The sequence below is a fragment of the Sorex araneus genome, chromosome X, assembly GCF_027595985.1.
Source record: "Sorex araneus isolate mSorAra2 chromosome X, mSorAra2.pri, whole genome shotgun sequence".
NCBI lineage: Eukaryota > Metazoa > Chordata > Mammalia > Eulipotyphla > Soricidae > Sorex > Sorex araneus.
In genome coordinates, this window is record NC_073313.1 from 66551418 (window position 1) to 66695596 (window position 144179).

General features: G+C 39.0%; 1 pseudogene; it reads left to right on the forward strand.

Moving 5' to 3' along the window:
• Positions 1-32827: 32827 nt before the first annotated feature.
• On the forward strand, positions 32828-103947 carry LOC101540901 (akirin-2-like; annotated as a pseudogene).
• Positions 103948-144179: the final 40232 nt, after the last annotated feature.

Genomic DNA, 144179 nt, shown 5'->3' on the forward strand with positions numbered 1-144179 from the left:
GCCCTTGTTGCTATTGTACACATTAAATGTTGCTATTGTGACTGCCAAAATTTAAGATGTGCTATAGGTATAAATAAACAAGGGCTTTAGTGATAGTACAGCTAGTAGGTGTTTACCTTGCACACAGCCGACCCAGGTTCGATTCTTCCGTCCCTCTTGGAGAGCCAGGCAAGCTATCAAGAGCATCTGGCCCACACAGCATAGCCTGACAAGCTACCCCTAGCGTATTTGATATGCCAAAAACAGTAACAACAAGTCTCACAATTGAGACATTACTGGTGCCTGCTCAATCAAATCGATGAGCAATGAGATGACAAAGCTACAATGCATAGGTATAAAATCCAAAATGGATGTCAAATACATAAAGAATACGAAGAATCCAACACACTGCCTTAGCATTTTATTTAATGTCGGTGATACCAAATGATACTATGTTGGAAATATTGGATTAAAGTTGTGAATATTGTTGCTGTTTTGCTGCTACTGCTGCTCAGGGCCCACCAAAGTGACAGAGATGCTCAGGTGTCACGCCATGCTGAGAAGGGAACTTCTGGCCTGATGCATGGAAGGATTTATGCTCTTTCACATAAACTGCATCCCGAGACCCGATATAATTTTTTTCAGTCCTCAAATTACAATAATGCATTAGATTCTCGGATCATCTTCTTCATATAAGTAAGTTTTTAGCCTTTCACCAGCATCCATTTTTCCCACTCCTTAACTCAAGCAACCACCATTATACTCTCTCATTCTGTGAGTTCAATGTTTTAGATTTCTCAGGTAGCATCTGTACTTCTTTGCCTGACCTTAGGTTGCTTCTATGTATTGGATACTGACAAACAGTGCAATTCAAATGGGAATGCAGCTGTATAACTGTGTGGATCATGGTAACAGGCACCAGAGCAGATAAGATCTGTCCCTGCAGAGCGACCCAGTAAGGAGTGTCTCCGTGCATTTTACACGCACCAGGTATCTGGGCTTGAGTCTCAGCCAAACCCCCCAGGAATTGTTACCTACACTTAGCAAGTCTTTCCTAACTGCAGAATCTAGCCCTAATTGGGACTGGATGGGGCAAAGCAGAGTTGGAAAGGTGATAGGTCAGTAATGCTAAACTTTATGTGATTGGACCCTTCTCTTAAGCCAAGACCCTCTATAACATAGGTGTGCATTTGGCAATAAAGTGAACAACAATCATCTGTCTCCCGGTCTGTGCACCTGTCAGCCTTTGCTCTATGTCTACCCGGACCCGGTGTGCAACGTGTCTGGACATGTTGGGGAAAAACTGTTCCAAACATAAATAAGTTAGTGATTTTGCTTTCTTTGTCTATATCACGGATTCCCTAGACATGGAATTTCTAGACCATAACGTAGTTGTGATTTAATATTTTTGAAGAACATCCATACATTTTCATATTTACCTTTCTTACCAAACCCCTTGTTCCACATTGTCATCAATATTGGCGAGTCCTCATCTTTTCCTGTCTACTATGCTACTAAATGTCCTGAGGGTTGAAAGGCAGTAGCACTTTGTGGCTTTGCTTTGCATCATCTTAATGATTAGTAGCACAGGTGCCCCCTTCACCTACCTGTCAATGATTTGGATGTCTTTCTTCAAAATCTGTCAATTGAAGTCCCTTGACATTTCAAGTCAATTCAAGTCAATGGGGCTCAAGGGATACCATTGACTCACTTATATTGCAAAGGGCTATGCAGTGTCCAGGAGTAAACGTGGGGCCTTACACACACTAGTCATGTGCTCTACTCATTTGATGGATACCCCCAGCTTTCTCTGCCTACTTTTTTCTCTTATTTTAGACTTTGTAATGAATCATTGTGAGACATAGTTACAAAGCTTTCATAATTGAATTTCAGTCATACAATAATGGAATACCTATCGCTCTACCAGTGTACATTTTCCATCACCAATGTCCCCAATATCTCTCCCATCATCTCCACCCCGTCCCACCTCTGCCTCTATTTCTTATGCCTACTTTTAAGTGTTAGATGAGTTTCTGTTTTATTATTGAATTATGAGAGAAGACTCCTTTATATGAATTACACTAACTCTATATCATATGGATTCTAATTTCTTAAATTTTGGATCATGACACCATCTGGGGGCCAGCTAACTCTCTAAAATTTTGTTTTTAAATATTTTTTTCATTATTTTCTGATTTAGGGGATCATATCCAGCTATGTTCAGGGATTACTCCTGGCTCTGTGCTTAAATGTTGTTCCAGGCAGTGCTGGGGGTTGAACTTAGGTCTTCAGCATGCAAAGCATGCACTTAGCCTATTAAGCTATCTTTCATCCTTAAAATATTTTTAATGATTTATTATCAGTAACTGTTTGTTTTTATACCTATTTTATACACTTACATATCTGAGTTAATGTAAAACTTTCTTGGGTGAAATAGGTTATAAATGGGAAAAGTTTAAGCAGTCCATATAGATGGCTTAAAATATTTTATACCTATCCCTAAGTTGTTTTTTTTTCAGTTTGCTGATATGTTATTTTGCTGGGCAGAGGTTCTTTACCCTGATGTAGTGCCACTTCTCTGCTTCAGCTTTGTTGCTTGTCCTTTAAGAGTCAATGCAAATACTCATTCTCATCGTTAAGACTGGTATTCAAGAAACTGTTCTTTTTTATAGAAATTTTTGTAGAAATTTAATGGCTTTGCATCCTAGGTTTGAGTCATTTAATTTTTGCTTTCATTTATAAAATAAATTAATGGGCAGACTGTAGGATAACATTGGGTTTCTCCTTTTAGCCTTGCCTGAGGGAACTTACTTTACCTTAGAGCAATGACCTTTCTGTATAGACACAGGAAGACAATTAATATTATGCTTTGTAACTTGGGAGTTGATTGACTCCAATAATATTTACTCCTGGGCATTTGCTTTCTCAACTTAGTTGCCCTTAGTTCCTAGCACCCCAGAAGCAGGGTCCCAATGAGGGATGGAATGGACCCAGGGCAAGCTGTGAGCTACCCTTGCATGGAAATGGGCCAGGTCAAAGTACCACAATACTCAACTATAAGTTGAGAGCATGGTCATAGACAAATGCTGTCATGATCCAAAAGTAATGACAAGACTACGACCCTGCTGGGATTAAGAAGACTAATCTGGCCTGAGGGCTGTGGTCTGGAATATATGGTGAGAACCAAACTTTAAGTTTGATATATCTCTTACTGTGCTCATACATAATGACATTCCTTGAAATATTAGTAGATTTACTGCAACTAATTAAGTGGATTACTAGTTGAGGAGAGAAGAATGCAACACACCCTGGATGGGACCCAGTCCTTAAGCAGATCTCCTAGTAATCTGGAGTAATCACCTTAGATGAGATTTTATCCTTGAGTTAATCTCCTGAAGGAGTGGCTTTACCCCTCTCTGTTGATTTTTAATGTTCAACCTACCTTTGTGTCACCACTCTATGTGATTGCTATATAAACTAAGACTGTAAGAACAGAGGGGCTCAGAGTTAGAAGAGTCAGAGTCAGAAGTGAGAGCGAGAAAGGCTCCAGAGAAAGAAGCAGAAGGACTCATAGAGGGAAGCAGAAGGGCTTCGGAGAGAGAGATCAGAAGAAGAGAGATGGGAAGAGATCAGAGGAGAGACGACAGAGTCAGAGTCAGAGATAAAGAGACAGACAGAAGAGAGCACAGTGACACACACAGAAGCAGAGCACAAAGAATGATCCATTTTGATCCGATCCATACACAGTGGCTTGAGAGCACCTAACGCAAGTGGAGAGAGAGAGAGAGAGAGAGAGAGAGAGAGAGAGAGACGTCCTGAGAGCCCCCGAATTTTTTTATAGCAGACCTCTTAATTGGTGCTTAGGGGAACTGAGGGCCTCTCCTGGTAATTCTTAACCAACTAGGTCGACAGTGCTATGTCAACCCAAGGATGTGGGGCTTCTCAGGTCCTGTGTTGCCAGACACCACCAGGGCCACACAGGAGAGTTTGGGGACCACCAGGGCCACCTGATGGATAAGCAGCCTCCAGGGATGTACGTAGTCAGTCTTGAGGGGCCATATGGCATCAGGAATCAAACAAGGGATGGACGCAAACAAGACATGTGTCATAACTTCTAAACTATCTTTCCTATCGGTGTACGACAGGGTTTCCATTTCATTCTTTTTTACCACACAATACATGTATCACTGCTCTGAATTGCTGGAGCAACATATGAGAGCCGAAGTCTCAATATAGATGCTCGAGTGTTGAACACTGAATTGCTAAAATGAAGTTAAAAACTCGTAAGTTCTCCAGGCAACGCTGATTCAATTTCCCCCTGAATGCTCACAGTGTTTAATTTTTGTACTCCCTTGTATCTGACGATGCAGAATTCTGAAATTAGTACAATTGTATGTTGATAATTATGTCTTGTCTATAGTCATTATCACCACATTTGTGCATTCTAATACTTCTATTGTGCCTACCACAATGTAATATGCACAGTGCAAAATTATTAAATTCTGAGAAATTAAAGTAGGTGTTTCTAATCCTTTGCTTGTCATGAACTTTGCTATCACAGTAATAAAAGCTGAGTCCACATATGACACATGAAGCTAAGCTATTAAAGATTATCTGCAGCACGAATGTGACCCCATAGCAATAAAGGAGAACATTGAATTTTAATTCTTATAACACTTGTCAAACCCCTATTATGCTCCAGTCTGTAGCTCTCATTTACAAGCACTAACCAAAATATGTAACTTCATATATATTTGGAAAAAAAGACCAAACTACTGTTAAAAACACAATGATCCTGAATTCTGATTCCTTTTGTTCTTTAAAAGTGTATGTATTTTCCACTTTCTAAAATGTATGTTTCCATAGTACTGTTTTTCGCTTTTGTTCCATAGCTGGGAGTGCTTATGCTACTGAGTCCAGGCTTTGTGCTCAGGGGTTACTCCTGGTGGGGCGCCAGGAACCATATTTGGTGTTGGGGATAGAACTCAGGTAGCCCAAAGCAAATAATATCACTATACTATTTCTCCAGTCTTCTATAATGTTCCTATCCATAGTTACTTCGTACAAAGATCTTTCTTTTATTTTAATGTATTGTTCTCATTCTCAGGAGCAATAGCTATCAGAGTATAAAAGAGTTAAATTACTTGTTTAGCATTCATAAATTCTCAGAGTCTTTCTTGAAGGCAAGATAGAACTCAGTAAAGTGTATTCGAATGAACTTCATAATCAATATAAAGGTTCCAGAGGTCTGTATTTCTTTCTTCTAAAAACTGAGAGTTACAGTTTGATCTCTGGTTTTGGCACATAAAAATTTGAACATCAAAGAGAGATTTTAGTAATATGTTTCATACTTGAAAGAAAAAATGTTTCCCAGAGCTTTATTGGCAAGAGACGAAAAGCACTGAGTCAAAATTACTCAATAAATTGTTAGAACACTTATCCAGAAAGTTCAGATTCTTTGCTTAAAATCAGGCTTTACTTAGGTCAATGTTTTTCTTCTAGAGAAAACAATCGAATTAACTTACTATGTTGACCCACTAAAAGTGCACATTCAGATTATTTTTTTAATTCTTTAATTAGTGAGTCACCATGAGGGTACAGATACAGATTTACACATTTTTGATCTTGTTTTTCTCTCATACAATGTTTGCAAACCCATCCCTCCACCAATGCCCATTCTCCAACACCAATAAACCCAGTATCCCTCCCACTCCTCAATCCCATCTCCCCCCCCCCCCCCGCGCACCCTGCCTCTGTGGCAGGGTATTCCCTTTTGACGTCTCTCTCCAATTGGGTGTTATGGTTTGCAATAGGGGTATTGAGTGGCCATTGTGTTCAGATTCTAGTCTACTTTCAGCACGCATCTCAGTTCCCGCGCAGAATCTCCAACCACATTGGTGTTCCCTTCTCTATCTGAGCTGCCTTTTTCCCCAACATGTGCAACCAGTTTCCAAGCCATGGAGCCAATCTACTGGTACTTATTTCTACTATTCTTGTGTGTTAGTGTCCTACTCTGTTATTTCACATTCCACAGATGAATGCAATCTTTCTATGTCTGTATCTCTTTTTCTGACTCATTTCACTTAGCATGATACTTTCCATGTTGATCCACTTATATGCAAAGTTCCTGGCTTTATCTCTTCTAACAGCTGCATAGTATTCCACTGTATAGATATACCAGCGTTTCTTTAACCAGTCATTTGTTCTAGGGCACTCGGGTTTTTTCCAGATTCTGGCTATTGTAAACAGTGCCGTGATGAACATATAAGTGCAGATGTCATTTCAACTATGCTTTTTTGCTTCTCTGGGGTATATTCTCAGAAGTGGTATTGCTGGGTCAAATGAAAGCTCAACTTCTAATTTTTTGAGAAGCGTCCGTATTGTTTTCCAAAAGGGCTGAGCCAGTCGGCATTCCCACCAGCAGTGTAGAAGGGTCCCTTTCTCCCCACATCCTCTCCAACAGCAGTTACTTTTGTTCTTTTGGATGTGTGCCAGTCTCTGTGGTGTGAGGTGGTATCTCATGGTTATTTTGATCTGCATCTCCCTGAAGATTAGTGATGTCGAGCACTTATTCATGTGCCTTTTGGCCATTCGTATCTCTTCGCACATTCAGATTTTTTAAATTTCCCTCCAAAGCCTCCAAATGGCTGCAGCCATATCCGCTTATCTGCAGGATCTTCATGCCAAAGTTTTGTTGAGAACTTCCACTGTTCTCTTATGTGCTATATTCAATCACTCGGCTGTGACTTACTTAAAGATTTTTTCCATTCCTGTCTTCAGCTGAAAGACAGTTTTTGTCAGCTGTCAGTAAGCATCTTGGTAATCAATAATAGAACTTTTACGTCTGAATCATTCTTTCTCCATACCTAATAATATGCACAGATACACATACATATATTTATATATTCACGCAATATTTTTTCTTATTACTTAGGGAGACCAACTTAAGGTGGTTTTAAGTGGCAATAATGACCCAGAAGCATGACTTTCTATAAAACTGCTGTCTGGAGTTAAACATCATTCTCAGATTGATTGTTGGAACTGCTTCATAACTAGTCTCCGTGCCTCAACCCTTTTCTTATTGTAGCATAGACAATGCATTACACCCCATAATCTTTGCTCCCTTTTCTTTCAGTCCAAAATACTGTTCCAGCCTTTAATTATGTTGTTTTTACATCATATATTTGTTTGAAATGTGACTGAAGGGAACACCTAGTAGAGAATATTGGGAGTATCCACTTGGGTTGAAAGCTGTGTGCTGAAAGTAGACTATAGACCAAACATGATGGCTACTCAATACCTCTATTGCAAACTACAACATCCAACAGGAGAGAGAACAAAAGGCAGGGTGGGGTGGTGAGGGTTGGGATGGGGGTGGTGGGAAGGATACTGGGAACATTGATGGAGGAGAATGGGTACAGGTGGAGGGATATAAATGAAATGCAAACAATAAATTTTCATTTCCAAAAATATTTGCAAAAAATGAAAATTCATAAGTTTGTAACTGTACTTCACAGTGATTCACTAATAAAAATTTAAAAAATGAAATGTGATTTTAAATGTTGCCAGAATAACAATACACTCACTTAGATGGATATACATTTATCTATTCAAACACTGAACTATGAGAATAAAATTCTCTGTGTGCATATGCTGTCAGCATATTTCCAAAAGCCAACTTGGGAGTTGTTTAGAACACTGCTGTATGAACAGTATTGTCTTTCGCCTAGTGAAAGACACTGGGTGACTAGGGAGCTGGTAGGCAGGCAAAGCTGATGTAAGTCATAGGACATGGTAAGACTTTTATCTTCCTGCGCTAGCTAAACTGTCCAGTTCACCTCCACATGATATCCTGAAACAGCCAACTCTGCTTGCTTTAGTTCCTGAGTTTATATCATGGGAGTGAAGCAAGTTCACCACAAAAATGAAACGCAATAGATAGTCAATCCCAGTGGCCTCATATCTATATTGCCGCCATTGTATGCATACGTAAAAAAAAAACTCTTAAAAGACCATAGGCACTGTTTTTACTAGTATATAGTAAACAATACTCAACTGATATCTACGGGATATATTAGTGTTTGTCCTTGGCATTGCTATATACAATTAAGGTAATTAAGACATGAGACCTTATGCCACATAAAACAGTAGTCAGAAACTTTAAAAAGGTGAGAAAATGAATGTGAACATGGATCTTAAGAATGCATTTGATGGGAACCGGAGAGAGAGTACTGTGGATAGGGTTCTTGTCTTGCTCATGGCCGACCCATGTGTGATACTCGGTATCCCATATGGCCCCCTAAATCCACCAGGAGTAACTCCAGAGTGAAGATCCAGGAGTAACCCCTGGGCATAGCCAGGTATGCCTACTCCCCAAAATAAAAGAATAAATTTGATAGGATCGAAGCAATAATATAGCTGGTAGGGCATTTGCCTTGCACGCAGCCAACCCAAGTTCAATCCCTGGCACCACATATGATCCCTTGAACCTACAAGGAATGTTTCTGAGTTCTGAGCCAGGATTTAGTCATAGCACTACCAAGTGTGACCCAAAACAAAAAAAATGCATTTTATGGACCTGTAGCAGAGAAACAAAGTTAACATATGAAATAATGAAACAAATGATAATGAAACAGAATCTTCAGACACAGAAGACTATGTTATATAATTCTGAGTTTTTAGGACAGAACATGCAGGACATTTATGTCAGATTGAAGGATAGCAGTGATAAAATGACAACGGTTAGTGACATCTCCCAATGAAGCCATGGGACTTTAGTCTGAGGGGAAATAACTTATTTTCTCACAAATGATCTGATCTGTCATAGAAAACCTCTCTTCTGTAACCTTTCAAAGGCTCTTCCATTTTCACTTTGTTCCAGGTACTCACATGCTGGTGACCTTTATATATGCTAAAGGCAGTAATGTTTATGACTTTTGACCTTGTTTTTCTTTCCTATTAGAATACTTCTTAATGTTTCAGAGGTTCTAAACTTTTACTTACTTCTAACTTTTTTCTTACTTGGCATCTTATTAGTTAGGCTTTACATGACTAGCCTATATAGAACAACACAGCTCCAGAACTTGCCCACTTGTTTAGTTTCTTCTATCAACTTGCACACTTGATTATTTTTCCAATGTATGCATCACTGCTATGTAATTTATGTTTGCTATTTTTGATATATTGTTTCATTTATTATATTTCCCTCAGTATAAGGTCCATTAAAACAAAGATTTTATCACTGCTATCCCTCAAAACTCTAGAACATGGGAGGTATTGACAAAATATTTGCTGAAACAATAAACTAACAAGTGAATGAATAAATATTGTTAAAATTTTCCGTTATGCATATGAGGTTAACATCGAAAAGTCATGAGACTGAACACATGATCTGGATAAAGATGAAACATTTAGAGTTACTATACCATGGTCACAGTACCAAGGCAGATGTACCAAGGTAGGGGAAACATCAGAAGCTGGACCAAGCTTGGAGAAAATACCCAAAAATTTTATCCTAGAATAAATAGGAAGCAAATCAATAGCAATAAGTGAAGGTAGCTGCCATAATGGGAAAGGGAAAAAAGTAATGTGACAAACCAGAGGACTGAAGAGGTGATATGAGAAAGAATTTGGGTGGTAGTGGTGCTGAGAGATACGTTAGAGCTTTGCATGCCATGCTTTGCATGCACAAGGATGCAAATGGGATGCCCAGCATTACATGATCTCTGAACACTGCCTGGTTTATTTATTTTTTAAATTACTTTTAATTTTATTTTATTATTTCTTTTTAGGCACACTCGGTGATACTTGGGGGTTACTCAGAAATTACTCTTAGCAGTGTTCAGGGGACCTTAGAGGGTGCCAGGGATTGAACCCAGGCTGGCTGCATGAAGGCAAATGCCTTACCCACTGTATAATAATTCCAGACCAACACTGTTTGGTTTAGCCCTGATGGCCCTCAGCATCGCAGACACTGACCAGCTCCATGTCACAGAGCTGGACCCTAGCACTGCAATCAGACTTCTGAGTTAAGTATCATTGGATGTGTCTTCCTGAGCACTACTTTTGTACCAAACAAAGAAGAAATAAGGAAAATGGAATAATAAAGAGAATATCTGGAAGCCTAGGTGAATGAAGCCAGTTCAGGTATTTTGAACCCAGTAGGCAAAGAAAAGGTAGCAGGCAGAGTATCAAGCTTTGTTTGGTGGCCCAAGATTAGATTACAGAAGACCAGAACAGAGAAGCTATAAGGCAGAAGCAGAATAGAAATTTGTACATGATTTCCATTTGGAGCAATGCTTTAATAGACACAGAAACGGCACACTTGGAGACCAAAATAAAAATTTCAAAACCATGTCAGTGGACAGTATGTAACTAAACAATAATAGCAAGACACCTGTTCTTAGGGGCAAGGCCATCTGTTCTCTAGCTAACTCTGAAGCTGCCATCAGTCCATACAGACAAGACCTGCTCTTCAAGACATGTGTGATACTCTTTGTTGAGTAATACTCTTAGTTTATGGAGAAACTAAGAACCACGATAAGAACACCTACTTTTCCTTGATTTCATTATTTAACTTAATATCCTTATTGCAGGCATAACTACATATTCTCCTTTCCATCCTGAGGCAAAGGAAGAAGCATCTAAATTTCCATCAAACATTAATTCTCATTGAGAACTAGATTTTAAGTAGGAATTTTATCATGAGAGAAAAGAGAGGTCAGAGATAGGAGAAGAAGAGGGAGGAATAAGATGGGGTGGGAATGGAACCCTGAGACAGTGGTGATGGAGGGTGTAGTACTGGAATCTTTTATGCATAAAATCCTACCGTTAACAGTAATGTAGATCACGAAGCCTAAAATTAATTCATCAAAATAAAAAATAAGGTAATTCTTCTGCACATCTTGTTATTTTTTTCCATTCCAAGGACTCTCACTTATTTTATGCATAGCAGACAGAATTCTAAGATGGCTGCCTGATTCCTGCTTCCCTTTTACTCACACCCTGGATTCAAGTGTTACTTGAGCAGGTGGCAAGTGTGATAGGATAGTGACTTCAACAACTAATTGACATTAGCTTAGCTTTCTTCATCACAGTCAGGTGGGACATTCTCCTCTTGACTAGGAGGAAGTAAAGGGCCATGTTTTGTAACATCCACATGGTCGTGATTCTAAGTGTGGCTTCTAGAAGTTGAGCATTACCTTTGGCTGATGAAAACCAACCAAACGTGAACCTCAGTCTTAAAACCATTAGGACTGAATTCTTCTAAAACCTGACGGAGCTTGAAAGCAGATGATGACAGCTCTGGGCAAATATAATGTTTGCTTCGATCTGTGTGCCCAGGAACAGAGAACATAGCAAATCTGTTACTGGACTCCAGAGCCACAGAACTACATGATATATTTGTGTCTTTTTAAAATTCTAACTTTATGGTAATTTAATTAATAATGGAAAACTGAAAGTGATTCCTGGAAGTGAGATGCTATTTTGTCACATTTCTAAAATGTGTAATTGAAAAGGTTTAGAATTGAATAGTTGGAAGAATCTGAAAGAATGTTGAAAATATGATAAAGCCTAGATAATTGGACCATTTAACTTATTTAATCTCTAGAATTTAGGGATGTTTCTAGTGAGGATTCACAAGAAAGTGAGGAAGATGTTATTGGAACCTAGACTAAAGGGGGCTATTGTTAAATAGTAGCAGAGAGCTTGAAGAATTAGGTCTAGAGATTTACACCCAATTTGAAGTGATAAAAGATAGCTTCCTTTGTTTTACTGTAAGATTTGGGCATCAAAATTGTCTTCAATTATATGATGCCATTGGCAAAGGCAACAGAAATATAAACTAACAAGACTACATTAAATCAAAGTTCATTCTAGTTCAACCTGAAGCATCTCTCCTCATGTAATCACCAAAACCACACACTTTGGAATCATCCTTAACTTCTTTGTCTACACCAATTGCCATATTCAATCACTCACCTGATATTTAGGAATTATCCCACTAATATCTCAAAGTGGTGGATCACAGGCCTTATTCTTAAACATCAAGCTAAACACTGCAGGTCCAAATATTACCAAGCATAACCACACCCCACTATACCAAAACAAAGACTACTACTACTATCATCTTTATATTAGACCTCTTGTTCACCTTTATTATTCATTTAACATCCAAAGTGGGTCATCTCATGTAAATATCACTCATTTTTCAAACTTTTAGAATACTTTCTATTGCATCTAGTGAAATATAACAAAGTTCCCAATATTCTATGGAGTCCTATTTGGATACCATTATAGACTCACTCCAACATTCTTACTTAAGCATCTCTCTTTGATAACTCATTTTCCACTTCACTTACAACATGTCTCTCTCCTAAAAATATTGTGAAATTTAGCCTATATGTCACTGAATAATCTTCATTGTGGTCCCAAATAAGATCTTCCTGAGAAAATTTGCAGTGACTTCAAGTATGTTCTCTTGGTAGGACCGTGTCATGGTTTATAAATATAGCCTGGAGAATATTTGTTCAATATATTATTCAACAGTAGGCTATAAACTTAGGGAAAGCTCATTCACTACCTTACATCTGCTGTCTCATAGTAGATATCTCATACAGAGTAGATACCTAGTAAATATGTGTTAAATGAAGCATTGCTGGAGATACCCAGAAAAGCAAAGGAATATATCTTTTGAGCAGTGCTAATAGGTCTAACAAATCTTCTGGAGAACTTTCTACCTTTCAGTCACTAAACAGAAATTGAGTTCTTATTGACCATTATTTCATTAAAATATAAACTTTCATTAAAATATATGGTGCATACAATCTTGGGCCGATATCTTATTCATAGATTCCATAATATGGCTTAACTATTTTACTTTGGAAATATCAGTCTTAAAACAGATATGTCTGCTATCACGCAATTTTCATAGTATATTTAGTAGACATCAAAAATAAGCAAAGGCATATTGAAGAGATAATTCAGGGAATCAGGCACTTACCATCAACACAGCTGCCCCAGATTTGATTTCTGGCACCACATATGGTCCTCTGAGCACTGCCAGGAGCGAGCATTGAGCATAGAGAGCCAGAAGTAAGCTCTGAGCATAGTCAGGTATGTCCCAAAGCCAATAATAATAATAATAATAATAATAATAATAATAATAATAATAATAATAATAGCTAAATAAAAATAGGCAAAAGCATTTGTGGTGCGGGGTATGTTCTTGGTGGTAAAGAGCACCCGTATCACACATGCAAGGCTCTGATTTAATCCTTTAGCACTTCACAAACAAGCAACCAAACAAACCAATTACCATGTGTATATTATTTACCTTTGCCTAAGTCACTTTGCTCACATAAGGAACTAGGAAAAAGTAGAAAGTAACACTAACAATGTTTCAATTGTGTGGTAGTTTGGGTAAAATTTTACAGTTACATACCCTTCTTATAAGGGAATGCATAGGTGTATAAACACATGCATGCATGTAAATAAATGCAAACACTTACATGGCAATATATACATTATATATAATAAACATATAAAATATATCCCAACATATTTTTCTGGTTGTAATACTAGATTTTGAGAATATGAAAAGGAATCATTAATTTATAGTCCCAGGATAATACTGTAGCTCACCCTTATATGTAGATATAGAGAAGATGTAGCTGTAGCTTTTATATCTTTTGATACATCGACTTCTTTAAAGAATATTTAGCTGCCACAATTTTGTTAGTATTACATCAGTAACTTGAAATACAATCAGAAATACCTTTCTAGCATGGAGAGGTGTCAATCATATATACAATGACTAAGAAAATGGTTCTTTGATATTTTTAGTGAATACAGATATTTCTGTGATGGTTCATTATGTGCAGATCCTGCCATCAGCCTCTTGAAGGCTATTCAAAGAGTCAATTTAATATAATCTGTGCACTGCCACAGAAGGTAGGATAGAAGAAGCCATTTATATCAGAAATGCTCTTGGTTGCTCTGACAAGATTTAAGAAACTGGATTGAACCAGATATAACATCTATAGGCACCTACTTTCAGAGCCAAAGGTTTATATGTTCATGATCATTTGTTGCTGGCAAATGTCTACTAGAAAAAAAAAGTTTCCTGAAAACGTGTGTCCCCTTGGTCTCCTCACAGTTGCTAAAGTCAGAATTGTGGATATCAATAAGGGCATTCCTTCATCCACTGCCTCTCACTTCTGTGTTGACACTTCTGATTGTATTTCACATCAATAGTGCCATTCATTTTTATCACTGGATTATAATATTTGCTTTATGGATATAAATCATGCTATTAGCTCCAGTAGATGTTACTGGATCTAAATCTAGATGATGCTATAAACCAATAGACTTATCTTACTGGGCCCAATAAAGCATATGCTGGGATATTTCTGCAAAAAAAAAGGAATATTCCTATGACCAACGCCTAGGAAATCTCTGAACCTAAAGCTAATATTCAGTTTTAAGATGAGAGCTGATTTGATTTTTTTATTTTTACCAGATGTGTAGCAGGCAGATAAATCAGAAGCGAGTGAGATTTATTACTTTAAATGGTAGAAGTTTGAGATAGAATAAGAGCTGACAAGCAAGTAATATCTCTACAAGGATATAATTTTGAACGTCCAACATTAAAAAATATGTTATACTTACTAAGAAATAAAATTAAATATGGAGGTATTATAACACTGAATACAACAGAAACAAACCTCAGCATTATTTCTAAATGTCACATAACCACAATTCAGAAAGTTTCCTTTTACTACTTCCTAGTGAATCCCGTCTGCTTCAGTGACACCCACCATTCTTTATTTTGTCATAAGCTAGCCTTTCCTCTTCTAAAACTAAAGATTCATGCATTCTGTTATATGTATGTGTAGTTTGTTCCTTTAATTGCTTAGTGTCTGCCCAATGTATAAATACATCATAATTTTAGTTGCTCTACAGATAGTTCAGCCATCTTATGTTATATATCATCTGTGATGTTATTAATAAAGCCAATATTAACAGTCATTAAAATGTGAATCAGGATGTCAAGATATTATTTTCCTATTAAAACAACCAATTATTTGGGGGGGGGAGTCAATGGGATAGTATAGTGGTAAGGTGCTTGCCTTGCAAATACTCATTCTGGGTTAAGTCCCAGGCAACCTGTATGATCCTCAAAATATGACCAAGAGTTATTCCTTAGTGAAGATGTAACCCTGAGCATCACAAGGTGTGCCCCTACCAAAAAAGAAAAACAAACAACTAGTATGCAATTTCTAGGTCTTTCCCTATGAAGGCAGAGGATATATCACATGACTATCAGTCCTGAGAAATGCTATATGGAATCCAATGTCCAGTCACCATGTTAACAATGAAATCCAACATATTACTGTCACTAAATTCTCAAAGCTCTATAAATTACAATTGTGCGAAAAGTCAACTTTCTTTTTCATTGCAATAGAAGGGGGAAATTCTTATAAATAAATTACTGATGAGTCCAGAGCTTCCCTTCAGCCAAAGACACAGTTTAAAAACATATCTTCATGATGCCTCTTCACTTCTTCCATGTTTTTTGTATTGTCTAAAATCTTTATTTTTCAGCAAAATCTTTGCATATCAAAAACTTGTCCCATTTTCCTGGGATTCCAATCACTGTTAAAGCATAATAGGTGACAATAGGTTAAATTCTTAAATTGGTTCCTAACGATACTGCCTGCATATCAAGCAATTACCTTTCAGTAGTGACTAGTAAGTTTCATGAAAGAGAACTGGATTGTCAGATATATGCACATCTTCCATATCATAGTCTCAAAATAACATCCTAACATATTTCTTCATAAGGATATACTTACTCAAGAACTTCCTTATCATCTCTCATTATGTGATATCATAGAAACTTCCAGGTCCTTCCATCTTCTTCTTCATATAGAGAATCCCTAAATAATGATTTATATGGTCAAAGGTAACAGGTCAGAGGAGGGATTTAAGCAAAATTCCTCCTACTATAGCCAAGTATCTGGAGTTTGATGAACTGAATTGAATTTCTCTGAGCATCAGTTCCCTTGAGTAGAAAAGTGTTGTTGTGATGATTAGAAATAATTTATGCAAAGAAGCTAATTGCAGACCTGGCTTTCAGTAGGCAATCAATAAATTGTAACTATTTTTATTTTGCTTATAAGCTAGAATTTGTGCCAGGGTAGTACACACTATGGAAAACGAAGTCTAGACAAGGAGCAAATATCCAGACTTAATTAAAGCCACAACCAGAGTTTATCATGAAGAGAAAACTTTCAGAAAATGTATAGAATCATGTTTCAATGCAGCTGTGGTACCAGTAACCAGAGTATGCAGGACTTCTTTGAGTTCTGAACTAGAGGAAGACTAGTAAACAAATCAGGGCACAAAATTAGAGCCATTCCCTTCTGTCAAACCTGTACTCAAAGGACCTTGCTTAGGTGCTTCTTTAAGGATACAAGCATCATCCTAGGTCAGTTCTTGTATGACTCTTGGCTCTTGGTGGTAGAAGAGAGAGTATGTACCCTGAAAATTTGGATCAACTACCAAGGAAACACCCTTATCTGATTTGTGACTTCTCTGTGGTCATGAGAAGAGAAGACATGCTATAATTATGGAAGACGAAGACTATAAGTTGAGTTGTCCCTTTGCTGTGTTAATCATCTTTTGGTGATGCGTTATATTTTTTGGCTTTTTGGGTCACATCCAGAGATGCTCAGGGGTTACTCCTGGCTCTGCACTCAGGAATCACTCCTGGCGGTGCTCGGGGGACCATATGGGATGCCGGGGATTGAACCCGGGTCAGCCGCATGTAAGGTGAACTCCCTACCAACTGTGCTATCGCTCCGGCCCCGGTGATACATTATTGTGTTTCCACACACCTGTCAATTTGGAAGGAAAATATCCTGCCTTTGGGCAAAGTTTCCTGAGCTTAGAAACATTGGCTGAACAACCAGAATTTTATCAGTTTCCTCTAACAAAAGATTATTAAAAAAGCAATACCCTAAAGAGGTTAATAATATAAAGATATGTAGATCATGGTTCTTCTAGGACAAATATGAGGTTTTTATTTCATAAATATCTTTCAAATTCAACATATTACTGTTCATTATAAGAGAGAGGTAGCAATTTAAGTAATAGAATTTCATGTGAAATTTTCATTTGATGGAAGTAGCTTGAGACAGAGAGAATATTCTGCCTTAGCAAGGTAACTTTCCCACAAGGATCCTGAGAGTTGTCAGTTTGTCCTTGGAGAAGCAGACTTTCAAATCAGAAAATGTTCCAGCCTCAGACCCACCAGGGGTGACTCTGTGACCTTCTTCTTCCTGGTTTCTTCTTCACAAATTCTAGCATACAAACTAGTTGGCTAGTTTGTCTGCAGCAAACATTAAAAAGCTGTGCAACTAGTTATAACAATATCTAGTATATAGTTCATCCGCAGTTTCTTCCCTTTCCTCTTGGGATTTAATACTAGACTGATGGCTGATCTGTCTGCTTCAGGTTTTGCCATGAGCTCTTTCCCAGATGATTCCCCACCGATTGCAGTGGCCAACTTCTCCTGATGGAAGAGGAATGGCAAAGAAGGGCCCTTTGTTCATTAAACAAATACTTTCACACAGCTAACTTGGTGGGGGTCCTAGGAGCACAGCTGAAATGAAGAAGGAAGTGGGCCATCATTTTCATCGGAAATAAATCAATGCATGAATCAGAGCGATGCAACTCAGGGACCAGGGTGGAAGCATTTTTAGAACTGTCACTTTAAAAATATGTTCCCTCCTGCCTTGCGGCTCTCTCAGTGGGCAGATTTTAAAATAGAAACAAGTAACTTTAATTAGGCTCTAATTAGCCCCACAAGTTTGGTGAGCTAGGGTAGTTTATTTTAGAAAAAAATTATAATAACAGACGGAGGATTTTCCAGGCACCACAACTTTAATTACAATCCCAAACACCTCAAGCATGCTTGCTGGGCCAATTAAATCAGCAGGGTAATGGCAGAGCTAATGCACTCTATGCCAGACCCAAGCTATGATAAAGCTCTCTACTTGAGTTTGTTTCCAAAGTAATTTGAAAAGCAGATCACTTACAATGCTTACTAAAACAGAAGCAGGAGGCCTTTAAACCGTTCTTAATGCACAATTAACTGGGATCTCAGAGACAAGGATTCTCCAGATCAATGAAGTTCAAGTAGAAACCCATAGGCGTGATTTCCACCTCTTGTATGCCTCTGACTCATCCCCTAAAAATAGGGATGCTTGGGTCTTTTCTCTCTAATACTTCTTTAAATTTCAATAGGAAATCCAGGTAATGACCAATCACCACCTTAGTCTAGATACCATTATGGAATCTTCTGGTGCATTAATGGGGTCTGTCCATACAGATTTTCTCTGAATTCAGTGAAAGAAAAGCATAATAAAGAAAATAGAAAACAGTACTTTCTTTGATTCCAGTTAACAGAGCTCAAAAGAAAAAGAACATGAAAGAAATTCTGTTTGGGTGAATGATGAGGGCAAATGCTTATGTCCAAACTGGCAATATGACTCTTATCAGAACTTGGAATATTTCCTTTCCAAAATATAAATATTTGCAGGTAAATATTTACTGTCCTGTATGAAAAACTCATGCAGGTCAGTAAATATTTTATATTTCTCCTAAAGAAATGAAATGCCCATATCACATTGGTTACATATTTTTGTAGTTAAAGAAAGGCTAAATATGGCCCACCCATATTTACAGATCTGCAACTCTCCTACCAAAGTAAGGGCCTTTGGTGTTGTATATCAGGAAAGCATTCTGATGCCTTTCTTCTGTTTCTTTAAGGTTTTGTTGAAAAAGAGTCAGTCCAGCAAGGTAATGTTGTTTCAAGTGACTAATTTGATAACATATCACCAATATGTGAACAGCTCTGTCTGTACCCACCACTGAACTCATCAGTATAGGGGGTTTGTGAGAGAGCACACACTGAATAACAACTGTTTTTTCTTACATTTTCATAGCTTTGCTTAATGACCTAAACCTATGCTTTGTGAAATTCATTCATTCCTCAAACAGATATAGAAGATAATGGATTAGTAGCACCGGGTTTGATTTTAAGGATTCAAAAAAGAATGAGGCAGAATCTGCTACTTGAGGAGCAAGATGCCAAACAAGGGTGGGATATCACACCTCCATTCCAGGGAAAGAGGAAGGACAGGGAATCTGGGTTAAAGGTTGAGATATTGACACATCAAATAATGAAGAACCAAATCAATCTTGTTTGAAGGCATCACGTCTATTAGGGTATATTTGAGATCAATGAAATTAACAACCTCAGGGTAAGCAGACAAAGTTAACTTGCCTTATCTTTCAAGTCACCATAGTGAAGGATCACAAAGTCAGTGCGACGTCACCAACCCATTTACTGTAATCAGGATGCCTACAGGAAGTCTGACAGTCCCTAAATGATCTTGCACTCCTTCCCTATGGTTTTTGCATTTCTTCCAAATAATTACAGGAATCCTCAGGAAAAGTCTGATAAGCATGCACTGACCACTGAAAATAAGAATTTTTTAAGTTGTCTGGCTTACACAGTTTTGCTTCTGTTCTCTGACAACAGTGCAATGTCATTTTAATAAAAATAATCAAATAGTAATATGTAACAAGTAAGTGCTCAGTGCAAGACACTGTTTGTTAAGTGGCATATTTAATTACAAATTTGAAATTTGTATAATCTTCAAAACAGCTTCCTAACAATAGTAATCTAAAAAAGTAGCCTTCTAACAATAGTAACCCAACAGATATTATTACTATTTATATTTTTAATATAAAGAAACTTGATGTCTGAAAAATGTTGAACCAAATATGAGGTAGTTGAACCTAGCTCCTAACTCAGAAAACCTAAATCCAGAATATTCCACTGTCAATAGTTAGGTGTAGCCACTATCACACTAAGGCTGATTACATTTATCACCACTCTCACCAAACCAGATGCAGCACTTCCAAGAGCCCTCACTGAGGCAAAAAATAACCTTTTTAAGTGCTTGTTTGAACTCTTATTAGATTTTTGGCTACCCTCTTCTCCCAGGAGTTTGATATGAATTCATAGGAACTGTGCCAAAGGACAATTGGAGTGGCAAATACTACATTGTTCTTGAAAGCATTGTTCTTCAGAGCTGTTGGCCCACTATCTAAAATGAACTCTCTCCCTCAAGTCTCACTAATCCTGGGAAATTCTTGCCCAGCGAGCTTCAGAGTAACTCATATAAAGGTCCCCTAGCACATATATGCACTTGTTCTCCAGGTATTGCAGATGCCATGCCCACATCTACAAGGAGAATAAACTCTACCACAAATTTAGTTATGATGTCATTGATAAAGAGGAAAAAAAGAAAATATGCACACTGTTATTCATTGCTGCACTCAGTACAGTAACTAAGATATGTGATCAATCTAAGTGCTCAAGGCCAGATGAATGGATTTTGAATACGTGGTATATATATACAATAGAATACTATACACCTGCAAGTGTCAAAGAAATTATGGAATTTGCTGCGACTGGAAGATATCATGTTTAATGAATTAAGCCTGAAAAAGAAAAACAAACACAGGATGATCTCATTTATCTGTACTATATAGAATGCTGGATTAGGAAACATATTGTAGTAAAAGGAGAGATGCCTAGATCTCCCTTAACCTCAGATTTTAGAGAGGAGCAGGACAGGGAAGGAAAGAAGAGAACATCAAGAGAAAAGGAAGGAAGTAATGTGTGAACAAGTATCAGGGCTCCTGTTATACTAGTGATAAATTGAGTGGTGTAGCAATATATCCGAAATACAGACTCAACAACATTGAAAACATGAGATCTAATCGCAACCACTGAAACTTTGTAATGTGCCTTTTAAGTTGACAGGCAGGAGGATAAGGCAGGGGATGGGGTGGGGATTGCTGATGTGGATGAAATAGGGGGAAACTGGTGGAGAGTAGCTGACACTGGTGGTGGGATTGGTGCTGAAATTCAACTAATAATCACTGTATCACTGTATCACTGTCATCCCGTTGTTCATCGATTTACTCGAGCGGGTGCCAGTCACGTTTCCATTTGTCCCAGCTCTGAGATTTTAGCAGCCTCTCCTTACTCATCTTTCCCAACAATTTCCCAATAATTGGAGGCTCTTTCAGGGTCAGGGGATTGAAACCTGTTATTGTTACTGTTTTTGGCATATCGAATATTCCATGGGGAGCTTGTCAGGCTCTTCCATGTAACTAATAATAAGCTTGTAAATCACAGTACTTTAATTCAATTTAAAAAAAAATATTAAAGAAAAATATACATACAAATTAAAAAGGTTGTTATTTGTATCATTCTCTGGGGAAGATAGGATGGATTCTCAGTATGTTCTAAAACTGAATGGAGAAAACAGGAAAAAGAAGCTAACTTGGGTCTGTATGCTTCAGAGACTTGAGTGCTTAAAAAGAGAGAGTATCCAGTATTCTTTTACTTTATTTGTTTTGGGCGCCATACCTGATGATACTCAGGACTTATTCCTAGCTCAGTACTCAGAAATTACTCCTGATGGTGCTCAAAGTACCACATGGAATGCCAGGGATCAAACCTGGGTCAGCCAGGTTTGATCAAACTAGGCTCTAAGAGCCTAACCTGTTGTATTATCTCTCCAGTTCCAGTATTCCATATTCTTATTAGAGAGAGTTGTACTTGACTTAAAATATGTCAGTAGTTAAATATCAAAAATGGACTCAGATTCTTTATACAGAGCTATGTAACAGAAACTTAGGATACAATAGAGTTTATTTACATTCAATTCTTGAAAATAAAACCACATAATTTATTTATTTTGCAAAAACATTTTCTTTAATTAGTCTGATTTTCTTTTGCTATGCAAAAAAATTAATTTGACATAATTTCATTTGTTTATTTTTATTTGTATTATCACTTCTAGTGTAGTTTAATCATTGAAGTTAAGTCTGAGGTCCATATCTGCAGAGTTTTCCTTAAGTTTCCAAAAATGTATTTTTGGATTCTGGTATTATCCACACATATTTCTTCCACTGTGAATTAACTTTTTTGAATGGTGTGAGATATGGTTTCAGTTTCAGTTTTATTGCCTGAAGCTAAACAGGTTTGCCAGAACCCATTTGTTGAGAGATTTTTCTTGTTCCACTTCATACACTGGGCTTCTTTGCCATAGATTAACTGTTCATAAATATGAAGGTTTATCCCTAGGCTCTTAACTTTGTTTGTCTGAGAGTCTATCTTTATTCCAGTATTTTATTCCACTTTTATACCACTTTTAATATTATAACTTTGTAGTATAATTTAAAGTCAAGTTATGTGATACCTCACAACTTTTTTTTCTCAGACTGGTCTTGGCTATTCATATAGTTTTATGGGTCCTTGCAAATTTTCATCATAGCTTATCATCAGGGAAATGAAAACGAACATAGCTTATCACCAGAGAAACATGCTGAGATATTATTTCACACCAGTGAGTACAGCCTATATATGAAAGAGTAGGAACAACTAACGTTACAGGGAGGTGGTGATGTTACCATTTTAAGGTCAAGACTAGTTCTGAGGCAAGGAGTCAGTATCTTCTTACCAAACATGGAGATAGACTGACTTGGTGACATACTTTTTTGTTCCTGATATTAAACAGTTAATCACATGATCTTGCATTTTCTTGCCTTCTCTGTTTTGATAATCCCATTTCTTTTGTCACCCACAAAAGATCGGATTGCAAAATGGTCTGGTAATGCAAACTACCATTCTCTGGCCATCTTTCCCAGTGCTCTAGCTTATACTCAGGCCACATGGTGTTACAGAGGTCAACAAGATATTCCTTATTTAAACTATCTAGCTGGAGCATCTTCCAATGCTTTAATAAGCAACCCAGATGGGAATTTTTAGGTATTGAAGTTGAGTTGCCCATGTTTTTGAGTACCAGCAATGACCTCCACAGCAGATTTTCCACAGAATACATCCTTCCTCGTGAATTTCTTTACTGCGGTCCCATCTGGGTCGCCAAATGATGTCGGTGGGCCCCACAGGTGACTTATGTGAAGCAGAGAGGATAAAGATGGTCACTTTCTCCCCAACTACATCTACCACGCGGGACCCAGTGTTCATGGGTTCTTGTCTCGCTCGTGGAAAAGAATTTCAGGAGTAGACAAGCAGTGAAGTAAACAGATTTTATTTAGAGGTTTCTGAGAGAAGTAGGAAGGAATAAGTGGGCGAAAGAATAGTAAGAATAATGCACTCAAGAGAGAACGCCGGCTTCTCCAAAGGTAGAGAGCTCTACACACATCCTAGCACTGGACATGAAAGCATGAAAGTACACATCTCAAGAGGGGAGATGTGGGCGACACATGTGCTCAGGCACCACATTTACTCAACCACATAGGAACGAGCAGTACATGGGCTCAGGCAGCATATGCTCCAATTTTAAAATATACATTTACCCAATAACACACAGTTATTTTGCTGGTGGAATTCCAGAAGACCATATTTCTACAAACATTTTCCCCCAAATTCTGCTGAAAAGTATATTTTGATATATTTATCATAAAAATAATTTATATTTGAGACAAGATGGGACAAGATTATATAATTTGTGGCCAGATAAATAGTACAGTGTGTAAAGTTTTTGCCTTTCATGAGGTTGTCCTGGGCTTAATTCCTGGCATATGGCATATGGTTCCCAATTCCCATCAGGAGTGATCTCTTAGCACAGAACCTGGAGTAAGGCCCAAATACAGCCAAATGTGCCCCCCCAGAAACATTTTATAATTCATATCATATGATTATTTGAATTGCTTTTCACAACATAAAATTTTATTGCTATTCCATTAAGTATGGAGTTAAGTCCAACTTTTCATAGTTTCTCTTCTACTATACTGTCATTTTCTACCTGCAAAGTTCTAGCCACAATCATTTTGCTTATACATTATGTATGTTGGGAACACTTGTATTCCCTTTGTGTCGACATTTTTTTTCATGATCTTTAACTCCATATTGAATTGGAAAGTTACAAGATTTTATTAGAAACATTCATATGATCTTTGGGGGTGAGTGGACAAAACCCGGCCGTACTCAGGACTTATTCCTGGCTTTGTTCTGAGGATCATGCCTGACAGTGTTCAGGAAACCATATCTGGTGTGAAAGAAAAAACTGAGGTGAGACAAGTGCATGACATGCAAGCCAAGTGCTTTGGCACTCCTGCAGCCTTCAGCATTCACACTGTTATGAGCCAATAGATTACCACATGTGGAGAGTCACACCACTGTTCTTGTTGCGTTTTCCAATGTTTTACCTTTTGGCACTCCAGAATACAGAAAATTGATCTTTCTTTCTTCTATTCAAATTAATATCATATTCTTTCTGGTTTCATAATAGAACACTGCCCATACATTATTTTGTTTTCGTGTTTCCTGAATTTAAAGTTTTTCTGTCTGGTTTTCTTTTGGGGAAGGGAAATTACATAGTGTATCCTCTTTACCATGCCCCTAATGTCTTCCAATTACTTTCTTAGTCTTTCTTTCTTTTCTTTTCTATTATTTTTTTGGCTTTTGGGGTCACACCCACTCTCAGGGGTTATTCGTGGCTCTGCACTCAGGAACTAATTCTGGCGGTGCTTGGGGGACCATATGCATGCCAGGGATTGAACCCAGGTTGGCCGCATGCAAGGCAAATGCCCTACCCGCTGTACTATCTCTCCGTCCCCTAATCTTTCTTTTTGACCACGAAGATTTGAAATTATTATTGAAACACTTTAAGCAAGATATTTTTAGTTTTCACTTTTTATTTGGCTTTGCGGGTTCACTGCTGGCTCTATGCTCATAGATCATTCCTGGAGGCACTCGGGGAGGATATGGGGGTCCCAGAGATCAAACTCAGATATCTATGTGCTAGGCAAGAACTCTACCATCTGTGTTATAGCTCAGTTCCAGTTTTCAGAAATTTGGCTATCACATGTCTTGTTATGGATTTAATTGTTTACTATGTTTGTTGAGCTTCCTGAAACAAAAGACATATTTCTCTCTTTAGCCAGATTTATTCATAATTTCTTTTGTTGTTCATTCCTTGTTTTCTTTGGAAGGCATTTTTTTCTTGTTTGTTTGTTTGTTTTTGGCTTGGGGACCACAGCCAGTAGTGATCAGGGCTTACTCTTGGCTGCACTCTCAGAGATCACTCCTGGCAGTGCGTGGGAGACCAGACGGGGTACAGGAGATCAAAAGCAGCTTGTCTGTATGCAAGGCAAGCACCCTATTCAACTGAACTATCTCTATAGTTCCCCTTCATTTTTTCTTAAAACTCTCTAGCCACTTGAACAGTTTATTTCATGTTTGGGATATAGTTTTACATAGAACTCTTTATCCTGGAGTTTAAAGTTGCATTTTTTTCTTCTTTAATATTTTTACAATCACATCCTCATATTCTCCTATCAGCACCCTCTATTGTCTGAACAACCTATTTCCCCTAATAGTCTTTCCTTTCAATGTTTTCTACTCTCCTGATCATGTCTGAATTTATTGCCTTGAATGTCTATAACAGAGGTTTTTTCCTGGGACTTTAATTCATTCCTTTTGCGAAAGAACCATAGTGAGTTTATATCTGTCTTTTTCTTGGCATGATGAGTTTCCTTGAAATGATGACTTAAATCCTTAAATTAATTTCCAATAGAGTAGGAGATTTTCTGAAATATGTTTATACACTGGCCTCAAATTTCATTACAACTTTGGTATAAGTGGCAAAACTCTTAGTAACTGCTACTATTTCTTTTCTTTTCCTCTGTGTTTATAATAATAATAATATAACTGGTCTCAGGGCTGCCCAGATTAAGATCCATTTTTCTGCCTCTAAATTACTAGATACAGCCAATATATATTAAAAGAAATTACATGGGACTATCCATACCTTAGTGGTCAGAGATAACTGCATTGCCTTCACAGGGACCGAAGTTTAATCCCAAGCACCACTTGTCACTCAAATACATTTAGAGGCTTTTTGAGAACTGAGGTCTGTGACCCTGTCACTGACCACCAAAGTCGCCTGACCATTGCATCAATTTACCCAGTTAATCATGTATCACTAAGAGTTGATCCTAGACCCTTTGAGCACTACACGGATGTCCCTGCCCCTCAAAAGAAGAACAATCATGCAGAATCTTTCTCAAAGTGTTCACAGGAGGCATTACATGTAAAACATTAGCACACTTTTTCTCTTCAGTTTTACAGATTACCGCCTGGAACATCAATTTTCTTATCAAATAACATGAAGTCAAGGCTATGCATAGTAGATAAAAGGGTAAAGCCAAGACCAGAATGTCACTACGGCTACACAATACTTACCAGGACTTTTGCATAAAAATAAGAAGCATTTGTTTTCCAAATCTATATTTATTTGGGACTTCTGGCATAGATACATCTAATCCTAGTGTATATAGGCTAGACACAGAAACCTGTGGCGAATGATGTTTTTACCATTTCTTTTACTTGTCATTTACACACTAACCATGGCGTATTCAATATGCCAAAAACAGTAATAACGGTCCTCATTCCCCTGATCCTGAAAGAGCCCCCAATATGCCATTGGGCTACACTAGCACGTGACAAGGATGATTGGAGACGTTACTGGCGACTGCTCGAGTAAACCAATCAACAATAGGATAACATTGATACAGTGATACCTGTCTTTTACCATGCTATGTGACTTGATATGAGCTGATTTAAAAAATCAGCTCTCATTATTTTCCTTCTCTTTTAAAGTACCAAAGACCTTAACTATATGTGAGGTTCTGAAATTAGCAGTGGGTGTTGTTCCCTTTGTTTCCGATTTGCACTCATTTGGATCTTTCGCTTAGAACATCCACCTCCTAATTCAGCTATCAAATTCTTGTGTTTTAAAGAAAATTTTATTAGTTTAAAAATTATTTTAGGCAATGTAGCTACAGTACTATTGATGATAGGTTTCAGGTATATGCAACACCACACACTCCACCAATGTCCACTGTTGTTGCCAATGTTTACCCCTCACTCCTCGTCTCCCTGCCATTGTAAGCTCAGTTCTGTGTTTCTTGTTTTAAGTTCATCTCTTCTTTTTCTTCTTCTATTTTCTGTTTCTAAAGGGGTCCTTTTTCCCAAGTTAGATGCTAGATTTTCTGATTTGACATGTTGTGTTCCATACTTTCATTAATTATCTCTTCAATATTTCCCTATGTTCAGTCCTAGAGAATTTTAAACATGATGATCGTTTAATTTGAAAATGCCTTTTCTTATAAAACAAGCATTTTGTTTTTGTGTATCTTTGTAATTTCTTCTTGAGTTAGTCTGTATTTGTTTTCTATAAATGTGTGGTAGTACAGCAAACAGTGACTAAAACCACAAATATTTATTATCTCACAGTTTGGAGGATCCAAAAATCAAGAAACCACTTAGCATGGTGGTTCTGGCTCATGGTATCTCGGAAGGAGGCATTCAACATGTTGGCTGATGCTATAGTGGTCGTAAGCTTTAGCAGATGAAGGAATCACTTCCAAGCTCACACACGATTATTGGCAGGATTCAGATTATCTGTTTCCAATCTAACTCACACATTTGCTGGCAGGCCTTGCTTATTCCCTCCTATACTCTTTTTACAATTAGGATAACTTGCTTTCTTCTTCCTAGGTTGCCTAACAAAAGGGCAATTGACACTTCTTCCGGAAGAGTGTTTGGAAAGAGAGGAAGAGAGAAGAAAAAATAGATTCCAAGATGGAAGCCAAGCCGTGGAGCCTAAATTGGAAGTGGTTTCCTGTAACTTTAGCTAATTTTATTTGCTTATTAGAGATAATTCATTAGTTTCAGGTCACATACACAAGGGAAGAGTAATTAGGTGAAGAGTTTTATAGGATAACATTGGGTTTGTCCTTTCAGCCTTGCCACAGGGGAACTTAGCTTACCTTAAAGCAATGACCTTTCTGTATGAACACAGGAAGAGAGTTAATATTATGCTTTGTGACTTGGGAGATGATTGACTCCAATAATATTTACTCCTGGGCATCTGCTTTTTCAACTCAGTTGCCCTTACTTCCTAGCACCCCAAAAGCAGGGTCCTGATGAAGGACAGAATGGACCCAAGGCAAGCTGTGAGCTACCCTGGCATTGAAATGGGCCAGGCCAAAGCACTACAATACTCAACTATAAGTTGAGAATATGGTCTTGGACAAATGCTTTCATGGTCCAAAAGTAATGACAAGACTAGGACCCTGCTGGGGTTAGGATGAGTAACCTGATCTCAGGACTGTGGTCTGGAATATGTGGTGAGATGTCCTCAGGAAGAACCAAACTTTATGTTTGACATATCTCTTACTGTGCTCATACAGAATGACATTGCTAGAAATATAAGAAGTAGATTTACTACAACTAATTAAGTGGATTACTAGCTGAGGAAAGAAGAAAACGACACACCCTGGATGGGACCCTGTCCTCAAACAGATCTCTTAATAATCTATCTGGAGTAATCTTAGATGAGTTTTTGTTAATCTCCTGGAAGAGTGGTTTTACCCCTCTTTGTTGATTTGTTAATTTTCAACCCACCTTTGTGTCACCACCCTATTGATTGCTATATAAACTAAGATTGTAAGAGAAGTAGGGGAGAAGGCATAGAAGCAGAGCACAAGATGAGAGAATCAAGGAGTCATCAGAGCCAGAAGCAGGGGAAAGAAAGAGCACAAGCAAGTGAGAGACAGAATCAGAAGGAAGGGAGTGTCAGAAATGAGAGCAAGTGGGGCTCCAGAGGGGAAGCAGAAGGGCTCCAGAGAGAGAAACAGAAGGGCTCTGGAGAGAGAGATCTGAACAAGAGAGATAGGAAGAGACTGGAGGAGAGACTACAAAGACAGAGTCAGAGATAGATAGAAGAGAGCGCAGCGGCACACACAGAAGCAGAGCAAAAAGGAGGAGCCATCCTGATCCAGTCCATACACAGCGACTCGAGAGCATCGAACGTGAGTGGCAAGAGATATAGATAAAGAGATAGAGAGACAGAGAGAGAGAGCCACCCCAAGAATCTGGGAACACATATTACCCTTCTGTGCACGTACTTGCTTATATTTTTTACAGAGTTTAATTTTCTGTGTGTGGTCTTGGGGCTGGAGAGAGTACAGCATCTAGGTTGCTTTCCCTGCATGCAGCTAACCAGGATTCCTTTCCCAGCTTTTGTATCCCAACTTCCTTTCCTAGCTTCCTTTTCCAGCTTTCCTTCCCAGCACCCCACATGGTACCTCCAGCCCACCAGGAGTAATTCCTGAGCAAAGAGCCAGGAATAAGACCTGAGCACCAGTTAGTGTGGCCCAAAATCCAAGAATATAAAAAATAAACGTTTTGTGGTCTTTTAAACTATAGCATTCTAATTATGTATATTCAAAGCACAAATTCAACAACATTTAAAATATGAAATTTGAGCTGCAACCACCAAATTTTGTAATGTGCCTGCCAAGATGGCAGGTGGGTTGGGGGTGGGCTGGGTGGTGGTGGATGAAGTATGATTATAGGCCTAAAACTCAACTATTAATAACTTTGTAAATCACAGCTCTTTAATTAAAATTTTACCAAATACGGCATTCTTTGTTATTGTTAATTGTTTATTAATATCTGTCTAGTGATCTCTAAATTATCTGTTTCCTTCTAAGTTAGCTCTTCTGTCTTCATTTTGTTCTCTCTTGGCCATGTAGCAGGTTTCCTTAGTGGTTCATTTTATCTATATAATTTAAATATGGGATAATTCACTGGGTTTACATGTAGAAAGAAGGGATGTTACTAGATTTCAGAGTAATTACAAAGTGGAGAAGTCATTATGCTAAGAGACTCACCAAACAAGATCTTCTATTTTTAAAATTTTATTGAATCACCATGAGATAGTTACAAGTTTCATGTTTTGGTAGCACTCACACAATGATCAAACACCCATCCCTCCACCAGTGCACATTCCATACCACCAATATCCCCGGTATAGACCCCATCCCAATCTCCCCCTGCCTCCATGGGAGACAATATTCCCCATACTCTCTCTCTACTTCTGGGCATTATGGCTTGCAACACATACACTGAGAGGTCATCATGTTTGGTCCATATCTACTTTTGGCATGCATCTCCCATCCCAACTGGTTCCTCCAGCCATCATTTTCTTAGTGATCCCTTCTCTATTCCATCTGCCTTCGCCCCTCCGCTCATGAAGCAGTCTTCCAGCTATGGGGCAATCCTCCTGGCCCTTGTATCTCCTGTCCTTGGGTGTCACCTTCATATGATTTTATTCCCTATTCCACAAATGAATACAGTCCTTCTATATCTGTGCCTCTCTTTCTGACTCATTTCACTTAGCATGATACTCTCCATGTCTATCCATTTATAAGAAAATTTCATGACTTCATCTCTCCTAACACCTATATGTTCATTGCAGCACTGTTCACAATGGATCTTTTTGTTTATTTTTCTGGGGTTTACACCTGATGCTCTTCAGGGTTACTCTTGGCCCTACACTTAGGGATTACTTATGGAAGGAGTCAGGAGAACATATGGGATGTTGGGAATTCAGCCCTAGTCAGTCCCAGCAAAACAAGCTCTCTGCCAGCTCTTCTCTCTCTCCAGCCCCCATACTAATTTTTCTTATTAGTTCTCAGTTTCAATAATTGGCGTAATAGCTTAAATATTTTAGAAAAGTCTCAGTCCAGAAATTTGCTTAGAAGTAAATGCCTAGCCACATACTAAAGTGTTATGCATGAAACCCTATCAGTAACAGCACTGTAAACTGCAGTGCCAAGTTATTTTTAGAAACTGTGACGAACAACTTTGTAAGTGTTTGTCTCACAGTGGTTTAATATACAAAAGAAAAAATGTGCTTCTATTTGCGGCAGGCTTGGGGGTGGGAGACAAGTGGAGGGGGAGGGCATTGTTGGAGAGAAGTGGACACTGAACAAGATATTTGTATTGAGACATTATATACTTAAAATCAAATGATGAATAATTTTATATTACAGATTGACTGAATAACATTTTAACAGCAAGAAAGGGGTATGAGGAGATTAAGTTGTGTTTGCAAAAATGTTCAATTAAAAATGTTTCAATAAGTCTGTGCTCCTAGAAAACATGAAGTCATGAAATTTGCATATAAGTGGATCAACATGGAAAGTATCATGTGAGTGAAATGAGTAAGAAATAAAGAGACAGACACATAAAGATTGCACTCATATGTGGAATATGAAGTAGCAGAGAGGTATGAGCTAGCAATGATGCAACTTCTGGCAGAAAACCCTCTGGATTTAGTCACTAAAATACTAAAATACAGAAGTCTAGAACCTCGAGGCCACTATTGTGGTCACACGACCTCATATCTCTTCATTCTCAGCAATGGAAAACAAATTATCAAATGCTTCCTTTCCAGCAGGTCTGATTCTGGGCAGGGGGGTGACTCCAAACAATAATAGTGAATTTTTTTGTTTTTATGTAATCAAAGTAAAGAGAAATAAAGTGAAATATATCAGCTACACAGGCGGGGTGGGGGGCTGGGGGGCTGGGAGTGGGGAGATTTACCATGGTTCTTGGTGGTGGAATATGTGCACTGGTGAAGGGATGGTTGTTTGGGCATTGTGTAACTGAGACTTAAGTCTGAAAGCTTTGTAACTTTCCACATGGTGATTTAATAAAAGATAAAAAAAGAAAGAAATATGAAAGGAGCCCATTCTCCCCCAATTTTTATAAAGCAGATTGTATTAGAGCTAAAGAATGTGAGTTTGGATGTTGCCATTTTTCTCTATAATCTCAGTAAATAATTTCTACACAATTGTCTCATTTATGAAATCAAAGATACAGAATAGATGAACCCATACTTCTGTACAATGACGGAAATTCAATTCATCTAGAATTTATAGCAATTATTGTAGCTATAGTCCTTGTAGTTTTAAATATTAAAACATATAGTACATGATAAAATAAATAAATATAGGTAACCCTACCTGATAATATATAGGAAAGTAAAGACTCTGGTTTTGCGTATTTTCAAGATGAAAAATACTACAAGAAACTTCCAATACTTTCTGGTAGAACGCTGTGTGATAAACATTGAAGCAGATAAATTGAAGTTTCTCCTAAGAGTATATTTTTGACAATTGAGAAGGAAGAGTATAGTTTGGACTGATGTCTTCAATAGATTCAGGAAGAAATTGTCCTAGGTAGCCTACACTCACAGTATTAAAGCACCACTTTTTTTCTACAAGTGTGTGTGTATATATATATATATATATATATATATATATATGTATATATTTATTTATTTATTTATTTATTTATTTATTTATTTATTTATTTATTTATTTATTTATTTATTTATTTCAGGGTGCGGGCCTCAAGGACCACGTCCGCGGCGCCGTGGGACAACATCTGCTCAGTGCTGGTTCTGTTGTCCTTGATGAAGAGGCTGATCATGTGAATGGGGGTGGGTGCCGCTTGGTGGCGCAGGACAACCGGCCCAGCGATGTCTCCTTCTGGGCAGCCGGTACAGCGCCAGGTGGTTCTCCTGCTTGAAGAGTTCCTTGGCGCCCGACGTGAAGCCGATGAGGCGGGCCAGCTCGCACAGGCCCCAGGGTACGTGCACGGGCAGCACGGCGCTGTGGCTCTCCTGCAGCGCGATGTTGCACAGGTGGTCGGAGAAGCGACAGAGCCGCTCCGTGACGCCCATGATGCACAGGTTCAGCAGCACGCTGAGGCCAAGCGCTTGAGCCATGTGAGGTGCAGCTGCCAGTTGGAGTCGTCTAACTGGATGCACGAGGGGTTCTGCTGGTCCTGCGACAGGCTCAGCATCTCCAGATGGTAGTCGCGCACGAAGACCTCGGCCTTGAAGGCCGGGCCGTCCAGCCCCGGCAGGCTCTTCCGGGGCTCGTCCTCGCCACCCTCGGTGTCGCGGCTGAAGCTGATGTTGGAGCCAGAGTGGTGCTTGGTGCGGCGGGGGCCTTTGCGGTGGGCGTGCAGCTCAGAGGCCTTGGGCCAGTCCCCCAGCCAGTCCCCGCGCTCCTGCTCGCAGAGAGTCGCTTGCCCGGCTGCCTGGCTGTCTTTCCCAGGGCCCCTCGGAGGGGATGGGCTCCAGCTTCCCTCCCCACCCCGAGCAGAGCTCCTGGCCACCGAAGACCACCGGAACCTAGCTACAGCCATGCTGGAGGCCCCTCTCCACACATTCAGACAGGCCTCATGCATGAAGGTACGACAGAGGAACCCAGGTGTGTGTAATCCCATCAACAGCCAACATCCAGAGACAGACTTAAAAGCAAGCTCTCAGAAGATAAAGATATCTTAACCATCTTCTCCATCTGGGAGAAACTGGCAATCTCCTGAAAGTTTCCTGCCCACATGGGACAGCCTTGCAAGCTTCCCATAGTGTATTCATATGCAAAATCCAGTAACAAGCTGGATCTCATTCCCCTGACCCTGAAGAGCCCCCAGTGCAACATCGCTAGGAGGGCCAAGTCGAAATGGACTTCTAAGATCTCAGGGAAAGGATGAAATGAGATGTTACTGAGCCCGCCCGAGATATAGGTGATTAACGGGTTTTTGTGATCGTGATTGTGATATTTCAAGGAGATTTTTTCCTCTGTTAATCATGGGTAATTAAATTATTCAAATATTTTGATTTGCTATTAGTTGTATTTGATCTCAATTTCTTCTTAAGGCAATATGAATATGATGATTTTAGTTAATAAATGCATCATTTTGAAAGAATGAGAGGAGTTATGAAGTACCTCACTTTGAAAGAAAGAAAGGAAAGTTATGCCTCATTTTGAGAGAGAGTGAGGTTTTGAAATAAATAGAGAAATATAAAAAGCTCACAGAAGCATTTTAAAATACAGACACAGTAACTAATTGAGAATAATAAACATCTTAAGACATGCAAACCAAAAGTAAGGAAAACCATAACTGTTATGGTTAAACATTTATCTAACTCACTCAGAAGGTACATTGTACTGCATTTTTTATATCATGCTTTTAAGGATAATTCAATGCAAAAACATCAGACAACTATCAGACTAAATCAGGGAACGTAGTTCTTTGGGCTATTCTCCATCAGAATTTTATCATAAAATTCCAGGTTTGCAAAAGCTAAATGTTATGATTGTATGTGTCTAAAAAACATCATCCTTGACTATAATTGTTTAAGGATTTAAGTAAATAAAATACATTGTCTCTTAAAACACTGATTAAAATATTGGGATAAATAGCTTATAATACTGTTAATGTTTATATTTTATGCATTAAATGTTACTTAACCATAGCTTCTAACAAAGTGCCAATATCCCTCAATCATTGTTATAGGGATTTTAATTTTCTCTCTTTCATGGAAGCGAGTCTGAGTCATGAGTCGAAAGAGTAAAGAAAGCAAGAATTTAAGACTAAAGCCTTATGCTGGGTGTGGGGGTGGTGATAGAACCAGGAAAATCTCATTGGGTTAGTTTAACTATAATGAGAAAATGGCATTCAAAATTTGGATATAAACAAGTTTGACAAAACAGAAGATTGATAAACCAATGAAATAGGCAAGAGACAGACAGACACAGAGACAGAGCAGAGAGAGACAGACAGAGAGTTCCCAGATCTTCCTGGGAAATATATTCTTTCCTCTTACCCAAACTGGTGAACTTCCACGTGTCTCAAGATCCAGATTAAATTAGAATTCTATTCTGTTTTTTTCTTTGGTCATCTTAAACAGAATGAATACCATTCCCTCTGTCTCATTAACTGGTATACATCTTTATTATAGCATTAGTCACACTGAATTGTAACCAATTTCACATGTGCATGTTTACCCTTTATGCTGTGGAGAAAATCCTTCATTTTATAGGAGCCTGGATATTGCACTGTGTAATATCCAAAATGAGATCTCAGTAAAAGAAGTCTTTTAAATCTTTTAAAATATCTATTGATCTACTGAGGTGCTATGATGTGTGATCACAAAATAAATAAGTAAGCCATCGGTGGCGATAGTGGTGGTCTCTCTTGCCCACCACATGCGTTCAGTGGCCACGTGCTACTTCACCCACCCCAGCCTGCAGCCTGTGCCAACAGATAGCAAGAAGGGAACAGGACAGCCAAGCTGGTTGGTAACCAGTTGCTGTTTATTCCATTCTCTCAAGTGCCTGTTCCAGTCCCACTGAGTGTCCCATTCGAGTTTCACACTGTCCCTCATTCTCATCTCCTCCTGTCCCCTATACTCAGCTCTCCACTTCAGTCTCATGTGCAAGCAGTCAGAGTAGCAATCACACCTATGTCTGGTCGCACAATCAACATATGAAAGCCCTTCCTTGGTCTCCTGTAGATCCAGGAGATCTGCTCAAAGGCAAAATACCACCTAGTATAGTGTTTCTCCTTTCCTTAGGCCAATAACCATTCAAACTTTCATCTTAATTCTACTTCTTAATATTAGTCATTTTGTATAGACACAGTAAGAGATGCATTAAGATTGTAGGGTGGCTGTCCTGGAGACATCTTATTATAGATCCCAGACTATAGTGCTCACTCAGGCTAGATTAATCTTTCTTAACCCTAGCAAGGTGCTAATCCAGTTGGTATTGTTTGGATTATGACAGAATGTGTCCATGACCATGCTCTTAACTTAGAGTTAAGTATTATGGGGCTTGGCCTGGGCCATTTTGATGCCAGGGAAACACACATTGCCCTCGGTCCATCCAGTCCCTTGCCAGGACCCTGCTTCTGGGTTGCCAGGAATTAAGGGTAACTGGGGCTTAAGTCAAGAAAACAGATGCTCAGGAGTGGATATTATTTGGAGTCAATTAATTCCCAAAAGCATAGCATTAATAGTTTTCCTGTGTCTATACAAAAAGGACATTTTTCTGAAGTAAACTATGCAAAAGGACATAAGAGAAGTAGAAAAGGGGCCGGAGAGATAGCACAGCACGTAGGGTGTTTGCCTTGCACATGGCATCCCATATGGTCCCCCAAGATCTGCTAAGGAGCAATTCCTGAGTCCATAACCAGGAATAACCCCTGAGAATTGCTGGGTGTGATTCAAAAAGAAAAAAAAAGAAGAGAAGGAGAAAAAGCAATATTTCATTTACAAATACAAATCAACAGAGCCTGATTTGGGAATAAAGGTGATTGACCAGTTGGGGAAGCGGAGTACAAGGAAGAGGTTAAAGATAAACACACAGGGATGGGAGTGCCTCAGGAGTACTGTTATGGGTGTAATCCGTTAAACCTAGCCTTCCTGCAGCCAGGGAGAAAGGGCAAACCAATATTATCCTACACTATGATTTATGATCCTGCTAATAATGGCTTACTGCAAACATAATTCCAACACCACTCTCACCACCAAAGTACCCATTCCTTCCACGAATATAACAAAATCCCTTTCTTTCTAACCCTCTTTCCTACGGTAAGCTCAGTTCTGTGGACTAATCTGCCAGTACTATTACCTTTGGCCATTTATTGCTCCCTTACTGTGTATCTAAAACCCATGTGTGAGAGATATTCTGTATGTATTAATTTCCTTCTGACTCACTATACTCAGCATGATACCCTCTAGTTTCGTCTTTGCTGAAGCAAATTTCCTGGTTTTCTTTTTTCTTACTGCTGCCATTGTGTGTATACAACTTATTGATCCATTCATTTGTATTTGAGCATCTGTGTTATTTTCATAGCTTACCATTTGTACTAAGTGCTGCAATGAATACAGTAGTACATATATTCTTTTGAATATTGGCGATATTTTATTTTTGGAGGGTAGGTAGATGCCCAAAAGTGATGTTTCTAGTTCATATTAGAATTGTATTTTTATTTTTAGAGAAATCTCCACATTGATTTTCATAGAAATCAAGCCAAATAGCATTCTCACCAAAAGTGAATCAGGGTTTCTTTCTCCCATATCCCACCAACTTGTGCTATTTCAAGACTGATATATGCCATTCTCATATGTGTGTGGTGGTATCTCATTGTTTTACTTTTAATTTCACAGGTCAGAGTGATAATGAGAACTTTTTCATATGCCTACTACCCATTTTGTTTGGAGGTTCTGATTTTCTTTTCCTTTTTTAAAAGAATAGAGGCTGGAGAGAGAGTACAGTGGTTAGGATTCTTGTCCTGCATGAGAGCAACCTGGGTTCGATGCCCGGCACCCCACAGGGCCACCCAAGTCTGTCCAGGAGTGATCCCTAAATGCAGATCCGTTAGTAAGTCCTGTGAGGGACATATAATACATATAGACACATACTCTGTATACCACAAACAAGAACACTATGATTGGCACTACTGAGAGTATCCTGTCCACACAGAAGAGCCTAGCAAGGTACCCGTGACATATTCGCTATGCCAAAAACAGTAATAGCAAATCTCAAAATGGAGACGTTACTGGTGTCCACTCAAGCAAATTGATGAGCAATGGGATGACAATGATACAGTGATACATATAGACACATACTCTGTATACCATAAATATGAACAACATGATTGGCACTATCGTGTGTATCCTGCCCGCAAAATACCAAAAACAGTAACCACAAGTCTCACAATGAAGATGTTACTGGTGCCCACTCGAGCAAATCGTTGAACAATGGGACAACAGTGCTGCAGTGCAACTACCCATTTTATGTCTTCTTTGGGGAAGGATCTATTCATCTCCTTGTACCATTTTATTTGCACAGGGTTGTGAGATTTTTTTCTTGTCAAGGTTTGTTAGTGCTTTATAGATCTTGACTATTAGTTCCTTATATGATATGTTGTATGCAGATATGTGCAGATATATGCAGTATCTTTTTCATTTGATGTGACTCCATTTATTTTTATTTTTGTTTTTCTTTATGCAGTAAGCTGGTTGAGGATTCCTCTGTGGTCCATTTCCTGGAAAGTTCTGCCTGTTTTTTAAATTTTATTTTATGAATTATGGTCTAACCTCAAGTCTTTAATCCACTTTGAGTTTGTTTTTTGATATTGTGTGTTATATTGTTCCAATATCCGTTTTTCATATGAGTCTTTCTAGTTTTCCCAACATCATTATTTTAAAGAGACTTTCTTTGATCTGCTTCCTGTACTTTGCTTCTTTGTCATATACAAACTGCCTATACACATTTTACCTTAGCACTAAAAGTCACTGTATCATTGTCATCCCATTGTTCATCGATTTGCTCGAGAAGGCACCAGTAACGTCTCCATTGTGAGATGTGTTGTTACTGTTTTTGGCATATCAAATTTGTCACGGGTAGCTTGCCAAGCTCTGCCATGTGGACGGGATATTCTCAGTAGCTTGCTGGGCTCTCTGAGAGGGATAGAGGAATCGAATCCAGGTCCTCCACGTGCAAGGCAAATGCCCTACCCACTGTGCTATCACTCCAGTCCTAAAAGTCATATAATTTTATTCTAGACAAGGATAAAATACGGGTTATAAAATTTTTAAAAATCTTTTTAAAAAGAAATTAGAGTATATCTATGGGAGGAACAGTGTGTTCTGATAGCCCAGGATTCATTATAGTCAGTTTGATGTTACTAAAATAACAAGAGGTTTATATGCCCTGCTAGAAAGAGTTCTACGCAGACACTATACTCTGTTCTAGATCTGGCAATTATGGCTTCCTGTAAAACTGTGGGAGTATGACTGTAATAGATGAACCTTCAGAGGTCAGGAACCTCAGAATCTTCACAGCACATAACTGAGTACAGATATTACTCTCAGAAGTTTCAAGTACAGAATATCTCTTTCATGACCATTTAATTCCAACACACTTTCTGCCTTGTTAAGAGGTTCAAAAAACTGTTCTAGTTAAAGAACAACATATTAGGAACTGGAGTGATAGCACAGCTGGTAGGGTTGACCGCCTTGCACGCGGTCAATCTGGGTTTAATTCCCAGCATCTCATATGGTCCCTCGAGCACCACCAGAAGTAATTTCTGAGTGCATGAGCCAGGAGTAACCCCTGTGCATTGCCAGGTGTGACCCAAAAAAGAAAAAAAAACAAGAATGAAATATTAAGCCATAAATTAGGATGCAAAGAGAACTCAACCAGACAAGGATATATACTGTTTGCTAGAAAAATTCCTCTTTCTCTAGTTCAGTCAGGACTGGAGTGATATCACAGTGGGTAGGGCCTTTGCCTTGCACACAGCTGACCTGGATTCGATTCCTCTGTCCCTCTCAGAGAGCCCAGCAAGCTACCAACAATATCCTGCGCACACGGCAGAGCCTGGTAAGCTACCTGTGGTGTATTTGATAAGCCAAAACCATAACAAGTCTCACAATGGAGTTGTTACTGGTGCCCACTTGAGCAAATAAATGAGCAACGGGATGACAGTGATATAGTGATGAAAGTGATACAGTGATAGATATCTAGTTCAGTTCAAAAATTGTGTGCCTTCCTAAGCACACTGCCTCTATACTATAACAAAATGCACAAAGGTCTCTATAGCCAATACCGAAAATTATGATCATTTAATTATACTATGCGGAAACTGGTTAAAGGAACTCTTTGATTACAACTTCTAATATTTTCCACCATGCTCAGAGAATACTCAGAAGTCATCTAGTTCCTTACTATATAGTGAATTCCAAAATATTGTCATATTTCATTCAGATATGCAAGAAAATAAAATTTTCCTGAGACTTTTTGAACATATTTGTCCTTATTCCTTTATAATGGAATACTCCTTTATGAAGAAGGGGGAGGAGAGCTAGAGAATAGGTTGAATCTAATCCAAAAAGTCATACCCATTCAAAATTTGACCTATCTCTCTAGGTAATTATTTATCTTCCTTCATGACTAACGTTAACAGACAACTTATCTGAATTCATCTCTTTTCAGATATGGTATTCTTAGAAGCTTAAGTTAGCAAAATTGTTTAATAGAGCCAGCAAGCGCAACAAGTCTATGGAGTATGAATTGTTGCAGTCTATATGACTGCAATGTTGCTCACTACTGGAGCACATGGTTCTGGCCAATTGCCCATTTTCAAAGTCTCTTACAGTGGTGGACTCTTTGCCCTCGTACCAGTTTACTGGAGGATGCTTTTGTATCACCTCACAAGGCATCCTGGAAAATCTAATTTACCTGCACAACATGGTAGGCGAGACTATGGCTCTAAGTTCTCCAGGTATTTCGTGGACAGTGTTGCAACACTGTTATTTGTCCTGTACAAGAGCTGGCATGGTATTCCTCCTGCAGACTGACAGCATCTTTCAGAATATTTCAGATAAGTACCCCAATGGACTTTACACAGACTCTCAATATTGGCCTCTGTCAGCGTTACCCAGTCTGGATCTTGCTCCTATACTTTATGCTGGATATATAAAAATGTATTTTAGGAGCTTCTTAACAGATGTACAGTGGACATATTTACAAGACAGTAAAGATAGTTCTGAATCATACATCCATCAATTTACAAATTGATGAATGCCCATAATTCATCTGATAATTTTGTTTGCAATTCCATTTGTGTTACTTTTTTTGTCTGTGTTCAGGATGGATGTGAAAAACACAATACAGTGTGGGTTGTATTTTTGAGTTTGTGCTATCATATATAAAGTTGTATTGTTGAATCTCTCAGCGCTTCAGTCACCAATAAATCTTATGTTCCTTGAATTCTACACATGTCCACAACTATAATATTAGTAAAATTTCTGACCAAGCCTGTATACATCCAAGATCCTCTAATTCTGACTTCACAATTCAGTTAAATATAAGATAATATTGTGAAGAAAATTTAAGGGAGACCTGACATCAGAAAAAATTCAAGGCAATTTTTCTCAAACTATTTATTGTGCACAAACATGCTCTAGTATTCTTATTCAATGTGAAAGAGACATGCCCATGGGGAAACATTTCTCCCTCACTATTGTATGATATAGAAATGTCTGAGATATTTGTGTCCATTTCCAGTGGTCACGGGAGATTGCTTTCCTTAGACATAGTTTAAGAGTCCTGACCTTCCTTTGTTTGAAGCCTACAGTTATTTCTTCAGATATGATGCACTCTCAAAAATTGAGCAACACTCTCTAAAACCTGACTGAATTTCAAGACCAGTGGATAGTTTCGATTGATACAGATTTGTGGAGGCCCGGGTAGGGTCCCTGCTACGTCTTTTGATTTTGTTATATTACTAATGCATTAAGATCCAAGAGGTTTTCCTAGTTCTATATACTCAACCCCAGGAATTTTGGTTCTATTTTTTATTTTAAATCTGTCTTAGAAGATTCAGTGAAAAAGTGATAAGCGCTGAAAAAATAATCTATAAAAAAATGTGGCACCGTCAACTCTGTCATATTCCGTGGGACTTTCTAAGTACTCATAATCGAATACAAAGTACTTGATTGAAGTACTCAAAATCTAGACTATGCAAAGTGCAAAAATATACATTAATTACGTTATCTAATGCAGGCATTTCTTGTTTCACTAACAGCCTCAATATAAGTTCAGCACACACTGAATTGATTTTAAAAACAATGAAAAGAACAAAGACTTGTTGTGGGGGTAGGAGAGAGACTAGAGAAACAAATACCTGTATTAGTTTTTATTTACCCAATGCTTTCCATGAACTGTGCATACCTAATTATTCCTATTTTATTCACGAGGAGTCTGAGTGAAGTTAATGTGAAATGACTTTCTGAACATCATATAGCAGCTTAGTGGCAAAGTTTTAATTTGAATCTAGGTCTGTTTGACTCAGGTGTATTAACCACTATGATTTATGGTTTCCTAATAGAAAAACTTAAATTTCATATGTGTATGTATCAATGTAGGTAAATACTTCCATGCATATGTTATCTATTCAGTTCCCAAATGTTGGTTACACATCCTTCTTCTTTGCACATTGGATATTTTAGACAACAGACCACATGATGTGTCACAAATTATATCTCTATAAAATAAATAAAATAGAAATTGTTCAAATATCCTCTCAGATAGTGATGTTTTGTAAATAAAAATAATCACAAACAAAAATGGGTAAAATCTCTTTTGACTAAACAAAAGTCAATAATAGACAAATAATGGGGGAACCAATATGGGCATGTTATCAGGGAAAGAGCCATATTACAAGGCCATGGGTTGGGGGATGGATAGTCACTGAAAGAAGTAATGAAATTAAAATGATGCACACACAGTGATGGAAACTGCCATTTTGACTGTGGCTGGTTCTATCCCGAACTCCTTTTACCATAGTCTTTTATTACCAGTTTCTCTAATCTGGACTTACTTTTCCATAATCCTGAGTTTAGGCCTATTCAGTTTCTGTACTTGCTATCAGGTCAGAGGAAAAATGGTGGCACCTAATACTCACCCCATTCACTTTCACAGGATGCGGGACTTTGGTTAGTACACTCCCAGTACTGATTCATGGACCCCTCAGTTTCTGATTCTAGCTCTCCTTTCTTACACACATGAAGCTCAGATATTCCAACGCAATGAGTTCCCTATCCCAGAATTCCACTTTCCCCTTGTTGCTTAGTGCTGTCTGATAATACTGAACTTCTACCACAACAAAAACTGCAAAAGGGACCCATAATCCTACATCCTGCACAGAGTGACAACAGAGAGCTGGCTACTTCTCCTGCCTGGCGCTGTCCCATAATCAAGTTATATTCATGGATGGAGTCCACAGATCCAATGCCAACAATTTCTTAACTCTCAGGTTTATCTCTGCTGCATTATTGCTGCCTGAATAAAATTATTTCTGTCCTCTGCACCCTCTCTTCACAGCTGATGTCATGATGTGGATATTATGTCTTTTTACCACAACCTCTGTCCTACTGCATGAACAAGTCCTGTCAAGTCCTAAATTCCTTTACCAAAAATCCCATATTTCAGCGACTACTTAGTTATGATATGATAAGTTTGAATGAGGCCATTGGCTAGCAATAGAGAAATACGTGGTTGATAGGATTTTAGTGCTCTGGAGGAGTTCAGAGAAGAATTCTTTCAGCTGGGCAATTTCACTGATGGTCAAAGTGAGAATCACACATATACCCAAGCAAAGAAGCCTGAAAAGGAAGATTGCAACAACCTTAGTCTCTTCTGAACAGTGTGGATTTTGCATATCAGAGTGGGAACATTTATGGTCTAAATTTCACATAAGTTACTTTGATAATCAGTTTGTATGAAGTTGATAGCTAATAGGACTCAAAGTTGAATGCTTTGTATAAAGTACTCCATCCCAAGCCATAGATTTTTCAAAATTCAGGTGACTAACAAACATTGAATAAGATGAGATATGCATGTTAATACAAGGTTTCATCAAGTGTTAATGCACAAATAACACCAAAAACCAATTTATAATTAGGAAAATTAGACAATCTTAGTCATAAAAGTGGCATTATGAAATGTATAAAAGCAATCAAGGAATACATTATCACAAGTTGAAAGTAGTACACATGTTATATTAAAATGTGAATCAAATATAGATGTATTATCCCTGTAAGATAAATTCTGGAGAGACAATTATCAGTGAAGCCAGGTAATAGTTATAGAGAACAAACTCCATAGTTTTACTGCTTGGACTTGAATATTGGCCAGTAAAACGAATTAAATTCTCTGAGCCTTGAAGCAAGGTGATAAAATATTATAATGTAATAAAAATCACAGTAAGAGGGGATGTAGCGATAATACAGTGGGGAGGGCATTTGTCTTGCATGCGGCCATGCCAGTTTCGATCCCTGGCATCCTATATGGACCCCAGGCACTGCCAGGAGTAATTCCTGAGTGCAGAGCCAGGAGTAACTCCTGCGCATCTCTGTGTCTGATCCAAAAAACAAAAAATAATAATAATAACAGTAATAATAATAATAGTTATAATGCAGCATAGATTACCAAGATTAAATGAAAGAATTGATACACATTTCTAACACAGTATTTATTAAACATCACAATTTTGTTATGTTAAGAATCTAAATGCATGTAATAATAGCTAATGGCATCTAGGGAAATTTAAACCAAATATTTCAAGATTCCTTTTCAGGAAGGACAATGTACCATTGTACCATAGTGCAAGAGATGAAAGAGAGAGATATATATAGAGAGAATTTTTTACAGAATGTTATATCAAAGATGGTTACACAAGTACAAATTTCACCTTGAACATCTTTCCTGAATGTATCGTATACCAAAAGCAAACAGAATTAGACTTTTCACAGTAGTATAGTGGTTGTGATAAGAAATCATATGAAACAGTTTATAGGATCCAACCTGCACCCCACACTCACCACTTACAAATTTTAAGTGGAAAATAATTCCATAAAATAACTGCACTTATATCGAATATAACAGAAAATTCACTTTACTTGGCATGGTAATTCTTGAAAAATACATTGAATACTAGAAAGCATTGCACTTATTATTCCTGGTAAGTTATCTACATGCGTAAGGATATGCTCAATCATAAACATTTCCACAGTCAAGAGTAGGTCATTGTGTGTTCTGTCCAATCATCTTGAGATAAGTAATTTTCATTCTGATTTTTCTGGTGAAGATTTTATAATTACCCTTTAATTAATCACTGCAGCTAGGAAATAATTTTTTATTACTTTCCTAGGCATGAGACAGAAAAGCTACTTCTTCAGCTCTACACAGAGTTGACAGATTAGGAGTTTATCAACAAAACTCAAGGAAGTTTTTGATAGAAAAGTGTAAAAAACTAAGGCATGCCGAGGGGCGCGCGCACTCGTGGGCTCTCCGGGCGGCTCTGTCTCACCACCCGTGTTCGGTGCTCTGGAACTGCAGTGTGTGGACTGGATCAGGACAGCCGGTGGTCAAGGACAGGCGAATGAGAATGAGGACCAAGCTGGTTGCTGATTAGTTACCGTTTATTCAATCTTTCATCTTTCTCATCTCCCGCACTCCAAGCTCCGGCCTCTCTCTGCATCAACTCCAGCTTCTCTCCCACCTTGCCCTCTAGGCTACACCCAGCCAGGTAGCAAAATCAACATAAGAAAGCCCTTCCTGAGGGCAGGGCATTCCAAAGCCCTTCCTGACTCTTAAGGTTTTTTTCCTTTTTTTAGTCCAAACACTCATTAACATCTTAATACTAGTTATTTTTGTATGGACATAGCAAGAGATACATTGAGGCATGCAAGGCAGCTCTCCTGGCAACATCTTGCCACAGACTCAGACCACAGCACTCAGGCCAGATTAATCATTCCTCAGCCTAGCAGGGTCCGAATCTAGTTATCACTGTTTGGATCATGACAGCATTTGTCCATGATCAAGCTCTTAACTTATAGTTAAGCATTAGGCACTTTGGCCAGGCCTATCTTGATGCCAGGGTAGCACACAACTCACCGCTTGCTCTGGGTCCGTCTCGTCCCTCGTCAGGACCCTGATTTTGGGGGTGCTGGGAAGTAAGGGCAACTGAGGCTTAGGTCGATAGAACAGATGCCCAGGAGGAAAATATCATATAGAGTCAAATGACTCCCAGGTTATAAAAGCATAGCATTTGCTAAGTCTTCCTGTGTCCATACAAAAAGGACATTGCTCTGAATAAACTATGCAAAGGACTTAAGGAGAAGAGAAAAACAATATTTGCAAGTCAACAGAACACTAAGAAAGAAGTTACAAATAAACACAGAGGAGTGGGAGCACTGTAACAGGAGTAACCCAATAAACCTAAACTACCTGAAGCTATGTTATCCTACAGAAAAGAGAATATATTGTGGGAAGGCAAATAAAAAATCCACTAGATTTTTACATCTAGAGAAATTGAAGGCTTGAATTTCTAATAGTTCCCTGAAGGCATGCATGTTCATTTTATAGAACTGTGAGACACATAATGGGGCTTAGTTTTGGGGCACCTAGGCTTGAGAATCGAGCCCCCAAGACATGACCTGACATTACTCCACCAATTGGCAAGATGGTTCACCTATCGCTAGGAGAAACCATGAAGAAATGGAGGAAATTACGGGAAAGAACCAGGAACTAATAATATGAACTAATCTCTAGGCCCTGGTATCACAGGCCTAGGAAACATGTCCTGAGGGAACACCTTCACCCATGGTGTTGTTCTTGGCCACGGTTGATATCAGATATGTTAACTACAGTCAGGCTGCAACCCTTTGCTGGCAGCTTAATGTCAGAAAGATTATCAGGAAGTGTCTGCTATTAACACCTGTACTATTGGTAATGGCCACTACTCTTTTCAGGGATGCCACAGTTGTTATGCCCATCACCCCCAAATCAACTTTGTCCACCAATACTCCCTTTTTATGTTATACCTATGATAATTGCAGGTCCTGTTTACAAGAAAAAGAGACCTACAGGGGCTGTCGGTGTTGGTCCTGTAATATACATAATGCACACCATACCCCTGCCTCTGCCCCCATCTTTTTAAAAGGTGGACAATTTTCATTGCAGATAAGTGATCCATGGATGATCACTGGAGATCAGAGGTCAAATGGAGACTGAATCCATAGAGGCAGAGTTGATACTCTTCTGGGGGGTTACACATCTCCAGGTCCCTGGTGCCGATTCCACCAGCAGGTCCGATCCCCCATGTCTTGGATCATCATGAGAAGGAATGCCCTCTCAGTAATGTTATATTGGCCCAAATATGTTCAATATGTTGCTTAATTCCACAAAGGGACATAGCAACGCCACCAAATGCTTCCCTTGTGCCTCTCTTGAATGTCCTTTGTTTTTAGTCATCCCCATTAATGATTCTCCACATTTTCTGTCTTCAATATCTGGCCCAGCATACTGGAGCTTCCCTCCCCAGAGTTCCCCTGTGGGAGGACCCTGATAAGGACGTAATTTGCAGGTACTAGGATCCCTCCTTCCAGTTTGCTTTGGAATGTTTTGTTTGATGTAATGGGACCCTCTATAATTGTGTCCCCAAGAGTGGTTTAAAATTGTATCCTAATTGTGATTGTTACACAATTTGTGGTGTATAATCTGAATGAGGTCAACTGGTTAATCCCCCATTCTTGGCCTCGGCGGGCCATTTTCCTCCCTATTCAAATTGGATCAGGCCTGACCACCATCTTGCCCCATCCAATGGACTCCTGATGGTGGAAGAATTTACCAGGAAGCAGTGGCAACCATCAACAGAGATCTTGGCGCCACTTCAACACTAGATCACTTACCTTGCTGCCATGGCCCTCCAGAATCAGCAAATATTGGGCCCCTTCACGGTGGATAAATGGGGCACTTTTTTCTTTTTTATGTACACTATTGTTTTGGGGTTTTTTGTGAATGAAATTGGGCTAGTTGCACAGAACATTAATGTTTTGACCAAACTTAGTGAGGACCTACTTTCCCTTGATTTCAGGAACACCCTGTCACTTGGGTCATGCTGTTAGCAGATCCTTTAATAGTGTTGTGCATAATTTTACTGTTGGCCTCCTGTGCCTTGAAATATTTTAAACAACGGCTTCAGGACATGATGTGTGTCATGGTCAACCAGGTTACTGTGCACCAGTAATAAGAGCTTTCCAGAGTTCCCCAACAGTTGTTTTGACTCTGACCTTTAAATATAAAGGAGTGAAGCTGTGAAACACATTGGAGTCATATTTGGGGGAAGCTAGGGGAAGATTGAGCCCCCCAGACTTGACCCAAATGGAGGGAGCTTTAGGTGGCCCCTCCCCCAGAAGCTCCTGTTTTAACTTGCCAGCAGTGGTCCCCCTCTCCTTCTAAATGTGAACTCAGTAAAACAATGCCGGGGAGATTCACAAATAAACCTTAGGAGATAAAGAGAGCAGCACACCGCTGAGATGACACTGGACTGGCACCAAACTGTCTCACTCAGGGCAACCCAGAGCAGGGTGGGTCAGTCCCACTACCTGCTCTCAAAGAGCCCTGGCAGTCAAAAACCTCCAGAACCCAGACACTGCCATGATCACAGTTGATCTCCATAGGTTCCAAAGAGCCTCATCCATGAAGAAATCTGCTAAAAGATCCAGGTATGTGGTTCTTGTGGACAAAATGCTCAGGCTCACAGGGAGTTGTGAATGGGTGACTTCCCCCCATCTCCATATAATTCCAGTAGCCTGGCAGTCATGTCCACAAGCTGCCTCTGGCAATGTTTAGCTCATTAACAGCTATGATCCAGATAAATCACAGAAGAGGAAGAGAGAAATAAGCCACAGAGATGCCTCTGGACCTTAAGGTTACCATCCAGTTAAACATTTAATTCTAGTTTTATCACAGTATTTAAAATCTGAGAATTCCTAGAGCTCCCTGCTGCATTTGCAGCTATATGACATCTCATACTCTGTACAAGGGCTTAATGGCTCCAAAGTGATACAACAATTTTCACACTCTTTCCTGTAAGGAAATTTTTTGGATCATCTTTAGGATTGATCCAAATATTCTTTTGGATTACTCATAACAAGAAATACAATATAAATTATTATGTTCTGCTTTGGGGGAGTATTGGGGATCGGGGTGGAATAATTCAAAATATGATGCTGGTAAGGAGTAATGGTGGTAAGATTGTTGTTGAAATATTGAATGTAATCAACTATTGTCAATAACTTTATAAAAATTGAATTAAATTAAAAAATTAAACAATGCCAGGGAATGGTTGAGTGAACAGTGATCCAGCTGACAGGTATAAATATCCTTACTTTGTTTTTACTTTGTTCAATTGTTATGAAAGTCCCCCTAACATGTTTGTTTCTTGCCTGTTATAGTATACAATGTTGACCCTGCTTGCAAAAAAATGAGCTATCTCTAATTTTTCTGGAGTGTGTGCCTTTCTTGAGACTCCACATACTCACCCTCCTTCTGAGGCTGCTTGCTTTCTACCTGACCATGTGCAATAATTGCGGAGTTAGGAAAGTTGCCACAACTGGCCACATGGTCAGTCCAGTAACTCCTGCGTGTTAAGAGCAACAGACCTTTACATGAAAAGGAGGATTTTACAGGTGAGATTAAATTAGGAAACTTGAGATGGAAAGATTATTCAGGATTATCCAAATTGACCCAATGAAATAATGAATTTATTTAAAAAAAAGAGTATGGAGGAATTCAGAGTGGTATAGTATAGACCTTTGACTCTTCTTTTCTATCCTTGAAGACAGAGAAAGGAAGTCATAAGCAAAGAAAAGCAGACAGCCTTCGAAGCTGGAAAAGGAAAGATAATGGATTTTTCCCTTAAGTCTCCAGAACAAAAGGCCTGTCACAATTTTTAAACTTCAAACCCATAAGATAATAAACTTATATTGCTTAAGCTGCCAAATTTATCGCATTGTATTATAGCAGTAACAGGAAACTATCACACTCTGATTTCGATTAATTACCAACACTGCTATGTTAGTTATTTACAAAGTCAGGGTAGTTAAAATTTAAATGTGCATTTCCAGTGTCAAGTCACCACACAGATGGACCAGGACACAACCTTAAAAGTCAAGAGCTGAAGCAATGTTAAGAAACCAATAGTCATCAAGATTTTATAAAATTAATTTGTTTCTTCAGTTGCTTTGCAGTTGCTCATAGGTTTCAAACTAAATCAGCTCTCATTAAGCCAACAAAGTTCTTTGCAGAGTTTTCTAGTTGAATCAGCCTTTGGGATTAGGCTTTCTCAGTTGAATTTAGGAGAACGATGTCTGGGCCTTATATGGATACTTCAACAAGTAAAACTCAAAGACCAGAAAGTTTGCATGTCAGCATCACTCATGAAGAGGGTTCTGCTAAACACTGCACAATTCCATTCCAGTTATAGACAGGAAATTATGGAAGTTGAGAAAAGATCTCATTTAGAATCAAAGTGAAATATTCTTAAAAGATTAAAAATAGAAAATATGCCAAAAAAGAGAAGATAGAAAATGAAACAAATAAGAATAAAATTTAACAAGTCAATTTAAGATCCATTCAATATTTATTCATGCAATTGTGGGGATTATAAAGTTAATTGCAGTAAAATATCCTTAAGCTTTGAAGGATCTCAGGTTTCCAGAATAATTGATCTCTGTGTTGACACAAATTCCGTTCATCTAGAAGAGCTTTTAACTACCTAAAAATCTTTATCAGGGAGAGGAAAACCTCACTTCAAAGGATGAGATCTGGGCTGTATGGCACGTTGAACTGGAAGTGTGCTGGGCAATGGTTGCTGAGCATTGCTCTCTGATTCTGCTTACTCAACCAGTGGCAGAAATGACATGCTTGATTTCTCCAGGGAAAGCTTCAACTGACTTCTCTTTCTAAAATCCCTCCCTGTAGACAGCAAACAGTTCATCCAGCAGAGTCTTACAGTGCCAAGGGAAAAGATGCATTTCCAACAAACGGACAGAGTAGAGAACACAGCTAACACTTAGAAATCGCAGATTCTTGCATGCACACAGCATACAACCCACTTCCCACCTCTTAAAACTGCTGCTTTCATGGCAGCAATCCACTTCCCACTTCCTAAAACAGCTTCCAGGTTTAGGGAAAAGGATACGTTTGCTGCAGAAAAGGGTAAGTGCTAGTTGCAGCAATCCAAGCTACTGCTGAGGAAATTACATCATCCCATTGAAAGAACATCAACACTGCTCCTTATGTTCAAATCTTCAGAACTGAGTTGAAATCCTCGTTTTCCTAACAATTTTGGATTTGATTTACTGCCTTGGTCTTAGGTATTTAGGGGTGAATCTGCAGTGATTGCTATTCTGACTGATGTCGTAACCTAAGAGGCTGATAGAAATGCCCAATCTCTCAGTCCACTAGGTCATGTTAAATCAATGTCTGCATTTTAACAATTCTTCGGGTGTCTATTAAAGTTAGAGATGGTCTAATCGAATTTATTCCTTGCATGATACATACAAATAGGGGAAGTAAGTCCTAAAGAAGGCAAGATCACTAAGAAAGTCTTTTCTGGAGAGGATTATATCCCATGTATTATGTTTTCTAGTTTTATAAATTATATTTGTTATTATTTTCCAGTGTATTTTTAATAACGTTTTTTTTTAAAAGGGGTTGTTCAAAACATACATCATATTACCTTATCTTGGCAATTGTAAAAGCTGAAACATTGAACATTTCCCAAGGAGTTGATGTTCCTATCAATGTTTGACTCGGTACTGTATTAAAGTCAGTTTTTCCCCTTTGGCCTAACAAACCTGGTATGTCTGTTTGTGTAGTGATAAGGAGCCTGGGCTCTGCAGTCCTACAGACCTGGATTTAAATCTCAATTATGCATACCTTGGCTGTGTTATATTGATCAATTCATTTCACCTTTCTGTGGCAAACTTTCTTCATGTGAATTGGGGTTAACAGTTCTGCCCAGAATTATGGTAAGAAGTCTAGTGCAATAGTCTTTGACACTGGACTTAAAAGTTGCAAACTCGAACTCCTCCTGACACATACAAATAGCAATAGTCGCAGTCCTCCAAAGGCTTAAGAAGAGAAGTATGCCTGAAGACTGTCAAAAATCCCACTCAACTGTAGAAGCTTTTTTGTTTTTTATTTTATGATTATTTTTGTTCTTACAGCACCACATCCAGTGAGCTTAGGGATTACTCTGGGCCTTGACTCAGGGACTACTCGTAGCAGCATCTTGGGTACCATACAAGGTACTGGGTATCAAACTCAAGTCAGGGATCAGGTACATGCCAAGCAAGCACCATACATGGTGGCTTTTCTTTTCATTTCCAACTTCTCAGCTCCCTTCTGGAAAAAAGAGGTAAGCAATGGGGACCCCAAGAATGATGAAACAAGAAAATGCAACAATTGCATCTATACTCTCGCTTCTTGCAACTGATCAAAGTTTTTGTTTTCTCATAGTATGAGATTAATACTCAAGGATAGTAGAAACAAGAGCCAGAAAGATGGGTCCAGAAAGCCAGAAAGATGTTGGAAGCCTGACTCAAGTGCTAGGTGAGAAGGCAGTTGGGATAGAGAAGAGACCATATTTCAAATATAGTTGGAAATGATCACTCTGGATAAGAATTGCATGATGAAAATAGGTAAAGGAAGAAATATTTTAAACTCTTAGTATCTACATTGCAAACCATAATGCCCAAAAGGAGAAAAAAAGGAAGGGAGGGAATGAAGGAGGGAGAGAGAGAGAAGTGCTTGCCAGAGAATGGGGGAGAGTGGGGTAGCAGGGACATTGGTGTTCGAAAATGGATAATGTATACTGATGGAGATATGGGTGTTGGAACCTATATGACTGATACCCAACCATAAATATCTTTGAAAGTCTGTACCTCATGATGATTCAATGAAAATAAGAAAGAATATGAAAAGGAAAAAAGTAAAGAAAAATAGCTTTGGTTTTCATAATTAAATGAAAAATAAAGATATTAAGGTGTTAGCACAGTTAAACCCTTTAATCTTAGAATGATAGAAATGAGATGTCTTGGGACTCATCTACTTCAAACAACTCATATTACAAATGAAGAAACTGATCCCAGGAGGATGAGTGTAGTACATTTGTGCTAAGTACCAGGTATAAAATCCTGGGTAAATAAGAGGGAAAATGATAATCCATAATTACTATGAATTGAATAGTTCTTGGATCAATAGAATCTCATATAATCTCAGTGAATTCTCACAATTTTTATTATATTAGTACTATTGTAAGAAAGAGGGATGGAGAGATTGAATAGCCCACAATAATACTGTTAGGAGGTGCTTCTGAAATAACAAGGATTTTAATCCAGGCCTGATCCTGCCTACTTTAATCAATTATTTATAGATTAAAGAAAATCATAATTGTACTCCTACAAGATATAATAATTAATTTTATTATTTAATTTGGGGAACCTACCTTTGAGATACTAGCACTGTAGCACTGTTGTCCTGTTGTCCATTGATTTGCTCAATCAGGCATCAGTAATGTCTCCATTGTGAGACTTGTTACTGTTTTAGGCATATAAAATATGTGACGGGTAGCTTGTGGGCTCTGCCATGTGGGCAGGATAAACTCGGTAGCTTGCCGGGCTCTCTGAGAGGGCCATAGGAATTGAAGCCTGGTCGGCTGTGTGCAAGGCCCTACCCTCTGTGCTGTCGCTCTTGTCCTTGAGATACTCAATTTCCTGAAAACTGTTATTTCTTTCAGCCATGTTCAAGCTAGGGGCTTTGTGTATTTGCTTCTTGTACCAGCACTTGGTCAAACCTTAAAGCTGAAGTCTCCTTAGCATATTGAGTGAATTATAAGTACCCATTCCTAAGGCATTCATGTGCCAGAAACAGCATGGTTGTGATGAACTTATTTGAATATAATTCCCTAGTTAAAGTTCCTAGTCTTCCCCTTAGGAACTACAAAACTGCAGTATGAAGCTTCCTGTAATAATGTAGAATATAAATAAGAACCCTAGAATGGGCATCAGGAGAATTAGTACTATCGTTACCAAGGGACCTTGGGAAATCACTTTTCCTCTGTGAGTCTCATTTGCCTGACATTGAGACCTCAAAATTTTAGCCCAGTTTGGATGAAAGGCCTCTCATGCGGATTGTGACTGATGTACAGGTTTCACTTTACTGTAGAACTTAGCACTCCATAGTGTCAATATTCATTTATATTTCATTCTATTCCAACCACCCTGTCGATTCCCTAAAGTCAGGCATTATAATCAAAATGTGTTCATCATCCCCAGGCTCTAGCATTGGTGCTCATCATATAACTGATACTAGATAATGAACCACCAGCTTCCTGAAGATTTTCATAGTTTCAGTGGTGTTTGTACTGAAATATCACTGTATCACCATATAGCATAAGAATAAACAACTGAATTTCTCAATAGAATATTTTTTGTGTCTAGATCTCTGTGTAAAAATATCCTAGCCTCTCAAGGGAGAAAATCATCAACAGAGTAGCTGCAAATGCGAGGGGATATGCATTCACGGGCAATTTGGACCAGTTTGAGATTCAATGGAATAATAAAAAAGTCTCATTGCCATGAACACAACCCCGCCTCATGGCCATAATTTCTTTCATTTCATTTATTTTATTGTTACAATAGAAGTGGAAGACAAGACACAATATGATGATGTTTTCTGGAATCTTTTAGTAAAATTCATCCTTCTGTTAATTCTTGAACTATGCAGAATTCAAGGGTTAGGGACCCACACTGAAAATTATTAACATTTGGATAATAATTGTATACTGAATACTGAATTTATTATATACTGAATACTGAATTTAATATTTTACATGCTCTTCTTTCATTCATTAGGCAACACAGACATATTGATAATTCTGTTCTCATGGTCATCACTGTGGAGGAATACACGGAATCTAAAGATGAACACAATTGCCACACTTAAGTGTTTCATAGCCAGTGGGAGGCATGGCTATTTTGACATAAAAATAGAAAAACATAATACCAACAGAGTAACAGTAAACATTTCTTTTATAACTAAGGAAACAAAGACTGCTCTCAGGGATTACAGGAGGTAATGACTAACCTTTATCTTTTCAGTGGGGGTGGTGGTGAGTGGTGAGCGAGTAAGAGCTTTGAGGAAAAAGGAGAAAGGAAGAGATCAGAGAGCATTAAAATTCTAAAAGGGGAGAATACTCTAGTTATGTCCAAACTGAGTCTTTGGAAAATTTCTAGAACTACCGGTGCATAGAATAAGTAGGCAGATGTATTCAGGGAAGAATGAGCAGGTAAGCATGGCTAAGGATACCAGATGGCATGGTTGAAAAGAAGATGGGTAGAGAAGCAGATGGCTTGCAACAGAGTCAGCAATGAAGATAGAAGGTGAATGGAGACTTCGAGAAGAGAGATTTGTGAGAAAATCCTCCAGAAATTTTAGATATGGCAAAAGAGCCTAGAATTTGGTTAGTACAAATAACTTCTTTAAATGTAATAAAGATTGAGAAGATGTGAGGTATCTGGGTTAGATAGACAACATAGAAACAAACCTCAGTTTCACAAATTAGAACGATTTAAATCCCCACCACAAACTGGCCACAACATTGGGCAAATTAATGAGTGACAAGACTTCCACCGCCAGTACTCTCCCAAATACCTCAGCTCTTCTCAACAGGTCTGTGTGTTCCACTGTGCGCCCTCTCCCCATCCAGCCGCCCCACCCCTCCTACCCCTCAATGCCAATCACCTGGATTGGCCCTGGCCCAGACTTCTACCGAGAGTGCCACCTCAACTTCCCCCCCCTTCTCAACAGGTCTGTCTGTTCCACTGTGCACCCCCTTCCCATCCAGCCCTTCCCCCCATGCCCCTCAATGCCAATCAGCTGGATCAAACTTGGCCCAGACTTCCTCCAAGAATGCCACCTAAACTACCCACCCCTTCTCAATAGGTCTGTGGACCCGGGCATTAGTATCCGGACTGGTTGGGGGTGTGGCTGCCACTTTAGGGGTTGTGGCCTCCTCAAAAGTTTGTGTGGCCTTCTTGTGCCTGGGCTCCTCATGTGGCCACAGTTATATCTCCCATTCCCAGCACTTTCGACTCATATCCAAACATTTGTCACCTAATTCTGTGGAAAACGTTCTGGCCACCTCAAACACAATATGACAGTAATCCACTGGACTATTCCAATTCCAACAAAAGACCAGTGTATGTAAAAAGATGTACAAGTGCAATACAAAAGAACACCTTGTCCAATGCTTCACTGGATGCCTATCATAAGTCACAGAATAATATCTGAAAGGAAGGACGTATTCTAGAAGGGGAGAAGTGTGAACACCATCGACCAAGTTTATTTAGAAATCTTTCCCGCAATAAAAGGGAAAGGAGCTAGTGAGCGTGAAGGTTTTACCTCTATACAACCACAACAGCATGAAGAAACAGTGCAAATCTCCACTACAAGGAGAGGAAGAAGAAAAGAGTCCCAAATCTTCAACAGGGGTTACCCACAAATATGATCTCTATGATAAAGAATTACGAGATGAAATACTGAGGATGTTCAAGGAACTCAAAAAATCAATGGAATAGACATCCATAAAAATAAAGGAAGAAATGAAAGAAACAGTAGCACGAATAGCTGAGAAAATGCAGGAAGAAATGAGACAGAAATAAGAAAACTACAAAATGAAGTGTCACAAATAAAGGATTCGGTAGATGAAATTAAAAACTAAGTGGGTGCCCTCAACAGTTGAATGACTACAGCCAAAAACAGAATCAATAAGCTTGAAGATGAGCATCAGAAATCGTACAGGCAACAACAAACAATGGGAAAAGACCTCAAAATAGCACTAAGACAAATCAGAGACCTAGGGGATGACATGAGGAACAACATTAGAATCATTGGAGTATCAGAAGGAAAGGGAGGCAACCCCAATGAAAAAGCCACAGTTAAATATATCATTGCTGAAAATTTCCCAGAGTTAGAGAATGAAGGCATGCAGATCCAAGGAGCTGGAAGGGTGCTAGCTAAAAGAAGCCCTAATAAAAATCACTTCACAGCATATCATAGTCAGAATGATGGATGCTGTGTATAGATACACAATACTGCAAGCAGCAAGGTCAAAGACGGAAATCACCTACAAAGGAGCACCCCTTAGATTTACAGCAGACTTATCAGAGGACAGCCACCAAGCCCAAAGATAATGGTGGGACATAGTAAAAGAACTCAATGAAATGAAAGCCTCACCAAGAATACTTTGTCCAGCTAAACTCTCACTCAAACTCGATTGAGTGATACACCATTCTAGAGATAAACAACAGATCATTAACTTCATAGACTCAAAACCAAACCTAAAAGAAGGACTAAAAGGGCTCCTGTAAGACAAGATGGAAAACACCCATAAGAACAACAAACCCTTACAGAAAGATGGCACAAAACCCAATGAAAATAATCTCTATCAATGTCAGTAATCTAAATGCACCAATCAAGAGACACAGAGTGGCAAAATGGATCCAGAATCTGAAACCAACATTCTGCTGCCTACAAGAAATATATCTAAACAATTAGAGCAATCAGAGCAAACACAGACTCAAAGTTAAAGGATGGAAAACAATCCTGCAAGCAAACAACTCCCTCAAAAAAAGCCTAGGTGAACATATTAGTAACCGACAGACAACATAGATTTCAGGTTGAAAAAGAATAGAAGAGACAGTGAAGGCCATTTTCTATTTATCAAACAATATGTACAACAGGAATAAATAACATTCTTAAATGTATACGCACCTAATGAGGGACCAGCTAAATACTTAAAACAACTGCTAACAGATTTTAAGAAGGGCAGTGCTAGCAATACAATCGTAGTCAGAGACTTCAATATCAGCTTTTCCCCTCCAAATAGATCAACAAGAACAAAACTCAGCAAGCAAACACTAGCTCTGAAGGAAGAAATGGAAGATATAGAGATAACAGACCTATACAGGGCTTTACACCCCCCCAAAAAAGAATACACATCCTTTTCCAATGTACGCGGAACACTTTCTAAAATAGACAACGTTCTGGGTCACAAAACATAGCTCAATAGAATCGGGAAGATAGAAATTGTTTCAACTATCTTTTCAGACCATGATATGCTGAAGATAGAAACTAATCCCACAAAGACTCGAGACTCAAATAAAACACCTGGAAATTAAAAAAAATCTATGTTGAACAATGAGTGGGTCAGGAAGGAAGTCAAGGATGAAATCAAAAGACACCTGGAAACAAATTATAATGAAGATATGAGAAACCAGAACCTATGGGACACAGGTAATGGCGTGTTAAGAGGAAAATTTATAGCATTGAAAGCATTCCGCAGGAAGGAAGAAAGGGCCTACATAGATAATTGGCTTCACAGCTCAAGACCTTAGAAAAAGACCAACAGAAGGAAACCAGACCCGCCGAAGGAAAGGAATAATAAAACTTAGAGCAGAAATTAACAACATGGAAACCCAAAAAACAATCTGTAAGGTCAATAAAACCAAGAGCTGCTTTTTTTGAGAAAATAAACAAGATTGATAAACCACTAGCAAGACTCAGAAAGAAAGAGAGACAGAGAACTCTAATAAACTGAATAAGAAATGAAAAGAGGGACATCACAACGGAAACCAATGAACTGCAAAAGATCATCAGAGACAAATTTGAGAGTCTGTATGACACGAAACAAGAGAACCTAGAAGAAATAGATAAATTCCTGGATTCCTATCATCTCCTAAGACTGAACCAAGAAGACATGGAATACATGAATAGACCCATTAATATCAAGAAATTTGAAAATATAATTAAAAATCTTCTCCAAAAACAAAAGCCCAGGCACAGAAGGATTCACTAGCAAATTCTTCCAAACATTTAAAGAAGACCTGTTGTCATTTCTCCTCAAGCTTTTCCAGGAAACTGAAGAAACAGGAACTCTCCCAAACAGTTTCTATAAGTCACATATACCAAATATCATATACCCTAGTACCAAAAGCAAACAAAGACACCATTAACAAAGAAAACTATAGGCCAATATTCCTGATGAACACAGACGCGAAGATCATCAACAAAATATTAGCAAATAGAATCCAACAATTCATCAAAAAGATCATACACACAATGATCAAGTGGGATTTATCTGGGGATGCAAGGATGGTTTTACATTTGGAAATAAATCATCATAATCCATCATATCAACAAAAGTAAAGATAAAAACCATATCATCATATCAATAGATGTAGAGAAAGCATTTGACAAGATCCAACACCGTTTATGATGAAAACTCTCACCAAAATGTGTTTAGAAGGAACTTTCCTCAAGATAGTCAAAGCGATCTGCCACAAACCTATGGCAAGCATTATCCTCAATGGGGAAAAACTAAGGGTTTTCCCTCTAAGATTAGGGTCATTACAAGTATGCCCACTCATATCTTCTGTTCAATATAGTACTGGAAGTACTTGCAATAGCAGTTAGGCAAGAAAAAGACATTAAGAGCATCCAGATAGGAAAGGAAGAAATCAAGCTCTCACTATTTGCAAATGATATGATACTATATCTAAAGAATCCTAAAACCTCTACCAAGAAACTCCTAGGAACAATAGACTTGTACAGTAAAGTCGCAGACTATAAAATCAATACCCAAAAATCCATGTCCTTCCTATATGCAGATAATGAGAGACAGGAAAGTGACATGAATAAAGAATCCTGTTCACAATCTTGCCCCAGAAAATCAAGTACCTCATAATCAGCCTAACTACAGAGGTAAAGGATCTCTATAAAGAAAACTTCAAAATGCTACTCCACAAAATTAAAGAGGACACGAGGAAATGGAAACATATTCCCTGCTCATGGATAGGAAGAATTAATGTTTTAAAAATGACAACACTCCCCAAAGCACTGTACAGATTCAATGCGATCCCTATAAGGATATCCATGAAATTCTTCAAAGAAGTGGATCAAGCACTCCTGAAATTCATATGGAACAATAAATGCCCACAAATAGATAATTCAATTCTTGAGAAAAAGATGATGGTTGGTATCACCCTCCCCAACCTCAAACTCTACTGCAAAGCGGTAACAATTAAAACAGCATGGTACTGGAACAAAGGCAGAGCTGCAGACCAATGGAACTAGGTGGAATATCCCTATACACAACCCCGAATGTATTAAAATCTAATCTTTTGTAAGGGAGCAAAAAATGATCTTTGATTATGTTCACAACTTTTCACTTTATCATATTCTATTGATTATAAAAAATTAGTCTGTTAAAAAATCACTGCAGCTTAAGTAGCAAGGTCACAATAGCTTTAAGTTTTATGGTTTCGATAAGGATGCCATTGCATCCTTATACTATCAAGCTGCCCAAGTCCCTCCACTACTGTCTTATGTCTCTTCTAGTTTGCCTCTTCTTAACCCCTTTTCCTATGAGAGTATCCTGAGTTTTAAGACCAAGGTTAAAGGTTAATTCTCATTCCATATGTCTATCCCTTTGTTTTGTGTTTGTATATACACAGACAAGTGGCATCATCTGGTATTTAGTTTTCTCTCACTGACTTGTTTCACCTACATCATGTCCTCCAGTGTGACTATTTGCCACAATAATGCCAATCAGATTAGCAACTTTGATTTCTATTGGGTAGGCTTAGTTGCAAAGAATAACACAAACAGGAATTGTGGCCTATCTAGGTTACAAACTGAACTTGGTAGCGCAAAACAAGGACATAAGATGCCTATTTATTGGTTATAATCCTGGCTATCGCACTTAATGCTAAAATAAACATAGGTGTGCATGCATCTCTTTCACTTCAGGTTTTTGTTTTCTTGGGGTATATATCAAGTGGTTCAACCAGTGAGCCAGATGAAAGTCTATTCTGTTTTTTAATTTTTTAATTAGTGAGTCACAGTGAGGATACAGTTACAGATTGAAACATTTCGTGCTTGTCTTTCCCTCATGCAGTGTTCGGGAGTCCATCCCTCCACCAGTGTCCATTCTCCACCATCAATGAACCCAGTATCCCTCCCACCCCCCAATCCCATCCCCACACCCCACCCCACCTCTGTGGCAGGGCATTCCAATTTGTTCTCTCTCTCTCCTTTGGGTGTTGTGGTCTGCGATAGGGGTATTGAGTGGCCATCATGTTCTGTCACTAGTCCACTTTCAAGGTGCATTCCCCTTACCATGAGGGATCTCCAATCAAATTTTACTTGGTGTTCCCTTCTCCATTTGGTATGACTTTCCCACAGCGTGTGAGGCCAACTTCCAAGCTATGGAGTAAACCTCCTGCTATTATATATTACAATTCTTGGGTATTAGTCTACTACTCTGTTATTTTATATTCCACAGATGAGTGCAATCTTTCTATGTCTGTCTCTCTCTTTCTGGCTCATTTCACTTAGCATACTTTCCATGTTGATCCACTTATATGCAAATTTCATGACTTCATCTTTTCTAACAGCTGCATAGTATTCCATTGTATAGATGTACCAGAGTTTCTTTAACCAGTCATCTGTTCTTGGGCACTCGGGTTTTTTCCAGGTTCTGGCTATTGCAAACATTGCTGCGATGAACATACAGGTGCAGGTGTCATTTCGACTATAGTTTTTTGTTTCTCCCGGGTATATTCCCAGAAGTGGTATTGCTGGATCATATGGAAGCTCAATTTCTAATTTTTTGTTTGAGGTTTTTTTCTCTTCCCGTTTTCAAAGGGTTTATTGGATTGTTGCTGTTGTGGAGGTTTGCTAGTTCTTTTTATAACTTGGATCTGATGTACAGTATGTAAATATTTTCTACCATTTAGTACAGTGTCTTTTTAATTTTAACCCTAAAAACCAAGATTTTATCATGGAGTCCTCCTGGTTCTGTGTTCAGGGATCACTCCTGGCAGTGCTAAGGGACCCATACGTAGTTCAGGGATTGACTGGGGTCAATTGCATGCAAGGCAAGTTCCTTACCCCCTATGTGGAGTCTCCTCTCCGTCTATGTCTATTCTTAATTTGTTGACTAATATCAGTACTATCTTTCACAAGGCCTGTACTGAATGACATTTCCACCATTAGCGAATGAAGGTTCCTTTGACTCCACATTTCCACCAAAACTGATTGTTGCCATTTTTTGAGATGTATGTATGTCATTCCCACTGGTGTAAGATGATATCTAATTGCTGTTTGGATTTGCATTTCTCTGAGAACAAGTGATGGCCCTACCGGCCATCTGTAAGTCTTCAGAGAAGTGTCTGTTTATTTTCTCTTCCAATTTTCAAAGGGATTATTGGATTGTTGTTGTTGAGGTTTGCTAATTCTTTTTATAACTTGGATCTGATGTACAGTATGTAAATATTTTCTACCATTAGTACAGTGTCTTTTTAATTTAAACCCTAGTTTCCTTTCCATGCAAAAATTTTAGTTTAATATAGTCCCATTTATATATATACATATATATTATATATATATATATATATATATATATATATATATATATATATATTTGTCACCTTTGCCAATGGAGTTAAATCACTGAATGTACCTCTGAGGTTTATGTTTGGAGACTTCTGCCCCATTCTTTCTAGTGATCATAACATATGAAGACAAAACCACAGAATAATCTTTTGAACACTTGAGTTTCAAGTACTTGTGTGATAATATCAAGTATTTAGCAATATATATTCTTGTGGTACATACAAAAATGAAAACCACTGTATTAGATCAGCATTTCTCAATCAGGGAGCTTATGTTCCCTTGTGTGCACCCAGGATAGTCCAAAGGGGGCACAGTAAAAAATCATGAATGATCTTTTGGATGTGAGCCAGTCTCTGTGGTGTGAGGTGGTATCTCATAGTTGTTTTGATCTGCATTTCCCTGATGATTAGTGATGACGAGCATTTTTTCTTGTGCCTTTTAGCCATTCATATTTCTTCCTTGAGAAAGTTTGTGTTCATTTCTTCGCCCCATTTTTTGATAGGGTTGGATGTTTTCTTTTTTGTAGAGGTCAACCAGTGCCTTGTATACCCTTGATACCAACCCCTTAACGGATGGTTATTGGGTGAATATCCTTTCCCATTCTGTAGATTGCCTTTGTATTCTGGTCACTGTATCTTTTGCAGTGCAGAAGCTTCTTAGTTTAATATAGTCCCATTTGTTGATCTCTATTTCCACTTGTTTGGTCAGTGGCATGTCATCTTTGAAGATAGCTTTATCTTCAATACCGTAGGGGGGTTTCCAACCTTGTCTTCAATGTACCGTATGGTTTGTGGTCTGATGTTGAGGTCTTTAATCCATTTTGATCTGACTTTTGTGCATGGTGTTATGTCGAGGTCTAAGCCCATTTTTGGTACATCTAAACAATGGAATACTATGCAGCTGTTAGAAAGCATGAAGTCATGAAATTTGCATATAAGTGGATCAACATGGAAAGTACCATGCTGAGTGAAATGAGTCAGAAAGAAAGAGACAGACACAGAAATATTGTACTCATATGTGGAATATAAAGTAGCAGAGAGGTACGAGCTAGCAATGATGCAACCTCTGGCACAAAGTCTTCTGGACTCAGTCACTAAAATACTAAAATACAGAAATCTAGAACCTCACGGCCGCTACTGTGGCCACATGACCTCATATCTCTTCATTCTCAGCAATGGAAAACAAATTCTCAAATTATCAAATGCTTCCTTTCCAGCAGGTCCAACTCTGGGGCGGGGGGGGGAAGCTCCAAACAATAATAGTGAGTTTTTTATTTGTATGTAATCAAAGTAAAAAAAAAGTAAAGTGAAATTTATCAGCTACACAGGCAGGGTAGGGGGCTGGGGGGCAGGGAGGCGGGGGGGATGTTTACTGTTGTTCCTGGTGGTGGAATATATGCACTGGTGAAGGGATGGGTGTTCCAGCATTGTGTAACTGAGACTTAAGCCTGAAAGCTTTGTAACTTTCCACATGGTGATTCAATAAAAAAAAAATCATGAATGAGGGCAATGGAACAGGAATAGCGGAACAACCAGTTAGTACTGGGGATTCACAGAATGGAAACAAGTTTTGAAGAAATCATGGTTGGATAGATGCTGAGTAACGCTGCATTACACTACAGATATACTGACTATCTAGGTATCAATGGCAAAAGTTTGTTTATTTCTGGAGAGGGTCATTCATGGTCATGTATCTAATAGATGAAGAGAGAGTATTAGAATACTGGAAAAATGCCAAATTAGAGGGAGTGGAAAGATAGTAGAGCAGAGAGGATATTTGCTTTGGACGTTGTGGACCTGGGATGGATCCCGAGCATTGCATATGGTACCCCAAGCAGCGCCAGAAGTAATTCCTGAATGCAGAGCCAGGAGAAACTCCTGAACATCGTTGGGTGTGACCTGCAACCAAAAACAAAATAAACAAAAATAGAGCAACAAACATAAAGATGCATATCCAAGGAAAAGCCAACACTACCAAAGAGAAAAGAAGCCAAGAATACCTAAATAGCAGAACATGTTGACAAATAAAGCACAGAATAGTCAGGAGGGAACCTGGGGACACTGGTGAAGAAAAGTGGACATTGGTTGAAGGTTTGGTATAGAAAATTGTATGCCTGAAACTTAATAAAAAATAACATTGTAATTGTAAATCATGGTGACTAAAAATATATTTTATTTTAAAAAAGCCAGAGTTTCCAAGGACTATTGAAAAAACTTTAGGTAAATGACTTACTGCACAAATTAAAAAACTGCTTGCTTACATTTAATTAATTTCCTTTCTGGAAGAGGAAGGCTAAAGTGGGGAGACTGAGGAAAAACAACTGGTGAGTATGGACACGGGCGGGTGTCACACACCAGACATGGCTTTGCAAGGAAATCCTTCTGGAGTGCAGCTCGATCACCAAACCAGTTAACCCAGTGCCCTTGCTTCCCAGTCTATTTTTATCAGTTTTCATAACAAGTCTTCAAATTTTATTTTTTCATTAAATACAAACTTAAAATTACAATTTCTCACTACTGCTGTACACAACGGCCTTGCTTCTTCAACTATTGGCTTGTGACCCCATGTGCAGTTGTGAAACGAAGAGTGGGCAAAAAGGAAAAAAAAATGACATCAGTAAAATATTTCTGAAGGTGAAATAACCAAGCATGAGTCCACAATGTGTAATGAATACAAGTTATTTGGGGCAGTGCTTTCCCATATTGCGTTTCTCAGGGGGAAAAGTGTAGACCATGTTATAAATTATAAATGTTTCAGAAACTGCTCTGGTCGACTTGAGACTACTGTCTCTTGAGCAAATAAAACATCACCACTGAGGTTTTGTTCTATAGAAATTTAATGAATTTTTAAAATTATTTGACTCAATAGAAAACCTCTATTAACTCACATATACTGGAAATGAACTTTAGGGAAGAGAGACCAAAAAGGTTAGAGGAAATCCTGGATTTGCCATTTACTTAGCTCTATGTAATCACCGACAACAAAGCAACTCAAAGGTAAAACCCCAATGTAAAGACTTGGAGTGATTATTAAATTAGCTGGAGGGAACTCTGTAAGTGATTCTGAAATTATTTAGGCTATTATACCAAAAGTATAACAATTACATTAAAAATTGTACGAAATAACATGTATGAAATACTCCTGTCCCAGACTGCCTCTAGAGTGGTAGTTTTTCCCCTCCACTGTTCTTACAATGTTGATAGATAAACCAGCATTCATGATTTACATTCTTAGACCACATGTCTTATAAACTTCCACTCTTTCATGTAATGACCAGATGATGTATTGTACTTTTTAATAACTATCTCTTTAAATCTAAATTAGGTGCTTAAGACAATTAAATATGAACAAGTTTGTGCTGTGTCATGTGTTTTCAATGACTTGAAATAATACTGTATGTGTTTATAGTGCATCTTTATCCCAGTAAATCTAACAAAAAAAAGTTTGACAATTGTGTTATCCCATTTCTGAAGCTGACAGCTATGTATTGTAGGAAAGCTTTCTCAAGAGGCAAACTTATAACTCAGAAGAGAGATGAGTCATCTGACATATTTAAAAGGAATTTGAATTGAACTCACCCACCTGTCAACGCGGTTAGTATAAGTAATTGAATGATTCAACTTACAAATGAATCTTTCTATTTTTCCTTTTGATTCAAATTAAAGTGTCTGCCACTAATGTATTCATATTAAGACACAAGGAATGTGGGCACTGCTGTGTGTGTGAGGTCAAATAAAATCTCTGAATTTGTGTCTGGGGAAATTATTTCCGGCTTGGCATTAATAAAATCTAAAAACTAATGACTTTATGATGTCATTTAATCAGCCTGTAATTCCAAGAGCTTTTTAATTACAATATTATAGACACCTTTAATTGATGTGACTGTTTAAAAGTGAAAAGTGCTATTGACAGAGATCTAGAAACAATTAAGATAATTCTGTCAAAACAAATAGAAGTGACAAATTTCTAAGAGCCTGTAACAGGCCTACTGGAATCCAGGATTTGATTCTCTGCCATTTTTCTCAAAGGTTATTCATTTAAAAACATGGTAAATTTCTACATAGCGTTAACTCCAGTTCAGGCTGAGTAGAGCAAGATATTGAAGGCACAGATAAAACTCAGGGGTAAGGATTCCTTGCTTTCCCACTTTTTCCAAGATTATACCATGGTATTTCGAAGGTAAAAGATGAGAGATTTATGAGGAAGCAAGCCTGTCACAATTAAGCTAGGAATATTTTCTTAAGAATGAAGTTCTATGGCTTTTCAAATAAAGCCAATGAAAGCCAGCCAATTCCAGGGTAAAGTGGCCCAATTTGAGGTTAATAAAATCTTCCTGCAAAAAAACCAACATTTATAGCTCTTTTATTCTCCAATGTTTTTTGAGCAACAGTGTCAATAGAATATGCATACTATCACCTTTATAAAAATGTTTTTTCTTCAAGGAATTGAGGTAAGAAATTTCCTGCATATACTGCATATATATGTGTATATATATACATATATATAATGCTTCTTGTTTTGATCTTCAAACCAAATCATCATAGTTTCAGATTAATTAATTCACTAAAGTCTCACGCTAAAAAATGGGGAAGCATGATGTTTTACGTACATATAATCTGTATGAGTGCAGCATGTGCAATTCATACACAAAATAGGTTATGAATCTCACATCCTGAACTGAATGAATGTTGCCTACATTTGTATCCTGTGCCTTTTGTTATTATACTCTCATCAGTAGTATATAACTAACATTTAATTACACCTAAAATGCATCAAACACCATGTTAAGCACTTTTCATGCATTAGGTCATTTAACAGAAATAGCAACTATAATAAAATCCTATTATTTTTCTAGTTTAGAGACAAGATAAATAAGAATAAGAGAGGTTCAACATTGCCTAAGGTCTCACAGAGAGGAAATAGAGTTTGTACTCAAAGTCTAGTGTGTGCAATATACTGCAGTATCCTGGGAACTGTCAAAATTGTCTGCCTACCGATCATGTAGAGCAAGAAATGTCTCTTGTGGTCCTGGTGCCTGGCACCAGTTAAGCAAAGTTGAAGTTCCAACAATGGAGACAATACACTTGGAACTGCAACCCTGAAGAGAGAAACTGATTCAATCTTGTTTGACTCTTCCATTTATTACCTACACATGATTTCTCTCTTTCTTCTAATTCAAGTCTGTTTGCTAGGGACAACAAAGTGTTATATTATCTAGTTTTAGTCTATTCTTTGATCAGTAAGTCACAGCCACATTGCCCGGATAATTTTTAGACTAACACTTCTGGGCCTCACGACTAGGAAGTTTCTCTTTCCTGTGTCTGTAGTTTTCTGCACCCATCTCATTATTTTCACTGAATATTTCCTTCTTACTAGTCAGGATAAATGTCACTTTCTCAGCGTGGTATTTCACGAATAATCTAGTGACATACTGTCAACTCTGTCCTGTAATTTTCTGGTATTAATAAGTATGTCAACATTCATGTTACCCATTTTAATTCATTCAGATATAAGCTCCAGAATATTTAATTACTAAAAGTTAATAATTCTTCTCTACTTAATCTTTTATGCAACAATAATTCAATCAGCAAACATTTTACCAAGTGTCTTTTCTACAGGGTTATGGCAAGCTGATTCTTTTATAAGTTGATGATTATTTAAGTTGAAGAATAAGAAAAAATGAAAATAATATAGATATTTTAGTTTTATTATATTTTAAATTGTTTATTTTAAAATGCAATTTGATGATATTAAAAAGTTGATTTATGATTGGTTTACAAAAACATATGGTATATAAAATGTCATATGCCTCAATAAATGTATATACTACAGACATCAATAACATATGTTGAATACTTCAGTAAATTTATATGCTACAGCACACACATTACCAAAATTCAATTATAATTTACTACTCTAAAATTTTTAGAAGCAGAAGCCTTGATCCTTTTGTCTGACAACCAGTTGCAGTTACTAGCATTAGGTCTATTTGGAGCTCTTAAGTTTTAAAACATTTCTCTATACAAATAAAAATACACTCTTGATTCCCTGTATTGTAAATTTACATTAATACCTTACCATTTCTTTCTTGTGATAAAAGACACACAATAAATAGTCACCGAATACAGACTATGAAGGAAGTGTGGCCAGAAACTAGTGAATAAATAAAGAATTTAAGTGAGGGACAAATTTGTGACTTCATGCTTTTTTAACTTTTATTAAAAAAACAGGCACTGTGATCTATAAAGATATTCATAATTTAGCTTCAGTTGCACAATGTTCCAACGCCAATACCACCAATAGTGTCAACCTCCCCTTATCAATGTCCTCCGGTTCATGCCACACCCTGCTTCCTTGACAGGCACATTTTTAAGTTTAGTAGTTGTAGATGGAATCATTTCCTTAGTGTTGTTGGCTCTGTGGTTTAGATATATACATATACCACACCCATTCACAACAAATGTGCCCAAGGGCTCTCCTCATTTTCCTATGATCTCCCATGAACCTTTTATTACTTTCCTCCTCCAGTTATTTCCTTTTCTGTTCTCATTTGTAATTTAAAAAAAAATAGGCTTATAGTCCATAAACAGCAGTGCTCAGGACTTACTACTGGCTCTGCACTCAGGGATCACTCTAAGTGAGACCTATGTGACCATAAGTGGTGCCGGGGATAGAAACTAGATCAGTGCATGGAAGGCAAGCACCCTACCTGCTGTAGTCACGCTCTGTTCCTCTCCTTATTTCTTTAATCTATGGCCCAGGATAGGCATTAAACTTTTAAGGAACTATGTTACATGATGTTCAGAGTTTAAAAGAATATGCTCTTAACAAACCTGTATCAATTTGTAATCAAGCTATTCTTTTCTACAGTATAAGTAAATTAACATTATTTGACCTCATGATAAGAGCATTCATAACTTAGCTGTGGAAAATAACATGATCATTGTCTTTGTTCTTATAAACTACCATCTACAAAAATAGGATCGTTTGAAGAGATAGAGAATTATTTTCATCTCAGTTATCTGTTCTTTTCGAAAATAATTCCTTTTTTAGCATAATAGCATATTCAGTGTTCTGAGAATTTGTACAGCAAGGTCCTCTGTATTCTATATCCAGGTTTTACCAATAATAATATATTTTGGTAACTACAACAATAATAGCATCACTATCCAATAAGTAATTGGCAAAAATCAATGATCTTTTTTTATCCCAGAGTATTTTAATTAAAAATTTGTATAAGATTGGACTCAAGATGGATAGAGTTTCTAAACTGTGATACCCACCAGGAAGTAGACGTAAAAAATAATACTGCAATATATGTAGTCCTTATTTTAAAATGCTATTGAAGGAGAAATTGTTTAGTTTGTAAAATCGTGTCATCACCATTATTCATCACAGCATTTTTCACAATAGCTAGGGGATAGAATCAACCTAAGTGTCCAACATCAGATGAGGGCTAATGAAGGTATGAAACACATGTGCAGACACACGGGCACACACAAAGTAATAATATGAGCTGCAAAGAAGATAAGATCATGTAATTTGCTGCAACTTGGATCGAACTGAAGGATATGTTAAGAGAAGTAACTCCAAAGAACAAAAGGAAATACCAAGTGATCTCAATTATCTGTGGTATATATAATAACAGGGAAGGGAATGCAAGGTATCAAAAGGGGAAATACCTAAATCACCCTGCTTCCTAGATTATAGGACTAAAAATCTAGTGAAGGAAAAAAATGGATGACGGATAAGAATAGGACTGGAGTGGACGGGGCTAGAGAGCAGGTCCTCAGACACATCAAAACAAACAGAACTGAAGGTGTTCCATGCAAAATAATAAAAAAAAAAACTTCAAAATATGCCTGTCAAGAAGACAGGCTATGGGCTGGCGAGATAGCACAGCGGGTAGGGTGTTTGCCTTGCACCTGGCCAACCCGGGTTCGATTTCTAGCATCCCACATGGTCTCCCAAGCACTGTCAGGAGAAATTCCTGAGTCTAGACCCAGGAGTAACCCCTGTGCATCTCCAGGTGTGACCCAAAAAGCAAAAAATAAATAAAAAATACAGGCTAAGGGGTGGAAGGAAATTTGAGAGTATTAATGGAGAAAAGTTGACACTGGTGATGGAATTAGTGTTGGAATACTCTATGCTTGAAACTAAATTATGAATAACTTTGTAAATCACAATTCCTTAGTAAAAACACACCTTAAATTTTTATTTAATGAAAGAATTATGATGTAGACTATTATCGATAGTTTAGTTTTAGACATTAAATATTTCACTACCAATATTACCACCAGTGTCAACTTTCTTCCACTAATGTTCCCATCTCAAGGATTAGTCTAATTATTTTTATCTGTCTCATTTTATAGTCATATTTTCTACTTAATAATGTGAGCTTGAACGAAAATATTTTATTTTCTCTAAGTGGCTAAGGAGGAAATTTAGTGGTTTATTCAGCGTTTTCAACTAAACGGAACCAGTGGTATGCATACATAGTCCCATATGGCTTTAAAAACATTGTCTACTTTCTGAGAAATTCCTTGCTAGTCAATTTCTCATTGTAAAATTAAAATACCCTGGGGCAGTAGGAATTTGGAGACAACTGTCATATATGCAGTTTGTTGTTGACTGAAATATATATCTCATAATTATGAGAGCACATAGAAAGAAATTTGTCATAAAGAACTGGCGCATACAGTTATGGAGACTGACAAATCTCAAGATCCCCACAGTGAGTCTGCAAGTTGGAGCCAAAGAGAGGTCATGATGTTCTAGTCGTTATATCAGAGACCCAACAAGAACCCATGTTTCAGTATGACTTCAAAGGCAGGGAAAAATGGTAGTGAATCACATGGCAGCAAGAGAAATTCTCTCTATAGGAATGGGGAAGATGACAGGTAGACTAATCATTTTCCGATTTAGATCTTCAACAAATGTGAATGAGGCTCACCCATTACAGGGAGGGAAATATGCTATACTCGTTCTTCTGACTATGTACAAAATCCTCACATAAAAACCCAGAAAAATAGTGCTTGAGCAAACATATAATTACCTGTGGCCCCAAAAGTTGATACTTAAAAATTAATCATCACATACAGTACTACCTCAATGCCCTTTGCCTGATTATAAAGAAAAACATCATTAAAATAAATTGAGTTTCAATTTAACATTTAAGTACATTTTATTCAGTTTTTTAATAAACACGCACACATTTTCTCTTCTGCTCTGAGAGCATTAGAGACTATTTCTGCATCATTTGATGAAAATTATAGTTTTTAGAATCTATACTTTTAGTACTTTTTTCTTTTCCTCAGTTTAATACATATCTGCTTTATTTTAGAAATTATTTTCTAAGTAAATATAATTTGATATTTGATCAGTTTCTAAAAGAAGGAAACCCAAAAAGGAGAGTTTTGTCTACAAATTATTGTTTTAATCTCATTCTGTTGGGGAAGAAATTTATTTGAATATCTATATCTACTTGGACAAACGGGCTCTTCTATAAGGTAAATGCACAAATTGGACTTATTGATGAAAAGTAAAATTCTGCCTTTGAACTGAACTGAATAATTTAACTGTCACAAGATCACAAAACCAGTAAGTTCCATAGCTAACACTCAAACTCAGTTCTTACCCACAGATATCTACTGCCTCCCTAAAACAGAAACTTTAGTTTGTCATGTGCATTATTTTCAAAGGTTTTGTTTATGTTTAGCATTTTCTAAGTTTAAAAATATCTCTCCACTCCTCCTCTTGCTATTGAAATCTTATCTTCAGATACAACACAAAAGCCCGATCCTCCAAGAAACCATTCCTAACACCCCAATTGTAGTGGCTCACAACTCTAATATATTTCAGCACCACCCTACATGGGTTTCTATCACAGCTCTTAGCTGATTTCATATGTGGTTCCCTGCTATGTTGTAAGACCCCCGTGAATTAATAGCATCCACTGCAGTGTCCTATATATAGGTACTCAATAACTATTGAGTACATGCTTCTCATTCAAAGTCACTTCAGTGTCAGAGAAATAACAAACAGTTGTAACAGTATGTTACAGAATGGCAGAAAGAGATTTGAGTTTGTTTCCCTCCAACTATAGTCTTAACCAAGCAGATTAGCAGTTCAATTTGAGGTCATGTGGTGCTGCTCTGCACTGCTATGACTTATAATCACCTGGGAAACCCCAATAGGATTTATCAGCCTCCCAGGCCACACCTTACATGATGGAGGTGTCTCTAGAGAAGTACACAGTGATGCTCAGGGAATATATGATGTCAGAGATTGAACTGGGGCCTGCTGAATGCAAGGCATACGCTTTAATAAGGTCTGAACTCTCTCTCAACTTTTGCATTTATTTTAAATGATGAGATTACATGGGATAATATTTCCAGACTTAAGTATACTACCTTCTTGCTTTCTCTCTGTCTTCTTTTCCCCCCTCTTCTTTTTTTTAGTTATTAAGAATGTAGTTGAACTGTGATCTCATCACTTTAATGGAACACATCTATGTCTGAATCTATGCTACTTCAGGACATATTATTTCTTAAATTATTGGAGTAGGATACGGTGGCAAAGTTTGTAGCCTTTTTAGTTTTTATTAGCAGAGGCAAGAGCAATGAGCTGTCTAAAATTTGTAATATCTAAAGAAATCAATTAATCCATTGTATTTTTTTCCTTTGTAGTTCAGAAGTAAATACACAGAAAAGAAGGTGGGAAAATGCTATAAAATAACTTAATGGTTCAATTCTGTTATTGTTGGCCTGATATTATTCATTGAAATACTGGTTATATTAGTATTTAATATCTATTATATTCCTGAATCATTGTACCGAGTTTCACCTTCTTCCTTAAGTTCATTTAGATAGTTCTATTGTTAATCAGTAAATATAAAGGTCATCTATATTAAAATGAATCAGATTTGAAGTCAATATAATTTTCACCTATCACATTTTATTTTTTTTTTGGTTTTTTTTTGCTTTTTGGGTCACACCCAGCGATGCTCAGGGGTTACTCCTGGCTTTGCACTCAGGAATTACTCCTGGCGGTGCTTGGGGGACCATATGGGATGCCGGGGATCGAACCCGGGTCGGCCCTTGCAAGGCAAACGCCCTACCCGCTGTGCTATCGCTCCGGCCCCACACCTATCACATTTTAATGCATCCAAAAGAAAATAATAATCAATAAGTTGAGGCATGGTTAAATTAGCATTCATATATGGTGCTAATGAGATTTTCTCAGCAGAGGTGGAGGGAGGAGCAACATATTATTTATGCTTAAAAAACTCAAAATTATTTAACTCAACAGTTTAGATTCTACTAATTGGTCTCAATGAAACTATCATACATGTCCTAAATGAATGATCCAATTATATCCATTACAAGATTGATCATACTAACAACATAACAAAGAGAATTGAAATTTTATGCTCTATGCTAGTATTTGTGAGGGTAGAATAGGTTCTTCTGACATAACACACTAACCTAGAATTCCCAGTGGCTACAAAAGCAATGTTTTTTTTTTCATTTGCTCTCCCTGTCCAAAATATAGCAGCAGGAGTTTAGTTTCATGTGGCCATTCCAAGATAAAGGCTGATAGAAAATTTCACCACCTAATGTTCCCTATCTCTCCACAGAAAATGACACAAATTGGTAGATGGCACATGCCAGGTATCCCATGCTTTTGTCCAGAATTGATTTTTGTCCTTTCTGCTTATGTCCATTGGCCAGAATTATTTATGAAACCCTATTTAATTGCAAACAGTGTGGGAACTGCAGAAAGCCAAGTGGAATACTTGGTAAGCACCACCATCTCTACCATAGCAATTAAAGAAATTCTCACACTTTCTAAGTGAAAAAGCAAGCATAAATTCTTTGTGTATTCCTGTCCAATATATGAATTTTAAAAATACTCTAAAATAAAGAGAGTCACTTTTACAATAAAATTAACTTTGAAGAATTCTGTCTTGGCTTTGTATATTCAATTTACACTTCTGTTTTTCTTTGTATCTAACTTACTCTGCTGGATACTGAGAATGTAGAGATGGTCAGGACAGTTATAATCCTCCAATTAGTTCACAAACAGAGGGAAAAATACATAAACTCAACTTTAGAGCAGAATTGGGACTATGATGTGCAAAGTTGTATACAAAATACTATGGGAGAGCAGAGAAATGAGAACAATAAGATATTTGCCCTGAACTTTAAAGTGAGTATACAAGAGCTCACATAATAACATGTTCCTGATGATCTCATTCTTAAGCACCTATGTTTATATGCCTCATTGTCTTACCTTCTGATAAGCTATGCAGAAGCCTCTCCACTACAAATAACTGTGGATTTGAGTAGTTATTATAGTAGCCCAAATCCAAAATGACAAGGGCAGAGCCACAAGTACTCATACACAAGACACATTTTTTATATCTTTCCCCTATAATTCACCAAATTGCATGCCTAGTTCTTCTGGATATCTACTTCACATCTTGGAAGGAAGAAGTTTGAGCCATAGCATAGAAAGCATTGGGCTCTTAAAAGGTCCCAGTCCCCCACCCCCACGCCCCACCCTTTAGTCCACATCAGTGAGAATATACTTGACTTAAATTTTAAAGTTTGAAACTTACATTATAAAATGTTCCACATTCACATTCATTTGGCCACTGCTCTCTAATTTCTTATTCCTCCCTTGGTTGGTTCCATTAATCATGATCCTGTAAAACACCTGATTCCAAGTATCACTTTGGTTTAGTTGTCTGTTACCTTGTCTCCACCATCAAATTGGTTCTACTTCAATTATCAATACCAGCCTCAACTGAACAAGTTCACTGCATCTGCTTCAGAAACAGTGATTTTTGACTGCTGTTTGCCTTTGGGGTGATAATTAGATAATGTCAGTTTCTTTGGAAAATATCACCATTTAAAGTTCCAGCACACACCTGGGTCAGAGACATGTTGGTTTTGCCACAGTTTTCAGTTGTTTTGTTTTTACTAGACCAAAGGTGAGAGTTATTACCACAGTTCCATTAATATTTATCACCTTCACCAATCACACTTACAGCCATTTCAGTATGATGGCTTGTTAAACTGGCTTACAATGCTCATTTTTGAACACATTTTTGTTCATAAGAAATTGGAAAACCATTTGCATCTAGAAAATGTGATTATCTGAAGATTGCTCATTTTGGAGAAAAACATTTTGTACTTAGCAAAATGAGAGATTACTCTATAACTTCTTACTGTTTCTAATGGTTAATGATGCAAACTAACAATGCCCTGACACACCATTAATCATTTCAAGTTGGAGAGCATAGCTGGAAAAATGTGTTGCCAACTTAATAAAACATACATAAATTATTGGTCCAGACAGCTATCGTGAGAAACAGTAAAAAAAGTCATTAAATTAAATGTGACTATACACATTTTTCTTCTGTTGATACAGTACACAGACACTAAGAGACACAATCATGGATAGGAGATATGATTGTAGCAAAAGTATTTGCCTGCATAATAGCTCCCAGACCCTGTTTACATAGCATGTTCAACAGTTTCAATGAAGATTTCAAGAGTGAGAAAAGCATCTGGAAATACTGTGTGTCTATCTATAGAACAGCTATTCCAAAAACTAATGGTAATACACTTTCATAGGTAATAATTCTATACAATAACAGAATACTAAGTCTGTTTTAAAGAGAATTTGCTTACATATTTTTTTGGTTTTAGACATCTTAATTTTGAATTTATTAAAATTATTTTAAAATTAAATTAAAGCACCATGATTTACCAAGTTATTCATAGTTGAGTTTTAGACATAAGATGTTCCAGTACAAATCCCTCCATAAGTGTCTTCATCCTTACACCATGGTTCCCAGGTTCCCTCCCGGACCCCACGCCCAGCCTACCACTTTGACAGGTATATTGTATTCAAAACAAAGCTAATGTTTTAAGCAGTTCAGATAGAAATGTAAAGCAAAGCAAGGTATTTATTTATGTCACAGAAATATGCTCCAGCTTAGTTTTAAAATCATTCTTTTAGCATCCAAAGCATAACTTTGCAAACCTGAAGACACAGTCCAATTTCATAACCAACTGCCTTTTGTGAAGAAAGTTTTAGTAAAATAAATCCATGCTCATTTATTTATGTATTGTTTGTTTTCTCAAGTTACAATGACAGATTTGTGTACCTCTGACAGAGTCCAAAGGAGACACAAAGCTTTACACAAATGTTTTCTAAGTGATCCTATTTTAAGATTTAGAGCTGCATTGTCTATTTTTCTTTTCTTTTCCTATTTTCAGACTCTCTGGAAACCCCTGTGGTGATCAGGTCTTACTCCAGGTTATGTGCTCAGCAATCACTTCTGGTGCGGTTCCAAGTACCATATGGGTAGCTAGGTATCAAACCTGGTCCATATCTAGTAGACAGTAGGTGCAATGGGATCCTTGTTACTCAAAGTGTGGCTGGTAAATCAACATTGTTATCATTCCTGGGAATCTGGTTAGAAATGCAGGATGTGGGTTCCTGTTAAATCAGAATCTATGGTTTAGGAGATTCCTAGATTGTTTCTATGCATTTTAATGTGTGAGATATTGCCTCTAGGGGAATGAGGAGAGTAAGTAGATGGAGAACAGACGACATAATCATTAAGAAAAAGTGCCAACATTTAAGGGGAATTAAATATAAGTTTCCCCAGCTCTCCCAAAGCAGTGTTCTTAAAACCCCTAGAACATTAACATGGTATAAAGCACAGAAGTAATTACCACTCACTTTTATGAAAAACTATTAATATTCCAGATACCCCCTATGTAACCTACCAAATCATACACCCCAAAAAAACATAAAGCCTAAAATAACACCAATATATAGTAAAAGAAGAAATACATGACAAACATACAGCCTTCTGAAGTCAAAATAATAAATGTACAGCAGTTTCATTCACCAGAACTGGATGGACAAGAGGCGTGTGGATGGCTGAGAGGCAGTGTGCTAGGAGAGCTGGCCAGTCATTGGAAACTGAAGTGGTAGTAGGTCTCACAGGCTGGGATGTAGGAGAAGATCAATCATCTAATTAACATCTCACTGTGCCTGACTGAATTCATTAGGAACTAACCACCACACCAGGAGTCAAAAAATTTACTTGGCCTACTGCCCTTTTTTAAAGAAAACAAATCAGTATCCATCCCCCACAAATAAGTAAACCTCCTTTAAGTGAACGTGAAAGCCTCCCCCAGTTGTAATCGAGGCTACTACTGGATTGCTCCGACACCTCAAGTAGGGGAGCAGTGTTGTCCCCTGAAGGAAGCAGCGCTCCACACTTTACCTGCCTGCCTGCTTCCCAAGCATGAGGGCTGTTTCTCTGCTGTAGCTGCTGTGGGAGGCTTCAGGGATGGATGTTTGGCTGCTTAGCTTAGCCTTCAGCATTTTCCAATCGTCCAATTCTTTCCAAGTGCACACTGCCTCTATCATGGCATGTGGTTAAAGGAAATTTGAACTCTCACACTTTTACATCTTCTGTCATAAAGTCACATTTTTGTGTGTTTTGCAAAAGCAGGAACTCATGGCAGTCTTTCACAAATGTGAAATGTTGTGATACCAACTTTCACAAAGCAAGGGATACTGCTCTAGAAACTCATTTTTCCCAAAGAGATTGTTCTTGCTAACAAACCATCCTTCCCTGGGTACCTCCTGTGTGCAGGCCCCCAAAACTCACACAGAATGTCGTTTTTAAAAAAATTTTATTAGTGAATCACCATGAGGTACAGGAGGTACAGTTAAAAACTTATGAACTTCTGTGTCTGCATTTCACTCATACAGTGATCGATTACCCATCCCTCCACCAGTGCCCATTCTCCTCCACCAATATTCCCAGTATACTCCCACCACCTCCATCCCATCCCCCACCACTCCTCCCTGTGTCTGAGGCAGGGCATTCCCTTTTGTTCTCACTCTTATTGGGTGTTGTAGTTTGCAATAGAGATATTGAGTGGCCTTCTTGTTTGTTCTATACTCTACTTTCAGCTCACATCTTTCAACCCGAATGGGTCCTCCCAACATCTTCTACTTGGTGTTCCCTTCTCTATCTGAGTTGCCTTTTACCCCAGCATGTGAGACCAATTTCCAAGCTGTGGGGCAGACCTCCTGGTCCTTACCTCTACTACTCTTGGGTGTTAGTCTCCCATTCTCTTACAGAATGCCATTCTTGAGAGCACTACCCAGATCAAATCATGTCCAGAAAGGCAGAGGTTTCAATCTTTGAATTATATTACTAACAAAATGAGAGCCCTTGGCAAGGTCATGATGTGAAGACAGTTATACAAAACAAAAGGCAGTGAAACTCTTGAGATTCTGGAGGAAATGTCATTCTAGTTACAGTCTACCAAGAAACTGCAGATACTTGTAATTTAGCCAGACCTGGGAGCTGTTTATTATGTAGGCTTTAACTTAGGGCTCAATTTTCTTTCTTCTCCTCCAACCCCTGCAAGGAAATCACTCTATAAGCTGATGAGAATGCCTCCTGGGTTTTTCTGTTGTTATTCAGTTTGTGTTTTGCCTTTTCTGGGTTCAAGACCTGGGGAGACTGAAACATCAGTGGAGGAAGTTGTCAAAATGGCGGTGCAGAATGTACACTGGTGAAGGGAAGGATGTGGAATATTGTGTGATTGAACCCCAATCACGAACAACTTTATAAATGTGTATGTCACGTGACTCAAAGAAAGAAAAGAAAAAAGGAAGAAAGAGTCAGATGGAAGGAAAGAAACAGCAAAATATGGAAGTCTTCATAACTCTAGAGGCTAAAGCTAATGCATAGAAATTAGGAGGAAGAAGATCATAGTATAAAGTTCATGCTATAAAGCGAGCCTGTCTGTGAAAGCTGAAGACAAGAGGACATTTTAACTCTGTAAGTTTACTAGGGAGGGCACCATATGAGCAGTGTTTTTCAATAAATGTATAGTTTGAGAAGGCAAATTCTGATGTCTTCTTCCCTTCAGTATCCAGAATTCTGAATGCATTATCAAGGGAAGTGAGATTTCTTAATTGGATATAGCATGGAATTTTAAAAATATTACAAGTTGACTTCAGGTACAGATGAAAATGTCAACACAGGATTGACCCGACCTTGAAGTATGTGCACTGTTCTAAGAGATGAAATTTAGCGGTAAGAAGAATCAAAATTTCTTCTTCAATAAGAAGAAGCAAATTCACTGGAGAATATAGTCATGAAATCAAGCTTACAAGAATAAGGCATAAAACCCAAATGTTAATTTATCAATTCATAGTGAAAAAATATATCACCAGCATCATATTGTTGGCATGATTTATTCATTGTTGTCATTTTCTTCCTATAAGCCTTATAGGTATTTCTATTTATAATTCAAAGTATAATGTGAATTCCATTTTTTAATATAGAGGGAGAATACCATCATAATATTAGATCATTGAGGGCAGCATATTATTTTCCTTGTTTGGAAACTATACTTGAATCCAACTGTTACTCACTGATAATTTATGGAATTTGCAAAGGATAACCCTTTGCACTATTTGACGGTAGAAGTTACTTGTCAAAGAAATACAAAAACTTGTGCTGTCACCTTTTTCATTTATTCATTTACCTGTTCATTCATTCTACCCAATATATTTAAATACTATACTCTCTCTATGGGGTCAGAGTGATAATACAGCAGGTAGGGTGTCTGACTTGCATGCAGCTGATTCAGGTTCGACTCTGGCATCCCATATGGTCCTCCGGGCACCGCCAGGAGTAATTCCTGAGTGCAGAACCAAGACTAACCCCTGAGTATTGCAGGGTGTGACCTCCAAAAAAGACCACACACACACAAAAATTACTATACTCTCTCCAGTAGGCATTAAAGATACAGATATGAACAAAGCAGGCAAACACAAAACCTTGACTCTCATGGAGCTTGTATTTTTAGATCGACAATAACATCAAAGTGACAAATGTTAAAGTGACACAAGGGCACAAGGATGAGCTTTACCTAACTAAAGGCGTCTCCTCTCTGTCACATTCTTCAGTGAGGCAAGTGAACTCCAAAAGCCCCAAAGCTACTATCTTTTCAAGACAAAGATTTCAATCTTATAAGAACAGTATAATTACTTGGGAGGGATTAAAATAAATAAAACCCGTGAGTTCTACCCAGGCCTAATTCAAATAAAATTTTCTGGTGGTGGGCCTGGGGCATTACTGTTTTTAAAAGCTCCCCAGTTGATGCGAATATGCAACTAGGACTGAAAACCACCTAAGTTTACTTTAATTTAATCTGATATGTGTTCAAATTAAATTTTAATTCTAAGAAGGCAACCTTATTTCTTCTTTGGGGACAATATACCTTGCTTCTCTAAATTCTTCTTTTGGAGAATAATTTAAACTACTACCTGCAAAGAAAAAAAGTGTCTTGGTATGTATGAACCAATGTTTTTTATCAATTTCTAAAATTGCATTAGGAAGTACAATACAACAATTTTTTCAAGATACTTTAAAGAAGCTTGCCAGGCTCTGCCATGTGGGCAGGATACTCTCAGTAGCTTGCCAGGCACTCCGAGAGGGACGGAGGAATCGAATCTAGGTGCCACGTGCCACGTGGCGTATTCGATATGCCAAAAACAGTCACAACAAATCTCACCATGGAGAAGTGACTGGTGCCCGCTCGAGCAAATGGATGAGCAACTGGACGACAGTGCAGTGCAGTGCTTTTCGGAATGTGAATTTTGTTTTATTATTATTTCCCTTCCTTTCTTTGATTCATTGAGGCTGGCCTGATATTTCTGTTGAGCATCTTTGCGGTAGAGAATTGGAACTTCAGATCCCCACTGCCCTATGTGTCTCGGAGTCTGTTTTGCCTCTGAATGGCTGTGGGGCATTTATAACGCTTAACCTCTCTCTCCCTTGATTTCCTCATCTGTAAATGTGGCAGTATGGCGTCTACACCATAGCTGGTTATAGATACGGACAAGGAGATGTAAAATGGTGTGACATGTAAGATGCTGTGGATTTGTTACTGCCTGTGAGAATGTTCAGGAATGTCAGTAATTATGCTTGTGCCACTCCCTCAGCCAATGTACAAAGATCTGACTTGGGAGTCGCCAGATATCATGGGAAAGAATTTATAAGCAAAGGAATTTTTAAGAGTATCCCGCCCACACGGCAGAGCCTGGCAAGCTGCCCGTGGCGTATTCAATATGCCAAAAACAGTAACAACAAATCTCACCATAGAGACGTAAATGGTGCCCGCTTGAGCAAATAGATGAACGACGGGACTACAGTGCTACAGTGCTACTTTAAAGAAGAAGATAAAGAAGAAGGAGGAGGAGGAAGAGCAGAAGGAGAAGGAGGGGCAGAAGGAGAAGAAGGAGGAGGAGGAGGAGAGAAAGAGGAGAAGAAGAAGGAGAATGAAGAGGAGGAGGAGGAGGAGAGGAGAGAAAGAGGAAGAGGAGGAGGAGGAGAAGGAGAGAAAGAGGAGGAGGAGGAGAAGGAGAAGGAAGAGGAGGAGGAGAAGGAGAAGGAGAAGAAGGCGAAGGAGAAGGAGAAGGTGAAGGCGGAGAAGGAAGAGGAGAAGAAGGAGAAGGAGGAGGAGGAGGAGGAGAAGAAGAAGGAGAAGGAGGAGGAGGAGGAGGAGAAGAAGAAGAAGAAGAAGAAGAAGAAGAAGAAGAAGAAGAAGAAGAAGAAGAAGAAGAAGAAGAAGAAGAAGAAGAAGAAGAAGAAGAAGAAGAAGAAGAAGAAGAAGAAGAAGAAGAAGAAGAAGAAGAAGAAGAAGAAGAAGAAGAAGAAGAAGAAGAAGAAGAAGAAGAAGAAGAAGAAGAAATGGAGAAATGAGAAATGGAGGGAGGGAAGAATGAAGGAAGGAAGGAAGGAAGGAAGGAAGGAAGGAAGGAAGGAAGGAAGGAAGGAAGGAAGGAAGGAAGGAAGGAAGGAAGGAAGGAAGGAAGGAAGGAAGGAAGGAAGGAAGGCAAGCAATTAATTTTCTGCGAGACAAGTATCTCCCCATCATGGCTGAAATTTTCTCACCAATAATAAAGATCCCACTCTAGTTCAGAGGGGTCCTCATTAAAGGTTGCAACCCTCCCCCTTGGAGAATAGAAGATTGAGTTAGTAATCTAGCTGCAGTCACATTTAGCTATTGATTTGTTTCAGCTCCAGGACAGGTGCTGCACTAAGAATTGACAGCACTTGGTTTCTGGGTACTATAATTTCCAGTTGTCTCCTATCAGTGCTGTTTTCAAGGAAGGAAGGAAGTTGTAATAGATACCACTGGCAGCTTATAGGGTACTTATATGAAAGAAAACCGATCTCTGTGATAGAAATGCAATGCGAGAGGATAATGTAGTCCCTGACTTTAGAAAGAAGTCTTTGCTGGTTAGACATATAAAAACAATAAGGAATGAGAAGGGTTAGTGGCAGAGTATCTTTGTGGCAACTTCTTGGTTGGTCTGAAAATTGCCAGCACTCACAGCAGCGATGAGACTCCCAAATCGGATTCACTCTATAGGAAACACTAATCAAGATATTCTCATGATAAAATTGCAAGGTAGTACCTGTCTCATTTTCACTTGAGATGCACCTGAGTTCATAATAAAGGAAAAGTTCTCCTGCAAGTATACAACAGAAAACCGGGGCGCCCTGAATCTGTGTAGGGTTGAATAGTGTCCTCTGTGGAAAACCCTGGCTTCAGTCCAGGGTGTCAAGTTAGCAATTCAAAAGTTTGAAATCTTTCAAACTCCCTTGAATGTTTCGCTTGGTCATAAACAATATATCCAGTTACCCAGTCCCCAAACTCCAAGCTAACTAACTCTTAGAACTATATGTCTAGTCCTGTTCATTCTCTCCTGAAACAAGTTTGACAATGAGGTCCCAGACTGTTATTATCTATTTTTCTCTTTCTTCTTCTTTACCCTTTATACTAGGGGGACTTCCTTTCTCTGAAAGGGAACTGTGTCTATTGTCTTCCTTTTTGTCTGAAAGGGAAGCGCTAATTAAATTAGCACCTAATTTGTCTTCTCTAATCACATTTAACCAACCCCCAATGAATGTTCATTCAGACCCTCAGAATATACTATTATTTGGACTCATAGTCATTTCAGATGAATTATTTAAAGATCCTGAGATGCTATGATACTGTATTGAAGGGGAAACCTTGATTTGATAATGGTATCTTTCTAAGATACAGGGGACATAAAGAGGAAAAACATTATGTAGCCACAGCCAAGAAGCACAAGGGCCCATCTGAAATTGGAAGAAACAAGTTCAGCAGCTCCCCTAGAGCCCTCAGAGGAAGCCAAACCCTGTATGAAATATGTTGATTTTAGATTCCTAGCTTCTAGATCTGTCACAGTTTGAATGCTAATGCTAATTTAAAACCTTAAACTTGTTTTAATTTGCTGGTACAGCCCTGGGAGATTAATTAGTACGCCACACAATCCACAACAAATTGAGGAATGCATGCTTTATTCCCACTTTCTAGATGAGGAAACTGAAGCAATTCAAGAGTAGAGATATAATTTTATTTTATTCACCTATTGGGGTTCTTTTTTAATTTTATTTTTATTAAATGTTATTTTCATTGAGGTGACATGGTTGCAATAGTGGTAATATTTATGCTTTAAGTATGTTCAACCACAGACACCACCACAGTTTCAGTATCAAGCTATTGCTCTTTCTAGTGTCATTTCCCATTCTTTTATGATGGCCTATGCCTGCTCCCTCACAACAGATCATCAGTAAAATGAGCCATAATCTTTTCAATCCTTCCTTTTTTGACATTTTTGGGGGGTCACACTTGGTGATGCACAAGGGTTACTCCTGGCTCTGCACTCAGAAATTACTCCTGGTGGTGCTTAGGAGTCCATGTGGGATGCTGGTAATCGAACGGCCTACCTGCTGTACTGTCTTTCCAGCCCTCAATCCACTTTTTGAAAGACCCTCCTCAAACACAAATTGGGAAATATGCATACTGCATTTCCTGACCACCCCACTATGATGCTATGTTGGATTGAAAAAGGATATGTTAGTTTTACTTTTTCCTTCTTAATCAACATATTTAAGTACTATGGAAAGAAACACCCTCCAAATAAATTATCCTATATAGTCATATCACTGTATCACTGTCATCCCATTGCTCATCAATTTGCTCAAGCGGGAATCAGTAACATCTCCATTGTGAGACTTGTTACTGTTTTTGGCATATCAAATACACCATGGCTAGCTTGCCAGGCCCTGCCGTGTTGGCAGGATACTTTCAGTTGCTTGCCGGGCTCTCTGAGAGGATGGAGGAATCAAACCTGGGTTGGCCACGTGCAAGGCAAACACCCTACCCCCTGTGCTATATAATCATATATATAGTAGTTATATCTGTTGCCTTGTTATGTTATTATATATGTGCTATGTTTTAAGCATTTACAACCCTCTACCTTTGAATTTCTCTGAAGCAGTTTGTCCCATTGAACTTCAAAGATGAACTCAGGGATATGTCTGACTACATTCCCTACAATGTAATTTTATAGACTACAATAGTGTTCCTTACAAGGGTATTTATTAAAGCAATCTCCTAGAATCGGATTCAATGAGGATATTTCTTAAAGACTTCAACTAATTACATCAAATTACATAACAGCACACTAAGAAATACACTGCCTTCAATGTTACAGAGTCAAATCACCTTCAAATAATCAGCATTTCTGACAAATATTTAATTTTTAAGTTTAATCATACTAAACCTCAGAGTTCCTATCTGAATCTTGTGAGCAATGACTACCTCAGAGTCTGGTGTGGAGAATGAAAAAAAGCTGACATATTTTATTATTGCAATTTTAGCTGTGATCACAAAATGAAATCTCATAAGCACTTTTCTGATTCCTTACCCTTTTATGTCAAGTGAAATTAGTGAAACATTACTAAATATTGTCACCATTGCCATATGACATGATCCCTAATCTAGAAAATGATATAATACTTTGTAAGTCATGTTTCTGATGAAGGCCTAAGAAATTGCTTTATAATTTAATTTCTAATTTGAGATAATAATTAGCTTCATATTTCAATTAAATAATATAATTGAGAAGCTCAGACACTTCAGAATTACCAATAAAATGCAAATATTTTACATTTAACTCCATTGTTACTTTAGTTTTTAACAGTAAAAAGATTTGATAAAGAAAATAAAGCACTGCCAGATGTAAATTTCCTTTTTCTTTCTTCAAAAATATTGTATGATATTTCTGTTCATTTTATACGTTGAAATATCATAGTTTACAATAGTATTGATGGCTGCTAAATTATGACTACAAAACCTCCACCAGGATTTTAAGATTCCTTCACCTTCCTCCAAGTCCATTCCTCGATGCCCCAATATGCCTCAGCTCCCAGTTCAAAAACAAAATTTTAATTATTTATTTAGTTAGTTAGTTATTAATTTTGCTTTTTGGGTTACACCCGGCAATGCACAGGGGTTACTCCTGGCTCTGCAATCAGGAATCATCCCTCGCGGTGCTCGGGGGACCATGTGGGATGCTGGGAATCGAACCCAGGTCGGCCGCGTGCAAGGCAAACGCCTACTCCCTGTGCTATCTCTCCAGCCCCCCCAAAACAAAATTTTAAACTGATAATATTCCGACCCTAAGGCTAGTTACCAATTGCTTTCTGAGCAGGAGACTCTTAAGAGTTAATATGTGTATGAATAGACACACCCATTAGCTTTTACTAAAATAAGTCTGCCAAGTTTTTTAACCTTGACAAGTGGGTGCTTGATATTCTGCGTTTAATTTATTTTTCAGTGTCTATTCGTGTTTCTGCATTCAGGAATCATTCCTGATGGACTCTGGGGATTATATGGGGTGCCAGGTATCTAACTCCTGTCTGCTGCTTGCAAGACAAGCTCCATGCTGGCTGTTACTATACCTCAGGCCCAGATTCTGCATTTCTAACATGATCACAGGGGAATTCTTTTCTTAATTTAAAAAAATTTAATTGAAAAACTGTGATTTACAAAGATATTGATGGTTGAGTTTTAGACATAGAACATTCCAATCCCAATCCCATAACCAGTGTAAACTTCCCTCTGCCAGTGTTTCCATTATCCATCCCCAACCCAAATGCCTGCCCCACCCCCTCCTGTCAACTTGACAGACTCATTACAAAACTCTGGTGACTTCTAAGAATACTGACCTAAGCACCAGCACTTAGGTCATACTTTCAGGAGCAAAGACGTAAATCAGTGATGAGAATAGTGTTTCTGAAAGGGATCAGATGGTAGTAAATAGTATCATTTTGACAAGTCTGTTGCAGGTATTCAGCTCTGTCAGAGCACAAAAGTGACCATAGCTGAAACATAAATAAAGGCCATGGTTGTGTTTCATTAAAACTATTTGCAGACACAAAAATTTAAATTTTATATAATTTCTCTATTTTTTCAGTTCCAAGGACCAAGCTCATGGTTTCATACCTGTTAAGCAGTTGATCTGCTGGTAAGCTACATTCCTGATCCTATACTTTTCTTGGCTGATAAAAATATTCTTTTTTTCCATTAAGAAAAAAAATCTTTTTATTTGTCATTGTTTTACAACATAGTGGAACTTGAAGACTTAAGTTTTATACCTTTATGTGTGTATAATTCTCAGTATAACTGTCACCAAAGTTTCAGTTCCATCCTACTACCAAAAAAGACCCCTCAAAGGGGGATGGAGAAATTGTAGAGTGGGTAAGGTGCTTTCCTTGTAAACTGTCAACCTGGGTTTGATCCTTTGCATTCCATGTGGTCTCCTGAGCACCATCAGCATCATGAGATGTGGCCTCCCAAACAAACAAAAAGTGGTGGTTAACAGAGTAAAAGGGGTGTAGGAAAAGATCATGTGAAGGGGGGAGGGTCTTTGGTGGTTAATCCTACCCACCAAAGATACATTCTAATATAAATGTTTATATTAATGCACATAAATCAATTCAGAGGAATTATCCCTTGGTGGCAGTATATGAAGGATGGGTAGGGATGGCTGGGAGGAAGAATGTAAAGGGAAGAGTTAAAGGAACAGAAACAAAGGAGAAAAGACAGAAGCTAACGTTGGTGTGGGATAAGGTTGGTTTGTCCTTCCTCCCTGGCCACTGGGAGCTTGTGTTTGTTGATTGCCCCTAACCTGTCAATTACCTTTGTCTCCTGATCAAATTCTGATTTGTATATATTGTCTTTCTCTTCTCCTTAATGCCCTTTTCGTGCTTAGCTATTTCAGAGTAATTACTTTTTATATGGCTACAGGAAGACAGTTAAAAAGACAAGCCTGTGACTTGGGAGTTGATTGACTCCAGATAATATGCCTCCTGGACATCTGCTGTCTTGACTTATGCCTCAGTTGCTCTTATTCTTAGATCCCAAAAGCAGGGTCCCGATGAGGGACTGAATGGACCCAGGGTAAGCGGTGATCTATGAGCTTCCCTGGCGTTGAAACGGGCCTGGTCAAAGAGCACTAATGTTTACCTCCAATTTAAGAGGTTGGTCATGGGCAAATTCTGTCATGATCCGAAAGTAATAACTAGATTTGGACTCTCCTGGGGTTAGGAATGATTGATCCGACCTGAGCAGTGTAGTCCTAGTCTATGGTGAGATGTCCCCAGGAGAGCCACTCTATAAGCCTAAAATTGTCTACTACTGTGTCCATACAGAATGGTAAATATTAAAAAGTAGAATTGAAGATGTTAATCAAGTCGCAGGTCTAAGGAGAGGAGAGACACATTTTAAGGGCTGTTTTGCCCTTGTGGGTTGCAGGTGGTCGGGAAGATTGGAAAAACATTTTTGATCACGCTTCCCGTGGGGAGGCGTCATTGGGGAGGTGTGGGGAGTAGATAAAAGAGCAGCTGCGGGAAGAAAGGATGAATTGATTGATTAAAGGTTGCTGTGTGGGGAGATTAAAAGAGAGACTGTTACGGAGACAGCAGAGAGACAGCAGAAAGAGAGAGATAGAGGAGACAGATACAGTGAGAAGAAAGAATTGCATTGTTAGAGAGAGATAGACACACAGTGGGGGGGGGATTGGGGAGAGCTGGGAGAGATCAGAGATTGAATAAATGGCAACTAATGAGCAACCAGCATGGCCCTCATTCTTTCTTCGTCCATTCAAGGCAACAGCCGGCTCAGGTGGAGAAGTGGCTCGAGAGCACCAAAAGCAGGCAGCAAGAGAGAGCCCCTGGGAGAGCCCTCAAACATCTGTTAATGTATAATTACCACACATGAAGGGCTTACACAGCCCGAGTGCATGGGATTTTGACACACCTCCGTGCACATGTGGGATTTATACAGTTGGAACCGTTTTGTTAGTCAGCAATACTATCGTGATAATAATAATAAGACTTATTATTTGCAAGACTTATCATTGTGGGGATGATCCTGCGTGTATCTCTATGTATACAGCATAGGCATTTGAACCAACTGTTCCCACTTCAAAGTAACTTTTTGTACAGTGTAGCATAACTCTGATGGACACTTTCTTTCTATAAAATTCATTGTAATTAGAATTCTTCTCCTCTGGTGAGTGACAGAAATGACCCAGGAGACATCTGACCCACATTATCTACCTGCTTAAAGATAACCTCTAATTTGAAAAATTTGCCCCTTTATATGCTAATTAGGAGGAACATGGCAGCAATGTCAAAAAATAAAGTTACACTCAAGTTATACTAGTAAGAGAAATTTCACCCTAAAGACACCAAGTTGTCCCTCACAAACCTTTCATTTAGCTTTGTATTTCTAAAGCACTTGCCTCATATCAATTACTGCACAAGAACCCAGATCTACCGATGGGTTTGCAAGGCATAAGGCTCTATCCCTGCTCCAAGAAGCTTATGGTATAGTACTCACTGTATCACGGTAATACTGTCATCCAATTGTTCATCAATTTGCTCAAATGGGCACCAGTAACATCTCCATTCGTCCCAGCCCTGAGATTTTAGCAGCCTCTCCTTACTCATCTTTCTCAATGAATGCAGGCCCTTTCAGGGTCAAGGGAATGAGACCTGTTACTGTTACTGTATTTGGCATATCAAATACACCACAGGGAGCTTGCCAGGCTCTTCTGTATGAGCGGGACACTCTCAATACCTTTCTGGGCTCTCCGAGTGGGACAGAGAACGTATATCAGAGAAGATAAGTAAGTATGTTAAAACCAAACACATGTGTTCGCTTGGTCTTCTCAGCATGGAAGTTGAGTTGATCCCCACCATCCGATTTTTTGGGAACCCATGGACTCAAGCTGGAGCAAGGATTTTCTCTCTGTAGGGAAAGAGAAGTCCATCCCAGGACTTACCCAGGGTTTGAGGTTCTTGTCTCACCTTGTCAGAAAGAATTTCAGGAGTAGACAAGCAGTGAAGTAAAAGAGATCTAACTTATTTGGAGGTTTTTGATGGGGAGGAGGGAGAGAAAGTGGAAGAGAGAGAATAATGTGCTTGAGAGAACCCGGGCCTCTCCTAGGGCAGAGAGAGCCCCTACAAACACCCTGTTGTGCCCAAGTTTCAGATCCCAAATTACGGAGAGACCAAGTCCACACACGATAATGCAAAAGCAAAGGAACTTTATTACTAGCCCGAGCTAATGCTAGCTCAAGCTAGGGTTCAAATCTAATCCAACAGAGTGGAGTTGACAAGGACCCTGACTCCAAATCACAAGCAGTTTATATAGGGTTCGGAGTTAAGAAGGAATTTATATACCGGCCTGTTTTTAGCATTGGCCCTATTACAATGGTGGTCAGCCATTAGACAATGGATAGTAATAGTTTCAAAGGAGGGTGCAGTGACCCCTCATGACTGGCCAGACCCAACTGCCCAATTCCTTATCTTGGCAAATTACTCAACTGGGAGTTGACCAGAAACTGCAAATCCTGCTCCAAGGAAACAGAAACTAGGCCAAGTTGAGACTTAATGTTGGCTGCAGGTTTTCATGGCATCAGTTTCACCCTCATAACCCCAGCATTAGATATGAAAGCATGAAAGTCCACATTTCAAGAGGTGTGAGAGGTGTGCTCTGGTGACACATGTGCTCGGCCTCATGGGCACAAGCAGTACATGGGTTCAGGCAGCATATGTGCTCCCTTCCTTTGTTCAAGGTGGCTATTATAGAGTTTCTCCAACTGCCCCGGGCTTCTACCTAAGTAAAAGTCCGTTGCTAGGTTGCCAGGAGAGTAGGGTTGGGAGTGGTGATAGTCTTCTTTGAAATTTCTTTTCTTGCCTCTTGTTTCTGCTGGAGCTTCTGTCTGATGCGGGTCCAGCCTTCTCTGGGTCTGTTGCTGGCCAGGTTAACATCTTATCAAGCTTTAGTTCATGTTTTCTGCAAAGCTGGATTTTTGCAACTTCTGAGCTATGATATTATCATTTCTCAGAAATTCACTGCATTGCCTTGAGCCTTCCCAATCTACCTTCCTGCCTATATCATAGAGACTACTAAATTGCACATGCAGAGAAATATTATATATAGGGTACATATTTAGGAATTAGGCTACATAAACCCATATGATTTCACAATAATCCAGTGTCCTTTTTTATTAATTGTTTAAGTGACATGGCTACAATAGTGTTAATGTTAAGAGTGTTTATATAAAAAGGCACTACACCTCTACCACACTGCCAGACTGCCAAATACCCTTCACCAATAGAAGTTGGAATTGGGATTGAGAGAAAGAATTTAATCAGTCTCTGCTAATAACCTGGACTGGGGAAACTTAATTGTGATAGGTATTAATCAGCCATTTCAGGCCATGTGTACAATAAGGTCCTCCAAACTGGCCTTTTCAGAACACCAAAGGAAAAATAAAAGAGACTATGAGGCTGTGTGCAGACTGTGGTGAGCTGGGTGAGAAAGTCAGAGAATATAATTCTAGATATTGAAATGGACATTGGCATATTTTCTCTCATGCTTGCACTGAATTAACTTACGTGTACAGTAGCTAGGCAGTCACACCCACAAACTGCATGTGGAGCTGTGTAATCCCAACAAAAGCCACAATCCAGAGACTTTAAAACAAAGCTCCCAGAAAAGAGCAACACAGTTTCCTGCCCCCGAGCCAAGCTATCTTCACCGGGGACCCCTTGGGGGGGTTGAGTTTCCCTCCCCAAATTGAGCAGATCTCCAGCAGCCAAAGACCTCAGGAAACCAGCCACAGCCATGTTCAAAGCTACTCTTTACATGCTTGGACCGGCCTCACATATGGAGGAACCAGCAGAGGAACCCAGGTGTGCAGGATACTGGGTGAGATCTCCAAGCCTGTTTGGATTGGGACTGGGACTCCTCTACTCAGATCCCCCATCTTCCAGTAGCTAGGCAGTAAATCCCACAAGCTGCCCCTAGGCTATGTAATACCATCAATTGCCAAGATCCAGAGACTAAAACAAAGCTCCAGAAGTGTGTTGCAGCCCCACGATCTCTTACTGTCTAGTTTTCCCTCTCTAAGAACTCAGCAAGCTACCAAGAGTATCCTGCCCACATGGCAGAGCCTGGAAAGCTCCCTGTGGTATATCTGATATGCCAAATCCAGTAACAATAACAAGTCTCATTCCCCTGACCCTGAAAGAACCTCTAATGTGGCACCGTTGGGAAGGATGAGTAAAGAGAGGCTGCTAAAATCTCAGGGCTAGGACGAATGGAGATGTTACTGGTGCCCGCTTGAGAAAATTGATGAACAATGGGATGACAGTGATACAGTGATAGTGAAGTGTCCTATGGAAGCAACTCATGAATCTGGAAGAGAATCTGGTTGGTGCTGTTTCATTCTGCTCCCAACCTCAGCCCTCTTAAACATCAATTACTGACCCAGAATTGGTGATGTGACCCTCAGTTCTATGAATGCCAAAGCAGTGAATGAAATATGCCTGGCAAGGACCAGGAGAGCTCTCAAAATCTCTTATAGGAATACTTTTTGGAACCCTTGCACAGGACAGTGCCAACACTGACAGAGTATTCCACCACTGATAGGGTATTGACACCAGTATTCCACTTAGTGTGACTCCAAAAGAAAACAGCAAACAAGTGACTGGTGAGGACTTTCAAGCTGGCAAAGGTTACAAGGAATGTTCAAGACCCTAAGTTCTATCTGCTGTAGTGTGGCCCTTAGAGCACCTAGGAATGTAGCCCTGAAGATTCCAAACACAACGAGATTTTTTTTCCTAGTGGCTGACAGCCCCAGCAGCACTGCCTTGAAGACATAACAAAGGATAGGTAGATGTAAACTCAACATTGATGATAAATGATTTTATGGAAGCCTAGGCTCCTGAGGGTTTTCAAGCCCCAATGCCCTATTTTTTTGTGATGGCCTCTGCTATCTGCAACGGACTCATAATGTACCTCAATACCATCCCTAAAATATTCCTGGTTTGGGACTTAACATTTTTTAAACAAGGAGTGTCAGTTAATTGCACTGAAGACTTTACTTATAATATGAATGATGAACCTGGGTAACTATTTATCAGGAGAATCACTTTTCAGTGTCACCAAGATGCTCCTTAGTAAAGAGTTGGTTTCATTCACAACACTACATTCTGATTTTGGAAAATTTGATAGACAATAAAATAATTTCACAAAATGTTGTAATACAAAGTATAAGATCTTCTATGCCTTGGGTAATATGAATAACTTCTACATATACCTGTACTATATTTTCTATTTTTATATCCGATGGTATATGACTACTGCTTCAAATAATTTGGGGTAAAAGATATTGAGACAGAGATGAGGTAACATATTAAGAACTATGTTGTGCATTAGTGTACACTGGAATCAACAGATTCAACCAGTTAAAGAACTTCTTTCCTCATATTTTCCCATAAAATCTAAGGCCAATTGCAGCTTGATGAAAATTCCCCTAAATGCTAGAGAGGTTTTCATACGTGGTCAGTTTTGCTGAGGGCCTCTAATGGTGCCCTATTTGGCAGCAAAATAGGAACAGTAGAGAAGCTTGCTTGAGGTTGTGTCCAAAACCCATATTCAAACATATGAAAGTAATTACGGGCCTGCTGGAATCTGAGGTTTTTATTAATCTGCAATCTTCTTTCTTTGCAGGGCAATTTTGAGTGGCATGTGAGGCTTTGGAAGTGAAAGTGCTTTCTAATCTCAAGATTGTACAACAACGAGAAAAGAGAAAAAAGCTGGGAGGGTTGCAGAGAAAAAAAAAACAACTGTCAAATTTTATGTATTCTTATTCACTCTGCAGAATAATCCTATGTATAGACATTCTTTGTACTCCCCATTTTACAAATGAGCAAAGAGAGGCTCAATTAGGCTTAAATCTTATCAGTAATCATAACAGAAATGCAGCCTTTCGAGGGGATCAGATAACTAGTATAGCGGGTAAGGTGTTTACCTTGTAAGTTGCTGACCCACGTAAGACCCCCAAAACCACATGTGGTCCCCCAAGCCATCTAGGGGTAATTACTCAGTGCAAAGCCAGGACTAAGCCCTGAACACCGCTCATTTCCCCCCCAAAATAAAATGAAACAAAAAAAGTAACTGACCCACACTAAAACAGTACTTTCCATATCTTAGCATTAAAGAAGATATTGTCCCTATATCATAATGATAATTCTGTAAATCTTTATATACACAATTATTCAATAACAGGCTATGCATATCCAAGATGAAGTCAGCTAATGATTTTTCATCCTACTTTCCTGCATCAAGGAGTCTCTCTACATATTTTGCAGCTATGAACATTCATTCCACAAATCCCATCTTGGTTCAAGAGCTTATATACTTGATTGGAGGGAAATTTATATGATAAGGCCATTTTGACCTAAAGAAAATCACTTGTATCACTTGTTATCCCGATGATCTTCGATTTGCTGGAGCGGGTGCCAGTAACGTCTCCATTCGTCCCTGTGGCAAGCTAGTGTAGCCCAATGGTATCTGCTCGCTCCAGGAACAAGAAGAGCCTCAAACCAATCATTTAGGGTTTTGACAAAGTCTGACCATCTCTTTGGTGGGCAGCCACGTGGTCTTTTAACATTCCGTAGAATCCAGTCTCTAAATCGTATAACCTGTCCGGCCCATCTGATTTTTGACACCTTGACAAAGGAGACTGTGTTCCTGATTCTTGACCATCCTTGGAGGTCGGAACTCCAGATTCCTTCTCTCACTTGAGTGAAACGTGGTATTCCAAGCATAGCTCTTTCAATTCCTCTTTGGGATACCTGAAGAGGATCCTCATCCTGTTTTCGCAAGGCTCGGGTCTCTGAGGCATATATTAGTGCAGGAAGAATGGTGGAATAAAAAAGGTGTGCCCGGAGCAGGAGGTTTTTCGTCTCTTTACAACTTTTTTGATGCTCTTGAAGGCATTCCATGCTGCTCTCTTCCCCCTGCACAGTTCTGGCTCCAAGTCATTCCTCATGTTGAGTTCTCAACCCAGGTACACAAAGCTGCTTCACTCAGAGATGTTCGTTCCATTGACAGCAAATGAAACGTCAGGGACTAGTTCGTTTTTCATGAGACAGATTGGGTGATAATTACCCATGCCGTAGATGTCTCCCTTCTTGTACAACAGAACGATCCAGCTGGTTTTCCATTGGGACGAAAACTTGCATACGGACAGGTAGTGTGTGAAGATCCGAGGCAGTGATTTCATGGTACTGGCAACAGATTTTTCAGGTATTCGGGTCTGACCTTGTCTGGACTGGGTGCTGTAGGCGTCTTTACTGATGAAATGGCGTGTGGGTTTGAGAAGGGAGGATATTGGAATGACCTATCCATCCTGTGGAATTTGATATGTGGGCAGGTGAATGTGGCTGTTGAAAAGGTTTGAGTAGAAGTCGTGAATAATCCTCTCCGTTGCCCTACTGAAAGATGTGACAGATACATAAGGACATTGGAGGGCAATCACCTTAGTTTTATGGTTGGCGAAGGCAGGCGAGCGTTGTGAATACTTTTCCCAGCTTCTGCCGCATCGGCCAACACTACTGCTCTCCTCTCTTTGAGGTCTTTCTTTATCGCTTTTCTGCACAGCTGTGCGAGCTCGGACGTTATCTTGTGATTGCCTGAGGCTCATGCTGAATCATATTGGCGAATGAGCTTGAGAGTTTATGAAGACAGGCATCTGTTTGTGGCTTTCCCACTCTTGGCATTCCTCGCACAGTCATGAAGGTGCTGAACCAGTTGATCATATTCCTCATTGATGTTGTCAACGAGAGCATCTTCCCAGATTACTGCTATAGGGCCAAAGAGCTCCCAGTTGGTGGTCATTTTGGGAGTCCTCTTCTTGAGCTTAAACTTTCCGGTCCTTTCTCCCCTCTGTGAAGTAGAATTTTGCATGAAGAGGACAGTGATCTGAAACCGTCAATTGAATATAATGTGGTAAATTTCGTTGTGGAACTGTCCACCGGGAGACTCCCATGTCAAACGTTGAGATTCGTCCTTCTGGAACTGTGAATTACTATGGATGTCTTGGTAGACATGATGGACTCAGACAGTCTCTCACCCTGTTCATTCTATTCTAGGCCGTGGCTCCTGATGTTGAGTTCTTTAGGCGACCTTCTTGGTCCTATCTTGGCATTGAAATCACCAACAATAATCTGCTAGAAGGTATGGTCTTCTTTATTGAACTTCTTCAGCTCCATGTAGAATTTCAGTTTCTTCTTCATCGTAGTTGGATGTTGGTGCATAGACAAGGAAGATAAAAACTGCTGGCAGTGAGCCACATTTATTCAAGCATAATCGTCTGATTCGGCCTTTTAGGCATTCGAATGAATCAATGTTCATGGCCAATTTCGTGTGACAGGGACACTGACACCACTGATGCCTCTATAGTTTCTTGTTCTGAGGAACAGTTATTCTCCAGTGTCATAAATGGCGTGATGTGATCCATGCCTTCTTGTCTCAGTCAGACCAATGATGTCGTACTTGATCTTATGTGCTTGCACCATAAGGTCCTGAATGGATGTGTCTGATGACAGCATACATGTGTTGAAAGTACAGACAATCATTTTATTTCTTCTTCGTTTTGGCAGTCTAGTTCATCCCTGAGATTTATTCAGCCTCTCCTTGCTCATCATTCTTAACGCTGTCGTATATGGGGGCTCTCTCAGAGTCATGGGAATGAGGTCCATTTTTGTTACTGTTTTTGGCATATCTACTACACCATGGGTAGCTTTCCAGGCTCTGCCATGTGGGAGGGATACTCTCAGTAGCTTGCCGGGCTCCCCAAGAGGGACGGAGGCTTTTAGGGCGGCCTCTAATCGCCCTTACAGGTGTTCCCATGGTTCACACTATATTTGAACCTCATCAGTTATGGTGCAGTAATTATGGAAAATGGGTATTAAGTGTCTTGTGATGTGTCTGGAATGTGGCCTGGAGTGTGGTGGTGGCGGGTAGTGAAGAAAGAAAATAAAGTTAATGCCACACACATGGCAAGTTTCCCACTGTATTAATTTGTAGGCAACTGTGCTAGCACAAAATTTGCCCAGGAAAGAGGGTGAGGGGATATGGAATTCCCATCACAGATCAACTTTAGAATCCTGGCACAAGAACATAGAGCTACTTTCTCCTAGAGGGAACATTTTTCAGTCTGTCAAAGTGGACTGTACACTCACCATATCCTGTACCACTGGACCACATAATCCCAGGAGGGATGACTTTAACTGATCTGAGCCCCCGAGAATGTTGGCTATAGGCTCTCTCTTCCATAAAAGGAACATCTCAATCATGTGAATAAAAGCAACTTCCATGTAAGGAAAAAACATGGGTGAAGTAGAGTTGGAGGCAGAGTGCCAAACGGTGCAAATTTCCAGTTTAAAGCAAGTTCTAGGCACATAATGTACAACATGATGACTAAAGTGAACACTTCTGTATGATATACAGGAAGGCTGGCAAGAATTTAATCCAAGATTTTTTATTATACGAAGAAATCTCTTTTCTTTTTATTGTATCAAGATGAGAAGATGGAAGTTAGTCGAATATACTGTGGTAATCATTTCACAATATATGTAAATTAAACCATTATGTTGGATGCCTTAAATTTATACAGTGATTCTTGTCAATTGTATATCTATGAAACTGGAGACAAAGCAAAAACAAATTTTACCTCTTCAACACAATCATCTCCAAGGATGTTTCATCATTATTATTAATACAGTTAGCTATCAATTTCATCCAAAAGCACACTACATATAAGATATCCCCAACTTATATGGAAGTTAGTTTTTGACACCACCAAAGTTACAGGATGCCTAATTGCAGAGAAAGAGGCAGTCTTTTGTTTCTCTTCATCCCATAAGGAACTACTTCGGTTTGGGTCAGAGGGCACAGGTCCCTGGAGATTGTAACTGTATGACTTTGTGTGAGGCTCTGCAAAACTGCTCTTGGTTCTACTCATGCAGTATATTTTGAAACACTGAGCTGAGCCTTTGCGTAGTCTTAATTGTGGTGGGGATGGACTAAAGGAAATATTGGTAAAATAGATGCAGCACTCTATTATCCAATTCATTTCACATACACTTACTTATTAGAAGCTTTAGAAATAAATCCGTGAAACTGATTCTCATTCATTTTTACCAACTGTGACATTATATCTTCCCCTCATTCCAAACGTAGTTTTCCATCCTAACCTCCAGGCCAGAGTGATAGATCACCAAACTGCCTGCCTGCTTTGTGTGCCAGAGACCTGGTGATTCCCAAGCACGGAGCTAAGAGTAGCCCCCAAACAAAGGAAAACTAGTCTAACCTCCAAGGTGCGGTGGGGCCTTTCAGAAGAAATTAAGCAATGAGGTGGATTGTGATACCTTTAGTGCCCTTATCAGAAGGTAGCTTGCTTTCTCTCTCTTCTCAGCTCTTTAGGGATAATAAAAGAAAATAACCATATGGAGCTCTGTTCTGCCAACACCTTTATCTTGGATTTGCCAACTTCCAGAAATAAAAACGACGAAGGTTTTTGTTTTTTTTTATGCCACCAGTTCATTCTATAGTAATATTTTGCAGCAACTTGAACAAAGACTTCTATTTTCAGATTACTCTACAGAGGAGGGAAAGTATAAGCAGGGTGTTAAATATTACATTTAATTCCAGGAGGACCAAAGGAATGTATTATTCAGGTGGTGGTCCAGGCTGAGACTGCTATGGTAGACTTGCTTGCAGAACTGATTTGGCTGGTATCTTGGAAGGTGGGTTTGGGAAAGTTTCATACCACTGCTTACCTGACAATAATTAGTTACTATGACCAAGCTGCTCCTGGAAACAATATAGATTATTCTGGGACTTGGTTTATTGGTCCATGCTAGGCAGAGTTTGCTTACGGTACTGACCCCATTAAAAACCTTGAACACTCAGCTTCTAATGAGTCTCCTTGGCAGACAATACTTCCTTTTGGGTTGGTGTTAATTAATTAAAGCCTCTGTGACTTCACAGGGGGAGGAGTCTTGAAAAATTTTGCCATTTTCTCTGGACCTTGTCTCCCATGATTATTTACAATTTGCTGGTTTTGCTTTGGATCTTTATGCTACAAAAATCATAGCTTAGAGTAAAACTGTGTACTGAATTCTACTAGAAATCCTATAAAATTGTTTTACCAGGGATAGCAGAGGAACCTTCATAATAGAGAAACATCCTGTCATAGATGAAACAGGAGACAAAATGTGTTAACTATGACCTAAACACAAGCTACTCAAAGAAAAGTACCTTTAAGCAACTAAATGTGTGTTGACTCCTGCCTTATTTATTCACCAATGTTTCAGAATATCTTATGGAAAGAATATTAATAATAACACATCATGATCTCATTCATAAAAATATACATGAGGCGAGGGCATAGGGCAAAATCTGGAAGGACTACACCAAAACAATCAAAGCTGTTTTCTCCAGATAAAATTACAGAATTCTAAAGCTTACTTTTTACTTCTATTTTCCACAATGTGCACATATTGATTTTATAATGATACTAAAAATTGTATGAAATTGAATACTTACACATAATTATGAATAGAAGAGAACAGGCAAATACATAAAAGTGCAATAATCTGTGATTAAGATATATACATTTAAAATAAACTGCAAACACTTCCCAAACTTTGAACAGTCCCACCTCAAATTTGATTTCAACAGTGAAGGCAAATAGCGATATAGTTCAGTCGTCAAGAAGGCCTAGAATTTCTAAAGCTGTTATGAACTTACTATAATATCAGTGACTGAAACCAATACTTGTGCAGCTTAGGAGATGGCTCAAGGGACTGGAGTGCATATATGAGGCCCTAGGTTTGATCCCTGGTACCACTCCACATATGCAAACTGTGGTCTTAATGGACTCCAGAAGCATCACCTCTCTGCGCCGAGCACTAAACTCTTGTTGTAAAGTGGCCAAGTTTATCTTTGACTTGTGAATACTGCTGGGTTACCTGCCCGCATCCTCCCGCCCCCGGGCAATAACCTTTTCAAGGTTCTGAGGTTACAAGTCCATCTGCATTCTTAGTTTTATGTATCACATAAGAATGAAATCAAGGATTTAATCAGGACTATGTCTTCATGTGGAGTTTTTAAAAACGTCAATTCTCATTTTTAGCTTCCTTTCTGGGAGAACTAAGTTCCTTGTAATAGTTGGGCTGAATTATGTTTCCTAGTTACATGTGCCCCTTCAATCTTTCAGCAAGCTACTGTGTAGTTAATCTGCCTGTTTTCAAATATGAATTCAAATCTCACTTCTATGTCCACAGCCATCGATTTTAAGGACTCGAGGGTTTAAGTTGGGATTATCCAGATAATTGAATTTTCTTCAAATCGATTGTTCCATGTAAGGTAAGCAAATAAAAGAAATAAAATATATCAGGATCACCACCTCTAGACTCTCCGGACACCTATACAGGGTGTAGGGAAATTTTGGAGACCACCTTATTACAGTTCTGTGTACCACACAGAATATGAAGACATTTTCGATAGGTGAAATATAACTGCTTTGTGTTCACAGATACAGTCTGTCCCCTCATTCTATGCACATAAAAAGTGTTTCTCAACTTAGGAGTGGTCATTTGGCCTCTTTGTGGGTTCCCAGGGTATTTTAAGAAACCACAGAAACAAAATCACATAAACAGTAGGATGTGGCACAATACTTGTTAACCAACTGGTAAAATGAGGATAGCACAGGAAGGAAGCAAGGTTGGAAGGAGCGCATGGTCAGGGAAAGCTTGAGAGCACTGACCTAGAGGAATAAAAATAGCAGCATGTGTGAATAGCCATCTCACACACATATGCCCCCTTTAATTATAATGTTTATCTGTGGAGAAGCTGCTGAAAATGAGCTGCAAAAGTAGGGAAAGGGAAGTGGAGAGGACAGGTACTTTGGGCAAGAAAGGAAAGTGATTCACATAGGAGGCAGCCAAATGCTCTGGCAATGGTAACTGAAGGGATAGTTCCTGGACTCTGCCTCTCTGAGTGAAATAGACTTTGCCAAGAATATTTCTTTCCCTTATAGTTTTTCCTTTGGCTTTTTTCTGTTTCTGTTTCCCTCTCCTCTCCTTTTCCCTTTCCTCTCTTCTCCTCTCCCTCCTCTCTCCTCACTGTCTCAGGAGCTTGTTATATATACTTTTAGGCCACATCTTAGACCTACTAATTCAGAATCTTATTTAAAAGCAGATCACTCCACAAGTGATCTTGTAAAGTGATCGGCTTAAGAGGTGCAGCTTCAGAGATTTAACTGTGGTCTTTGTGGATATTGCAGTTGGTAGAGAGTATGGCAAGTTTCACTGTGTATGTGTGTGTTGGGGGTCTTAAAAGAAATTACAAAAGTCTAGAGAAAAGGGGGACAAAAACATACTTATCGAGTAAACTGCAGAAGTACAGTAGATGAAATAGAAGACCAGTCTGCGCATGTGTGGGTGGAGGGGGACCAATGATATTATGTTGCCTTAGAGAGGAGGAATTTTGCATGTTGCTCTATGTTGGTATTGTAATGATTTTCCTGAATGGTTCTTATGATTCTGCAGAACGTTTCCAAGTGTGGCTTTTTTTTCATGCCAAGCATCATTCCTGTTCTTGGACTAGGATGTACTTTCTGCCAGTCAATAAGCAGAATTGTGGTCAAATATTATTTTGTAGATCACTTTATGGCCCAAAGCAACTTCCACTCCAAGAGAGGGCCATAAAATTATTGGTATGGTACAGTGGTTTGTCTTGAGATTTTTTTAAGTGTACTTAAATATATAGAGCTGTCCTTATCGCTGCCATGTCCCTATCCATGCCATTGCTATACTGTGGTGGGAGTAACTATGCAATAACATTGTGCTTGTAGATCGGAATTATTGGTCATCTGAACTTCAAGTTGTAGATTCAGAGCCTGGAGGCAAGAGGGAATAAATTTAGCTAATATTTTAAGAAGGCAAGGAACACATGTCAAGATCATAGGTTTAGAATTTCTGGGGCCTAGGGATAGCACTGTAGAAATGTCGTCTCATTGTTCATCGATTTGCTAGAGCGGGCACCAGTAACATCTCCAATTGTAAGACTTGTTGCTATTTTTGGCATATAGAATACACTTTTCTTGGCAGCTTGCCAGGCGCTGCCATGTGGGCGGGATAATCTGGATAGCTTGCCAGGCTATCCAAGAGGGACAGAAGAATCACACTGGGTTGGTCATGTTCAAGGCAAACGCTCGCTCTACCCGCTGTGCCATTGCTCTAGACCTAGGGATACAGAAATAAATTTCTCATTAAAAAATGCAAGCATTAAAATCAAAAGGTTATTTGGAGGTATGCCGATGATGACTATACAAAGTCATAGAGGGCTGGTGAGATAGTATGGTGGGCAGGGTTCACAATCCACAAATATCCTCTTCTCAACCATCCTATGTTCCTCCCTCTTCCCACACCACTTCAACAGCATTGATTTTAACATTTGCAGCAAGACCAACAGGTTAGAGTAGGCTTACAAGATACACCTTTAACAGAGACCTAGCATACTTGGTTTATGAATGACAATAATTTCATACATGAGAGACAATAAAGTTGCAGATGCAACTCTGTCCATAAACTCTGCTACTGACTCTCAGATATTGCTACTGGGTATTTTCTCTTCAAAAACAGAATTTTGTGCTGAAACCTGTACTCCCAAATTGGAGGAAAAATATATATGTATATATTTATTCACACCGATTTCAAGTATGCTTTCTATATCTCACATGCTCATTCTGTCATCTGAAAGGAAAGGGTTACCTAACTTCTAAGGTTCACCTATAAAATATGGAAATTTAATTCTTGTTCTTGTGGAAGCTGCACAATTATATCTTAAAATAGCTGTTATTCATTGCAAAGGGCATCGAAGAAGAGGGGGCTGATAGTATTGGGAAACAATTTAGCAGGAAAAACAAAGAGACAGTCCTTCAAATGGAATCATCCACAGATATCTCTTTGCCCACACACTCTCCCTTTTCTTTACACTCATTTTTCTTCAAAATACTGAGCAAGAGCAGCAAATTCTTGTCCATAAAATTATGGATGATCGCTGCAAAATGACCTTTACAGAGATTGGAGTGAGAGTATAATAAGTAGGATGTCTACTTTGCACAGAGCCAACCCTGGCTCAGTCCCTGCCACCCCATATGGTCCCCTGAGCACTGCCACGAGGGATCCCTGAGTGTAGATCCAGGAGTAAGCTCCTGAATACTTCTGGGTGTGTACCAAAAATAAATAAATTTATTAAATGACCTTTATATTCTGCCCAAAGAGCAGTAAACTGAGCTGCTCACAGGACTCCATAGTTCATTGCAGATAGGCAAATGACCTCTCACCAAACTTTTAAAGCAATCTTTATAACCACTGATCTAATGCCAAGTTGGAACAAATTTCTAAGGCTTGCCCCATCTGCAGAAAATTTAATGCATAAGGATATTTAAACCCCCCCTCACTGCTCCCATAACTCATCAGCCATCTTTCATTCTAAAATAACCTAACAACAGGTATCTTGAATTCCAATAATTAAAAGCAAGTTACATTCTACATGGCATCTACAGTCCTCAGCAAATCCTCAGGAAAGAATTAACAAGTAGACCATGAGCACCTCTTTTCCTTGAACTTATATATAAAGGAAAGCCTCATTCTTCCAGATACCAAGTGAACTTCTGCCTGTTGGTTTTTACTGGCATAACTATACTTGAAAAAGAATTCTCCCAGTCTATGCTCATGCAAATCTGCCAAATACACATATTAATCAATTCTAACAATGTCTTACAACTTGAAAATTGTGTCCTACTAAATGACTCTCTGGGAGTTAATAAAACTCCACATGCCAGATGGAAAGGACCATATATTGCTGTTCTCAGTACATAACACTTTTAGGTATAGGATTATGGATATATAGATATATCCATATATATTATATATCACTATCATTGTTATCCCATTGCTCGTCGATTGTTCAAGCGGGCGCCAGTAATGTCTCCATTAGTCCCTGCAGCATACTAGTATAGCCCAATGGTGTCTGCTCGCTCCATAAACATGAAGAGCACGTTATTGTTACTGTTTTTTGCATATCGGATGCATCACAGGCAGCTTGCCAGGCTCTGCCGTCAGGGCATGATATCCTCGGAAGCTTGCCAGGCTCTCCAAGAGAGTAGGGAATGTCTTAAGATGTGTCACACAGCCACTTTTGCGGCTGCACGGTTCAGGAATATGTTCACTTGTATGTGAAGCTCGACTCAAGTGTGTGGGAAGCAGCATGGAGCTGGCGGCGGTTGAGTTGTGGAGGTCGGCTGCCAGGGCTGGCTTCCTTGGGGCGATGAGAGCTCTTACCCACCCCTCTCTGGGACACCCTGAGTGAAAACAGCCTGGCGTGGAGTCTGGTGGCATGGTCTAGTGGCCTTCTTCTCCGCTGGTGCCGCCTTGCCCCAGAAATATCTCTGGATGGAGCCGCCCTCATTCAGAGACATCTCCTCCCGCTTCACCACAGAACAAATTCTGTATAACACAAAACGAGAATATAAACGCATGCAGAAGAGAAGACACTTAGAACTAGTTTCCAACAGACTGATTCTTGTCGTACTTCTGATGCACAACCACATGCATTTCTCCTAATTGGACCAGCTTCACCAGGGACTTCACCTGCTACATCCTCACCATTGAAAAAAGAACAGCCCTTATTCACCTTATGGCAATTTGGGATGATACATGAACGTTTGTTGAAAAACGTGAAGAAAAAGTTTGAGAATAATATGAAGAAATATTGAATGCAAAACTTACAGAACAATATGATGCATTTGTGAAGTTTACACATGATCAAATAATGTGACAATTATGGAGAACAGCCTGCTAATTATGTCTCATGAATCACGTTTTCTGCTTTTCTGGGCTGCCTTTTTCCTTGTTGAGTTATTGCAAGGGGTCCCAATTATGACGTGTAGCAATGCTAATACCCACCGTTGAATACAGGTTATTTCAAGCTTTTTCAGTAGCAACCACTCTAAGACAGCAACTGGTTTTGGAAAACATATATTTTATATTATATTATATTATATATAATATATATCATATACAATATATGATATATATGTAAACTCTCTGAAGTCAACAATGCTTCTACTTCTTCAAAATCACTTCCAAAAGCCTTCTTGCACTTCTGCAGTTATCACTTACCCAAAATTCTTCAAACATGTAAAATGTAATCCAAATGGGTGGTGGCTATCCCCTGGTTGTAGAAGTAATCACTGTTCATTTTGTCATGCTATTACTCCTTGAGTGTGCTGCTGTGAAATTTCTGTGATACAGGAAAAGGAGTATTTGCACCATGTCTTGTGTATGTCAGATGCTGTATCTTTTGTTCCTAATATCCTTTAGTGTTTCCCCACAATTATACCCTACATGTCTACACGTTTCCTAGTCACCAAAGACCTCTACCTATACCATCATATTCTCCAAAATAACAATGATGCCGCTGTCAAGGAATTCATTGCTTGCTGTAACAATCACCTTGGAAATGGATTTCTGAGTGGGCTTTTGACTCTTCCTTCAAGGAACTTTGTTCAAATATACATTTGAAATCACCTTATATATTAATTATAGTTCTTCTACTCCAGAATGTATTCCAATCTCAGATCTCTTATTCTGTCACCACAGCAGTAAAAATTATCTGAGACTCTACTGTCCCAAGTTGTATAAACTGATGGGATTTTAGCCCTGCCTTTCCAGAATACAATATAGTACTGGCCAAACTTGACAACTGATCTACAAGCCCAGCCGTATGACATACACAGAAATTTCTCCTGTTAAATTGAATTTGATGTCAGGACTGACATTATTGGTGTTAGAAAGATAGTATAGTGTACAATAATATAGGATAAGACATTATGCACCCAACCTGGATTAAATACCTGGTAACACATACTGGCCCCTGAGAACCATCAGGAATAATCCTAAAGCTGAGAACCAGAAGAAATCCGAGAATATTTTCAAAACTAACAAATGCAAAGATATCCACAACTTAAGCTCACAATAGTTGTTAGAAGTCCCACCGTCACAAAAATTGTACTAGAGACAATTGACCGACTCATCAGACAATTTCCACAGAAGTATGGAAATGCATAAATACCCACAATTCCAAATTTTTTATTTTCAAAATATTGGAAATGTTCTATTATTCTTAACTGTACCATATCCACCACTTTCTCTACTCTGTGGTTAGGTAATGACTGAGAATCCACAGCTTTAAGTCCTAAAAATGTCTTAATAAAAATAAAACAACTAAGCTGTATCTCTCCTTCATACCAAAACACCTCTCTCTTTCTTTCTGAATCTCCATCTGATTGAATAAATTTGTCTCATTCTTTTCTTTTCTTTCAGCTTATTACTCTTCAGGCATGCCACTGATACCACAACTCTATAGCCACACTTAGGAGGTACTTAGCCATCCCTTGTTTACTATATACTGATCATAAAAATGCTCCCAGCAAAACTTGGCCAGCCTATCTGACGACGAAGAAATTGAGATGTTCAACATAAAGCTGTAGAAGTTTTATAAAGAATGCCACACCTTCTACTATGTCATTGTCAGTGATTTTAACACCAATATAGTGTCTAGAAGGTCACCCAAAGAACTCCACATCAGGGAACAATGGCCTAGAATGGAACGAACAGGGTGAGAGACTGTCTGAGTTCATCATGTCGACCAAGGCCATCCATGGTAACTCACAGTTCCAGAAGGCCAAATCTAAACATTGGACATGGGAGTCACCCGGTGGACAGTTCCACAATGAAATTGACTACATAATATTCAATTGACGGTTTTGCCTGACCAATGTCGCTGTTGTCCCAAAATTCCAAACGGGATCACACCACCGTCTCCTTCATGCAAAATTCTACTTCACAGAGCAGGGAGTAAGGGCTTAAACTTTAAAAGAGAACTCCCAGAATGACCATAAACTGGGAGCTCTTTGGCACTATTGCAGCAATATGGGAAGATGCTGTCATTGACAACATCGACAAGGAATATTATCGCTGGTTCAGCACCTCCATGATTGTGTGTGGAACACTGAAGAGAGAAAACCACAAAAGATGCCTGTCTTCGGAAACTCCCAAGCTCATTCACCAACGTAGTTTGGCGAGAGCCTCAGGCAATCACAAGCTAACATCTGAGCTCGCAAAGCTGTTCAGAGAAGCAATAAAGGAAAACCTCAAAGAGAGAAGAGCAGCAATGTTGACCCATGAGGTAGAAGCCAGGGAAAATATTCGCAATGCCTGACTGTCCTTCAACAACTATAAGACCAAGAAGACTGCCCTCCAACATCCTGATTGATCTATTAAATATTCCAGAAGGGCAATGGAGAAGGCTATCCGTGATTTCTACTCAAATCTCTTCATTAGCCATGTCCACCTGTCCAAATACCAAACTGCACAGGATGGGTATGTCGTTCCAGGCTTTCTCCCTTCTGAAATCCGACATGCCATTTAGTCGGTAAAGAAGCATACAGTGCCCAGTCAAGATAAGGCAGATCCGAACATCTGAAGAATCTGTCTCCAGTACTCATCATACACTGGCTCGGCAATTCACACGCTACCTATCTGAATGTAAGTTTCCATCCAAACTGAAAACCAGCAGGACCATCCTGTTGTAGAAGAAGGGAAACATTCACGACATCAGCAACTATCACCCGATTTGCCTGTTGACCATCGTCTACAAATTTTTCACTCAAGTCATCCTGGATAGGATTGGCAGAACTTTAGACAAATGACAACCATGAAAGCAAGCCGGGTTCCCAGAAGGACTCAGCACAATCGACCATTTCCACACAGTGACCAAGGTCATTGAGATTTTGCGAGAGTTCAAGATGCCGCTCTGTCTAACGTTCATTGGTTTAGAGAAGACCTTTGATTCTGTTGAGTCCAAAGCAGTCATTGAAGCCCTATCCAAACAGTCCATTCAAATTAGTACATCAGGATCCTCTGTGAACTGTATTACGAATTCACCACCAAGATCTCACCATTCTACAAGAAAGCGATCATCAACGTAAAGAGAGGGGTTTGGCGGGTTGACACCATTTCACTGAAACTCTTCATTGCCACCCTTGAGAATGTCATGCAACGACTGGAATGGAAGGAATGGGAGTGAAGATAGATGGTTGGCAACTACACCACCTCTGCTTTTCTGATGACATTTTTCTAATAACACCAAACATTAGCCAAGCAGCACGAATGCTGGAATGTGAATGTGGAAGGTTGGACTACAGCTGAATCTCACAAAATCATTATTCATGAGAAACGCACTAGTTCCCGACATTCCATTTGCTCTCAACGGAATGAACATCTCCGAATGTAACCCTTATGTATACCTAGGTTGAGAGCTCAACATGATAAACGATCTGGCACCTGAGCTGCTCAGGAGGACGGGAGCAGTGTGGAACACCTTCAAGAGCATCAAAGAGGTTGTTAAGAGGACGAAGAATATCTGGCCCTATATTAGCCATTAGGAAAAGACTTGACACAGAGAAATTGAGTTCTGAAAAAATATTTCTTAATGATATCTTTTGTTTCTGTATGAAGTCATCCGTAACACCCTTAATATAAATATAGGTCAGCTTCTTGCTATTAAGGGCCAGAGAAAGCTCTTTGGGCTCTCATGGATTTCTGTATCTACTCCAAAAGTAAAACATTCATTTCTTCATCTGTCTCTGTGTAATTGTTCCACTGTCTACCTGTTTCTTTTCTGGTGAAGCAATGGCCGTTGAAGGAAGCCCATCAGGAGAGGTTGGCAAAAAACATCCTCAGCTTGATAGAGAGGTTTCACTGAACCTTCAAATAAGAGAAGATGATTTTATGGAGTTATCAGGAAAATAGAAAGTCTTTAATGAGATCTTCTTGGGGATAAGCACCTTTTTTCAGGTATATTTGGCAGGCTTAAAAGAGATAAGGTTTCTGTATAACAGCCCCAAATGACTGAGAATGCAGGTTCTAAGACCACTATTCTACCTGCTCACAATAATGATTGAGTTGTAGATTGGAGTTAGTGTTCAGAGTGTCTTTAGGGAGCAGGTGACTTGTTTCCCACTTTGGGGACATGAAAACTTTGAGTAGAATCTTTTGAACTCATGTAGGAGAGTGACCTGGTTTCTTTCCGAGACTGAGTGAAACCCCGCCCCTTGGAGGTTTGCTTCTTGGGAAAGATTAGGTACATTTTCTGGTGGGAGGGGGTTGGGAATCAAATCTAGTCCCATATTGAAGAAGGTGGAATGGAGCTAGTTTGTCCCATAGTATCTAGCACAGTTACAATTGGATACAATGGGAGTAATCACATATTAGACAGCATAGTGGGAAGGATCAGATTATTAAACCACCAAAATAAACCAGTGTCCTGGGAATCCATACCGAAATAAGGTTTAGTAAAAACAATCTCTTTGTCAGATTACACACTTGAAATCCTGATCAACAGTGCTGGGCACCACAGTGCTGACTTGACATTGGTTGGCACACTGGTTTGTCAATCATTAGGAGGGTCCTTGTATTAAGATTTTTTTAATACTGTAATACAGTGGCTCACTGCTCCTTGAAAGTTGGTCAAAGTCAAGGAAATTTCATATACAGTCATGATTGACAGAGTGTAAGCTAAACACCTTTCAGCCTTGTCTGAATTCAAGTCTGGTCAGAGGGCTGTAATTTTCGTTTGATTTCTTTGCCACACAATTGAGGGATCAAAATTGGAAAGAAATTGAGTCTTTCATGATGGGCCACCAAATATCATGGGTAGGGACTGTGGCTGGTTTTATGGTCAAAAGGGCAGCAGGTGGGTTAAAATAATTTAATTTATCAAAGGCTAGGGTAAATGGGAGTAAGAAATTGTGTTCAATGTGAGAGGGCAGAGGGGGAGAGTAGAGTGCACTCTGTGCCATGTGGGAGGGCTAGAGGGGCGTTAGAAATCAGTAGCATATATATCCATAAATAAGAGGGTTTTCTAGATGTAGTTTTTTCCACAGCAATCACTATTCCCTCTCACTCAAAGTAACAAAATATTTCAATACCCAGAACCACATATGATCCCATGAGCACAAATCCAGGATTAGCTCCTGAGCACTTCTCTCTGTATGTGTCCAGAAAATAGCACATTAGTAAAGTAGACAAAGTGTTATGAGAAAAAGATATTCCTGTAATCAGCCAGTCTGCTAAATTATGGCCTAAATATTACTTTGTAGTTACTTTGCACACATAGTACACCCCACTGAGCAGATTCACTACAGTTCTCCTGGCTTGGGATCTGTAGCCCCTTGGTCTCTTCCATACCTCACTTGCAGTTTCTCAACAATAAAAAGACCTGATGACTGGCAACATACTGGGGGTTGTGGCTTTAAGATAATTACACTTTTAGAGAGATTATCTGGCACCGGTAGGAGGTGCCTTATGGGCGTGATCCCTGCGTGCAGGAGACTGGGGGAGCAGGCAGATGATTTCTGTTCCTGGGTGCAGTTGAGCCCAGAGTCTAAGGTAACAAATTTCCTCATTACCTGGGTTCCGTGGGACTTCACTCATGTGTAAAACTCTGCCCGAGCGTGTGGAAAGTGGCCTGGGGCATGGTGGCATTTGGGTTGTGGAGGTTAGCTGCTGGGGCTGGGTCTCTTGGGGCCTGGAGAGCTCTCACCCGCCCCTCTCTGGGAAGCCCTGAGTGAAAACAGCCTGGCACAGAGTCCACTGGCAGAGCCTGACAAGTTATATGTGGCTCACTCGATATGCCAAAAATAGTAACAATGACTGCCCTCATTCCCCTGACCATGAAAGGACCCCAAGTACGCCACCAGGCTACACTAGCATGTGACAGGGACAAATGGAGACATTACTGGAGCCCGCTCAAGCAAATCAATGAACAATGGGAGGACAGTGATAAAGTGATACACTTGAAGAGGCTACAGTGAATTTGATATTAAAATTCATATGGAAATACAAGAACCTTAACTAAATAGTAGAAAAAGGTTGGAAGATTCAAACTTCCTGATTTTAAAACTTGCTACAAAAATGATCTGGAGGGATACCACAGAGTGTAGGGCATTTACCTTGCATGTGGCCGGCCCCGGTTTGATTCCTCCATCCCCCTCGGAGAGACTGGTAAACTACCAAATGTATCCTGAATGCACAGCAGAGCCTGGCAAACTACCTGTGGCATATTCGGTATGCCAAAAGCAGTATCAACAAGTCTCATAATGAAAACGTTACTGTTTCCCGCTCTACCAAATCGATGAACAACAGGAGGACAGTGCTACAGTGATATAGTACTCCAAAAATACAGTAATCAAGGAAGTATAATGCTAGCATGTAGACCAATATAATAAAATTGGAGGTATGTAAATACGTCCAATTATTTCTCTATGTTTCATTTTTACATGGATGCTTAAAGAATACAACAAGGACTATTTCTTAAGTAGATTATTGTTTATTTCCTTCATAAATGGCTCTGAAATAAGTGGTTGCTCATAAGAGAATAATATCTGACTCACAGGTATGTATCAGACGATGTGTGGGGGGTGTGGAGAGATTTACGGTGGTTCTTGGTAGTGGAATATGTGCACTGGTGAAGGGATGGGTGTTTGAGCATTCTGTAACTGAGACTTAAAATGAAAGCTTTATAACTTTCCACATGGTGATTCAATTAAAAAATAATAATACATTAAAAAATAAAAAATTCTTAAAAAATAAATAAGTTTGAAATATATGTAATTGCATTGCATAAATATGAGTTCATTTATTTAAGGGTCTTCCTTATTTCAGAAAATAAAGGAAGCTTGAAGAATACCCTTCCATTGTAAAGCTATTATATATCTTTGATGCTGAGAAATATGTTGAAAAAAAAGGTTATAGTTAGCACTATGTCACAACAGGTACTACATATCAGACACCATTTCACATGTCTAAAATAATTCCAAGTAATGTTCACTGGGGTGGAATGGGGTGGTGAACAGGTTAACAATGGTATGTCAGGGACCAGAGTGTACAGAAGGTAAGGCACTTGCTTTGCATATGGCCCACCCAGGTTTGATCCCTAACATCCCATATGATCACCCAAGCACCCCCAGGAGTGATTCCTGAGTAGAAGACAGGAGTAACCACTGAGGATCAGGTGAGTAGCAAAAATAGATAAATACATAAGTAAATTTAAAAAAACAGAAACAAATAATGGTATATATCAAGACGTCAGTGAAACAGCTCTTTTGCACCATGTGGCTCTGACAGCTTCTCGGACCTCAGAAACCTCAGAGTTTGAATTATTTGCTTTCTTCTTTACTCTTTCTTTGTTTTGATTTTTGGGTCACGCTCCATTTCTACTGGTTCTGCATTCAGGAATTAGTCCTAACGGTGCTCAGAAGCCCATATGGGATGCCGGAAATCAAACATGGGGCATCCTCCTGCAAGGCAAACGTGCTACCCGCTATACCATCACAAATTATTTGCAAGCGGACTGCAAACGAGAGAAAGGTAGCATTTCAACTAGCATGTTATGAGGTGTTTTTTTTTCTTTTGCAGTCAGACAGGAAGTAGCTCCCAAAGTGTAACAGTGAAAGAGACGGGTAGAGCGTGTTTCCCTAAAACTGAAACAAAGTTTACATGCATCTCAAAAGCACGGTACCCGGGGATGGTGCCTCCGGAAGCAGTTCTTTTCATTTTTAGGTTTCTGGAGGTGTTCAGGGTTTACTTCTGGCACTGAGCTCAAGGATAACTCTGGACGGGACATGGGGGCGAGCGGGCATATGTGGTACCAGAATCTACCGCTACCTGTTCACGTGCCCCGCAAGTATCTACCTGCTCTAATTGTTGCTCTTGCAACCGGAAGTTATCCTTAGCCCTCCACCTCTCTTTGGCTGGAATGGACCAGTCCACCTGCCCTTAGGGCGGGGCCATTTCCTTTCCCAGAAAGCCAGAGGGAGTAGAACAGCGGAGATGACAAATGCACAACGGCGCAAGGACGGTTTTCGGCCGTTGGAAGTTTTTGCGAGGACGTTGGTTTAGAGGAGCGCTTGAGCCTCTGACTACATATGGGGAGAAATTTGCGTTGGGTAAGTTAAATAATGTGGACGAAAAGCTTATTTTAGTCATAGGCCCGTTAATGGCTTTTAGACCCAAAGCCGTTGTACAAACCCATAGTACAGTGGGTGGGGCACTAGCTTTGCACATGGTCAACCTGGCTTTGATCCTCGGCATCCCAGACGGACCCCCTAGCCCAGCCGGGGTAATTCCTGAGAGTAGAGCCAGGAGTACCCCCTGCACATCGCCGGGCATGAGACATAAAGCCAAAAATAAAAAGGCATTTATCTAAAATAATTTAATTTTTGTGCTCAATTCTATATGGAAGACAGGTGGATGGTTTTCTGCCGTTGGACTTTTTTGCAAGGCCGTAGGTATGGACGAACTCTTGAACTTTATGACTACGTATGGACAGAAGTTTGCCTTGGGTAAGTTAAATAATGAAGATGAAAAAAGCTTACTTTAATCGTAGTTCCATTAACGGCTTTTATACCCCAAAACCCCTAATTTTGTCTTAACTTTTTTTTGGGGGGTTATCTAAACGCGTACTTGGCCTTTCAGATAAAGATTTACTACTTTCTCAAACACAGTGTGCAATTTTCTAAAACATCATATTTCCGTTTCTTAGCTTTCAAAATTTACCGAAGGGGCCGAGCGAGAGTACAGTGGGTGGGGCACTAGCTTTGCACATGGCCGACCTGCGTTAGATCCTCGGCATCCCGTATAGTCCCCCTAGCTGCGCCAGGAGTAATTCCTGAGTGCAGAGCCAGGAGTAACCCCTGCGCATCGCGGGCGTGACCCCAGAAACCAAACACAGAAAGGCATTTACCTAAAATAATTTAATTTTCGTGTTCAGTTAGTTCAATGTGGAATCCATGAAGACACGAAGACGGTTTTAGCCGTTGGAATTTTGCAGGAGACCGTTGGGGCAGAGGAGTTCTTGAACTTCTGACTACATATGGAGACAAGTTTGCCTTGGGTAATGAGGATGAAAATAATTAGGATGAAAAAGCTTGTTGTATTCATAGGCAAGTTAACGGCTTTTACACACAAAGCCGATAATTTTGTCTTATTTATTTTTTTTTTGTTAACCAAACTCCTATTTGTCCTTTCAGGTGAAAATTTATTACATCGCTGGGCATGGTACAAAAAGCCAAAAAAAGGCATGTCCTAAAATAACTTAATATTTGTGTTCAGTTCTATGTAGAATGTTTGCTTTAAGACACCCAGGAGGGCTGGAGTGACAGTACAGCAGTGGGACATTTGCCTTGCAAACAGTAGACCCAGATTCAATCCTCAGTGCCCCATATGATCCCCAGGGCCCCACCCGCAGTAATCCCTGGTTCCAGAGCTAGGAGTAAGCCCTGTGCACTGCCAGGTGTGGCCCAAACAAACAGAAATAATATAGGAAGTAAAGTGAGTGATACCCATGGGGTTTGCTGGAACAGTCAGAAAGGGGGTTTTAGTAACCTCTGTAGTAGACTTTGATGCAGTGGGAGAGTATTTAGGTTGATTAAAGAAAGTTAATTAATTGCAGAGGAGGGCTCTAAATAATTTATGGTTTGAAAAGGGCTTGGTATGCCAAGTTAGTTTGGCAACTTCTGCATTAGGCTCATATAATGTCAGACTAAACAGAGTAACTTATTTAGACTAAGTTTAGGGTCAAAATTGGTATTGTAACAATGTTCATTTTTATCAGAAAAATTTTAATTAAAGAAGTAAACAGATTGAATTATATAAAGATAAACTTAAAATTAAGTATATTGAGATGCTTTTCTGTACTATTAAAGGTACTAATCTTATGAACCAAATAGACTTATTCTAGAATGATTTTTTTATTATCAAATTTTCCTTTGAAGTGCATTTAAAAGTTTTAAAACATCTTGGGGCTGGAGTGATAGTACAGCAGGTAGGGCCTTTGCCTGGCACATGGCCGACCCGGGTTTGATTCCCAGCATCCCATGTGGTCGTCCCCCGAGCACCGCCAGGAGTGATTCCTGAGTGAAGAGCCAGGAGTCAGCCCTGAGCATCACCGGGTGGGACGCAAAAAGCCAAAAAAAGTTTTAAAACGTCTCAATATCAAGGTGAATATCAGTACAGGGGGAGTATCAGGGGCGCTTGTCTTTTCATTTGCAAGGGTCTGAGTTTGATTCCCAGTGCCACATAGTCCCCTGATCATCATGAGTGAAATCCTGAAGCTCCAAAACCAGTAAAAATGAATGCACTGTGTTTTAGTTCATAATTTAACACTTACTTGTTTCATGTGTTTTTCTCCTTGCAAATTCTCTATTTTTGCATCATTAAGATTGTTTTTGGGCAAGAGCAATAGTAGAGCAGTTAGGGCTCCTGACTTGCATATAGCCAACCTCAGTTCAATTCCCTGCACCCCATAGAGTTCCCTGTGCCCCTTCAGACATAAGACCTGAGCTCTGCTGGGTGTTTACCCCACAAAAAAGATTGTTGCTAATAATTTGGCGATATATATTCATAAGTATTATCTTTCTGTATTATCTTACCATTAAAGTGTGTGCGTTTGATTTTTCTTTTTGGTTTGATTTTTTTTTTTTTTTTTTTGCTATTTGGAGTCACACCCGGCAATGCTCAGGGATTACTCCTGGCTCATGCACTCCTGGCGGTGCTCAGGCGAACATATGGGATGCTGGGAATCGAACCCGGGTCGGCTGTGTGCAGGGCAAATGCCCTACCTGCTATTGCTCCAGCCCCCGGTTTGAATTTTGTGTTTGGAATTTTGCTTTGCTGAAATCTGTCTTGCATGCAGTTTCCACTAGTTGCAGAATACTCTTCAGTCATTTTAATATATGAAAACCAGTTGCATTTCCACCCTCATTAAAAAATAAAAGGACAAGTTGTATATGGTCTGTGGGGAGTTTTCCTGCTGTTCCTAACTACTGTATTCTTCCAAAAGGGCACATACATCCACGTAGGACTTTGTACTTTGAAAGCTTTGCTTTTAAAGATAGATTTTTATTTGTGGTTCTCTTTTGCTAGTTACAAAATATTTTATATCAATTGCCTTAGTTTTATGTGTCGCTTGACCTATTTACTTGAATAATTTAAAATTTTATATCTTGAAAATATTTCATACGTAATATTGAAATGTTCTGTATTTAAGGCTTGAGTATACATTTCAATGTATAGACAAAGTATCGATGTATAGGCATTTCAATAATGTTTTCATGGATTATAATCTTGAGTGATAGTTGTTTTCTATTTATTACATTTTCAGAGGTATTTTAAGTGTGCTTCTCTGTTGCTTATCTCTTATTCTCAACACATTAACTTTGCTCCTTGCTTTTCTAATCTCATTTTTTTCATATTGTTTTTATCCTGTCCCTTATTAATTTCTTAAATTTCCCTTAATGAATTTGACTAATGTTCATTCATATTCACTTGGGAACTTTTCATTCTTCATATATAAAATAACTTGTGCTTTTGCTTTTGTTTAGTATTTATGTCACATCTGGTGGTGCTCAGGGATTACTCCTGGTTCTGCTTAGGGATCAACCTTGGCAGTGTTTGAGGGCTCATGCGTGTTTTCATGGATAAATCTGGTTTAGCTGCATTCAAGGCAAGCACCTTCATTATCATATTGTCTGGGCCCTGAAACAACTTTCCTGATTTTAGAAATTTCCTTTTTATGTATATTTTATCCTAACTCAATTATTCATTTATTCTTATGTTTTGCTCACTTTCATATTTAGCTTTTCACTTTATAACTTAAGATGGTGGCTTTAAATCTCCAGTATGTATTTATGGCTATTTAATTTCCTTTGAATATTAGCAAATGTTTTGCTTTATCATTATTTTTTATGGTTTGGGGGTTAGCCACCCTTGGTAAATATGTACTGAATTTAGTTTTCTAACTTTTTGAAAAAATATTTTTCAAAACTAGTGTTTTTTGAAATATTTTTCAGAACTAGTGTTTTTTTTTAAATCTTGCACCTAACCCTAAATTTTTAGGTGTTATTTTTTTCCACTTTACAGTTGACATTTTTTTTAAAGGAAACCTTGACTGGGAGGAGAGAGGCTGGGGTGGAAATTATCAGTGCTCACCTGGGTGGGGTTGTCTGGAAAATCAGGCATTCCTTCCTGTAGATTTAGAGGAAGCAGCATAGTGACTAGTGGTTGAAATCCTTAGAGCTCAGTGCTGTGGCTGTGAAGCCAGTGGGAGGAGGAAGAACACTCTAGGCACAGCTGGGGCCATGGGACAGCTGGTATTCTACAGCTGGTTCCAGATAAGGTACAACCGTAACGTGGCATTGTCCTCACATGTATTTCCTGTCTAGGTACACCAGGAATTAAATATTCCTAGAAACATTGTGGGGCCTAGAGATCATAGGTCATGACTGGAGTGATAGCACAGTGGGTAGGGCATTTGCCTTGTACGTGGCCGACCCGAATTCAATTCCCAGTATCCCTTATGGTCCTCCAAGCACCGACAGGAGTAATTCCTGAATACAGAGCCAGGAGTAATGACTGTGCATCGCCAGGTGTGACCCAGAAAGAACAAAAAAATAAAATAGAGATCATAGGTGGTTAACTTGGGGCTGCTCATTTACAAATACGATGTGGTCCCATGGTACCTACAGTATTTCCGGTGGAAAGACAAAGTGAATGTGTGCACCTTGCACTTGGCTAAAAGAGAAATTGGATGCAAGAAAGCTCCTCAGGGATTCAGATATCCCTGATGGAACATAGGGTCTCTGATTCTTGGTTTTCTCTTTTATTTGGCTGTACTGGCACTAGTTTCACAGGAAGCTGAGCATAACTAGCTCTAACCTATTTGCTGCGGGGCTATTTTATTAAAGGGTGTGTGTACCCATTGCACATGATGCCTGGGAACAGTGCAACGTTCTCATTGAGCTTGGAACCACCGTATGGACAAGAGAAGTTGGACAAAAGAGAGCACGTAGGCTGAGCTGGAGCTTCAAAATAATCTTCTTACTGTTTTCTACCTCTATTTTACCATTTTGCTTGGAAGTAATTTGTAAAGATGCCTCCTATCGATTGCACCTGAGTTTAAAAACAGAGGAGCCACTCTGGTGCTGGGGGCAAGGGGTGTGCATGCCATTCTGGGTATCAGATTCAACGGCTTTGTGCATGCTATCTGCCAAGTCTTTGATTGCATGGTACGTAGGTTTTGAGGGGCTGCTCCCAGTGATGCTTCTGAGAGACATCCCAGGGCTCCCACATACATAGCATACGTGCCATTCCTCTGAGCTGCTTCCAACTCCTCAAATTTTGCTCTGCTTTTATTTTGGAGGACCAGCCTGAGAATCCCTATCAAACAAATGCAAAACATACATTTTACCACTGAGTGACATTATTGCCCCTTCCATGTTGTTTTTTATCTTCTATTTGCATGCTCTGTTTGTATAGACACCTTTTTGTTCATATTTTCAGCCTGAAGGTGGATTTATATTTTCTTAGTTTCAGTTCTGCCTTAGGCCTTAGTTAGATTTTTTTCAATCCTTTTTCCTTTAGTGTGTGTTGGATTATTTTTTCCTCATTTGGTTCTGGTGGGGGTAGGGGACACTGAAGAAAGCATTTGAAGTTAGAGAACCAGATGACCTTAGTTATCCTTAGCAAATATGTGATTCTTTAAATATGAGCGCACTGAAAAAGACAGACCTATTTCTTTCACCATGGAAGACAAAATGTTGTTACAATGCAGTTTGTAGGTTTTGTACTAAATGCTGACAAGGCTAAAGGCACCATGATTCTTCTCACTGATAACAAGTCACATCTCTGTATCTAAGAACATTTTTAGAAACTTTCAGTAGATACTTGATCGCTTCAAGTTGTGTTTTAAAACTTGAGCTATTTGTCCATTTTGCCTGTCTTGGATACGGAAGAACATTTTCTGTAGGTTAATTGATAGTATGAGTAAACTTTGCTGTTGAGTCATGTTCAATTAATGTTATTATGAAAGTTATAAAAATAGTTCTTTTTAAATTACTAGCAATGTCAGATTATAAGCATCTCACTTAAATTGTCAACCATTTTAGTCATACTGGGAATATTAAAGATAAAAATATTTTCTAAAAGTGAAATAAAATATTACCAATTCAAATATTTTTTCTTTTTTTTTCATTTGCTCGTCACACTTGAAAGTGCTCTGGCCTATCTCTGCTTCAGAGTTACTTCCAGTGGTGCTCATGGGACCGTGGGGTATTGGGTATCCAAGCTTAGCCCCTGCATGCAAGGAATTTACGAAATGTACTGAAGTACCTTTCTGGCCCTGCTATTCTGATATGTAGCATAATATAAGTGGCATAATGCCACCAAATAATACAGTAAGGAAAATTCCCTAATTTCAACTTTGACAATTCAGTAATGTTTATTAAGTTACTATTTATCTACTCTTGTTTTTTGAAACTTTCCTACTAAATTTTCCCAAATTTTTAGCGCCTCCAGCATTAAAAAATAAAGATAGCACTACAATTTTTTTGTTTGGGGTTTGGGGGCACTTCCAACTGTGGTTAGGGCTTAATCCTGGCTCTGTGCTCACTAATCACTCCTGAATGTGCTTGAGAGACCATATGCAGGTATGGGAATTGAGCCCAGGTCTCTTTGTGCGAGGCAAGGGCCCACTGAAGGGCCAGATCATCTATATAACATCTACTGACTATCCACAAAACCTGAGTTTCCAAGGATATCTAGCCTTTATTTTTTATCATGCCCTCACTTAGGTCAGATTTTATATGATGCTTGTAGCACACTGGACACCTAAGTAGACCACTGCAATATTATGTTTGCTACTATCCTAGAATCCCTTATATCCTTGGACTGAAATTATAGCCTTGAATTACCGCACTGTGGTTAAACCAGAGACTTTCTCTGAATGCAGTCCCTCACGCTGGCTTTGCTATTACCTTGACTGCCTAGTATTAATTATGTTATCTTCTGTGTCTGTTGCCTTAACTTTCCTTTATTTTTCTTCTCTGAAGCAAGGTGGTTTTTACTGAATCTATTTAGAAAGATATGAAGAGAAAGAGAGAATTACGCAGTTGAGATTAACACAGACTTCTCCAGAGTAAAAACAAGGAAGCAAACAGAGAAGTGAGACTTGTGTTGAAGGGAGAATATGAGCTTGAAGAGAAAGCCTCTTAGCTTTCTTTTGTTATCATTGCCCAGCTCTATTGGCTTGCTTATAAGCTTTAATTACTAATTTATTCATTAATTCAATATTCACTGATCACTTCCTCTGTCCCAAGATTGAACAATATTGAGGGTCTAATAGTTAGGTAAAAATAAGTAAATATATACTTGGCAATTATAACTATTCTGAAGGAAATGACTGTTGGTGTCCATGAGTTGCATTAGAAAGTGATGGTCTGGGAAAAACAGTTTTAGACAATCTTGTCGGGGAAGATGTATTTCAGAAATGACATTAGAACTAAGACCTGAGTGACAGGAAAGAACTAGCCCTGAGGCGATGGAAATGTTGTTTTAGAGACAAAGGGAAGAGTTGCGTGCAAAGGACTTGAGGCTGAAACCAACTTGAAGTGGTCAAGTAACTTGTATGCTAACTGCTGTTCTGATAAGTTAGGGATATCTGTGATAAAGAAGTCAAGAAGGCAGGACATAAGGCTCTCAGACGTGTGCGATGGGGTGGGGTAGTAGACCAATAATAGGAGTACAAATAAGTGGAACAATAAATAGTGATGCTCCATTTGTTAAACGAAATTGGGTTATATGAAGTAGGAGGCAAGAGGTGGCTTTAGTATGATTTTCTACAAAGCAGAGCAAAATCACTCAGAAAAGTTAAGAAAAAATATCACTCAGAAAAGTTAAGTTCTCATGTATCCTATTTAGTAAGTGTCAGTCTATGGAACCAGAGCTGTCATAATTAAAGCTCTGTGCACTCTCCATGGCAACACTGCCCTCTCCACTCTTCAGTCTTTTGAAGGACTTCGGTCCCATTGATCTGTATCCTTCCTTTAGCTCTGTGCACTCTAAAAGATGTTTCTTTTATAACACATGTAATATCAATCTCCTTTTGTATATGTATATATGTGTGTATATATAATATTTATCCTTAATCACCTTGTAAAGTGATAAATGTTGTTAATATTTTAATGGTATTTGTTCTACAACATTTTCTGTGCACTGAGGTACTCATAAAATGTGATGTTTTGTATTTATTTTTGCTTAACTGGTTTTATATTCTGCATAAATACCAGGATCTGTTTTTCACTCCGTATTGCTGGAGGTGGGATATGTCTATTTATGTTCTACTGATGATGAATGTTTAAGCTGTTGACAACTTTTAGTTAATATACAACTTCTTTACTTTTTTCTCTTGCAGATGTACTAGAATTCTTTAGCATAGAAAATCAAAAGTACAGTTGGTGGATCCGTCATCCTTAACTATATGGTAATGGCAAGGAGCTTGGTGACCCTCTGCATACTTGACTGTAACATCCATCTTGGTCTACACAGGGTTAGCACAAAACCTGGGACAAATGTCACTAAACTGAGATCATGAGTGAAAGTAAAATCCTAGAATCATATTTATTTACATCACTCTTGTTTTCAAGCTTTCTTTTACGAATCTTTCTATATAGGCTTGAGCAAAATCAGAAACTGAGACTTTTTATTTCTGTCTCTCCCACAAGACCCTACTCTCACCTTTAGTTTAATTTTATTCCTCATTTTTATATTTTTCTTCCTTCTATACCTAACCTTACCACTTTAATCCATTTCTGCATTCTCTCTTGAATTTCCCTTGGGATGGGAGTTGCTAAATTGAACCAATGAATTTTCATTAAAATGCTCATGCATTACACAGATGAGTCTTTAGAAATTTGTCTGATATCACAACAATGCATGCGGTTCTTCTTTTGTAAAGTTTTAACATTTTTAGATAGTTTTGGATAATTTCCATCATATATGCCAAATTGCCCCTCCCCCATCATGCTCACATTCTGCAAAGTTCATTCATTCCACTTTCTGCCTTTATTGAAAAGGACATGAGTCATAAAAATAATGAGACAGATAACTAGGGAACAATATATTAGCAATAATAATGGCACTAATTGCACTCCAGAGTGAAGAAAAATCCAAGAAAGAATTTTCCGTTCCCACATATGTTGTTTATAGACAAAGAGTTTAACTGAATAGCAAGAAAATAGACAACTAAAATTGCATAGCTGTACTTTCTATCCAAGTTCTTCAAGAACTTCATAAACCTAATTCCCTAAAATGGAGGTTATCAAATCTATCCCACTGGCCAAATCTGCTATACTCGCCTGTTTTTTTTAAATAAGATGGTATTGCAGGGGGTGGAGGTGGGTGAGAAATAATATAGTGGTGGCCTTGCATGTGACTGACCTGGGTTTGCTGCCATATACCACATATGGCCTCCTGAGCACTGCCAGGAGTAGTATCTGAGCACATAACCAGACGTAAGCCCTGAGCATTATCTGATGTGTTTTGCCCCAGAAAGATGGTTTTGAATTATAAACCTCCGTCTTTATAATTTTATCTGTGGATATTTTTTTGCTTCAATGGCACAGTTTTGAGGAATTGGAAGAGATGACCTTGTATCTCACAAAGACTGAATTATTTTATCATTTTGCCATTTATAGATGCAGTTTTCTAATCTTTGCCCTATAGAAAGCAGAATGTGATCATGTTTCAGTAATTGTTCCAAGAATGGGTAAATCAGCAGTCTTCTTTCCATACAATTGAGGCATGCAACTATTTCTTTTTCTTATACCTATTTTCTCTATCTGTGTTCTGCCTCTGTTTATGTCTTGTGACAGAAGAAGCTTATAAAATTACTTAAGTATCTTTTTTTGTTTTGTTTTTGGGCCACCTCAATGGTGCCCAGGTTGGACATCTAAAAGGCAAATGCCCTATATGTACCTTTTTTTTCTTTTTGGTTTTTGGTCACACCTGGCGATGCACAGGGGTTACTCCTGGCTCTGCACTCAGGAATTACTCCTGGCGGTGCTCAGGGGACCATATGGGATGCTGGGGATCGAACCCGGGTCGGCCGCGTGCAAGGCAAACGCCCTACCCGCTGTGCTATCGCTCCAGCCCCTATATGTACCTTTTTTACTTGAACTTCTCTGTATGGTTTTCATTACACCTTTACTCAAACTGAATTCACTATGGTTCCCAAGCACAGCCTTCTCTTCAGGTGGGTTAGTAATATGAATGTAGCCTACATAGACTACGGAGAGGTCCTGGCTTTATGCATTTACCACAACTGCTTTCTCGTTTGGAATCTACTTCTTGTTCTCAAGCTGACCTATCTTATTTGTACCCATTCTCTAAAATCAACTCCAGAGTCCTATGTCTTTGCACTCCACCCTGCAGTAATCAATCAATTCTGAGGACCATTCTTGGAACACACAGTCTCTAGTATTTTTACAGATGCCAATCAAAGATGTATATTGGTAGACTGGAGAAATAGTACTCAGGGTTAAGGTGATTACCTGGCACCACATACGGTCCTTCAAGCAGTGCCAGGAGTGATCCATGAACACAGAGCAGGGAGTAAACCCTGAGAATTTCCAGATACTACCCTCAAACAAACAAAGGACAAAAGAATTTTTGTTCTAGAGCCCCCCATTCTCATTTACGTGTTTTTCAATGGAGGGCCACATGGCTCCCCCTGGTGGGCTCCCAAGGTATTCCAAAGGGGGGGGCACAAGCGAAAATCACGTAAATGTGGAAGTAAAGCATGAAACTAGGGAATACGGGAAACTAGTAGGATAGGGGAATTAGAGACAGAAAACAAGTTTGATAGGGCTGCATGGCTAGAAAGGTTGATAATCACTGTTTTATGTACTATAAGTTTGTATAAGACTTTTCCTGTTTATTCTTCTATCACTGGTTTAAAAACTGGGAGGAGAATATTTTAAATTGGAGATATTGTGATGGCAATAACTAGGCAATTGTTTTCTGAAAAAATCAGAACATTTTGTGAGATAAAAGTAGTTTCTCATCCAAACAACTTTCTTAAGGCTCTGTAAAAATTCGTTTCTATAGTTTATACTTAAGTCAGGTTGCCCAGGAAAAAATACAGTTGCTTTCATAAAATGGAAATCAAATTAATGTAGTAACATTTTCAGAATTAGTAGAGAGCAGCATTCCAATCTAGTACCTTTTTAAGAATTAATGACTTACTAGGCTTAAATAGGACCAGAGAATAATGAAAAAAAATTGTAAAAAATGTGCTATCAGTCTCTCTCTCAGTACTGTTTTCTTAAATCCAAGTTGAATATTTCACTATGGCAACATGAAGTAAATTACTCACCATTAGATTGAAATGGAAAAGTCTCGCATGTGATACAGTAAGCAAAGATATCACTATAAATGCTAGAGCAAAATTTTTTCTTGACTCTTCTCTGTGTCTCGTTCCTGTGAAAAGATAATCTCTCAGCTTAGGTTTAGTTCCTCCTTTAAATTCCTCTGCCTTCACATTAAGTACGATCCACCTCACCCCCAATTTTTGTGTAGTTGAAGTATATCCCATGGATTCAAAATGTATATTAAACGTTTTCAGATTTCTCCCAACTTTCTAGAAGTGAAATGTTTCTATGTGTGTTTTGATAGGGGTGTGGGAGTTATCAAATAATTTTTCATACTAATTGGGTATATAGGATTTCCAAAGCCCTGAAGCTGACCCACTATGCTATACCAAATAGGAACATTATTCATTCCAACATCGGGAAAAGCATGTTTGTTAATGTCTGAAATGCTGTGTGTCCAGTATTTTATCAATAATCCTCCCCAACTTTGTTATTTTGCCTGGGTTTTGTTGCTGGGTGTGGGTAAAAATACAGAGCTCTTTCCCTTTGTCAAGCACCCAAGCCAGAAACCTTAAGACTTAAGAGTCTTTTCTGGGCATCCTTCCTATCCCTAAGTTGCATCTAGTTCTTTATAGTAACTGCCTACATGGTAATCCTGTTTACCTGTCTCATTATCTTTGTGTTCATCTCCATTGGTGTCTATGCCTGCACTCATTTCTCTTTCTGTACATCCCTACAACCCTTTAACACTATCTTTACGTCTCTTCTAGTATCTTTACTTTTTTTTCCTGCCCTCAGACTCAAATTAAATGTCTCATCTAGGGCTGGAGCAATAGCACAACAAGTAGGGCCTTGTACGTGGCCAACCCGGGTTCGATTCCCGGCATCCCATATGGTCCCCTGAGCACCGCTAGGAGTAATTCTGAGTGTAGAGCCAGGAGTAATCCCTGTGCATCGCCGGGTGTGACCCAAAAAGCAAAAAACAAAAAAGGCCTCATCTACTAAAAACTGTTTCTGATTATTGTGCACTGTCATCTGAGGTATGCGGTTCTCAGGAATCCTATCATACACCCAGAATCTTTCTAAGAACACAGTGAACAGGATTAATGCTAATTTATCTGGGAAAGCAACAGTGTTAGATTATTTTATAGGGCACTAGCTGCTTTGTCCTTGTAACAGAGTCACCACTGCCCAAGAGAATATCTTTTTCCCAGGGTTTGTTTCAGGAGCTGGGATATCAGAAGCAAGTGGGATGGGCTGGGAAACTGGTGATATTTTTCTTAGTCACAGTAAACTTCGGTTTCTGCCATGTCTTACTTTAATTGTGGTGTGCATTTCTACTTTGGGGACTGAGACCCTAGACCAGGAAAACTTGAAAGTCATGAAAATTTTTGATAGATAGCCAGCTTTATCCTAATAACTGCCTATGTGATCAGTGTGGAAAAGGAACTCCCTCATTTTTGTCTTTATTCTCATAGGTGTTCATTTTGTCTTTATTTTCATGACACCACTGGTGTTACCTCCAGTGGTACTCAGGATGCTAGCGGTAACTGCCAGGGAACCAACCCTCTGGTGCGTGGAGAAGTAATTGGTCTCTGTGATACTGGGCTGTTGGGTCTAATAGAGTCTCCTAGGGCCACCCCCACTATGCCGGAGGGATTTCTAGTTCACACCAGTTGTGCTGGGGGACAACAGGACTTCACCTGGTGGTGCTTTGGGGATGATGTGGTGCTGGGAGTTAAACTCGGGGTCTTGCAGATTCCAGGCATATGCTGTACTACTTGGGCTATTTCCCTTGCCCTGATTATTTGAGGAGGTCTGATGACAAAAATATATGGACAGTTACAAAATTACGAAGCAGTTCCATGTACAATATAGTCAAAGGAAAATCACCCCTAATATTTAAAGAACACGCATCTTTAAGGAGAAAAAATGTTTTTATAAAAACACAAACAATGGGGCTGGAGCAATAGTACAGCGGGTAGGGCGTTTGCCTTGCATGTGGCCGACCTGGGTTCGATTTCCAGCATCCCTCATGGTCCCCTGAGCACCGCCAGGGGTAATTCCTGAGTGCAGAGCCAGGAATAACCCCTGTGCATCGCTGGGTGTGATCCAAAAAACGCAAAAAAAAAAAACCACAAACAAGAACCTTGAAAATCCTCCTCTTGTGATTTGGTGATATTTTTCCTCTCATAAATCTTTTATATTTTGGTTTTCACAGACAACCCTTGAAGAGTTATATCACAGATATATGCTCTTTTTCTCTTACAAGACTTTTTGTTGGTATCTGAAACCATGGTTCTCCACCTTAAAAAAGCACATTAAAATCATAAGCTGGGGCCAGAAAAATAGTACAGTGTGTATGGTGCTTGCCTTCTCACAGCTCACCCAGGTTCGATACCTGGTATCTCATATCGACCCCCCAAGTCCACCAGGAGTGATCTCTGAGCTCAAAGCCTAGAGTAAGCACGAGCACCGCTGGGTGTGGCCCCAAAACCAAAACGTGTAATCACAAAGTGAGCTTTAAAATACATTACTGATACCTGGGTCCAAATCCAGAGAATCTGTTTATTGTTTCTGGCTGAGGCTCCTGGCATGGGCATGTATTTCAAAGACCCCAAAGTAATTCTTATGTGAAGCTAGATAGAGAAGCACTGATGAAATTTAATAATTGACCTCTACTGTATGCTTCCCCTTTAACCTTGTATAAAGCGGGCTTTATATAGCATAGCTGCCGTAAGGCAAATCAGAGGGGCCTGCAAACACCAGGCCGCATGCTGACTGGGGATCTGAACAGCACATGTTTCTCCTGCTGCTGCTCCTTTTCAGTCAGCTCTTCCGATACTCAGTTTAGAGTCAGCGATCCAGAGAGCTCAAAGTTCCCTTGCACGCAAAGGACACACTGCTGATATTTCAGTCTGAGGGGAATTAACAGAGACCTGACCTTACACCTAACACTTGTTTCTCAAAAACCTTTGCTCTTTTTAATCCCACGAAGGATGCCTTAAGAAGCAAATAGGCTTGGAATTCAACTTTGCTACTTTTATTCAGGAAAGTAATACATTTCCAGAAGATTAATTCCTCAGTTACTAATGACACTGATGTTTTTCCTCTCTGGGGCCTCAGCTATCAAATTTCCAGGAATATTAATTGTAGTCTACTCAATCATTTTTTCTGTATAAAATTTTTTCTTCACCTTTTTGTATAACCAGTGACAAGAAAGAGAGGGAATGATTCTTTCAAGGTATCATTTGGCTTTAATATCAGCAGTATGGGACCAGAGAAAGATAGGTCAGTGGATTGGAGAAGGACTGGAGCTATAGCACAGTGGGTAGGGCATTTGCCTTGCATGTGGCCAACCCAGGTTCAATTCCTCCGTCCCTCTTAGAGAGCCCAGCAAGTGGGATACTGAGAGTATTGTGCCTGTATGGCAGAGCCTGGCAAGCTACCCATGGCTTATCCAATATGTCAAAAACAGTAACAACAAGTCTCACAATGGGGATGTTACAGGTGCCCGCTCAAGCAAATCGTTGAACAACAGGAGGACAGTGCTACAGTGCTGCTTTGCATGCAAGAGGCCTGGGTTTGATCCCCAGCACTACATTTTCCCCCTGCCCAGAACAAGTGAGCATCAGTCTAGAAGTATGCCTTGAGTATTCCCAGGTTTCACCCCCCACACACACAAATGAATAAAAACGGACAGTGGCAGTCTGAAACAGGAGACTGATATCTTCTAATTTTATATCCAGTAGTGGAAAACCTGAGGGCTCCTGAATGCAGTGGAATAAAATCTTTAGTGAAAAACATGAAAGCCTTAATGGTTACTACTGATATTAAACATTGTATGTAGGAGGTGTTATATTGTATTATTTACAAATAGATCTATAAACAGCAGTAATAAACATAGTTTAATAGCATCTGTAAAACTGATAAGATAATTAAAAGCATCAGTATTTTCAAAACATAGCTTTTTTGTAGCTGCAGGAGATAATTGCCTTCAGTATTATCCAAATTATTACCTATTTGTTCTAAGTTTAACAGATCCATGTCCCTTGTCTTTTATTGTCCTGAAAATGCACACTTCTTGAGAGTAGTTGAGTGTGAACTCCTCTGTCCTTTTTATTGAGGTGTGAAGGATCAAGCTCAGAGCCTTATACATGAAGAACAGTGCTCATACTCCAAACTATGTCACTGGTACTCCCTCCTTTACTTTTGAGGCTCTAGATAAACCACGTAAATCTACCACCTCTGCCCTTCTTTTCCCGGAGATGCACAGGGGTTACTCCTGGTTCATGCACTCTGGAATTATTCTTGGCAGTGCTCAGGGGACCATATTGGATGCTGGGAATTGAACGTGGGTTGGCCACATGTAAGGCAAATGCCCTACCCGCTGTGCTATTGCTCCAGCCCCCCTCTGCCTCTGCCCTTCTTGATTCTTGGATGGGATATCCCTGGAATAAAAAGATTAATAGGTGAAAACCCTAAATTTAATAAATGGATACCTCCTATATCCATGGTAGAGTCCCAGAAAAATGGAGTAACTCATCAAAATGGTACATGCCACATCCTTAATATTTCAGTAAAAAAAAATGGGTATGTAGGGAGGGGAAGTTGGGAGACGAGGAAGGTCAATTTTGGAAGGTTACAGTTACTGGGAAAGGTACTGTAAGCAAGGAAATTTCTAGAGATATTCATATTGCACTCCCTAGTATTGGGAGGAAGATATCCTCTGGAAGAAATAATGGGGATTTACTTGATATATATATAAATGTATTTTTTCAGGGATCGATCCCTGATAGTTTTTAAAATCTACCCTTTCCTAAAAATCTCAGGCCTAAACTAATCCTAAAGCCAAAGATATTTTGGGGTGGTATATTTTTCTCTCCTGAAGTACCCCTCCTTTGAAATGGGCTTACTTCTGCAAAAAAAGCAAGTTAACAGCTATGGAAAAAATATTCCTATAGGAAACTAGTACACAGTGGCAGAGGAAGAATTAAAAATATTGGGCAGAGATGTCCTTTGGGTAAATGTGGCACCATTACTCATTTGAAGTTACGTATTTTGTGTTGTCTGCATTGGTATGAAGGAAATGTTGATCTTATAAAAAAAAACTATTTAGAAATTCAGTTTTTTTTTTAAGTTGGAAAGAACATAGATACATTACATTTGTAAACAGATCTGAATTTAAGCCTTTAGCTGGAGAGATAACTCTCTGTCCTCAGGGGGCCTCAGGGACCACACCCAGTGAATGTCAACCAAATGTTCTAGTTTCTATAATTCTAGAATCTAGAAATCATAGAAGTAGGTTGCTACATTCTATGCTAGGAACCAAGGACGCAGTGCTGCTTGGGCTCTTCAGTGATACAGACCATCAGGGCTCCACCCGAAGAAGCTTAGCAGGCCCTGCGGTGCTGAAGATTGAACTTAGGTTGGCCTCCAGCAGGGCACTCTGCATGTATTATCAGGTTTTCTTTTTGCTCGTCATTCAATATTGGGTGGTTGTACAATTTGTAACCATGGCTCTTCTTTCTGTGTTCTCTGATTCTAAGTTCTCCAAATTAATGTCAAAAAGCTATTCAAAATAGTGCTTTATGACTTAAGTAGTGTATTGTATTTTATCCCTGATATTTATGGGAACTTGTCCCTTTTCATTTCTGATCCTTTATTTACACTCTGATTTTGAGTAGTTCCTAAGGGGTAATGCTCAGGGGATGCTGGCACCATGCTCAACAATACTCAGTTAACTGGGACAGATGGTTTAATGCTCAGTTTGAACAAAACAATGCTACTAGGGCTGAGCAGTACTAGAGAGGTCATCAGGCCTACACTTGTCAGTTCTTGGGGTGTTGGTGTAGGTATGAAATATGGAGAAGACATGCCCCACTTACCACTGACTGAGATATCGCCCCGATTTCTGCTTTATGTTGTATTTTATTCACTTTGAGTTACTACTGTAGTTTTTTCTAGTTCCTGAAGATGTGAACTATATTGCAGATTTGAGCCTTTTGCTGTTTCCAGATGTAACCCTTTCACATTATGAACTTCCTCTTCAATGAATTCCCTTCTTCAGTGCTCTCCATATGCTCTGATCTCATGTTGTCCTCATGTTTTGTTTCCAGGAAATCTTTTATTATTTTATGACAGTTCAGTGATACGGTGTTTTTGTCTCCACATGTTTCCTTTTCTCATATCTTTTTATAGTGAATTTCTATCTTAATAACACCATGATGTGCTAGGTTTCTTAATATGATTTTAATCTTGATTTTATGAACACTAGTTTTGTTTACTAGCATGTAGTCTATGCTGGAGAATGTTCTCCAGGTCATGGAAAAATAATATGTATTTGACTTTGGGGGGATGGAGAGTTCTATAAAAATCTATTAATAAAGTTCACTACTTCTTATTAATTTATGGCTGGTTTTCCCTTACTGATCTTCTGTCTGATTGGTCTGTCTAAGGTGAAAGTAGAGTAATGCTACTCTCTCTTTTCACTACTGTGTCACGTCTCCCTGTAATGGCTTGTTAGTAGTTGCTTTGGGTAATTTTATACCTCTTTATTTATTGCATATATTTTAATGAGTATATTAATTACTTGATGTACTTATCCCTTAACCATGATGTAATGTCTATTCATATATCTTAAGACTGTTTTTGGTTTGAAATCTATTTTGAAAACAGATATGATACAAATATAACCAAGTTTGCTATAAATTTGCTATATGCTACGCATATAAGTATGCCTGTTTCTTCCTCTTTTAGAGTACCATTAGACTGAATGATTATTTTCTCTTTTTTTCACTTTGAGCCAGTGTTTATCATTGAGATTAAAATAGTTTTTTTTAATTGTTTATTTTTAATTAGTGAGTCAACATGAGGGTACAGTTACAGATTTATACATTTTTGTGCTCATGTTTCTCCCTTACAAAGTTCAATAACCCATCCCTTCACCAGTGCCCATTCTCCACCACCAGTAAACCCAACATCCCTCCCCCGCTCCCCAGTCCCGTCTCCCCCCACCCCACACTGCCACTATGGCAGGGTATTCCCTTTTGTTCTCTCTCTCTGATTAGGTGTTGTGGTTTGCAATAAAGGTGTTGAGTGGCCATAAAATAGGGTTTTTTTTTAAAGCAGCAGGTGATTGAGTTTTATTTCTTGATTCAATAACACTCTGTACTTTTGGATTTCTGAGTTCCAGCATTTGGTATTTAATGGAATTATCTACACAAAACATTTTATTGCCACTTTTCTATATAGATTCTGGATGCTTGTGAAGTTTGTCTTTGTTTCATTGGCTTTTATTTTCTCCCATTGTACTTTGATATTTGCTTGCTGTGTAGTGAACAGGTTCCACTTGTTTCTTTAAAAATTTGTCCCTTAAGAGTAACATTTATACTGAGTACTAAGCTTTTATGTCGTTTAAAGTCTTAAATCAAGTCAGTGTCCCATACACTTTAAGAGACCTTGTCACTAGTCTCATTTCCCCCATTTATTACTTTTAAGTATCTTAACATAATATGTGGGATGTCTGATTTTAAGAAGACTCTATTATATAATGCCCATAGGGTGGGTTATTTCAACTGTTATTTCTCTGAAAAGCTTTGTATGTCTCCATTTAATTTGACTTCTTAGATATTTTCCTTTGTTGGAGGTCTTTTTTTAATAAGTTTGGCTGTAGTACCCTTATGTTATATATAGCAATTCACTTACTAAGTCAGCTGCGAGTCTTGTGGAGGTTCCCTATTATGGGAGTCTTTGCTTTTTGCTTGCTCTGTTTAGGAATCTGTCATTGGTTTTTCTATTTTTATTACAATGTGCACTGGCATTTGTTCAGGTTTGTTTGGAAATATTTGGATTTCTTATATCTGGATTTATGTCTCCTTCATATTGAGGATTCAATAACACTCTGTACTTTAGGATTTCTGAGTTCCAGCATTTTGTCCTCCTTCATATTGAGTAAAGTCTTAAGTTTTATTTCCTCAACTGAGAATTCTTCCCCTGTTTTCCTTCTCCTTCAGTAATCCTTATGATGTGATACTGGTTCTTCACAATTCTGTCCCATAAAATTTCTTTTTTTTTCTTCACTTAAAATTGTGGGTTTTTCTAATTTCTTTTGCATCTTTTTATTATAACTCCATGATTTACCAAGTTTTTCATAATACAATTGTTTCAGGAATTAAATATTTCAATACTAATCCCACGACCAGTGTGACCTTACTTCCACTAGTGTCCCCAGTTTTTCACCCACCACCCAACTTATCTCCTTCCAGGCACAAACAAATTTATTTCATAATGTTTGTTAAAACACAAAAGCAAACAATTTTCAAAATTTAGATCAATAAATGTCCATTTGTGTTCATTGTTATGTCATACAACAATGATATTACTAAAAGTCATTGTCTGAGGAATTATTGGGCTGGATGGTGCTAGTTGAGCTTTCTGTGTTATTGCTTAGGCTCATTGAGCTCGGTGATCTTCTATGCAGCTTCTCGTAAAAATCTCTGTGATCCTACTCTGCTGAAAGTACTATGAAATTTAGTGGTGTCTTGTGGCCATGCATGCAGCTGCATGGTACAGGAGCTGTAGAGCTGGACAGATTTAGTGACTTTGAAGTTTGATGAGATTCAGTTTTGGAGCTGGACTGTTTCTATATCTGAAGGTGTCTGGTGTGACTGGGGCAATGTGCCTTCAGGAAGAAAGAGGAATGTGCCTGCCCCATTCTGAGAAGGCCGGATTTGTCAGACTGAACAGGTCTACCTGGGAAGATTTGACCATATCATCTTCTTTTCCAGATAAGTTATGAAGCCAGACCGTTTGTTTGCCAGCAATATGACTGGAGTGGGCAGAGGCTGCTGGGTTTTTCAATGGTAGGAGGGTGTGGTGGGAGTCTTCACGCACATCCAAGAACACTGCAGAGTTTTCAGCACATAGACTGTTGCCACCTTAGAAGATTCAACTGTTTGTCCTTCTTTTGGAGGTTGTTGTGGAACTTGTGCCATTTCTCTGTTGGAGGATATTGAGCATGACTGCTGGCTGCTGTGCTATCTTGCAGAAAGGGAAATCTCCCCGCACCCATTCCAAGAAACCACAGATTGAAGATTTTGTGGCATCATGTTCTATTTTGTTTTGGGATCACACCCAGTGGTGCTATCAACTTACTCTTGGCTCTGCACCCATGAATCACTCCTGTTTGTTTCAGAGGACCATATGAGATGATGAGCTCGAACCCAGCTTGGCTGTGTGTAAGGCAAACACACTACCAGCTGTACTATTGCTTCAGCCCCAGCATCATGTTCTTTTTTTACACTAATAGTCTATTGTTTCTTTTGTCTACAAACAAAGACTTCCTTTGTTTCCATTTTTGATCATTTTATGTGTACCTTAGACTGCTTGATTTGAACTGCAGCTCTTAATAACATACTGTTCCATTCCTATCGTGCTCTTCAGTTCAATTATTCCTTCGTGCAGTTTGTGCAGTGACTTCCTTTTGGATTATTCAAGTAATCATGCTTTCTCTGTCTTTGTTGAAATTTTCTTTATTTACTCATTTCAGTGAGAAACTTGTGGGTTGTAGCTTTGACTTCTTCATCACAGAGTTGAGAAAATTCTGATGTAGTTGGTTCCTTCCATGTTTTTGTTTTATTTTTTCTTTCTTTGGACCACATCAGAAAGCCCTCACACTTATTCTAGGATCTGAACTCAGGTATAACTCCTGATGGGCTCAGGAGACTATATGGGGTGCTGGATATTGAACCCAGGTCAGCTGCATGCAAATATAGCATCCTACCCAGTGTATTATCTCTCTGGCCCTTTATTTTGTTTTTATTCATCAGTGCAGTGAAATCTTCCATTCATTAATTATACATTTCCATGGTACTCTGTTCACAGTCTAGTGTAGTCATCACCACTGTAGATTTCCAGAATGTTTAACATCTTGCAAAAATTAAACTCTGTACTTGGTAAGTAATTACTACACATTTCTCTCACCCCAGCCTTCCAGAAACCATTATTTTACTTTCTTTTCCCCTGCCATTTCTTTTTGCAGTGCCAGTTCTTCTGCATTCAAATCATGCTCTTTGCCAGTGAGTCACATCTTTGGCCGCTGCTAAAAGCTTTACTTTCTGTAAAGTAAAGTATCTTTACAGGTACTTTATTACTGTATCGCTGTATTACTGTCATCCCGTTGTTCGACGATTTACTCGAGCGGGCACCAGTACCGTCTTTATTACACTCAGCCCTGAGATTTTAGCAGTCTCTCCTTACTCGTCTTTCCCAACCATTGGAGTCTCTTACAGGGTCAAGGAAATGAGACCTGTTGTTACTGTTTTTGGCATATCGAATATGCCACGCATAGCTTGCCAGGCTCTGCCATATGGACGGGATACTCGGTAGCTTACCGGGCTCTCCAAGAAGTATGTATATATCTGTTAATGTATTTTGGATATGAATACGCCACGGGGAGCTTGTCAGGCTCTCCCAAGTGGGCAATACACTCTCAGTAGCTTGTCAGGTTCTGTAAGAGGGAGAACTAAGCTATTAGATGTTATTAGATGTTGGCCATTGATGGGATTACACGACACCGGGGGCAGCCTCTGGGTATGACTGCCTAGCTACTGGAAAATGGAGGATCTGGGTGGATGAGGCCCAGCCCAGATCCAAGCAGCCTTGGAGATCTCGGCCCTGGGTCCTGCACACCTGGGTTCCTCTGCCAGCTCCCCCATGCGTGAGGCTCGTCCGAACTGTATTACTTTCTGTATTTTTTTTTACTCTGTATATCCCTTATGGATTGGAATCATACCATATTTAATCTTATGTCAGTGGCTTATTTTACTTAACATAATGTTCTCAAGTTTCATTTATGTTATACCATGTATCAATTTTTCCTTCTTATTTAAGACTGAATAATGTGTGTATATATACACACATATATGTACAAATGTATATTTGTACATATATACCATGTTCCCTGTTTTCATTCATCTGTTATCATTCTTGTTTCTTCCACCTTCTGGCTGTTTTGAAATATGCTATGAACATGGGAGCACAACTATCCATTCACATGCTTGTTTTACGTTATTTTGGACAAATATTCAGAAGTGGAACTATTGTATTATATGATACCTTTATATTAAAGATTAAAAAAAATCAGCCTACCCTTTTATGTAGAGATCTGTGTGTTTTTACATTTCCACCTAAAGTGCAAAAATATTTTAAATTTCTATATATCTTCATCATCACCTGTTATATCCTGCCATCCTAATAGGTGTTAAGTGGTATCCCATGTGGTTTTGGCTTGTATTTCCTTGATAATTAGTAATTTTGAACAATCTCCTTGTTATATATTCATTGGAGAAAGATTTATTGACATTTTGGAATCTGGCTGTTCTTTATGCTGAGTTGTAGCAAATATTTCTTTAGTTTTTAGTCGGTTTTGGGGGTTCACCTGCCACTTTTCAGAGCTTACTCCTGTCTACATGGTCAGAGATCACTCTTGGTGAGTTCAGGGACTATATGGTATGCTGGGGATTGAACCCAGGTTGACTTGGTGCAAAAAAGCACTCTACTTGCTTAACTATCTTGGGCTCTACAGTATATGTTCTGAATATTATTTGGGGGAGAGGGTTTGACAACATACCTGGCTCAGTGCTTATTCTGAGTTCTGTGCTCAGGTATCACTCCTGACATGTTTCCAGGGAGTCATATGTGGTGCAGTGAATCAAACCTTTGTTAGTTGCATGCAAGGCAAGAAACTTAATTTCTACACTGTCTCTTCATTCCCTTTAATATTATGTATTAGCAAGATCATATGATCTGTGAAAATTTCTTCCCATTAAGTAGATAGAGGCACTTTGTTGATATGTACCTTTGTGCACAATTACAAATGCTTTAGATGTGTCCTGTCAATCCTAGGCTTTTCCCATTCTTCATTCCCACTCCTCCTTTCCCTCATTTCGTCACCTTATGTCTTCCTTTCTTCTCCCCTCAACTCTTTTCTTTCCAACTACCTCCTTCCTCTCTATCCCTACTAAAATATGTGAAATTTACTACAAATTTAATCTCTTGTTTAAATAGTCATTTTCTCTATGATCTTTGGTTTTTATTTGAAGGCTTAAAGTGTATACAGTGATTGATATTGATATGAATATTTTCTTGAACTTAGTTTATACAACAACCATATATATTTTAATTTGAATCATCTTGAGATAGGCCACTACAAAACTGATTTGGTTTCAGTCATATAATGTTCCAACATTTATCCCTCAACCAGTCCCCAGTTTCTCTCCAGTCACAACTCCAACCCACCTTCTTCTGGCTACCTCTATGGTAAGCACCTTTCTTTCTCTATCTCCTTTTGTGCATTATGGTTTGCAATGCAGGTACTACGAGGTTATCATATTTGTTCAGGGCATTCAGTAATTATATTGGGAAGGTATAACTGGAGTAGCTTCTTTTATAACTGGGTGACAACTTTAGGATGTGGATGTAACTGGCGGGGCTTTCAGAAGTACAGGGAAATGGGGGAAGGTAGCCCATCCTGGCCCTGAGAAAGCCTGCAGATTTCAATCACAAAGCCTGCATACCCACATTTTTAGCAGATTGCTATCTCAGCAAGGTTAGTCCCAAGATGGTGGAGTCCAGCCAGGGGCATGGTGGCGATTTTGGATTGTGGGAACAAGTGGTTGCTGGGGACTGTATTTGGGCAGGCACCACACTGCCTGCCTCCCTTATATCTATACTGGTCTATTCAGCCTTGAGCAGGTCCAAGATTAGCTGTGGCTCTTCATATCTTTTGAGATTTATTTATGGGTCTCTGGACCAAGGCCAATAAATGGGCTTGTTTTGCTGAGCCTGATATGTTTTGTGGGTGTGGCTCCCACATATCTAACTTTTGCCGGTTTAATTTCTCATAAAATTTGGTCCTGAGTTGTTGAAGTTTGGCCAGGAGTATAGCGGAAATTTGGGGGTGACAGGAGACACAAGGGTACCATCAGGCTGCTGATGTCATTGCCCATCATGTCCAGGTTGACTGGCTGGTGGTGTTGTGCTCTCTGAACTCCAGTGGCGATATCAACAGCAAGGAACAGGACCAAGGTCACAGCCACTACTGTTCACGGCTCGGGAACTCCTGGTGGCTGTAGCCACCAGTCTAGAAGAAGCTTCCCATGGGGAACACGCCCCCATCCTTGGTCTCCAGACAGTTGGTACTCAGGAACCGTCTGGAGAACAAGGCTTCATCCATAATATGCTGCAAGCAGAATTGATGGCATGAGCTGGTCTGAAAAAGAAATGGTGGTGGGGACACCCTGCTCTGTAGCGAGTTGCCTGAGCTGGCCTTCCGTGGTGGGAATCTGGGCGTTTCTCAACTCTGGAACTCGAGATCTACAGTAGCACAAAGTTGGACCCTAAGAGACCTATTAATTTATGCTAAATTTCTGCTGCCATGGTGGCCGACTTCCTATAGTGCCAAGAGCTGCGGGAGCTTGGGTAGCACTGTTAGACTCATAGACCACGTGGGTGCTTCTGCCACTAGGCTGCATGGGACAGTTCGGTTCCACTTAAAGTCAATCATTTTGAGAGAAAATATTTCAAGGGCATTTATAGTCATTCATGCAGAAAGTTTAAGACCCTGTTGACCCTGATGTTTAGAGCATTGAGAGCTCAAAGCATTTGGCCACCTCTGGCACCTGCTGCCGTGCCATGGCCATCTCTCCCAACACAGCTACCATATTTTTATAACTCTCACTTTTGCCTTTGAAAAGAAGTAAGTTGCATTCTGCTGGATGAACTCACTGAGTGAAAGAAAAGTAAAGTGACTTTCCATCACCAAATGAGATCCATCTTGTATGAAGAAACAAGTCTTTCCAAGCATAGCATTTTGATATCGTGGAGGATATAAGAAGGTCATGCAAATGAAGTAGAAGGGTCTTCATGATCTGGCTATTTTGGAACCATCCTCTAGTGAAAGGTGACAGTACACATCCTCAGTCTCATGGGACAGAAGCTCCATTAAAATTTCCCCCTGAGGGGAAGGCAGATGGAATAGATAAGGGATCACTAAGAAAATGATGGCTAGAGGAATCAATCGGGATGGGAGATGTGTGCCGAAAGTAGATAATGGACTAAACATGAAGTCCTCTCAGTGTCTGTGTTGCAAGCCATAATGCCCAAAAGGAGGGAGGGAGAGAGAGAGAGAGAGAGAGAGAGAGAGAGAGAGAGAGAGAGAGGAGAGTATGGGGATTATTGTCTTCCATGGAGGCAGGGGGAGGGTGGGAAAGGAGGGGATGCCGGGGATATTGGTGGTGGGGAATGTGCACTGGTGGAGAGATGGGTGTTTGATCATTGTGTGATTGTAACGCAAGCATGAAAGCTTATATCTCACAGTGATTCAATAATTTTTTAAAAAAATCTCCCCCTGAGACAAACATGTGTAGAAGAGTTATGACTATTAGTTCCTGTAAAAATCATTTCTTATTGATCAAATAAAAATTAACAGAAATTGTTACTACAATGTGAATTTAAATATGCCAGGCAACTGAAATACAGAAGCACTATAGCACTGTCGCACTGTCGTCCCGTTGTTTATCGATTTGCTCAAGCGGGTGTCAGTAATGTCTCCATTGTGAGACTTGTTACTTTTTTTTTTTGGCATATTGACTATGCCATGGGTAGTTTGTCAGGCTCTGCTGTGTGGGCGGGATACTCTTGGTAGCTTGCTGGGTTCTCAGAGATGGACGGAGGAATCAAACCCAGATTGGCTGTGTGCCATACAAACACCCTACCCGCTGTGCTATTGCTCTAGTCCTTAAGGACTCAAAATATAAAAGGGAAATCTTCGGAAGGTTTCAGAGAGCTAACAGTTTATACACATACACTGAGATTAACATATAAACATACAAACATGCAGAGAGTAAAGGACATACACAATAAGAAATTCTAAAATGGTAAAAGGAGAAAGCACACAGAGGTGCCTTATGAATAAATTATTCTCCATTTGTTCATGTCTTTCACAGCACTGCTTTTTATTTTGCACAAATTCTGTGGAGTGGAGAGTTTTTCACCCAAGAATGATTTTATTTTATTTCCTTCCTTGACTTATTAATGATACACTTTATTAACCAAATGTCAACATTCAGAACGCATTTTTCACCAAAGAGAGAGAATGGCTGCGGTGTGAAGGAGAAAGTAGCAATGGCCCTAGCAGCACCTGCTCTTTGCCCCTCCTTCACCCTGAGAGGGTGCTCCATTTTCCTGCCATGATTCCTCACAAAGAAGACAGAATTTCTCCCACTTTCTTTTCAGCTAACGTTGAGAAAAATACTGCACTCAACAAAATAAGGCTGGGTATCTGGGGATTTGAAATACTGACTTCCTGGAGGTCCTTATTTACCAGTCAGTGTTAGGCCTTGCTTGGCCTTGGAGCCAAAGCACTCCTGCTTGTGTATTCACTGATAGTGCTGTGTTAGCACCTCAAGGGAAAATCTCCTGAAAATATCCTTTTGTATATCATGGAAGATTTCCAGAAAGGCAAAACTATTGAAAGTTTGTTGCTTTATTCCCTCAAAAATGCTTGGCTTTCCCCATGTCTTCCATCTCTTTTTCATAATGACTCCATCTTGTTTGTTCTTTAATGAAAGGATTATGCCATCATTGTGGCTGAGAGTTTGATTTCACATTTTCCTGAGGGATGAGCTCTTCCAAATTATCCTCATGCCAGTGTAGTCATGGGAGTTACATCTGCACTTCTGAATAACAATTTGGTAAATGTTCCTTTAGGGTTTCCATTGTATAAAGAAAGCAGGGGAAAATACTGAAAATTCTGAGCCACACACTTAGGAATGCTTCAGAAAAAAATACTTTGTCATCTTAATAAATTCGTAAATCTAATTGTGGAAGAAATATAGTAACACATGAACACTTCTTTGCAATCATTGCAGAAGATCAGATAAATTAGACCTTTTTTTAAAAATATAATAATTTTGGCTGAATTCCAAAAGGAAGATCCTTTTGGCTCTTGAATGCTAATTACACTTCAGTCTGGTCACCTTGAAATCAAGCATGGTGTTTCTGTTTATCATTAAGAGAGTCTCTGTGGTTTGGGAATCTAGACAGGTAGGTTACTGTTCAGATATGTTAGAGGTCCCATAAGGTAGTGTGGAAACACATGAACTCAAGTATGCATAATGAATATTTTGGAGTGGTAAGCTTATGTGTTACTTCCTTTATGTCTTTCCTAAATTATTCACAAGTAGGAATTATTTTTTATTTCATAGTAGACAAAGACTAGGGAAGAGTAAACAAAGGAAGGAGTTAGCATTGTGATATCAGAGCCTCGGTTCTCATGGACTCTCTAAGGCGTGTGTAGAATGTATTGTAGTGAACTTCTGAGGTCTAGATGGAGGCGGTATCTGTCTACAAGCTTCCTATAATCCATTGTCCATTGGTTGCTTTATGTGGTGCTGATTTCATAGAAATCCCGTTTTGAGTATATGCAAATGCCAAGTAGGTTTCCACAGATGCTTTGCTTTCCTCATGTTTTCCATCTATCTTCTTAATGACTCCATTTTGCCTCCTCTTTAATGAAAGGATTATGGCATCATCATGGTTGAGAGTTTAATTTCACATTATCCTGAGGGATGTGCTTTTCCAAATTATCTTCATGCCAGTGCCTTCATGGGAGTTATATCTGCATTTCCTGCATGTCCTACTGTGAGAGTATCTAAAAGCCCTGGGGCCAGGAGTCATGGCTATAAAAAGGTGGCTGAAAAGACTGCTTGCCACAGCAAGGGCTAGAGTAAGAGGTAGGCCTAGAGGATGCAAGGAACAAGAGGTTCCAATATACTAATGCAGAGATAATAGACAGTTTATTTTGCAAACAGAGAAAACCAACAAAGCTTTTAGAGAGTTTTGCTTGTTCAAATGAAAATAGGAGATAGCTTTAGAAATATGCATTTGGGCTATTTTCCATTGCTACTGTGTTAGAAACTATCGATACTAATTTGAGGTATTTTAACAGCTACAGAAGCACATGTTTAACCTTAAAAACATTAGGGTAAATAACAAGCCCAGACACAAAGGACAAATATGATTCCATTTGTATGAGGTATATACCTAGACTAGTCAAACACACAAATACCTTTGATGTATTTGAAATAGAGATATAGATGGTGATATTTCCTCACTTTAAAAATATTTTCACTTAAGTATCTTGAATTATGAATCATTTTTCTAAAGAAATTAAGCATTAGGGGCTGGAGCAATAGTACCTTTGGTAGGGTGTTTGCCTTGCATGCGGTCGACCCGGGTTCTATTCACAGCATCCAATATGGTCCCCTGAGCACAGCCAGAAGTAATTTCTGAGAGCAAAGCCAGGAGTAACCCCTGTTCATCGACGGGTGTGACCCAAAAAAGCAAAAAGAAAAAAGAAATTAAGCATTAATTTCTATTTTTACTTGAGAGTTTTTGTTTTCTTCTTATCTGTTTCTTTGCTCACTCATATATTCAATATTTACTGGCTTTTCCCGTACTAGGCATATTCCAGATATTGTAGAATGAAAATAGTTGTTTAAAATTTATATGTCAAAATTTTAAACATATTTAAAATCCTTATGTTTGAAAAATTGTTTAAAATTATGTTAAAAATCTATGTTTCATTGCAGTTAGGTAACATGATTATAATAGTGTTGACTTTAGTTGATGAACAAAGTTACTGAACTTTTACCACCAAAGGTCCTTAGACCCTCCACATTTGTTCTTTCGTTGCCTGACCTTACTTGATATTATTTATTTCATTGTTCTGTTTATAGCACAGATGAGCAAGGTATTTTTGTATTTGATGTTTATCTGACTTATTTTACTAATGCAGAGCCTTTTACTTTATATATATATATATATATATATATATATATATATTGCTTTTTGGGTCACATCTGGCGACGCACAGGGGTTACTCCTGGCTCTTCACTCAGGAATTACTACTGGCAGTGCTCAGGGGACCGTATGGGATGCTGGGATTCAAACCCAGGTCGGCTGCGTGCAAGCAATTTCCCTACCCTCTGTGCTATCGCTCCAGCCCCATGCAGTGCCTTTTAGTTCCATCCCAGTTATATAAAACTTCAGGCTTCCATTTTTACTGCTGTTCAGTGTTTCATTTTGTATATATACAACAGTTTTTAGCCAGACATATCTGTCATTGCACTTTTAGGTTGTTTCTATATACTGGCTTTTACTTAGTTCGCAATGGACCTGCTTTCTCATATAACTTTTTTTTTTTTTGCTTTTTGGGTCACATCTGGCGATGCACAGAGGTTACTCCTGGCTTTACACTCAGGAATTACTCCTGGCGGTGCTCAGGGGACCATATGGGATGCTGGGGATCGAACCCGGGTCGGCCGCGTACAACGCAAATGCCCTACCCGCTGTGCTATCGCTCCAGCCCCTCATATAACTTTTGAATTAATAGTTTAGTGTTCTTAGGACAGAGCCAGGATGTGGGATCGATTAGATCACGTGGAAGCTCTATTATTATTATTATTATTATTATTACTATTTTTTAAATTTTAATTTTATTCTTTAATTATTGAATCACCATGAGGGTACAGATACAGATTCACACATCTTTGACTTGTTTTTCCCTCATACAATGTTCGCAAACACATCCCTCCACCAGTGCCCATTCTCCGCCACCAATAAACCCAATATCCCTCCAACCCCCCAATCTCATCTCCCCGCCACCCCACCCTGCCTCTGTGGCAGGGTATTCCATTTTGTTCTCTCTCTCCAATTGGGTATTCTGGTTTGCAATAGGGGTGTTGAGTGGCCATTATGTTCAGTCTCTAGTCTGCTTTCAGCACGCATCTCCCTTCCCGAGCTGGATCTCCAATCACATTTAACTTGGTGTCTCCTTCTCTATCTGAACTGCCTTTTTCCCCAGCATGTGAGACCAGCTTCCAAGCCATGGAGCCAACCTACTGGTACTTATGTCTACTATTCTTGGATATTAGTCTCCCACTCCGTTATTTTATATTCCACAGATGAGTGTAATCTTTCAATCTTTCTATGTCTGTCTCTCTCTTTCTGACTCATTTCACTTAAGGAGGCTCTATTATTATTTTTTCACATTCCTCCCCATGCTGTTTTTTTAAACGTTGAATTAATTCATCTTATTTTTGAACCCAGCAAAAGTGAATATTGCTGTCATTTAGGGACGGAAATGGAAGACGACTCAGTAGAATGTTAGAATATTGAGATTTCTTTGCAAAGAGACTGTGGGGGTCTGAAGACAATTTTTGATTAAACCCTCATTCTGCACTCTGAGAAAATTCCTTTGTTCTTTGATCTCTTTAGCTTATGGATCCATCCTACTGAGAGCCATTACTTATTCATTATTATCCTTGGTCACATACTAAATGTTCTTTGGAAGAAAACTAGGGACTGCAGAATCCTTTGAAGTTGGTCTCCTATTCATTGAAGACAAAATATAGTGCCATGCTTTATTTATAGACCTATTAAAATATTTAGAACTACACATAGAAAGGCTATTCCCTGATTTTTACCTTTTAGATGTCACTTGTGAATTTCTCCTATCGACTTGCATATTTATTTCTATTATCTCACTATCAGATATGCAGTTAATAAGTTTTTCATGATTCGGTTTCTTTTATACAGTGTTGAATCAACTATCCCTTCACCAGTGGATATTTCTTACCACTAATGTCCTGTCCCCAGTTTCTATCCTTGCACCCCCATATCCAGTCTGCCTCTGACACTTTACTTCTCTCTGTATCTCTTGCTATCTCTCTCCTTCTACTTGGGTATTATGGTTAGCAATATAATTACTGAAAGGTTGCACTATAACACTGTCGTTCCATTGTTTATCGATTTGTTTGAGTGGGCACCAGTAACGTCTCCATTGTGAGACTTGTTGTTACTGTTTTTGGCATATCGAATATGCCACGGGTGGCTTGCCAGGTTCTGCCATGCGCACGGGATACTCTCTGTAGCTTGCCAGATTCTCTGAGAGGGACTGAGGAATCGAACCTGGGTCGGCCCCATGCAAGTCAAATGCCCTACCCGCTGTGCTATCGCTGTCATTTATATCCCTTTACTTACTTTCAGCACGCAATTCTTCTCCAGACTGATAATTTCCAAATATATTCAACTGTCCTGGTCATAGTGGTCCCTTCTCTATCCTGTCCTCTCTTCTCTTGTGGAAAGTGTCTTACCATGAGCCAGTCCTTTTGGCCCTCAATTCTGCTGTCCTTGGGTAATAGTCACACACATTTTTTTTTTTATATCCCACAAATGAGTGAAATCATTCTGTGTCTGTACCTATCCTTCTGACTCATTTTACTCAGTATGGTACTCTTCATATCTACCCATTTATAAGCAGATTTCATGAATTAGTTTTTCCTGGTTGCTTCATAGAATTCCACTGTACCATAGGAATGGAGCGATAGCACATCCGGTAGCGCGTTTGCCTTGCACATGGCTGATCCAGGTTCGATTCCTTCATCCCTCTCGGAGAGCCCAGCAAGCTACTGAGAGTATCCCACCCACACGGAAGAGTCTGGCAAGTGACTTCTGGCATATTGGATATGCCAAAAACAGTAACAATGAGTCTCACAATGGAGATATTACTGGTGCCTGCTTGAGCATATTGATGAACAACGGGACAACAGTACTTCAGGGCTTCAGATGTACCATAGATTGTTTTTATCTGGTCGTCTGCTCTCGAACACTTGGGTTGTTTCCAAATTCTGGCTATTGTGAATAGTTCTGCAATG